The sequence below is a fragment of the Oncorhynchus kisutch genome, linkage group LG18 (genome assembly GCF_002021735.2).
Source record: "Oncorhynchus kisutch isolate 150728-3 linkage group LG18, Okis_V2, whole genome shotgun sequence".
NCBI lineage: Eukaryota > Metazoa > Chordata > Actinopteri > Salmoniformes > Salmonidae > Oncorhynchus > Oncorhynchus kisutch.
Genome location: NC_034191.2, coordinates 7857015 through 7996745, shown reverse-complemented (window position 1 = coordinate 7996745; position 139731 = coordinate 7857015). Strand labels below are relative to the sequence as shown.

General features: G+C 47.5%; 2 protein-coding genes across 2 annotated transcripts; one reads left to right on the top strand and one right to left on the bottom strand.

Annotated features, from left to right (window-relative positions):
- Window positions 1-30413: 30413 nt before the first annotated feature.
- On the bottom strand, window positions 30414-121291 carry LOC109884672 (rho guanine nucleotide exchange factor 26). The gene is made up of 15 exons (XM_031795479.1): window positions 121015-121291; window positions 111372-112726; window positions 110587-110638; window positions 109585-109724; window positions 101188-101238; window positions 99659-99819; window positions 87720-87872; window positions 87501-87630; window positions 84910-84984; window positions 84655-84744; window positions 72040-72194; window positions 60229-60438; window positions 44114-44184; window positions 41773-41877; window positions 30414-37253 (listed from the first exon to the last, which is right to left on the bottom strand). Exons 2-15 carry the CDS (start codon window positions 112614-112616, stop codon window positions 37111-37113), a joined length of 2781 nt encoding a protein of 926 aa, XP_031651339.1. The 5' UTR covers window positions 112617-112726; window positions 121015-121291; the 3' UTR covers window positions 30414-37110.
- A 2793-nt stretch (window positions 121292-124084) lies between these two features.
- On the top strand, window positions 124085-130821 carry LOC116354786 (DNA-directed RNA polymerase II subunit 1-like). The gene is made up of 2 exons (XM_031796315.1): window positions 124085-124088; window positions 129293-130821. The coding sequence occupies exons 1-2, from the start codon at window positions 124085-124087 to the stop codon at window positions 130819-130821; spliced, it is 1533 nt and encodes a 510-aa protein (XP_031652175.1).
- The last annotated feature ends 8910 nt before the right edge of the window (window positions 130822-139731 follow it).

Here is a 139731-nt window from a genome sequence, read left to right as displayed (position 1 = left end):
AGAGTCACAAAAGCAGAATTAGAGATAAAATGAATCACTAACCTTTGATAATCTTCATCAGATGACACTCATATGACATCATGTTACACAATACATTTATGTTTTGTTCGATAATATGCATATTTATATCCACAAATCTCGGTTTACATTGATGCCATGTTCAGAAATGCCTCCAAAATATCTGGAGGAATTATAGAAAGCTACGCCAGATAACAGAAATACTCATCATAAACTTTGACGAAAGATACATGTTCTACATATAATTAAAGATACACTGGTTCTTAATGCAACCACTGTGTCAGATTTTTTTTAAACGTTAGGAAAAAAGCCTACCATGCAATAATCTGAGACGGCGCTCAGACGTAAATATATTTCTCCGCCATGTTGGAGTCAACAGAAATTCGAAATTACATCATAAATATTCCCTTAACTTTGATGATCTATCATCAGAATGCAGTGCAAGGAATCCTAGTTCCGCAATAAATCATTGTTTTGTTCCATAATGTCCAATACTAGTGTCCAATTAGCTGCATTTGCTAGCACTTTCAGCTCACGTGCCCAAAAGCTGGCGCTGGTCCAGGAGAACTCGGATGAAAACTTCAAAAAGATATATTCTAGAGAATCAATCTTCATGATGTTATTTTCATATATATCCAATAACGTTCCAACCCGAGCATATGTTTTCATCTGCAGCCAAATGGAACGATGGTGATATCAACAGACAAATGCGCAACAGGGAAATTGCATTCTGCCAGGACAGTGACTCATTCCCCTCCCATTCGGTCAAAGTTCACACCAGATTTGTACCCTTCCCCAGATCTCGACACAATCCTGTCTCGGAGCTCTATTCCTTCAACCACATGGCTTGTTTTTTGCTCTGAGATGCATTGTCAACTGTGGGACCTTATATAGACAGTTATGTGCCTTTCCAAATCATGTCCAATCAATTGAATTTACCACAGGTGGACTCCAATCAAGTTGTAGAAACATCTCAAGGATGATCAATGGAAACAGGATGCACCTGAGATCAATTTTGAGTTTTTATTTATTTTTATTTATTTTTATTTATTTGTGTGGTGGAGGTTTAGGATTAATTAGCGTTAATCAGAGAGCTCTGGGAACAACGGCCCCTGAAGCTGCTCCATCACAACACTGTCTCCATTCAGTCAGCTCAGGTAATGAACCCTGAAGCTGCTCCATCACATAACTGTCTCCATTCAGTCAGCTCAGGTGATGAACCCTGAAGCTGCTCCATCACAACACTGTCTCCATTCAGTCAGCTCAGATAATGAACCCTGAAGCTGCTCCATCACAACACTGTCTCCATTCAGTCAGCTCAGATAATGAACCCTGAAGCTGCTCCATCACAACACTGTCTCCATTCAGTCAGCTCAGATAATGAACCCTGAAGCTGCTCCATCACATAACTGTCTCCATTCAGTCAGCTCAGGTGATGGACCCTGAAGCTGCTCCATCACATAACTGTCTCCATTCAGTCAGCTCAGGTAATGAACCCTGAAGCTGCTCCATCACAACACTGTCTCCATTCAGTCATCTCAGATAATGAACCCTGAAGCTGCTCCATCACAACACTGTCTCCATTCAGTCAGCTCAGATAATGAACCCTGAAGCTGCTCCATCACATAACTGTCTCCATTCAGTCAGCTCAGGTGATGAACCCTGAAGCTGCTCCATCACAACACTGTCTCCATTCAGTCAGCTCAGGTAATGAACCCTGAAGCTGCTCCATCACAACACTGTCTCCATTCAGTCATCTCAGATAATGAACCCTGAAGCTTCTCCATCACAACACTGTCTCCATTCAGTCAGCTCAGATAATGAACCCTGAAGCTACTCCATCACAACACTGTCTCCATTCAGTCAGCTCAGATAATGAACCCTGAAGCTACTCCATCACAACACTGTCTCCATTCAGTCAGCTCAGATAATGAACCCTGAAGCTACTCCATCACACCATTGTCTCCATTCAGTCAGCTCAGGTAATGAACCCTGAAGCTGCTCCATCACAACACTGTCTCCATTCAGTCAGCTCAGATAATGAACCCTGAAGCTACTCCATCACAACATTGTCTCCATTCAGTCAGCTCAGGTGATGAACCCTGATGCTGCTCCATCACAACACTGTCTCCAATCAGTCAGCTCAGGTAATGAACCCTGATGCTGCTCCATCACATAACTGTCTCCATTCAGTCAGCTCAGGTAATGAACCCTGAAGCTGCTCCATCACATAACTGTCTCCATTCAGTCAGCTCAGATAATGAACCCTGAAGCTACTCCATCACAACACTGTCTCCATTCAGTCAGCTCAGATAATGAACCCTGAAGCTGCTCCATCACAACACTGTCTCCATTCAGTCAGCTCAGATAATGAACCCTGAAGCTGCTCCATCACATAACTGTCTCCATTCAGTCAGCTCAGGTGATGAACCCTGAAGCTGCTCCATCACAACACTGTCTCCATTCAGTCAGCTCAGATAATGAACCCTGAAGCTGCTCCATCACAACACTGTCTCCATTCAGTCAGCTCAGATAATGAACCCTGAAGCTGCTCCATCACAACACTGTCTCCATTCAGTCAGCTCAGATAATGAACCCTGAAGCTGCTCCATCACATAACTGTCTCCATTCAGTCAGCTCAGGTGATGGACCCTGAAGCTGCTCCATCACAACACTGTCTCCATTCAGTCAGCTCAGGTAATGAACCCTGAAGCTGCTCCATCACAACACTGTCTCCATTCAGTCATCTCAGATAATGAACCCTGAAGCTGCTCCATCACAACACTGTCTCCATTCAGTCAGCTCAGATAATGAACCCTGAAGCTGCTCCATCACATAACTGTCTCCATTCAGTCAGCTCAGGTGATGAACCCTGAAGCTGCTCCATCACAACACTGTCTCCATTCAGTCAGCTCAGGTAATGAACCCTGAAGCTGCTCCATCACAACACTGTCTCCATTCAGTCATCTCAGATAATGAACCCTGAAGCTTCTCCATCACAACACTGTCTCCATTCAGTCAGCTCAGATAATGAACCCTGAAGCTACTCCATCACAACACTGTCTCCATTCAGTCAGCTCAGATAATGAACCCTGAAGCTACTCCATCACAACACTGTCTCCATTCAGTCAGCTCAGATAATGAACCCTGAAGCTACTCCATCACACCATTGTCTCCATTCAGTCAGCTCAGGTAATGAACCCTGAAGCTGCTCCATCACAACACTGTCTCCATTCAGTCAGCTCAGATAATGAACCCTGAAGCTACTCCATCACAACATTGTCTCCATTCAGTCAGCTCAGGTGATGAACCCTGATGCTGCTCCATCACAACACTGTCTCCAATCAGTCAGCTCAGGTAATGAACCCTGATGCTGCTCCATCACATAACTGTCTCCATTCAGTCAGCTCAGGTAATGAACCCTGAAGCTGCTCCATCACATAACTGTCTCCATTCAGTCAGCTCAGGTGATGAACCCTGAAGCTACTCCATCACAACACTGTCTCCATTCAGTCAGCTCAGGTAATGAACCCTGAAGCTGCTCCATCACAACACTGTCTCCATTCAGTCAGCTCAGATAATGAACCCTGAAGCTGCTCCATCACAACACTGTCTCCATTCAGTCAGCTCAGATAATGAACCCTGAAGCTGCTCCATCACAACATCGTCTCCATTCAGTCAGCTCAGGTGATGAACCCTGATGCTGCTCCATCACAACACTGTCTCCAATCAGTCAGCTCAGGTAATGAACCCTGATGCTGCTCCATCACATAACTGTCTCCATTCAGTCAGCTCAGGTAATGAACCCTGAAGCTGCTCCATCACATAACTGTCTCCATTCAGTCAGCTCAGGTAATGAACCCTGATGCTGCTCCATCACAACACTGTCTCCATTCAGTCAGCTCAGGTAATGAACCCTGAAGCTACTCCATCACAACACTGTCTCCAATCAGTCAGCTCAGGTAATGAACGCGGTCTACCAGAAGATTTCAACACCCACCATTGGATTATTCTGATATCGTTTCTGTTGTTACAAACAGATAAGATTAGCATTTCCTGAAACGATACTTTGTTTAAATATAATTTGATCTCTGAGGAATTAAGCTAATTGATTGTACCCAAATTGGCCATTTTAATTTATAGAATTCATATAATATTCAGTAAATATAGTACCTAACATCTGAGCTGCTGCTTGGAGTATATCTTCTTCGTCCTATGAAATGTATTCCTTGTGAATCCAGTGGTGTTTTTCCCCGTTCAGAGAAGTTAGCCATTGAAGTCATTTGCATTATTTATCATAAATAAGTGTGAAAGTACCCAGTTTTGCCCACTAGATGCCACTGTTCCTGCTACTGGTGTCTTGTGTTAATTAAATTAATCACAACATTTTATTTGCAAATTTTGCCTATTGGTTAGAGCGTTGGGGCAGTACCTGAGAAGTTGAAAGATTGAATTCCTGAGCTGACAAGGTAAAACTGTCATTCTGCCCCTGAACAAGGCAGTTAACCCACTGTTCCTAGGCTGTCATTGTAAATAATACTTTGTTTCTTAACTGACTTGCCTCGTTAAATAAAAAGGTAAAAAAAAAAAAATTAGGCCCGTCCTCCATTATTTCACTCAAACATAGAGAAATTATACTGTATATTGGTGATTGGGGGGGATTGGTGTGGGGGGGGTCCGTGGGTGGATTTTGGGCATTTTATTGTATTCCTCATGTCTTACTCGTTGTTAAAAATAATTACAGTCCAAATCAGATGCTAGGTACTATATTTATTTGAAGATTATATGAATCCAATACATAAAAAATGGGCAATTACATTTCTCAGAGATCAAATTATATTTCAACAAAATAATGTTTTTAGGAATGCTAATCTGTTTCTAACTACAGAAGAAGAAAAAAATCTGATCCATCTTGAGATGGTGGGTAACATCTCTTGTCGAAATGATCTGGAATGATCTCTGACTGTCTCCGCTCAGCTTTGGTAACAGATTCTCTTCATAAGTCATAATAACGGACTATTGTTCATGAGTTCAACAGGACTATACTGACATCACCCCAAAACCCTGACGCTAACACGACTTACCCAAGACACACGCCAACTAAGCTAACTACCGAAGTACTGTAATCTTGTATGCGGCATTTAGACAGGCAGCTCAATTCTGATCTTTGGCCCAATTATTGACAAAAGAGCTGATCTGATTTGTGAAAAAAGGCAACCCAATCAGAATTGGGTTGCTTGTGTAAACGCAGCCTAATTCCACCATTGAATCTGAAGCCAAACGAATGGTAACACAGCCACTATTTCTCCTCTGAACCCCATTAACCAGTTTAGTGTGGTTTGTGGTGGATTTAACTCGGCTTTGTCTCTGTGTGGCTCTGTGTCTTGTAGGCGACTCATTACCTTATTTGTTGTCTTCAGAGCAAAATGAGGCTTCAAAACCCCACAACAGAGGCGCTTCTTCTGTGTATTTGTCTCATTTGACTGTGTAGACATTGTGCAGCAGGATTCGTGTGGTTATGGTATGTATGGTTACTCAGAGCTTGGCTGAGATGACAGAAAGTGGGAATGTTCATGAAAATGGTCAAATGCAGGTCCTGTTGGTTTTATTAAAGGACCTGTTTGTTAGTATCTGACACTGCAATGGAAAAGCTTCGATGTGTGTGTGTGTTCCCTGAGCGTGGGTTGAAACAACCTCCTCATGGCCCAACAGATGTTCAAAACACACACACACACACACACACACACACCATGTCTGAATGTTGTCTGCCCTTGTGTTTCAGATGGGTTGGCGATCATTCCTCTGCACTCCCTATTGCCTATTGTCCCCCAGACCTCGGCGAGCATGGTCTCAGAAACACTCCTTTCACCCACAACACAACATGAATAACTCAGGGAGTTATGTCACTGAGACCAGGTGTGTATGTACCAATAACACTGACCAGGTGTGTATGTACCAATAACACAGACCAGGTGTGGATGTACCAATAACACTGAGACCAGGTGTGGATGTACCAATAACACGGAGACCAGGTGTGTATGTACCAATAACACAGACCAGGTGTATATGTACCAATAACACAGACCAGGTGTGTATGTACCAATAACACTGAGACCGGGTGTGTATGTACCAATAACATGGAGACCAGGTGTGTATGTACCAATAACACGGAGACCGGGTGTGTATGTACCAATAACACTGAAACCAGGTGTGTATGTACCGATGTCACTGAGACCAGGTGTGTATGTACCGATGTCACGGAGGCCAGGTGTGTATGTACCAATAACACTGAGCCCAGGTGTGTATGTACCGATGTCACTGAGACCAGGTGTGTATGTGCCAATAACACTGAGAGCAGGTGTGTATGTACCAATAACACTGAAACCAGGTGTGTATGTACCAATAACCCTGAGACCAGGTGTGTATGTACCGATAACACTGAGACCAGGTGTGTATGTACCAATAACACGGAGACCAGGTGTGTATGTACCGATAACACTGAGACCGGGTGTGTATGTACCAATAACACTGAGAGCAGGTGTGTATGTACCAATAACGCTGAGACCAGGTGTGTATGTACCCATAACACTGAGACCAGGTGTGTATGTGCCGATAACACTGAGACCAGGTGTGTATGTACCAATAACACTGAGACCAGGTGTGTATGTACCGATAACACTGAGACCAGGTGTGTATGTACCAATAACACTGAGACCAGGTATGTATGTACCCTTTTGTTTGTGTATCAGCCTTGTCCCTCCCCTTTCCACTCTATTAGGGTGTGTGTGTGTGTGTGTGTATGCTATAACCTCTCCTAAAGATTGACTGGCTCCACACTGTACCTTTTAGATTGATAGAGTAAACAGTATATGGGGCAATTTAGCAATTATGATTTGTTATGTGTAACGGTGATGATAGATTAGGCATTGTTGCGCGCTGTTGACAACTTGGTATATACTGTAGATACATGCATATTCAAAAATATTTATTTCCAGTGCAGGCCTTGTGTTCAAAAAAACAATTATATATATATATATATATATATATTATATACACTGTATATTGTTTCATTCGAATACTCAAACTGTCCAAGCATTTTGAAATGCACATCCCTAACCACGGAGACAGGCTGCTAATCATAAAGGCAAACAGAGATAACTTCACTGACCTCACTACGGCTCTCTCTCCAACCAGCTGGATACGTTTACGACACCAAACTTTTCAAAGTGCCATATTTATTTCTACCTTTGTTTCACAGAGTTATCTGCTGGTCTCTCTGTCAACATCTGTTGGTCCCTCTGTCAACACACACACTGTCAACATCTGTTGGTCTCTCTGTCAAAACACACTCACTGTCAATATGTTGGTCTCTCTGTCAACACACTCATTGTCAATATGTTGGTCTCTCTGTCAAAAGACACTCACTGTCAATATGTTGGTCTCTCTGTCAAAACACACTCACTGTCAATATGTTGGTCTCTCTGTCAAAAGACACTCACTGTCAATATGTTGGTCTCTCTGTCAAAACACACTCACTGTCAATATGTTGGTCTCTCTGTCAAAACACACTCACTGTCAATATGTTGGTCTCTCTGTCAAAACACACTCACTGTCAATATGTTGGTCTCTCTGTCAAAACACACTCACTGTCAATATGTTGGTCTCTCTGTCAAAAGACACTCACTGTCAATATGTTGGTCTCTCTGTCAAAACACACTCACTGTCAATATGTTGGTCTCTCTGTCAACACACTCATTGTCAATATGTTGGTCTCTCTGTCAAAACACACTCACTGTCAATATGTTGGTCTCTCTGTCAAAAGACACTCACTGTCAATATGTTGGTCTCTCTGTCAAAAGACACTCACTGTCAATATGTTGGTCTCTCTGTCAAAAGACACTCACTGTCAATATGTTGGTCTCTCTGTCAAAACACACTCACTGTCAATATGTTGGTCTCTCTGTCAAAACACACTCACTGTCAATATGTTGGTGTCTCTGTCAAAACACACTCACTGTCAATATGTTGGTCTCTCTGTCAAAAGACACTCACTGTCAATATGTTGTTCTCTCTGTCAAAACACACTCACTTTTAATATGTTGGTCTCTCTGTCAAAAGACACTCACTGTCAATATGTTGGTCTCTCTGTCAAAAGACACTCACTGTCAATATGTTGGTCTCTCTGTCAAAACACACTCACTGTCAATATGTTGGTCTCTCTGTCAAAACACACTCACTGTCAATATGTTGGTCTCTCTGTCAAAACACACTAACTATCAATATATTGGTATTTCTGTCAAAACACACTGTCAACATCTGCTGGTACCTCTGTCAACACACCCCTCTCACTTCCACCCATTCCATCCTGGGGTTAGAGACCATAAAGACAGTGTTGTAATGGCTGGTCTCCCATTCCATCCTGGGGTTAGAGACCATAAAGACAGTGTTGTAATGGCTGGTCTCCCATTCCATCCTGGGGTTAGAGACCATAAAGACAGTGTTGTAATGGCTGGTCTCCCATTCCATCCTGGGGTTAGAGACCATAAAGACAGTGTTGTAATGGCTGGTCTCCCATTCCATCCTGGGGTTAGAGAACATAAAGACAGTGTTGTAATGGCTGGTCTCCCATTCCATCCTGGAGTTAGAGACCATAAAGACAGTGTTGTAATGGCTGGTCTCCCATTCCATCCTGGGATTAGAGAACATAAAGACAGTGTTGTAATGGCTGGTCTCCCATTCCATCCTGGGGTTAGAGAACATAAAGACAGTGTTGTAATGGCTGGTCTCCCATTCCATCCTGGGGTTAGAGAACATAAAGACAGTGTTGTAATGGCTGGTCTCCCATTCCATCCTGGGGTTAGAGAACATAAAGACAGTGTTGTAATGGCTGGTCTCCCATTCCATCCTGGGGTTAGAGAACATAAAGACAGTGTTGTACACCTGCATTGCTTGCTGTTTGGGGTTTTAGGCTGGGTTTCTGTACAGCACTTTGAGATATCAGCTGATGTACGAAGGGCTATATAAATACATTTGATTTGATTTGATTTGTTGTAATGGCTGGTCTCCCATTCCATCCTGGGGTTAGAGGACGTAATGGCTGGTCTCCCATTCCATCCTGGGGTTAGAGAACATAAAGACAGTGTTGTAATGGCTGGTCTCCCATTCCCCTAATGGGATAATGTGTGTTAATCAGTGTGTTGGCAGCTGAGAGGTGTCTCATACAACAATCACACCTATTAGAGGGAGAATGGCTGTCAACAAGCTGACCTCAGCAGACACACACTAGAGCAGACACACACTAGAGCAGACAAAAACTAGAGCGGACAACACACTAGAGCGGACACACACTAGAGCGGACACACACTAGAGCGGACACACACTAGAGCGGACACACACTAGAGCGGACACACACTCAATATGTTGGTCTCTCTGTCAAAAGACACTCACTGTCAATATGTTGGTCTCTCTGTCAAAACACACTCACTGTCAATATGTTGGTCTCTCTGTCAAAACACACTCACTGTCAATATGTTGGTCTCTCTGTCAAAACACACTCACTGTCAATATGTTGGTCTCTCTGTCAAAAGACACTCACTGTCAATATGTTGGTCTCTCTGTCAAAACACACTCACTGTCAATATGTTGGTCTCTCTGTCAACACACTCATTGTCAATATGTTGGTCTCTCTGTCAAAACACACTCACTGTCAATATGTTGGTCTCTCTGTCAAAAGACACTCACTGTCAATATGTTGGTCTCTCTGTCAAAACACACTCACTGTCAATATGTTGGTCTCTCTGTCAAAACACACTCACTGTCAATATGTTGGTGTCTCTGTCAAAACACACTCACTGTCAATATGTTGGTCTCTCTGTCAAAAGACACTCACTGTCAATATGTTGTTCTCTCTGTCAAAACACACTCACTTTTAATATGTTGGTCTCTCTGTCAAAAGACACTCACTGTCAATATGTTGGTCTCTCTGTCAAAAGACACTCACTGTCAATATGTTGGTCTCTCTGTCAAAACACACTCACTGTCAATATGTTGGTCTCTCTGTCAAAACACACTCACTGTCAATATGTTGGTCTCTCTGTCAAAACACACTCACTGTCAATATGTTGTTCTCTCTGTCAAAACACACTCACTTTTAATATGTTGGTCTCTCTGTCAAAACACACTCACTGTCAATATGTTGATCTCTCTGTCAAAAGACACTCACTGTCAATATGTTGGTCTCTCTGTCAAAACACACTCACTGTCAATATGTTGGTCTCTCTGTCAAAACACACTCACTGTCAATATGTTGGTCTCTCTGTCAAAACACACTCACTGTCAATATGTTGGTCTCTCTGTCAAAACACACTCACTGTCAATATGTTGGTCTCTCTGTCAAAACACACTCACTGTCAATATGTTGGTCTCTCTGTCAAAACACACTAACTATCAATATATTGGTATTTCTGTCAAAACACACTGTCAACATCTGCTGGTACCTCTGTCAACACACCCCTCTCACTTCCACCCATTCCATCCTGGGGTTAGAGAACATAAAGACAGTGTTGTAATGGCTGGTCTCCCATTCCATCCTGGGGTTAGAGACCATAAAGACAGTGTTGTAATGGCTGGTCTCCCATTCCATCCTGGGGTTAGAGACCATAAAGACAGTGTTGTAATGGCTGGTCTCCCATTCCATCCTGGGGTTAGAGACCATAAAGACAGTGTTGTAATGGCTGGTCTCCCATTCCATCCTGGGGTTAGAGAACATAAAGACAATGTTGTAATGGCTGGTCTCCCATTCCATCCTGGGGTTAGAGAACATAAAGACAGTGTTGTACACCTGCATTGCTTGCTGTTTGGGGTTTTAGGCTGGGTTTCTGTACAGCACTTTGAGATATCAGCTGATGTACGAAGGGCTATATAAATACATTTGATTTGATTTGATTTGTTGTAATGGCTGGTCTCCCATTCCATCCTGGGGTTAGAGGACGTAATGGCTGGTCTCCCATTCCATCCTGGGGTTAGAGAACATAAAGACAGTGTTGTAATGGCTGGTCTCCCATTCCCCTAATGGGATAATGTGTGTTAATCAGTGTGTTGGCAGCTGAGAGGTGTCTCATACAACAATCACACCTATTAGAGGGAGAATGGCTGTCAACAAGCTGACCTCAGCAGACACACACTAGAGCAGACACACACTAGAGCAGACAAACACTAGAGCGGACACACACTAGAGCGGACACACACTAGAGCGGACACACACTAGAGCGGACACACACTAGAGCGGACACACACTAGAGCGGACACACACTAGAGCGGACACACACTAGAGCAGACACACACTAGAGCAGACACACACTAGAGCAGACACACACTAGAGCAGACACACACTAGAGCAGACACACACTAGAGCAGACACACACTAGAGCAGACACACACTAGAGCAGACACACACTATAGCAGACACACACTAGAGCTGACACACACTAGAGCAGACACACACTAGAGCAGACAAACACTAGAGCAGACACACACTAGAGCAGACACACACTAGAGCAGACACACACTAGAGCTGGGATGATAAACTTACATTTTCGACAACGACCGATCCCATTATCTTAGCCTTTTTCTGATATCTTTCATTAGGATAAGTAGCCTATTACTAGAGAAATTAGTTTGAAATGAAATATGTTTGCTAATCTGGGTGATTGCTAATGGGACAACCATCAAACTGGTAGTAGTTTTTATTTTATTTCACCTTTATTTAACCAGGTAGGCAAGTTGAGAACACCTTTATTTAACCAGGTAGGCAAGTTGAGAACACCTTTATTTAACCAGGTAGGCAAGTTGAGAACAAGTTCTCATTTACAACTGAGACCTGGCCAACAGAAAGCAAAAGCAGTTCGACACAAAACAACAAGTCAAGCTGTTGACTTTTCCCTGTTGTTTTTAATGTTTTTTTTATGTCTAATTCTCTCTCTCCTCACTCCTTCTAGATCGTCAAGCTGGGTCCAATAGCAGAGTTCCTGAGGAAAGCTCTGGACCTTCCCACAGAGGAGGCTGTCACTGACTGACCTCTTCTTCATACCAATGGTTAGGTAGGAAGGAAGGAGGTAAGGTGTCTGTCTGTCTGTCTGTCTGTAGGGACCTCTACAGGTGTTGGGGTTGAGGAGGATGGTTAGGAAGGAAGGAAGGAAGGAGGTAAGGTAAGGTAAGGTAAGGTAAGGTAAGGTAAGGTAAGGTAAGGTAAGGTCTGTCTGTCTGTCTGTCTGTCTGTCTGTCTGTCTGTCTGTCTGTAGAATATGGCAGACTTGAGGAGGAGAAGTCTGTCCAGAGGCTCAAAGAGTAACCACCTCACCATCATCTAGCCTTCACAGCCAGATCCCCTTTTCCCTCCTACATCATTAGAGGTCTCTCTCTCTCATCTCTCCTCAATGGAATATCAATGGTTCATTCTGTTTAAAGGGTTGCTAAATTGACTGTGTGTTAATTCATCAAGGCTGGGAGGAAGCTAAGCGACGTGGCTACAAGTTAGAACAAGAGTTTTGATGGGACGATAAACTCCAGGGTGAGTTTCACTGTCCACCAATCAGATATCACGCTCAAACCACCATTGGGATGCGGTCTTGGCTTCATATTGAGAAGTGTCCATCTAACCTATGACCTGTCAGTCTTTCTTTGTATCCGCCTGTAGATACTGCACAACATGAAGGGTCAGTTTGTTGAGCACCTGCTGGGGGCTGCCTTCATCAGGGATGCTGGCCCATGTTGACTCTACAAGGTGTCTAAAGCGTTCCACAGGGATGCTGGCCCATGTTGACTCTACAAGGTGTCTAAAGCGTTCCACAGGGATGCTGGCCCATGTTGACTCTACAAGGTGTCGAAAGCGTTCCACAGGGATGCTGGCCCATGTTGACTCTACAAGGTGTCTAAAGCGTTCCACAGGGATGCTGGTCCATGTTGACTCTACAAGGTGTCTAAAGCGTTCCACAGGGATGCTGGTCCATGTTGACTCTACAAGGTGTCGAAAGCGTTCCACAGGGATGCTGGCCCATGTTGACTCTACAAGGTGTCTAAAGCGTTCCACAGGGATGCTGGCCCATGTTGACTCTACAAGGTGTTGAAAGCGTTCCACAGGGATGCTGGCCCATGGTGACTCTACAAGGTGTCTAAAGCGTTCCACAGGGATGCTGGCCCATGTTGACTCTACAAGGTGTCTAAAGCGTTCCACAGGGATGCTGGCCCATGTTGACTCTACAAGGTGTCTAAAGCGTTCCACAGGGATGCTGGTCCATGTTGACTCTACAAGGTGTTGAAAGCGTTCCACAGGGATGCTGGTCCATGTTGACTCTACAAGGTGTTGAAAGCGTTCCACAGGGATGCTGGTCCATGTTGACTCTACAAGGTGTCTAACTTCAACTCAGGTGAACTGATTTATGTATTTTTCTACAATTTGCTAGTCTCTCTCTCTCGCTCCTCTCTCTTCCTCTGTCTTTTGCACACAATGTATATAGACTCTTTTTTTCCCCCTACTGTGTTATTGACTTGTTAATTGTTTATTCCATGTGTAACTCTGTGTTGTTGTCTGTTCACACTGCTATGCTTTATCTTGGCCAGGTTGTAGTTGTAAATGAGAACTTGTTCTCAACTAGCCTACCTGGTTAAATAAAGGTGAAATATATATATATATATATATATATATTTTAAGTCTGTTTCTCTCTCTTCCTGTGTCTTACGCTCTCTGTCTCTTTTCCTGTGTCTGTCTCTATGTCTCCATGTGTCGGTCTCTCTTCCTGTGTTTTACTCCCTCTCTCAGAGAAGGAGAAACTGATCAAGGCAGTGATAGTGGCAACAGGTCACTACCTCAAAGTGGCCATGAACAAACCCAGCGACAGCAAAAAGAGACCTTGAGTCAAACCTACAGTAGCACTCCTTATACAGTAGCACTCCTTATATAGTAGCACTCCTTATATAGTAGCACTCCTTATATAGTAGCACTCCTTATATAGTAGCACTCCTTATATAGTAGCACTCCTTATATAGTAGCACTCCTTATACAGTAGCACTCCTTATACAGTAGCACTCCTTATATAGTAGCACTCCTTATATAGTAGCACTCCTTATATAGTAGCACTCCTTATATAGAAGCACTCCTTATATAGTAGCACTTTTTATTCAGTAGCACTCCTTATATAGTAGCACTCCTTATATAGTAGCACTCCTTATATAGTAGCACTCCTTATATAGTAGCACTCCTTATATAGTAGCACTCCTTATATAGTAGCACTCTTTATATAGCCCTCACAGGGACAGTAGACAGACACTGGCATTGACAAAAGGACACAGTTTCTGCAGAGGAAGTGAAATTCACTCAGACCTGAAAATGTACTCTTTGTCAACTTCCTATTGATTCATACCTGAGAAGCTCCCCAGCCCACAATAGATGACATACCATATGTCCTAAACTCAGCCAGCCAGACAGATGCATCAATAACTCATCGTAACACTTAGCAGACGGCAGCAAAATAGACCTAGGATCAAGACTCGATGGCGGTGCACTCTAGGCTACCCTGGGGTGGCAGGGTAGCCTAGTGGTTAGAGTGTAGAGGAGGCAGGTAGCCTAGTGGTTAGAATGTAGAGGAGGCAGGGTAGCCTAGTGGTTAGAGTGTAGAGGAGGCAGGGTAGCCTAGTGGTTAGAGAGTAGAGGCGGCAGGGTAGCCTAGTGGTTAGAGTGTAGAGGAGGCAGGTAGCCTAGTGGTTAGAGTGTGGAGGTGGCAGGTAGCCTAGACTTCACACACACTGAGTGGACAAAACATTAGGAATACCTTCATTTTGGCCCATGTTGACTCTGCAAGGTGTCTAAAGTGTTCCACAGGGATGCTGGCCCATGTTGACTCTGCAAGGTGTCTAAAGTGTTCCACAGGGATGCTGGCCCATGTTGACTCTGCAAGGTGTCTAAAGCGTTCCACAGGGATGCTGGCCCATGTTGACTCTACAAGATGTCTAAAGCGTTCCACAGGGATGCTGGCCCATGTTGACTCTACAAGGTGTCTAAATTGTTCCACAGGGATGCTGGCCCATGTTGACTCTACAAGGTGTCTAAAGTGTTCCACAGGGATGCTGGCCCATGTTGACTCTGCAAGGTGTCTAAAGTGTTCCACAGGGATGCTGGCCCATGTTGACTCTGCAAGGTGTCTAAAGTGTTCCACAGGGATGCTGGCCCATGTTGACTCTGCAAGGTGTCTAAAGCGTTCCACAGGGATGCTGGCCCATGTTGACTCTACAAGATGTCTAAAGCGTTCCACAGGGATGCTGGTCCATGTTGACTCTGCAAGGTGTCTAAAGCGTTCCACAGGGATGCTGGTCCATGTTGACTCTACTAGGTGTCTAAAGCGTTCCACAGGGATGCTGGTCCATGTTGACTCTGCTGTTTCCCACAGTTGTGTCCAGTTGGCTGGATGTCCTTTGGGTGGTGGACCATTCTTGAAACTGTTGAGCGTGATAAACCCAGCAGCGTTGCAGTTCTTTACACACTCAAACCGGTGCGACTGGCACCTACTACCATACCCTGTTGTTTTGTCTTGCCTATTCACCCTCAGAATGGCACACAATCCATGTCTCAAGGCTTTAAAAAATTCTCCTTTAAACTGTCTCCTCAATAAGGGGATCATAGACTGACCAGGTGAAAGCTATGTCATGGAAAGAACTGTTCCTAATGTTTTGTACACTGTGTACACACCCCTGTCTCCAATACAAACCCCTTTCAGATTGCCCTGTACAGCACACACACACACACACACTAATACACACCCTTGTCTCCAATACAAACCCCCTTTTTGCCCTGTACAGAACACACACACACACACACTAATACACACCCCTGTCTCCAATACAAACCACTTTCAGATTGCCCTGTACAGAACACACACGCACACACACACACTAATACACACCCCTGTCTTCAATACAAACAACTTTCAGATTGCCCTGTACAGAACACACACGCACACACACACACACACTAATACACACCCCTCTCTCACCTTTCCAGGGTGATGGTTTATACTAACAATGATGGGAAGGTGTGGATCCACTCCGAGACAGTGAATGATGAGGAGAACCAGTTTAAACCCACAGGGCGGAGCACAATTGGCCCAACGTCGGCCAGGGGTAGGCCGTCATTGTAAATAAGAATTTTGTTCTTAACGGACTTGCCTGGTTAAATAAAGGTTCGATTTAAAAATGTTTTTAAAAAGTTGGCTCATCTATGACCTCAGTGTGAGTAGACATTACAGCATACACACAGCACTGCTACATCAACTCCATCAACCAATAAGAAGACGGGGTTAAAGGTTAACTCTGGTGCTATTTGTAGACACGATGAATATTTGATTAAACCCAGTGGCTTTCAACTCCCTCTCAAAGCCCCGGGCAGATCAAAGCTCCCAGACACAGTTACCAGGAAAGAGGAACAGTCAGTTCCAGCCTTCCTGTCGCTGTCCTCCTCTACCCTGCTGCCCTGACTGTTATCAGCTTGAGCAGAGGTGGGCAACTGGACCCATCAGCTAGAGCAGAGATGGGCAACTGGACCCATCAGCTAGAGCAGAGGTGGGCAACTGGACCCATCAGCTAGAGCAGAGATGGGCAACTGGACCCATCAGCTAGAGCAGAGATGGGCAACTGGACCCATCAGCTAGAGTAGAGATGGGCAACTGGACCCATCAGCTAGAGTAGAGATGGGCAACTGGACCCATCAGCTAGAGTAGAGATGGGCAACTGGACCCATCAGCTAGAGCAGAGATGGGCAAACTGGACCCATCAGCTAGAGCAGAGATGGGCAACTGGACCCATCAGCTAGAGTAGAGATGGGCAACTGGACCCATCAGCTAGAGTAGAGATGGGCAACTGGACCCATCAGCTAGAGCAGAGATGGGCAACTGGACCCATCAGCTAGAGCAGAGATGGGCAACTGGACCCATCAGCTAGAGCAGAGATGGGCAACTGGACCCATCAGCTAGAGCAGAGATGGGCAACTGGACCCATCAGCTAGAGTAGAGATGGGCAACTGGACCCATCAGCTAGAGTAGAGATGGGCAACTGGACCCATCAGCTAGAGCAGAGATGGGCAACTGGCAGCTGACCCCTCCACCAGGGGAGGAGACATGGGGGGGGGGGTCAGTTACAGGTGGCCAGAGGAGACCTGGACTCTACAGAGAGGAGACATGGGGGGGGGGGGGGGGGGTCAGTTACAGGTGGCCAGAGGAGACCTGGACCCTACAGAGAGGAGACATGGGGGGGGGGGGTCAGTTACAGGTGGCCAGAGGAGACCTGGACCCTACAGAGAGGAGACATGGGGGGGGGGGGGGGGGGGGTCAGTTACAGGTGGCCAGAGGAGACCTGGACCCTACAGAGAGGAGACATGGGGGGGGGGGGGGGGGGGGGGGGTCAGTTACAGCCTAGCAGTTAAGAGCATTGGGCCAGTAACTGAAAGATTCCTGGTACGAATCCCTGAGCCGACGAGTCAAAGAATCTGACGATGTGCCCTTGAGCAAAGTACTTCCTCTGGATGAGAGCGCCTGATAAATGACTAGAACGGTAGAATACACCAGGCGCCATTTTGACATGCGGCTGTGCATCAACAGTTCTTCTGGTCACTGACAGTCACTCAATTAGTCCATGTCAGATGAAAGTTAGTCTAGTGGCCAGCTATCTAAACGTGTAGTAATCACTGTTGAATTACCAACAGTGGGGGGGGGGGGGCATTCATTTTTGTTAGTCACTCTCACTCCAATATCATATAATATATAATATAACATATGATATATTATAATCAATAATATCTCTACGGCACAATGTGTAGAATTGCAGGAAATTAATTAAATTAATTAATTTCTCTTCTCCGCTGTCAAGAGTGGGGCCGCTATGTTTCGCTTAGCGTCTCCAATGGGCTAGGGCCGGCTCTGACAGCGAGTGTGTGGGTATGGAGCCACTGTGCCTCCCCCCCCCCCATCCCCATCCAAGTTGCCAATCCCTGCCTCTCCTATTTCTCTCCAGTCCTTGTCTCACACTCTATTTCTGCATAGTTATGAGTCACAAAAATACCCTTTCTGGAGTTTTATTGGTTATAATGTATAGTGTGTGTGTGTGTGTGTGTGTGTGTGTGTGTGTGTGTGTGTGTGTGTGTGCTTGCACACACACACACACAGGCTTCTACACCTGCATTGCTTGCTGTTTGGGGTTTTAGGCTGGGTTTCTGTACAGCACTTTGAGATATCAGGAGAAAGAGAGAGGGGGGGGGGTGAAAACAGGAGAGAGAGAGAGAGGGGGGGTGAAAACAGGAGAAAGAGAGAGGGGGTGAAAACAGGAGAAAGAGAGAGAGGGGGGGTGAAAACAGGAGAGAGAGAGAGAGGGGGGGTGAAAACAGGAGAGAGAGAGAGAGAGGGGGAGAGAGAGGGGGGGTGAAAACAGGAGAAAGAGAGAGGGGGGTGAAAACAGGAGAAAGAGAGAGGGGGGGGGTGAAAACAGGAGAGAGAGAGAGAGGGGGGGTGAAAACAGGAGAAAGAGAGAGAGGGGGGGGTGAAAACAGGAGAAAGAGAGAGAGGGGGGGTGAAAACAGGAGAGAGAGAGAGAGGGGGGGGTTGAAAACAGGAGAGAGAGAGAGGGGGTGAAAACAGGAGAGAGAGAGAGAGGGGGGGGGGGGGTGAAAACAGGAGAAAGAGAGAGAGAGGGGGGGTGAAAACAGGAGAAAGAGAGAGAGGGGGGGTGAAAACAGGAGAGAGAGAGAGAGGGGGGGTTGAAAACAGGAGAGAGAGAGAGGGGGGGGGTGAAAACAGGAGAAAAAGAGAGAGGGGGGGGGTGAAAACAGGAGAAAAAGAGAGGGGGGGTGAAAACAGGAGAGAGAGAGAGAGAGGGGGGGGGTGAAAACAGGAGAGAGAGAGAGGGGGTGAAAACAGGAGAGAGAGAGAGAGGGGGGGGTTGAAAACAGGAGAGAGAGAGAGGGGGTGAAAACAGGAGAGAGAGAGAGAGGGGGGGGGGGGGGTGAAAACAGGAGAAAGAGAGAGAGGGGGGTGAAAACAGGAGAAAGAGAGAGAGGGGGGGTGAAAACAGGAGAGAGAGAGAGAGGGGGGTTGAAAACAGGAGAGAGAGAGAGGGGGGGGGGGTGAAAACAGGAGAGAGAGAGGGGGTGAAAACAGGAGAGAGAGAGAGAGGGGGGGGGGGTGAAAACAGGAGAAAGAGAGAGAGAGGGGGGGTGAAAACAGGAGAAAGAGAGAGAGGGGGGGTGAAAACAGGAGAGAGAGAGAGAGGGGGGGTTGAAAACAGGAGAGAGAGAGAGGGGGGGGGGGGTGAAAACAGGAGAAAAAGAGAGAGGGGGGGGGTGAAAACAGGAGAAAAAGAGAGGGGGGTGAAAACAGGAGAGAGAGAGAGAGGGGGGGGGTGAAAACAGGAGAGAGAGAGAGGGGGTGAAAACAGGAGAGAGAGAGAGAGGGGGGGGGTGAAAACAGGAGAGAGAGAGAGGGGGGGGGTGAAAACAGGAGAAAGAGAGAGAGGGGGGGGTGAAAACAGGAGAAAGAGAGAGAGGGGGGGGGTTGAAAACAGGAGAGAGAGAGAGGGGGGGGTTGAAAACAGGAGAGAGAGAGAGGGGGGGGTGAAAACAGGAGAAAAAGAGAGGGGGGGGTGAAAACAGGAGAGAGAGAGAGAGAGGGGGGGGTGAAAACAGGAGAGAGAGAGAGGGGGTGAAAACAGGAGAGAGAGAGAGAGGGGGGGGTGAAAACAGGAGAGAGAGAGAGAGGGGGGGGTGAAAACAGGAGAGAGAGAGAGAGGGGGGGGGTGAAAACAGGAGAGAGAGAGAGAGAGGGGGAGGGTGAAAAACAGGAGAGAGAGAGGGGGGGTGAAAACAGGAGAGAGAGAGAGAGAGGGGGGGTGAAAACAGGAGAGAGAGAGAGGGGGGGGGGGGTGAAAACAGGAGAGAGAAAGAGAGAGAGGGGGGTGAAAACAGGAGAGAGAGAGAGAGAGAGGGGGGGTGAAAACAGGAGAGAGAGAGAGAGGGGGGGGTGAAAACAGGAGAGAGAGAGAGAGAGGGGGGTGAAAACAGGAGAGAGAGAGAGAGAGTGGGGGTGAAAACAGGAGAAAGAGAGAGGGGGGTGAAAACAGGAGAAAGAGAGAGAGGGGGAGTGAAAACAGGAGAGAGAGAGAGGGGGAGTGAAAACAGGAGAGAGAGAGAGAGAGAGAGGGGGGGGGGGGGGTGAAAACAGGGAGAGAGAGGGGGGGGGGTGAAAACAGGAGAAAGAGAGAGAGGGGGGTGAAAACAGGAGAGAGAGAGAGGGGGGGGGGTGAAAACAGGAGAGAGAGAGAGAGGGGGGTGAAAACAGGAGAGAGAGAGGGGGAGGGTGAAAACAGGAGAGAGAGAGGGGGGAGGGTGAAAACAGGAGAGAGAGAGGGGGGGGGTGAAAACAGGAGAGAGAGGGGGGGGTGAAAACAGGAGAAAGAGAGAGAGGGGGGGGTGAAAACAGGAGAGAGAGAGGGGGGTGAAAACAGGAGAGAGAGAGGGGGGGGTGAAAACAGGAGAAAGAGAGAGGGGGAGTGAAAACAGGAGAGAGAGAGGGGGGGGGTGAAAACAGGAGAGAGAGAGGGGGGGGTGAAAACAGGAGAGAGAGAGAGAGGGGGATGAAACAGGAGAGAGAGAGAGAGGGGGGAGGGTGAAAACAGGAGAGAGAGAGAGAGAGGGGGGGGGTGAAAACAGGAGAAAGAGAGAGAGAGAGGGGGGGGTGAAAACAGGAGAAAGGGAGAGAGAGAGAGAGAGGGGGGGGGTGAAAACAGGAGAGAGAGAGAGAGAGAGAGAGAGGGGGGGGGGGGTGAAAACAGGAGAGAGAGAGAGAGAGGGGGAGTGAAAACAGGAGAAAGAGAGAGGGGGGGTGAAAACAGGAGAGAGAGAGAGGGGGGTGAAAACAGGAGAAAGAGAGAGAGAGGGGGGGGGGTGAAAACAGGAGAGAGAGAGAGAGAGGGGGAGTGAAAACAGGAGAAAGAGAGAGGGGGAGTGAAAACAGGAGAGAGAGAGAGAGATAAAGCCCTTGAATTGAATTGAATTGAGAGAGGGGGGGTGAAAACAGGAGAGAGAGAGGGGGGGGTGAAAACAGGAGAGAGAGAGAGAGAGAGAGAGAGAGAGAGGGGGGGGGTGAAAACAGGAGAAAGAGAGAGAGGGGGGTGAAAACAGGAGAAAGAGAGAGAGGGGGGGGGGGGTGAAAACAGGAGAGAGAGAGAGGGGGGGGGTGAAAACAGGAGAAAGATGGCAAGCATGCAGCTGGATCCTGTCTCTTCTCCGATGCACTTGTCTTCTGGTCCTCCACATGACACATTCTAGAACTGATCCCTCCTTCTCTCTAGTACGCTCCGCCTCCCTCCGCCTCTCCGTCGCCCTCCGCCTCCCTCTGCCCCTCTAGCGCCCCCTGCCCCTCTAGCGCCCCCTGCCCCTCTAGCTCCCCCTGTCCCTCTAGTGCCCTCTGTCCCTCTAGCGCCCCCTGTCCCTCTAGCGCCCTGTCCCTCTAGCGCCCCCTGTCCCTCTAGCGCCCTGTCCCTCTAGCTCCCCCTGTCCCTCTAGCTCCCCCTGTCCCTCTAGCGCCCCCTGTCCCTCTAGCGCCCCCTGTCCCTCTAGCGCCCTCCGTCCCTCTAGCGCCCTCCGTCCCTCTAGCGCCCTCTGTCCCTCTAGCGCCCTCTGTCCCTCAGGAAGTGGGGCATCTGAGGTTTGTAGTTTTTCAAAGATTGGCCTACCGAATACACATTGAGAGGGGGGGTGAAAACAGGAGAGAGAGAGAGAGAGAAAGAATACACATTATATGTCATTAGAAACTTGAATGAGGATTCTACTATAAAGGAGGGGCTCATGAGACCTCTTTGAGTCAGTGGTCTGGCAGAGAGCCTTGGTCTCATGACGCGTGCTCCCGACAGAGTTACCTTGCGTTCCAGTGCTTTTCTGAAGACAAAGGAATTATCCGGTTGGAAAATTACTTATTTTTTATGTTAAAAACATCCTAAAGATTGATTCCATAAATCGTTTGACATTTTTCTAAAGGACTGTAACGGAAATTTTTGAGTTTTTGTCTGGATGAAGTGCCTGTGCCTCATGAAGATCGATTACTGGGCTGAACACGCTAACAACAAGTGGCTATTTCGACATAAATGATGGAACAAACCAGTCATTTATGGTCGACCTGTGATTCCTGTGAGTGCCTTCTGATGAAAATCATCAAAGGTAAATGAATATTTATGGTGTTGTTTCTAACTTTGTTGACTCCAAAATGGCGGATATTCCTCTGGCTGTTCTCCGTTCTCAGATTATGCTTTTTCCGTAAAGTTTGACACAGTGGTTGCATTAAAGAGAAGTTTATCTTTAATTCTGTCAATAACTGTCACTTGTATCTTTTATCAATGTTTATGAATGAGTATTTCTGCAAAACCACCGGATGTTTTGGAATCAAAACATTACTGCACTTAAGGCGCCAATGTAAACTGAAATTTTTGGATATACAGTGAGGAGAACAAGTATTTGATACACTGCCGATTTTCCTACTTAACAAAGCATGTAGAGGTCTGTAATGCAAATTAATTACTTTAAAAAAATCATACAATGTGATTTTCTGGATTTTTGTTTTAGATTCCGTCTCTCACAGTTGAAGTGTACCTATGATAAAAAATTATAGACCTCTACATGCTTTGAAAGTAGGAAAACCTGCAAAATCGGCAGTGTATCAAATATTTGTTCTCCCCATTGTAAATATGCACATTATCGAACAAAACATACATGTATTGTGTAACATGATGTCCTATGAGTGTCATCTGATGAAGATCATCAAAGGTTAGTGTTTAATTTTATCTATAGTTCTGCTTTTTGTGACTCCTGTCTTTGGCTGGAAAAATGGCTGTGTGTTTTTTTCGACTTGGCTATGACCTAACATAATCATGTGGTGCTTTCGCTGTAAAGCATTTTTTAAATTGGACACGATGGGTAGATTAACAAGAAGTTTATCTTTCATTTGCTGTATTGGACTTGTTAATGTGTGTTACATCGAGCACTGCCTTTTCAGCGGAATGTTGTCGAGGGGTTCCTGCGCTAGAAAGGTTAATACTGTCCCTGTCTGTCCCCAGATATGACTGTACGGAGGTGTCTCCGTTCTCCGGGTTGTTTTTTTGGAGGTGACATCACCCTCCACATGGATCAGGACCAAGAGATTCTCCGGTTCAGATATGTGCACCACATCATTGTGTACTACATCACATATGTTCAGATATGTGCACCACATCAGTGTACCACATCACATATGTTCAGATATGTGCACCACATCATTGTGTACTACATCACATATGTTCAGATATGTGCACCACATCATTGTGTACTACATCACATATGTTCAGATATGTGCACCACATCATTGTGTACTACATCACATATGTTCAGATATGTGCACCACATCATTGTGTACTACATCACATATGTTCAGATATGTGCACCACATCATTGTGTACTACATCACATATGTTCAGATATGTGCACCACATCATTGTGTACTACATCACATATGTTCAGATATGTGCACCACATCATTGTGTACTACATCACATATGTTCAGATATGTGCACCACATCATTGTGTACTACATCACATATGTTCAGATATGTGCACCACATCATTGTGTACTACATCACATATGTTCAGATATGTGCACCACATCATTGTGTACTACATCACATATGTTCAGATATGTGCACCACATCATTGTGTACTACATCACATTGGTTCAGATATGTGCACCACATCATTGTGTACTACATCACATATGTTCAGAAATGTGCACCACATCATTGTGTACTACATCACATATGTTCAGATATGTGCACCACATCATTGTGTACCACATCACATATGTTCAGATATGTGCACCACATCACATATGTTCAGAAATGTGCACCACATCATTGTGTACCACATCACATATGTTCAGATATGTGCACCACATCACATATGTTCAGATATGTGCACCACATCATTGTGTACTACATCACATATGTTCAGATATGTGCACCACATCATTGTGTACTACATCACATATGTTCAGATATGTGCACCACATCATTGTGTACTACATCACATATGTTCAGATATGTGCACCACATCATAGTGTACCACATCACATATGTTCAGATATGTGCACCACATCATTGTGTACTACATCACATATGTTCAGATATGTGCACCACATCATTGCGTCCTCGCTCGGTGGGCGATTCATGCTAGCTGTCACTCAAATGGCCAGAGGCTAAATGTCATTGTCTGGAAATCAAATTTCTAGGGGGGCTAGTCCACGTGGGGGGAAAATGGCACATCTTCCAGAAATATCGCTTTCAAATGATGGATTTCGTGGCTAATCGAGGTAGAACAGTATTTCTGTTCAGATGTATGAACGTATGAACTACAGATTGACTCATCCAGCCCAAAGAGGTTTAAACAACATTTACTAAGTAGCAGAGCCTGTCTTTAATACAATCCAGTTGTACTGTTAGATCTGGAGCATTGTGAGAATTATGCATCCACCTTCAAAAACAGCTTCGCTTAAATTAAAACCTATACATTCTCTCTTCTGACTGTTCCCTGGTCCCCAGCCATAACAGATGTCTGTTCCCTGGTCCCCAGCCATAACAGATGTCTGGTCCCCAGCCATAACAGATGTCTGGTCCCCAGCCATAACAGAGGTCTGGACCCCAGCCATAACAGAGGTCTGGTCCCCAGCCATAACAGAGGTCTGGTCCCCAGCCATAACAGAGGTCTGTTCCCTGGTCCCCAGCCATAACAGAGGTCTGTTCCCTGGTCCCCAGCCATAACAGAGGTCTGTTCCCTGGTCCCCAGCCATAACAGAGGTCTGTTCCCTGGTCCCCAGCCATAACAGAGGTCTGTCTGGTCCCTGGTCCCCAGTCATAACAGAGGTCTGTCTGGTCCCTGGTCCCCAGTCATAACAGAGGTCTGTTCCCCAGCCATAACAGAGGTCTGTTCCCCAGTCCCAAGTCATAACAGAGGTCTGTTCCCTGGTCCCCAGCCATAACAGAGTCCTGTTCCCTGGTCCCCAGCCATAACAGAGGTCTGTTCCCTGGTCCCCAGCCATAACAGAGGTCTGTTCTCTGGTCCCCAGCCATAACAGAGGTCTGGTCCCCAGTCATAACAGAGGTCTGTTCCCTGGTCTCCAGTCATAACAGAGGTCTGTTCCCCAGTCCCCAGCCATAACAGAGGTCTGTTCCCCAGTCCCCAGCCATAACAGAGGTCTGTTCCCTGGTCCCCAGCCATAACAGAGGTCTGTTCCCTGGTCTCCAGCCATAACAGAGGTCTGTTCCCTGGTCCCCAGTCATAACAGATGTCTGGTCCCTGGTCCCCAGCCATAACAGATGTCTGGTCCCTGGTCCCCAGCCATAACAGATGTCTGGTCCCTGGTCTCCAGCCATAACAGATGTCTGGTCCCCAGTCATAACAGAGGTCTGTTCCCTGGTCTCCAGTCATAACAGATGTCTGGTCCCTGGTCCCCAGCCATAACAGATGTCTGGTCCCCAGCCATAACAGATGTCTGGTCCCCAGCCATAACAGATGTCTGGTCTCCAGCCATAACAGATGTCTGGTCTCCAGCCAAAACAGAGGTCTGTTCCCTGGTCTCCAGCCATAACAGATGTCTGGTCTCCAGCCATAACAGATGTCTGGTCTCCAGCCATAACAGAGGTCTGGTCCCTGGTCTCCAGCCATAACAGATGTCTGGTCTCCAGCCATAACAGAGGTCTGTTCCCTGGTCCCCAGTCATAACAGATGTCTGGTCTCCAGCCATAACAGATGTCTGGTCCCTGGTCTCCAGTCATAACAGATGTCTGGTCCCTGGTCTCCAGTCATAACAGATGTCTGGTCCCTGGTCTCCAGTCATAACAGATGTCTGGTCCCTGGTCTCCAGCCATAACAGAGGTCTGTTCCCTGGTCTCCAGTCATAACAGATGTCTGGTCTCCAGTCATAACAGATGTCTGGTCCCTGGTCTCCAGTCATAACAGATGTCTGGTCCCCAGCCATAACAGATGTCTGGTCCCCAGCCATAACAGATGTCTGGTCCCCAGTCATAACAGATGTCTGGTCCCCAGTCATAACAGATGTCTGGTCCCCAGTCATAACAGATGTCTGGTCCCCAGCCATAACAGATGTCTGGTCCCCAGTCATAACAGATGTCTGGTCCCCAGTCATAACAGATGTCTGGTCCCCAGTCATAACAGAGGTCTGGTCCCCAGCCATAACAGATGTCTGGTCCCTGGTCTCCAGTCATTACAGATGTCTGGTCCCCAGTCATAACAGATGTCTGGTCCCCAGTCATAACAGAGGTCTGGTCCCCAGCCATAACAGAGGTCTGGTCCCCAGCCATAACAGATGTCTGTTCCCTGGTCTCCAGTCATAACAGATGTCTGGTCCCTGGTCCCCAGCCATAACAGATGTCTGGTCCCCAGCCATAACAGATGTCTGGTCCCCAGCCATAACAGATGTCTGGTCTCCAGCCAAAACAGAGGTCTGTTCCCTGGTCTCCAGCCATAACAGATGTCTGGTCTCCAGCCATAACAGATGTCTGGTCTCCAGCCATAACAGAGGTCTGGTCTCCAGCCATAACAGAGGTCTGGTCCCTGGTCTCCAGCCATAACAGATGTCTGGTCTCCAGCCATAACAGAGGTCTGTTCCCTGGTCCCCAGTCATAACAGATGTCTGGTCCCCAGCCATAACACCCTGGACCCAAACTGTTACAGACCTATATCCATCCTGCCCTGCCTATCTAAGGTCTTCGAAAGCCAAGTCAACAAACAGGTCACTGACCATCTCGAATCCCACCGTACCTTCTCCGCTGTGCAATCTGGTTTCCGAGCCGGTCATGGGTGCACCTCAGCCACACTCAAGGTACTAAACGACATCATAACCGCCATCGATAAAAGACAGTACTGTGCAGCCGTCTTCATCGACCTTGCCAAGGCTTTCGACTCTGTCAATCACCATATTCTTATCGGCAGACTCAGTAGCCTCGGTTTTTCGGATGACTGCCTTGCCTGGTTCACCAATTACTTTGCAGACAGAGTTCAGTGTGTCAAATCGGAGGGCATGCTGTCCGGTCCTCTGGCAGTCTCTATGGGGGTGCCACAGGGTTCAATTCTCGGGCCGACTCTTTTCTCTGTGTATATCAATGATGTTGCTCTTGCTGCGGGCGATTCCCTGATCCACCTCTACGCAGACGACACCATTCTATATACTTTCGGCCCGTCTTTGGACACTGTGCTATCTAACCTCCAAACAAGCTTCAATGCCATACAACACTCCTTCCGTGGCCTCCAACTGCTCTTAAACGCTAGTAAAACCAAATGCATGCTTTTCAACCGGTCGCTGCCTGCACCTGCATGCCCGACTAGCATCACCACCCTGGATGGTTCCGACCTAGAATATGTGGACGTCTATAAGTACCTAGGTGTCTGGCTAGACTGCAAACTCTCCTTCCAGACTCATATCAAACATCTCCAATCGAAAATCAAATCAAGAGTCGGCTTTCTATTCCGCAACAAAGCCTCCTTCACTCAAGCCGCCAAGCTTACCCTAGTAAAACTGACTATCCTACCGATCCTCGACTTCGGCGATGTCATCTACAAAATGGCTTCCAACACTCTACTCAGCAAACTGGATGCAGTCTATCACAGTGCCATCCGTTTTGTCACTAAAGCACCTTATACTACCCACCACTGCGACTTGTATGCTCTAGTCGGCTGGCCCTCGCTACATATTCGTCGCCAGACCCACTGGCTCCAGGTCATCTACAAGTCCATGCTAGGTAAAGCTCCGCCTTATCTCAGCTCACTGGTCACGATGGCAACACCCATCCGTAGCACGCGCTCCAGCAGGTGTATCTCACTGATCATCCCTAAAGCCAACACCTCATTTGGCCGCCTTTCGTTCCAGTACTCTGCTGCCTGTGACTGGAACGAATTGCAAAAATCGCTGAAGTTGGAGACTTTTATCTCCCTCACCAACTTCAAACATCAGCTATCTGAGCAGCTAACCGATCGCTGCAGCTGTACATAGTCTATTGGTAAATAGCCCACCCTTTTCACCTACCTCATCCCCGTACTGTTTCTATTTATTTACTTTTCTGCTCTTCTGCACACCAATATCTCTACCTGTACATGACCATCTGATCTTTTATCACTCCAGTGTTAATCTGCAAAATTGTAATTATTTGCCTACCTCCTCATGCCTTTTGCACACATTGTATATAGACCCCCCCTTCGTTTTCTACTGTGTTATTGACTTGTTAATTGTTTACTCCATGTGTAACTCTTTGTTGTATGCTCACACTGCTATGCTTTATCTTGGCCAGGTCGCAGTTGCAAATGAGAACTTGTTCTCAACTAGCCTACCTGGTTAAATAAAGGTGTTCTCAACTAGCCTACCTGGTTAAATAAAGGTGTTCTCAACTAGCCTACCTGGTTAAATAAAGGTGTTCTCAACTAGCCTACCTGGTTAAATAAAGGTGAAATAAATAAAAAAAAAAAAAAAAAAATAACAGATGTCTGGTCCCTGGTCTCCAGTCATAACAGATGTCTGGTCCCTGGTCTCCAGTCATAACAGATGTCTGGTCCCTGGTCTCCAGTCATAACAGATGTCTGGTCCCTGGTCTCCAGTCATAACAGATGTCTGGTCCCTGGTCTCCAGTCATAACAGATGTCTGGTCCCTGGTCTCCAGTCATAACAGATGTCTGGTCCCTGGTCTCCAGTCATAACAGATGTCTGGTCCCTGGTCTCCAGTCATAACAGATGTCTGGTCCCTGGTCTCCAGCCATAACAGAGGTCTGTTCCCTGGTCTCCAGTCATAACAGATGTCTGGTCTCCAGTCATAACAGATGTCTGGTCCCTGGTCTCCAGTCATAACAGATGTCTGGTCCCCAGCCATAACAGATGTCTGGTCCCCAGCCATAACAGATGTCTGGTCCCCAGTCATAACAGATGTCTGGTCCCCAGTCATAACAGATGTCTGGTCCCCAGTCATAACAGATGTCTGGTCCCCAGTCATAACAGATGTCTGGTCCCCAGCCATAACAGATGTCTGGTCCCCAGTCATAACAGATGTCTGGTCCCCAGTCATTACAGATGTCTGGTCCCCAGTCATAACAGATGTCTGGTCCCCAGTCATAACAGAGGTCTGGTCCCCAGCCATAACAGATGTCTGGTCCCTGGTCTCCAGCCATAACAGAGGTCTGGTCCCCAGCCATAACAGATGTCTGGTCTCCAGCCATAACAGAGGTCTGGTCCCCAGTCATAACAGATGTCTGGTCTCCAGCCATAACAGAGGTCTGGTCCCCAGTCATAACAGATGTCTGGTCTCCAGCCATAACAGAGGTCTGGCCCCCAGTCATAACAGATGTCTGGTCCCTGGTCTCCAGCCATAACAGATGTCTGGTCCCTGGTCCCCAGCCATAACAGATGTCTGGTCCCTGGTCTCCAGCCATAACAGAGGTCTGGTCTCCAGTCATAACAGAGGTCTGTTCCCTGGTCTCCAGTCATAACAGATGTCTGGTCCCTGGTCTCCAGCCATAACAGATGTCTGGTCCCTGGTCCCCAGCCATAACAGATGTCTGGTCCCCAGCCATAACAGATGTCTGGTCCCTGGTCTCCAGCCATAACAGAGGTCTAGTCCCCAGCCATAACAGATGTCTGGTCCCTGGTCTCCAGCCATAACAGAGGTCTAGTCCCCAGCCATAACAGATGTCTGGTCCCCAGCCATAACAGAGGTCTAGTCCCCAGCCATAACAGATGTCTGGTCCCTGGTCCCCAGCCATAACAGATGTCTGGTCCCCAGCCATAACAGAGGTCTAGTCCCCAGCCATAACAGATGTCTGGTCCCTGGTCTCCAGCCATAACAGAGGTCTAGTCCCCAGCCATAACAGATGTCTGGTCCCTGGTCTCCAGCCATAACAGATGTCTGGTCCCTGGTCTCCAGCCATAACAGAGGTCTAGTCCCCAGCCATAACAGATGTCTGGTCCCTGGTCTCCAGCCATAACAGATGTCTGGTCCCTGGTCTCCAGCCATAACAGAGGTCTAGTCCCCAGCCATAACAGATGTCTGGTCCCTGGTCTCCAGCCATAACAGAGGTCTAGTCCCTGGTCTCCAGCCATAACAGAGGTCTAGTCCCCAGCCATAACAGAGGTCTGGTCCCTGGTCTCCAGCCATAACAGAGGTCTAGTCCCTGGTCTCCAGCCATAACAGATGTCTGGTCCCCAGCCATAACAGATGTCTGGTCCCTAAATTCACAGAGCAATTCTTCAAAGATACATCAGCATTCTGAAAGAAAACAACAGATCGCAAATATGCCAAGGTACTTTTATTAACAAGAAATATATACTGAACAAGAGTAAATGCAACAATTAACAATTTGACGTAGCTACAGTTCATATCAGGAAATCAGTCAACTGAAATAAAGTCATTAGGCCCTTATCTATGGATTTCACGGGGAGCCGGGCTCAGCCAATCAGGATGAGTTTTATTAGGGGCTTTATTACAGACAGAAATACTCCTCAGATTCATCAACTGTCCGGGTGGCTGCTCTCAGAAGATCCCGCAGGTGAAGAAGCCGGGTGTGGCGGTCGTGGGTAGGCGTGGTTACACGTGGTCTGCTGTTGTGAAGCCGGATGTGGCGGCCGTGGGTAGGCGTGGTTACACGTGGTCTGCTGTTGTGAAGCCGGATGTGGCGGCCGTGGGTAGGCATGGTTACACGTGGTCTGCTGTTGTGAGACCAGTTGGACATACTGCCAAATTCTCTAAAACGATGTTGGAAACGGTAGAGAAACTAACATTACATTCTCTGGCAACAGCTCTGGTGGAGATTCCTGCAGTCAGCATGTCAACTACACGCTTCCTCAAAACTTGAGACATCTGTGGCATTGTGTTGTGTGACAAAACTGCACATTTTAGAGAGGCCTTTTATTGTCCCCAGCACAAGGTGCACCTGTGTAATGATCATGCTGTTTAATCAGCTCCTTGATATGCCACACCTGTCAGGTGGATGGATTATCTTGACCAATGAGAAATGCTGACTAACAGCGATGTAAACAAATTTGAGCAAAATAAACTTTTTGTGCAAATGGAAAATTTCTAGGATATTTTGTTTCAGCCCATGAAACATAGGACCAACACTTTACGTTAGGTATAGATTAAAAGGGCCTCTCTAGTGGCACTGTGGTCTAAAGCACTGCATTGTAGTGTTAGCTGTGCCACTAGAGATTCTGGGTTCGTGTCCAGGATCTGTTGCAGCCGGCCGCGACAGGGAGACCCATGGGACGGTGCACAATTGGCCCAGCGTCGTCCGGGTTAAGGGAGGGTTTGTCCCAGCGTCGTCCTGGTTAAGGGAGGGAGTTTGTCCCAGCGTCGTCCGGGTTAGGGGAGGGTTTGGCCCAGCGTCGTCCGGGTTAGGGGAGGGTTTGGCCCAGCGTCGTCCGGGTTAGGGGAGGGTTTGGCCCAGCGTCGTCCGGGTTAGGGGAGGGTTTGGCCCAGCTTCGTCCGGGTTAGGGGAGGGTTTGGCCCAGCGTCGTCCGGGTTAGGGGAGGGTTTGGCCCAGCTTCGTCCGGGTTAGGGGAGGGTTCGGCCCAGCGTCGTCCGGGTTAGGGGAGGGTTCGGCCCAGCGTCGTCCGGGTTAGGAGAGGGTTCGGCCCAGCGTCGCCCGGGTTAGGGGAGGGTTCGGCCCAGCGTCGTCCGGGTTAGGGGAGGGTTTGGCAGGCAGGGATGTCCTTCAACCATCGTGCACTAGCGACTCCTGTGGCTTGCCAGATGCTGACACGTTCACCAGGTGTATGGTGTTTCCTTTGACACATTGGTGCTGCTGGCTTAAGTGGGCATTGTGTCAAGGAGCAGTGCGCCCTGGTTGGGTTTCGGAGGACGCACGGCTCTCGACCGTTGCCTTTCCTGAATCCGTACGGAAATTGCAGCAATAAGACAATTGGATACCACGAAATTGGGGAGGAAACGGGGTATAAAAACACATTTTTTTTTTTTTAAGTTGATTAAATATCTGAAGGCTTCATCATCTACAATATAAATCTATAGCCGTGGATTACATGAATGGTTAAACAGAGGTTGATATTAGTTACATATTTACATGAATGGTTAAATGCATGTCGCATCAGTTTTCCCTGAGAGCAAAGCTTTTTGTCTGGGTCAGACCACATGATAGGTAGTGGTCTGGGTCAGACCACATGATAGGTAGTGGTCTGGGTCAGACCAGATGTAGAGTAGTGGTCTGGGTCAGACCAGATGTAGAGTAGTGGTCTGGGTCAGACCAGATGTAGAGTAGTGGTCTGGGTCAGACCAGATGTAGAGTAGTGGTCTGGGTCAGACCAGATGTAGAGTAGTGGTCTGGGTCAGACCAGATGTAGAGTAGTGGTCTGGGTCAGACCAGATGTAGAGTAGTGGTCTGGGTCAGACCAGATGTAGAGTAGTGGTCTGGGTCAGACCAGATGTAGAGTAGTGGTCTGGGTCAGACCAGATGTAGAGTAGTGGTCTGGGTCAGACCAGATGTAGAGTAGTGGTCTGGGTCAGACCAGATGAAGAGTAGTGGTCTGGGTCAGACCAGATGATAGGTAGTGGTCTGGTCTGATGAACGGTGTTACAACAGGAAGCTGATCTGATTACTTGTTTCCTTCAGCGACGTGAGACAACGTTACACACAACATTACACACTTAAAAGAGATGAATCATGCTGGACAATCAAGTTACAACCACAGCTCTGTTTTTTTTCCAGTTTCAGAACCGATACCCGTCACACCATTTCATTTCATTTTCTCTCCTGCCGCACGTCACCGAAATCACAAGGAGAGTATTTTTAAAAAGGTCCATCTCTGACATCACTGGGCATAATCACACCGAGTGGCAGACCGACGGAGCTCTGTGGGGACGGAAATGGTTCTATTCATGTAAAGTGACATTAAGCTAGAGGCAAAGTGCCCAATTACAGATCCCCTTCCAGCCCATATGCATTGTGTACCTCTGAAAGCGTAGGACTATATGGGTCAGTTGCGAAGGACTATATGGGTCAGTTGCGTAGGACTACATGGGTCAGTTGCGTAGGACTATATGGGTCAGTTGCGTAGGACTATATGGGTCAGTTGAACAAAGCTTTGCCAGAGACCAAGGTGGAGATACACCCATATTGCTAATACTGGTCTAATAGTTTTAGGCATCTAAAATAGTTACAGGTCGGGAGTAGGGTTTGGGAATCGGGAGCGGGTTTTGGGAATCGGGAGCGGGGTTTGGTAATCGGGAGCGGGATTTGGTAATCGGGAGCGGGGTTTGGTAATCGGGAGTAGGCATGATGGTGGGATTTCTTTTTGCCTTTGTAGGCCTTCATAACATACAGCCTCACTATACTGTCACCTTCTAACCAGAGGGAAGTGTGGAAACTGGACCCTTCAGTCCACCATTTTGGCTCCTTACTGTACATTCAGCCTCTTCAGCAGTCACACAGGGACATGTTATGGCCATTTTGGAACATTTGTCACATTCAGTTACATTACAAATGGCCTCCCAGTTGCACACACACAGATAAGTTGGAAGTACAGAGCCATTTGTGTATCTTTACAATGAGCCTCTTCCCCATCAGTCTCATCAAACACTATAGCCTGACCACAGAGTAGAGGTGAAACTGAACTGGACGGTGAGCCATGTTGGCTCTATTCACTCAGCCAATTCATCAGTCTCATCACACACTATACCCTGACCACAGAGTAGAGGTGAAACTGAACTGGACGGTGAGCCATGTTGGCTCTATTCACTCAGCCAATTCATCAGTCTCATCACACACTATAGCCTGACCACAGAGTAGAGGTGAAACTGAACTGGACGGTGAGCCATGTTGGCTCTATTCACTCAGCCAATTCATCAGTCTCATCACACACTATAGCCTGACCACAGAGCAGAGGTGAAACTGAACTGGACAGTGAGCCATGTTGGCTCTATTCACTCAGCCAATTCATCAGTCTCATCACACACTGTAGCCTGACCACAGAGTAGAGGTGAAACTGAACTGGACGGTGAGCCATGTTGGCTCTATTCACTCAGCCAATTCATCAGTCTCATCACACACTATAGCCTGACCACAGAGTAGAGGTGAAACTGAACTGGACGGTGAGCCATGTTGGCTCTATTCACTCAGCCAATTCATCAGTCTCATCACACACTATAGCCTGACCACAGAGTAGAGGTGAAACTGAACTGGACGGTGAGCCATGTTGGCTCTATTCACTCAGCCAATTCATCAGTCTCATCACACACTATAGCCTGACCACAGAGTAGAGGTGAAACTGAACTGGACGGTGAGCCATGTTGGCTCTATTCACTCAGCCAATTCATCAGTCTCATCACACACTATAGCCTGACCACAGAGTAGAGGTGAAACTGAACTGGACGGTGAGCCATGTTGGCTCTATTCACTCAGCCAATTCATCAGTCTCATCACACACTATAGCCTGACCACAGAGTAGAGGTGAAACTGAACTGGACAGTGAGCCATGTTGGCTCTATTCACTCAGCCAATTCATCAGTCTCATCACACACTATAGCCTGACCACAGAGTAGAGGTGAAACTGAACTGGACAGTGAGCCATGTTGGCTCCATTCACTCAGCCAATTCATCAGTCTCATCACACACTATAGCCTGACCACAGAGTAGAGGTGAAACTGAACTGGACGGTGAGCCATGTTGGCTCTATTCACTCAGCCAATTCATCAGTCTCATCACACACTATAGCCTGACCACAGAGTAGAGGTGAAACTGAACTGGACGGTGAGCCATGTTGGCTCTATTCACTCAGCCAATTCATCAGTCTCATCACACACTATAGCCTGACCACAGAGTAGAGGTGAAACTGAACTGGACGGTGAGCCATGTTGGCTCTATTCACTCAGCCAATTCATCAGTCTCATCACACACTATAGCCTGACCACAGAGTAGAGGTGAAACTGAACTGGACGGTGAGCCATGTTGGCTCTATTCACTCAGCCAATTCATCAGTCTCATCACACACTATAGCCTGACCACAGAGTAGAGGTGAAACTGAACTGGACGGTGAGCCATGTTGGCTCTATTCACTCAGCCAATTCATCAGTCTCATCACACACTATAGCCTGACCACAGAGTAGAGGTGAAACTGAACTGGACGGTGAGCCATGTTGGCTCCATTCACTCAGCCAATTCATCAGTCTCATCACACACTATAGCCTGACCACAGAGTAGAGGTGAAACTGAACTGGACGGTGAGCCATGTTGGCTCTATTCACTCAGCCAATTCATCAGTCTCATCACACACTATAGCCTGACCACAGAGTAGAGGTGAAACTGAACTGGACGGTGAGCCATGTTGGCTCTATTCACTCAGCCAATTCATCAGTCTCATCACACACTATAGCCTGACCACAGAGTAGAGGTGAAACTGAACTGGACGGTGAGCCATGTTGGCTCCATTCACTCAGCCAATTCATCAGTCTCATCACACACTATAGCCTGACCACAGAGTAGAGGTGAAACTGAACTGGACGGTGAGCCATGTTGGCTCTATTCACTCAGCCAATTCATCAGTCTCATCACACACTATAGCCTGACCACAGAGTAGAGGTGAAACTGAACTGGACGGTGAGCCATGTTGGCTCTATTCACTCAGCCAATTCATCAGTCTCATCACACACTATAGCCTGACCACAGAGCAGAGGTGAAACTGAACTGGACGGTGAGCCATGTTGGCTCCATTCACTCAGCCAATTCATCAGTCTCATCACACACTATAGCCTGACCACAGAGTAGAGGTGAAACTGAACTGGACGGTGAGCCATGTTGGCTCTATTCACTCAGCCAATTCATCAGTCTCATCAAACACTATAGCCTGACCACAGAGTAGAGGTGAAACTGAACTGGACGGTGAGCCATGTTGGCTCTATTCACTCAGCCAATTCATCAGTCTCATCACACACTATAGCCTGACCACAGAGTAGAGGTGAAACTGAACTGGACGGTGAGCCATGTTGGCTCTATTCACTCAGCCAATTCATCAGTCTCATCAAACACTATAGCCTGACCACAGAGTAGAGGTGAAACTGAACTGGACGGTGAGCCATGTTGGCTCTATTCACTCAGCCAATTCATCAGTCTCATCACACACTATAGCCTGACCACAGAGTAGAGGTGAAACTGAACTGGACGGTGAGCCATGTTGGCTCTATTCACTCAGCCAATTCATCAGTCTCATCACACCAGGACAACCAGGAATTTAAAAAAGAAAAATAATGACAATTAAAACAAATATATACACAGATCATCAACATAGTTGTTTGGCTCATATAAATTGTTAGTTACTATGTAGTAGAGAGGGTAAGTTTCATTCATGGAAACTCCTGGGGAGTCTTTCAGAAGGAAACAGTTGATCAAATGAATCTGTGTCCAGATCAGTTTGAATGCGCCGTCCTACATTAGGTGTCCACTCTGTACGTGGCAGTTTTGAACTTTGACCCCAGCACGTCCTCCGTGTGTCCCCATCGGGGCAACAAAAACAAAACAACAGTTACACAGACAGTGGTTGGCCAATCTCCCATCAGGGGGAGGAATCAGAGTGTTGTTGACAGGTCATAGGGTCAAATTTCCTTACGGTATAGACCGGTAGAAGGAGGAGAACGTTACACTGCATGGGTAACAATCAAAAACCACATTCTAACAGATACACGCAGCAGGCAAGGCGCACACATACATTTGTCTGTTGACCCACGGAGAGATTATATTGGTGCATTTATTGTCAGTCAGCTCTCTCATTGGTTGACAGTGCTTGAAGGCAGCTCATTGGTGTATTCAGTGATGGTCCGCTCAACATTGGTCAAAGGCCGTCGTTGGCATACGGTTCACTCATTGGTCTGTCTGAGAAGAGGCTTGTGTAATTAGTGGGTGGAGCCTGCAGTTCCAGATCACTCATTGGTCTGTCTGAGAACAGGCTTGTGTAATTAGTGGGTGGAGCCTGCAGTTCCGGATCACACATTGGTTTCCAGCCCCTGGAGGCGGTCCATCCTCTGCACGTTGCGCTCAATAGTGGCCTGGCACGTGATTGGTTCAGCACATTCTGACAGGAACCAACCCCTCTCGCCATCACGGAGTCGCTCGCCCTCATACCAGCCTGAAAGAGAGACACACACCACTCTATATTCCTTTATTTACCCTTCAGAAAACCACTTCACAGGCCTGCAGGAAATAGTTTCCTGTTCAAAGCAGGAAGTGAGCACTAAGCTAGCTCTTGAACTCTTAAATGGCGTCCGTTTGATGCACTATTCTGTCTGTTCTACAAAGCCCTTTTACATGAAAGAGATGGTTGCCATGGAGACACAAAGGTGAATTACCTTTAACCTTGAGTGTGTGACTGTGTGTGCGCATCAACACTACACAGATACATCTCTTTCAATGATTTTCCAGGGAGAACAGAAACAAGGAGAAAAAACAAGTGAGAGACCAATAAGAGGAGGTGGAAAGAGGGACGACAGAGAGAGAGAGAGAGAGAGGCAGGCAGAGAGAGAGAGAGAGAGAGAGGCAGGCAGAGAGAGAGGAGAGAGGCAGGCAGAGAGAGAGAGAGAGAGAGGCAGGCAGAGAGAGAGAGAGAGAGGCAGGCAGAGAGAGAGAGAGAGAGAGAGGCAGGCAGAGAGAGAGAGAGAGAGAGGCAGGGCAGAGAGAGAGGCAGGCAGAGAGAGAGAGCGAGGCAGGCAGAGAGAGAGAGAGAGAGAGGCAGGCAGAGAGAGAGAGCGAGGCAGGCAGAGAGAGAGAGCGAGACAGGCAGAGAGAGAGAGCGAGGCAGGCAGAGAGAGAGAGAGAGAGGCAGGCAGAGAGAGAGAGAGCGAGGCAGGCAGAGAGAGAGAGAGCGAGGCAGGCAGAGAGAAAGAGAGCGAGGCAGGCAGAGAGAAAGAGAGCGAGGCAGGCAGAGAGAGAGAGAGAGAGGCAGGCAGAGAGAGAGAGCGAGGCAGGCAGAGAGAGAGAGCGAGGCAGGCAGAGAGAGAGAGAGAGCGAGGCAGGCAGAGAGAAAGAGAGCGAGGCAGGCAGAGAGAGAGAGCGAGGCAGGCAGAGAGAGAGAGCGAGGCAGGCAGAGAGAAAGAGCGAGGCAGGCAGAGAGAAAGAGAGAGAGGCAGGCAGAGAGAGAGAGAGGAGAGAGAGAGAGAGAGAGAGAGAGAGAGAGAGAGAGGGCAGGCAAGGCGAGAGAGAGAGAGAGAGAGAGAGAGAGAGAGAGGCAAGGCAGGCAGAGAGAGAGAGAGAGAGAGATAGAGAGAGGCAGGCAGAGAGAGAGAGAGAGAGAGAGAGAGAGAGAGAGAGAGAGAGAGAGAGAGAGAGAGAAGAGAGAGAGGCAAGGCAGGCAGAGAGAGAGAGGAGAGAGAGAGAGAGGCAGGCAGAGAGAGAGAGAGGCAGGCAGAGAGAGAGAGTGAGGCAGGCAGAGAGAGAGAGCGAGGCAGGCAGAGAGAGAGAGAGCGAGGCAGGCAGAGAGAGAGAGGCGAGGCAGGCAGAGAGAGAGAGAGCGAGGCAGGCAGAGAGAGAGAGCGAGGCAGGCAGAGAGAGAGCGAGGCAGGCAGAGAGAGAGCGAGGCAGGCAGAGAGAAAGAGAGCGAGGCAGGCAGAGAGAGAGAGAGAGCGAGGCAGGCAGAGAGAGAGAGAGAGGCAGGCAGAGAGAGAGAGGAGAGAGAGGAGGCAGGCAGAGAGAGAGAGAGCGAGACAGTGCAGAGAGAAAGAGAGCGAGGCAGGCAGAGAGAGAAGCGAGGCAGGCAAGAGAGAGAGAGAGAGAGAGGCAGGCAGAGAGAGAGAGCGAGGCAGGCAGAGAGAGAGCGAGGCAGGCAGAGAGAGAGAGAGAGAGAGAGAGAGAGAGGCAGGGCAGAGAGAGAGAGAGCGAACGGCATAGAGAAAGAGAGCGAGGCAGGCAGAGAGAGAGAGCGAGGCAGGCAGAGAGAGAGAGCGAGGCAGGCAGAGAGAGAGAGCGAGGGCAGGCAGAGAGAGAGAGAGAGAGCGAGGCAGGCAGAGAGAAAGAGCGAGGCAGGCAGAAGAGAGAGAGAGAGGCAGGCAGAGAGAGAGAGAGGCAGCAGAGAAGAGAGAGAGGGCAGGCAAGAGAGAGAGAGAGAGAGCAGGCAGAGATGAGAGAGAGCAGAGAGCAGAGAGAGAGAGATAGAGCGAGGCAGGCAGAGAGAGAAGAGCGAGCAGGCAGAGAGAGAGAGCGAGGGCAGGCAGAAGAGAGAGAGAGAAGAGAGGCAGGCAGAGAGAGAGTGAGGCAGGCAGAGAGAGAGCGAGGCAGGCAGAGAGAGAGAGCGAGGCAGGCAGAGAGAGAGAGCGAGGCAGACAGAGAGAGAGAGAGCGAGGCAGGCAGAGAGAGAGAGAGCGAGGCAGGCAGAGAGAAAGAGAGCGAGGCAGGCAGAGAGAGAGAGCGAGGCAGGCAGAGAGAGAGCGAGGCAGGCAGAGAGAGAGCGAGGCAGGCAGAGAGAGAGAGTGAGGCAGGCAGAGAGAGAGAGTGAGGCAGGCAGAGAGTGAGAGAGAGGCAGGCAGAGAGAGAGAGCGAGGCAGGCAGAGAGAGAGAGAGAGCGAGGCAGACAGAGAGAAAGAGAGCGAGGCAGGCAGAGAAAGAGAGCGAGGCAGGCAGAGAGAAAGAGCGAGGCAGGCAGAGAGAGAGAGAGAGGCAGGCAGAGAGAGAGAGAGGCAGGCAGAGAGAGAGAGCGAGGCAGGCAGAGAGAGAGAGAGAGAGAGAGAGAGAGAGAAGAGAGGCAGGCAGAGAGAGAGAGAGCGAGGCAGGCAGAGAGAGAGAGAGCGAGGCAGGCAGAGAGAGAGAGCGAGGCAGGCAGAGAGAGAGAGAGAGAGAGAGGCAGGCAGAGAGAGAGAGAGAGAGGCAGGCAGAGAGAGAGAGCGAGGCAGGCAGAGAGAGAGAGAGAGGCAGGCAGAGAGAGAGAGAGCGAGGCAAGCAGAGAGAGAGAGAGCGAGGCAGGCAGAGAGAGAGAGCGAGGCAGGCAGAGAGAGAGCGAGGCAGGCAGAGAGAGAGAGAGAGAGAGGCAGGCAGAGAGAGAGAGAGAGAGCAGGCAGAGAGAGAGAGAGAGAGAGAGAGAGAGAGAGGCAGGCAGGCAGAGAGAGAGAGAGCGAAGCAGGCAGAGAGAAAGAGAGCGAGGCAGGCAGAGAGAGAGAGCGAGGCAGGCAGAGAGAGAGAGAGCGAGGCAGGCAGAGAGAGAGAGAGCGAGGCAGGCAGAGAGAGAGAGAGCGAGGCAGGCAGAGAGAGAGAGAGCGAGGCAGGCAGAGAGAGAGAGAGCGAGGCAGGCAGAGAGAGAGAGAGCGAGGCAGGCAGAGAGAGAGAGAGCGAGGCAGGCAGAGAGAGAGAGCGAGGCAGGCAGAGAGAGAGAGCGAGGCAGGCAGAGAGAGAGAGCGAGGCAGGCAGAGAGAGAGAGAGCGAGGCAGGCAGAGAGAGAGAGAGCGAGGCAGGCAGAGAGAGAGAGAGCGAGGCAGGCAGAGAGAGAGAGAGCGAGGCAGGCAGAGAGAGAGAGAGAGAGGCAGGCAGGCAGAGAGAGAGAGAGAGAGAGAGAGAGAGAGAGAGAGAGAGAGAGAGAGAGAGAGAGAGAGAGAGAGAGAGAGAGAGAGAGAGAGAGAGAGAGAGAGAGGCAGGCAGAGAGAGAGAGAGGCAGGCAGAGAGAGAGAGGCAGGCAGAGAGAGAGAGTGATAGGCAGGCAGAGAGAGAGGAGTGAGAGCAGGCACGAGAGAGAGAGAAGAGGCAGGCAGAGAAGAGAGAGAGGCAGCAAGAGGAGAAGAGGGAAAGAGCAGCCAGATTGGAGAGGCAGGGCAGAGAGAGAGAGAGAGAGAGGCAGGCAAAAGAGAGAGAGAAGCAGGCAGAGAGAGCAGAGAGAGGCAGGCAGAGAGAGAGAGAGAGAGAGAGGCAGGAACAGAAGAGGGCAGGCAGAGAGAGAGAGAGAGAAGAGACGGCAGCAGAGAGAGAGAGAGAGGCAAGGCAGAGAGAGAGAGAGAGAGAGGCGAGAGAGGAGGCAGGCAGGCAGAGAGAGAGACGCAGACAGAGAGGCAGAGAGAGACGCAGACAGAGGAGGCAGAGAGAGACGCAGACAGAGAGACAGGCAGAGAGACGCAGACAGAGACAGACAGAGAGAGACATAGACAGAGAGAGACAGGCAGAGAGAGACACAGACAGAGAGAGGGAGGCAGAGAGAGACACAGACAGAGAGAGGGAGGCAGAGAGAGACACAGACAGAGAGAGGCAGAGAGAGACGCAGACATAGAGAAGCAGAGAGACAGGCAGAGAGGCAGAGAGACGCAGACAGAGAGAGACGCAGACAGAGACAGAGAGAGACGCAGACAGAGACAGACAGACAGAGAGAGACGCAGACAGAGAGTCACAGACAGAGAGAGACAGGCAGAGAGAGACAGGCAGAGAGAGACAGGCAGAGAGAGAGAGGGAGGCAGAGAGAGATGCAGACAGAGAGAGGCAGACAGAGAGAGGCAGACAGAGAGAGGCAGACAGAGAGAGAGATGAGAGTAACAGTCATCAAATAAAATCTATTCATAAAGCCCTTCGTACATCAGCTGATATCACAAAGTGCTGTACAGAAACCCAGCCTAAAACCCCAAACAGCAAGCAATGCAGGTGTAGAAGCACGGTGGCTAGGAAAAACTCCCAGTGTAACGTACCATCCTCCACAGTCTGTGACACCAGGACCACGTCAGCCACCTGCAGTGACAGCTCATCAGGCTGCTTGGCTGTGTACGTCCTCGTCACCACCACCTGCATGGCATCTGGGACAACACAAACACAACACAGAGTTAAACTCTGGGACAACACCAACACAACACAGAGTTAAACTCTGGGACAACACAAACACAACACAGAGTTAAACTCTGGGACAACACCAACACAACACAGAGTTAAACTCTGGGACAACACAAACACAACACAAGAGTTAAACTCTGGGACAACACCAACACAACACAGAGTTAAACTCTGGGACAACACAAACACAACACAAGAGTTAAACACTGGGACAACACCAACACAACACAGAGTTAAACTCTGGGACAACACAAACACAACACAAGAGTTAAACTCTGGGACAACACCAACACAACACAGAGTTAAACTCTGGGACAACACAAACACAACACAGAGTTAAACTCTGGGACAACACAGTTTACCCTTCAGTCCTGGCTTTTTATTAAGTAACAAACAAGTTGTAGAATAATAATACTTGTATTTGATCCGTAGCAGTGATTTTTGTTCTGTTTATTAAGTTCAACAGAAAAGACCTGAAAATGACTCATGTGTTTACTACCAAATGCACAAGAACTGATGAACCATTCAAGCAGTTAAACAGGTTATACCTCCTAATGCTTACTGCAGGCAAATTACAATCCGGACCCGAAAACCAGTTCACACTGCTAAGTTTCAGTCTTCCTCACTAATTAAAGGGGTAGTTCCGGATTTTGGGCAATTGCTAACTAGCGTTAGCAAAATGACTTGAAGTCTATGGGAACAGCTAGCATGCACTTGTTCCTGTAGACTTCCAGTCATTATGCTAACGGTGGTTAGCATTGACTTGCAAAACTACCTAGAACTTCCTTCATACTGGACGCAGAGACATACAAAAAAAACTCCCACAGTATCCCTTTAAGGACTGATTTAGACAGACAGGGAGACAGTTCTACTGCTTCACCACTAGGTGGTGGTGTGGGACTACATTGGGAGTTCCACTGGCCAGTCAAGTTTGAGTTTTTATTTTACCTTTATTTAAACTAGGCAAGTAAGCTAAGAACACATTCTTATTTTCAGTGACAGCCTACTGGGGAACAGTGGGTTAAACTGCCTTGTTCAGGGGAACAGTGGGTTAAAACTGCCTTGTTCAGGGGAACAGTGGGTTAAACTGCCTTGTTCAGGGGAACAGTGGTTTAAACTGCCTTGTTCAGGGGAACAGTGGGTTAAACTGCCTTGTTCAGGGGAACAGTGGGTTAAACCGCCTTGTTCAGGGGAACAGTGGGTTAAACCGCCTTGTTCAGGGGAACAGTGGGTTAAACCGCCTTGTTCAGGGGAACAGTGGGTTAAACCGCCTTGTTCAGGGGAACAGTGGGTTAACTGCCTTGTTCAGGGGAACAGTGGGTTAAACTGCCGTGTTCAGGGGAACAGTGGGTTAAAACTGCCTTGTTCAGGGGAACAGTGGGTTAAACTGCCTTGTTCAGGGGAACAGTGGGTTAAACTGCCTTGTTCAGGGGAACAGTGGGTTAACTGCCTTGTTCAGGGGAACAGTGGGTTAACTGCCTTGTTCAGGGGAACAGTGGGTTAACTGCCTTGTTCAGGGGAACAGTGGGTTAACTGCCTTATTCAGGGGAACAGTGGGTTAACTGCCTTGTTCAGGGGAACAGTGGGTTAAACTGCCTTGTTCAGGGGAACAGTGGGTTAACTGCCTTGTTCAGGGGAACAGTGGGTTAACTGCCTTGTTCAGGGGAACAGTGGGTTAACTGCCTTGTTCAGGGGAACAGTGGGTTAACTGCCTTGTTCAGGGGAACAGTGGGTTAACTGCCTTGTTCAGGGGAACAGTGGGTTAACTGGCTTGTTCAGGGGAACAGTGGGTTAACCGGCTTGTTCAGGGGAACAGTGGGTTAACCACCTTGTTCAGGGGAACAGTGGGTTAACCGGCTTGTTCAGGGGAACAGTGGGTTAACCACCTTGTTCAGGGGAACAGTGGGTTAACTGCCTTGTTCAGGGGAACAGTGGGTTAACTGGCTTGTTCAGGGGAACAGTGGGTTAACTGGCTTGTTCAGGGGAACAGTGGGTTAAACTGCCTTGTTCAGGGGAACAGTGGGTTAACCACCTTGTTCAGGGGGCAGGACGACGTATTTGTACCTTGTCAGCTCAGGGATTCGATCTACCAACCTTTTGGTTACTGGTCCAACGCTCTAACCACTAGGCTACGCTGCCGCCCCAAGTTCGATAGTACTGTCTGAATGTAGGTAGGTGTGTGTGTGTGTGTGTTGAACTCACTGGTCCGGTCTTGGTTCTTCTCGTCGTTGCTGCTCTGGCCCAGAGCAGTGATCCAGCGAGCTCGCTCATTCCTGTTGAACAGACACACATCATTTTCAATACTTTCTGTCTTACGTATTAGTGAGTCATTTGTCATGTTCCGTGTGGCCAGAAAAAAAAAAACACAATTTAATTTCAGTTTTACTTTCCTTTTTTCACCACAGCTGATATTGTCAACCCAGGGGCCTGTTTCAACTCACAACAACCTCACAGTATCACACACAACAACAACCCAGGGGCCTGTTTCAACTCACAACAACCTCACAGTATCACACACAACAACAACCCAGGGGCCTGTTTCAACTCACAACAACCTCACAGTATCACACACAACAACAACCCAGGGGCCTGTTTCAACTCACAACAACCTCACAGTATCACACACAACAACAACCCAGGGGCCTGTTTCAACTCACAACAACCTCACAGTATCACACACAACAACAACCCAGGGGCCTGTTTCAACTCACAACAACCTCACAGTATCACACACAACAACAACCCAGGGGCCTGTTTCAACTCACAACAACCTCACAGTATCACACACAACAACAACCCAGGGGCCTGTTTCAACTCACAGCAACCTCACAGTATCACACACAACAACAACCCAGGGGCCTGTTTCAACTCACAACAACCTCACAGTATCACACACAACAACAACCTCACAGCATCACACACAACAACAACCTCACAGCATCACACACAACAACAACCTCACAGCATCACAGACAACAACAACCTCACAGCATCACAGACAACAACAACCTCACAGCATCACAGACAACAACCTCACAGCATCACACACAACAACAACCTCACAGCATCACAGACAACAACCTCACAGCATCACACACAACAACAACCTCACAGCATCACAAACAACAACAACCTCACAGTATCACACACAACAACAACCTCACAGTATCACACACAACAACAACCTCACAGCATCACAAAAGCACATTACAACAGAGTAATACACTGATTAAGGAGCTGACCTTTTCTCCCTCCTCTCCTATCCCCTCCCCCCCACCCGTCTCCTCCTCTCCTATCACCTCCCTCCCACCCGTCTCCTCCTCTCCCCCCTCCTCCTCTCCCGTCTCCTCCTCCTCCTCTCCCGTCTCCTCCTCTCCCGTCTCCTCTCCCCTCTCCCATCTCCTCCTCTCCCGTCTCCTCCTCCTCTCCCGTCTCCTCCTCCTCTCCCCTCTCCTCCTCCTCTCCCCTCTCCTCCTCCTCTCCCCTCTCCCCCTCCTCTCCCGTCTCCTCCTCCTCTCCTCTCCCGTCTCCCCCTCCTCCTCTCCCCTCTCCAGTCTCCTCCTCCTCCTCTCCCCTCTCCTCCTCTCCCCTTCCTCCTCTCCCTCTCCCGTCTCCTCCTCCTCCTCTCCCCTCTCCCCTCTCCCGTCTCCTCCTCTCCCGTCTCCTCCTTTCCCCTCTCCCGTCTCCTCCTCTCCCCTCTCCCGTCTCCTCCTCCTCTCCCGTCTCCTCCTCTCCCCTCTCCCGTCTCCTCCTCCTCTCCCGTCTCCTCCTCCTCTCCCCTCTCCCGTCTCCTCCTCCTCCCCCCTCTCCCGTCTCCTCCTCCTCCTCTCCCGTCTCCTCCTCTCCCCTCTCCCGTCTCCTCCTCTCCCCTCTCCCGTCTCCTCCTCTCCCCTCTCCTCCTCCTCTCCCGTCTCCTCCTCCTCCTCTCCCCTCTCCCGTCTCCTCCTCCTCCTCTCCCGTCTCCTCCTCCTCCTCTCCCGTCTCCTCCTCCTCCTCTCCCGTCTCCTCCTCCTCTCCCGTCTCATCCTCCTCTCCCCTCTCCCGTCTCCTCCTCCTCTCCCCCTCCCCTCCCGTCTCCTCCTCCTCTCCCCCTCCCCTCCCGTCTACTCCTCTCCCCATCTCCCCCCGCTTAGGTCTTTTGTTTCTGATTCAATCGACTTAAAATAAGAGGCACGACCAACAGTCAGTCAGAACACAACACACACTAGACTACAGCTGTATAAGTCCATACAGGGAGAAATGTGCATGTTCTGTCATCCTGTGAGCTCTCATCCCCCCCCCCAGTGCTCATCCCTGAGAGGGAGAACATAGGTGTTTTGATTCAGTTGAACAGGGACAGAGGGAAAGGAACAGAGCAGTCTCTGGTGAATGGAAGGAGGGGCACAGGTCAGGTTTCACCGGGTAACTCTACCTGCCACCTCGCCTGCCCACACCAAAGGAGAGAGGAAGAGAAAGAGAAAGAGAGAGGGGGTGGTCAGAGAAAAGGAGAGAGGAAGATTTAGAGAAAGAGAGAGGAAGATTTCGAGAAAGAGAGGGGGGGTGGTCAGAGAAAAGGAGAGAAGAAGATTTCGAGAAAGAGAGAGGAAGATTTAGAGAAAGAGAGAGGGGGTGGTCAGAGAAAAGGAGAGAAGAAGATTTAGAGAACGAGAGAGGAAGATTTAGAGAACGAGAGAGGAAGATTTAGAGAAAGAGAGAGGAAGATTTAGAGAACGAGAGAGGGAGATTTAGAGAACGAGAGAGGGAGATTTAGAGAACGAGAGAGGGAGATTTAGAGAACGAGAGAGGGAGATTTAGAGAAAGAGGAAGATTTAGAGAACGAGAGATGGGGGTGGTCAGAGAAAACAGGTAGTGATTTCTAGAGGACTGAACTAGATTGACGGACAGAGAGAGAAAAAGAAAACCTGGGTGGAAAGAGAATGAAAACATAGCGAGAGGGAGAGGGGATAGAGGGGGTGGCAGTCTGTCTCACCCCCACCGTGGACAGCCAGCCAGGACCAGTCTCACCCCCCACCGTGGACAGCCAGCCAGGACCTGTCTCACCCCCCACCGTGGACAGCCAGCCAGGACCTGTCTCACCCCCACCGTGGACAGCCAGCCAGGACCAGTCTCACCCCCCACCGTGGACAGCCAGCCAGGACCTGTCTCATCCCCACCGTGGCCAGCCAGGACCTGTCTCATCCCCACCGTGGCCAGCCAGGACCCGTCTCATCCCCACCGTGGACAGCCAGCCAGGACCCGTCTCACCCCCCACCGTGGACAGCCAGCCAGGACCTGTCTCACCCCCCACCGTGGACAGCCAGGACCTGTCTCACCCCCCACCGTGGACAGCCAGCCAGGACCTGTCTCACCCCCCACCGTGGACAGCCAGCCAGGACCCGTCTCACCCCCCACCGTGGACAGCCAGCCAGGACCCGTCTCACCCCCCACCGTGGACAGCCAGCCAGGACCCGTCTCACCCCCCACCGTGGACAGCCAGCCAGGACCCGTCTCACCCCCCACCGTGGACAGCCAGCCAGAACCTGTCTCACCCCCCTCAGGTAAACCTGTACTGAGTAACACAGGTCATATATCACACTGCTGGGGGAAAATACACACGTTTCTCAGCGTGACTGAATGTTTGTGCGGCTGTCTGAGTCTAACGTAGATGTGGGAATGACATCTGTTCATTGCTGGCCTTGGCAGTTGGACACACACACACACACACACACACACACACACACACACACACACAGGGTTCCCAAGATAAAACATGCCAGCTGAGGTATCAGGACTATCAAAATACACACCCTCAATTCATATATTAGTAAAGGAGCCAATACACACACACAATACACACACAATACACACACATTACACACACAATACACACACAATACACACCCTCATTCATAAAGGAGCCAATACACACACATTACACACACATTACACACACATTACACACACAATACACACCCTCATTCATAAAGGAGCCAATACACACACATTACACACACAATACACACACATTACACACACAATACACACACATTACACACACAATACACACACATTACACACACAATACACACCCTCATTCATAAAGGAGCCAATACACACACATTACACACACAATACACACACATTACACACACAATACACACACATTACACACACATTACACACACATTACACACACAATACACACCCTCATTCATAAAGGAGCCAATACACACACATTCTTGTTGGAACACACAGCCGCGAACAGGCATCATGTGTGCAGCGCGATTTAATGGTTATGTGTGGAATGGAAGGCGCATACCGACAGGTCTCTGGTTGAAACAACCATAAAGCTCTCTCTGTCTGTCTGTCTGTGTGTGTCTGTGTGTGTGTCTGTGTGTATGTGTGTGTGTCTGTGTGTGTGTGTCTGTGTGTGTGTGTGTGTGTCTGTGTGTGTCTGTCTGTGTGTGTAGGTGTGTCTGTGTGTGTGTGTCTGTGTGTGTGTGTCTGTCTGTCTGTCTGTGTGTGTGTGTCTGTGTGTCTGTGTGTGTGTGCCTGTGTCTGTGTGTCTGTCTGTGTCTGTGTCTGTGTGTGTGTGTCTGTGTCTGTGTCTGTGTGTGTCTGTGTGTGTGTGTGTGTCTGTGTGTGTGTGTGTCTGTGTCTGTGTGTGTGTGTCTGTGTGTGTGTCTGTCTGTGTGTGTGTCTGTCTGTGTGTGTGTCTGTGTGTGTGTGTGTGTCTGTGTGTGTCTGTGTGTGTCTGTGTGTGTCTGTGTGTCTGTGTGTGTGTGTCTGTGTGTGTGTGTCTGTGTGTGTGTGTGTGTCTGTCTGTGTGTCTGTGTGTGTGTCTGTGTGTGTGTCTGTGTGTCTGTGTGTGTCTGTGTGTGTCTGTGTGTGTCTGTCTGTGTGTGTGTGTGTCTGTGTGTCTGTCTGTCTGTGTGTGTCTGTCTGTGTGTGTGTGTGTCTGTGTGTCTGTCTGTCTGTGTGTGTCTGTGTGTGTGTCTGTGTGTGTCTGTGTGTGTGTCTGTGTGTGTCTGTGTGTGTCTGTGTGTGTCTGTGTGTGTGTGTCTGTGTGTGTGTGTCTGTGTGTGTCTGTGTGTGTGTGTCTGTGTGTGTCTGTGTGTGTCTGTGTGTGTCTGTGTGTGTCTGTGTGTAGCAGGAGATTCCTTACTTCTTTCAAACCTCTTCACCTCTCATTCACCCTAGGAATTAATACAATATAAGATTGTTCCAGGCAATAGGCTACATGTCTAAACGTGTCATCACTATATGAAAACACCATGAGATGAGAATTACAACTATTGTGAGATGTTTCACATTGAGACAGAATTACAACTATTGTGAGATGTTTCACATTGAGACAGAATTACAACTATTGTGAGATGTTTCACATTGAAACAGAAACTAAATGGAGAAAAGGTTCAGTAGAGAGACTGGAGAGGACTGACCTCGGTTCAGTAGAGAGACTGACCTGAGTTCAATAGAGAGACTGGTGAGGACTGACCTGAGTTCAGTAGAGAGACCGACCTGCGTTTAGTAGAGAGACTGGTTAGGACTGACCTGAGTTCAGTAGAGAGACTGACCTGAGTTCAGTAGAGAGACTGGAGAGGACTGACCTGAGTTCAGTAGAGAGACTGGAGAGGACTGACCTGAGTTCAGTAGAGAGACTGGAGAGGACTGACCTGAGTTCAGTAGAGAGACTGACCTGAGTTTAGTAGAGAGACTGACCTGAGTTTAGTAGAGAGACTGGAGAGGACTGACCTGAGTTCAGTAGAGAGACTAGAGAGGACTGACCTGAGTTCAGTAGAGAGACTGGAGAGGACTGACCTGAGTTCAGTAGAGAGACTGGTGAGGACTGACCTGAGTTCAGTAGAGAGACTAGAGAGGACTGACCTGAGTTCAGTAGAGAGACTGACCTGAGTTTAGTAGAGAGACTGACCTGAGTTCAGTAGAGAGACTGGAGAGGACTGACCTGAGTTCAGTAGAGAGACTAAAGAGGACTGACCTGAGTTTAGTAGAGAGACTAGGGAGAGGACTGACCTGAGTTCAATAGAGAGACTGGTGAGGACTGACCTGAGTTCAGTAGAGAGACTGACCTGAGTTTAGTAGAGAGACTGACCTGAGTTCAGTAGAAAGACTGGAGAGGACTGACCTGAGTTTAGTAGAGAGACTGGAGAGGACTGACCTGAGTTTAGTAGAGAGACCGACCTGAGTTCAGTAGAGAGACTGGAAAGGACTGACCTGACAATTCAAAACTTCTAACATTCAGACAACACACTGCTCTACTCTAGTCTGGCCAGGGAACTGCCTCTAGCCCAGACCAGGGAACTGCCTCTAGCCCAGACCAGGGAACTGCCTCTAGCACAGACCAGGGAACTGCCTCTAGCCCAGACCAGGGAACTGCCTCTAGCCCAGACCAGGGAACTGCCTCTAGCCCAGACCAGGGAACTGCCTCTAGCCCAGACCAGGGAACTGCCTCTAGCCCAGACCAGGGAATTGCCTCTAGCCCAGACCAGGGAACTGCCTCTAGCCCAGACCAGGGAACTACCTCTAGCCCAGACCAGGGCTGGCCAGGGAACTACCTCTAGCCCAGACCAGGGCTGGCCAGGGAACTACCTCTAGCCCAGACCAGGGCTGGCCAGGGAACTACATCTAGCCCAGACCAGGGCTGGCCAGGGAACTACCTCTAGCCCAGACCAGGGCTGGCCAGGGAACTACCTCTAGCCCAGACCAGGGCTGGCCAGGGAACTACCTCTAGCCCAGACCAGGGCTGGCCAGGGAAGTAGAGGAGACAGAGACAGACCTGCAGTGAAAAGCATATAACAAACAATGCCAGAGTGAGAGAGAAACAGCTGTGTGCCAGTCTCATAGTGCAGACACAGACTCAACACAGAGTCAGTCTGCACACAACAGTCTTATTTCCTCTCATATGATGTCACTGTGATAGCCAACCTTGCTGACTGACCACCCCAACAGACACTGGTAGAGAGACAAGCATTGAGCTGTCTCGCTCGCTCTCGCTCTCTCTCTCTCTCTCTCTCAAAGTGCCTGTTTTCAGCCTCTGTTCTGTCCTACAGTAACACACAGTGAAAGACGAGATACAGGCCTCGCTAAAACGTGGAGAGGGGGTGAAGAGAGAGGGATGAAGGGGGGTGCGCGGTAGGACGAGGGAGGGGGGTCACTGTGAATCGTGGGAACATGTCAATTCAACAATGGGTTACTCTGCTAGGCAACCAGTCTCACAACGTGTAGCAACCAGGGTCACAATGGGCTGGTCGCCGAGGGGGGATCTCTAACCCAGATCATACACTAGGCTACTACAGGGAGTGGTAAACGGCTCACACACACACACACACACACACACAATTAATAGTACTTGTAAGCCAAGAAGAAAAAATAAATGACAATGATATATTTGACTTTGTACGGACTGAATGCTAAGTTAAGGACAGAACAGGTCAGACTGCAACTTCAATTAGCTCGGAGGTGTGAAGTGAGAGGTGCCAAAGCCCTTGAGCCCAACAACGGCAGGAGAGTTTCACAGCCTCCCCCCCCCCCCCCACCCAAATGCACAGGCCTTTGAAGGCCTCCTCGTAATCTCCCAAATACAACAGCCACAGGACCACTTTGTTAGGACGTTGTAAAGGACCATTCCCGGAAACTGAAGTGATATATCTAGCTAACCTCCTTTTGCACATGAGGGGGAGAAAAACAGGGGACAGAGACTGGTTAGCTAGGTGGGATTTTCTACAAGGAATCTGCCTCCCCAAAAAAGCTTCTCCCAAGCAGATACTGCACTGTTCACCGTCTGCCCTGGTCTGTCTGGTGCAGGTACCTCCAGCACACTCACCCCTCTCTCCCTGTTCTGTCTCCTCTGTCTGGTACTGTTACCCCCCAGCACACTCACCCCTCTCTTCCTGGTCTGTCTCCTCTGTCTGGTACTGTTACCCCCCAGCACACTCACCCCTCTCTTCCTGGTCTGTCTCCTCTGTCTGGTACAGGTACCCCCAGCACACTCACCCCGCTCTCCCTGTTCTGTCTCCTCTGTCTGGTACTGTTACCCCCCAGCACACTCACCCCTCTCTTCCTGGTCTGTCTCCTCTGTCTGGTACTGTTACCCCCCCAGCACACTCACCCCTCTCTTCCTGGTCTGTCTCCTCTGTCTGGTACAGGTACCCCCAGCACACTCACCCCTCTCTCCCTGGCCTAGTGGTTAGAGTGTTGGGCCAGTAACCAGCAGGTAACCTAGTGGTTAGAGCATTGGACTAGTAACCAGCAGGTAGCCTAGTGGTTAGAGCGTTGGGCCAGTAACCAGCAGGTAACCTAGTGGTTAGAGCATTGGACTAGTAACCAGCAGGTAGCCTAGTGGTTAGAGCGTTGGGCCAGTAACCAGCAGGTAACCTAGTGGTTAGAGCGTTGGACTAGTAACCAGCAGGTAGCCTAGTGGTTAGAGAGTTGGACTAGTAACCAGCAGGTAACCTAGTGGTTAGAGCGTTGGACTAGTAACCAGCAGGTAGCCTAGTGGTTAGAGAGTTGGACTAGTAACCAGCAGGTAGCCTAGTGGTTAGAGCGTTGGGCCAGTAACCAGCAGGTAGCCTAGTGGTTAGAGAGTTGGACTAGTAACCAGCAGGGAGCCTAGTGGTTAGAGCGTTGGACTAGTAACCAGCAGGTAGCCTAGTGGTCAGAGTGTTGGGCCAGTAACCAGCAGGTAGCCTAGTGGTTAGAGAGTTGGACTAGTAACCAGCAGGTAGCCTAGTGGTTAGAGCGTTGGGCCAGTAACCAGCAGGTAACCTAGTGGTTAGAGCGTTGGACTAGTAACCAGCAGGTAGCCTAGTGGTTAGAGAGTTGGACTAGTAACCAGCAGGTAGCCTAGTGGTTAGAGCGTTGGGCCAGTAACCAGCAGGTAGCCTAGTGGTTAGAGAGTTGGACTAGTAACCAGCAGGTAGCCTAGTGGTTAGAGCGTTGGGCCAGTAACCAGCAGGTAGCCTAGTGGTTAGAGAGTTGGACTAGTAACCAGCAGGGAGCCTAGTGGTTAGAGCGTTGGGACTAGTAACCGTAAAGGTTGCTGGATCAAATCCCCGAGCTGACAAGGTACAAATCTGGAGTTTTGCCCCTGAACAAGGCAGTTAACCCACTGTTCCTTGGTAGGCCGTCATTGAAAATAAGAATTTGTTCTTAATTGACTTGCCTAGTTAAATATAGGTATAGTATAGGCCAACTATCAATTTATATTTATTTAAGACTTTTATAGCCTACTGGACTCATAGAAATGTGCTAGATAGACATGTACTTTCTGAAGTTATCTTGTTGGGGCGAGTGACTCCTTCAAGCCCCAAGCCTTTCATATTTTTATTTTCATTTTTTTGTTGTTGAATTTTACCCCCTTTATCTCCCCAATTACGTGGTATCCAATTATTAGTAGTTACTATCTTGTCTTATCGCTACAACTCCCTACGGGCTCGGGAGAGACGAAGGTTGAAAGTCATGCGTCCTCTGATACACAACCCAACCAAGCCGCACTGCTTCTTAATACAGCGCGCATCCAGCCCGGAAGCCAGCCGCACCAATGTGTCGGAGGTAACACCGTGCACCTGGCGACCTTGGTTAGCGTGCACTGCGCCCGGCCCGCCACAGGAGTCGCTAGTGCGCGATGAGACAAGGATATCCCTACCGGCCAAGCCCTCCCTAACCCGGACGACGCTAGGCCAATTGTGCGTCGCCCCATGGACCAAATACTTTTGGTTATGTAGTGTATATTTGTAGTGTATATTTGTAGTGTATATTTGTAATGTATATCTGTGGTGTATATTTGCTACTGCTCAACAACAATAAAAACTCAGGCGACCAACAGCCTATCGACCAAACAATCGACCAGTCTAATAATTGGATACAGATTCGTTTAGCTAAGAGGCCTTTGACTAGTAGTTGAAGTTAATGTTATGTTTATACTAGGTGTCTACAGAGGTAAGAGCTGTAGAGAATGTGATTCAAAAGGGAGGTTTACCTAAACAGATGGAGGAATGAGGGAGATCTGGCCTTGTAGTGTGTGTGTGTGTGTGTGTGTGTGTGTGTGTGTGTCGGCAAACGCGTGCTGACAAAGGAAGTAAACTGAACACGCCCTTTAAATAAAGACCAGTAATTGGCAGGCGTCTGTGTGTGAGTGAGACACGACTATAGGTCTGCAGCCAGGACAAGAACCAGAGACAGAGGGGGGGGGGGGGGGGGGGGGGGGGGGGGGGGAAGAGAGAGAGAGGGGGGGGGGGAAGAGAGAGAGAGAATTGAGTTGAGAGAGAGACGGTAGGCTTCAAGGGGACTCCTACAGCACGTACACCTATAGCTCATTTCTTGGCAGTAGTACTGTAGATTACTTTATCACTGACCTCAACCCAGAGTCTCTCAGAGTGTTCACAGTCAACCCACTGACACCCATATCAGACCACAGCAAAATCCTAGACAACTTCCTGGACAAAATGTTTCCCTGCAATAGTGAAGGTGTAAACTTAGCAGTAGAAAATTAACAGCAATTAGAAACGATGAAGAGCCCAAAAACCTAAAGAAAGAAATTGAGAAAACTATCCAACCAAAAACAAACAACCAGAACTAACCCAAATGAGAGAATGGTTGTGGGTGATGTAAAACTACTGCCCAAAATAATCAAGATAGACTGCTGTGACATTGCAAAGTAATTTGAGCGTTGGGCCTGTAACCGAAAGGTTGCTGGATCGAATCCCCGAGCTGACAAGGTCAAATCTGTCATTCTGCCCCTGAGCAGTGAACACACTGGTCCCCTGGTGCCAAAAACGTGGATGTTGATGAAGGCAGCCCCCCCCACACACCTCTCTGATTCAGAGGGATTGCGCTAAATGCGTAAGACGCATTTCAGTTGTACAACTGACTAGGTATCCCCCTTGTCCCTGTCCCTCCCCCTTGTCCCTGTCCCTCCCCCTTGTCCCTCTCCCTGTTCCTGTCCCTCTCCTTGTTCCTGTCCCTCTCCCTCCCCCTTGTCCCTGTCCCTCTCTCCCTGTCCCTCTCCTTTGTCTCTCTCCCTGTCCCTCTCCTTGTCTCTCTCCCTGTCCCTCTCCTTGTCTCTCTCCCTGTCCCTCTCCTTTGTCTCTCTCCCTGTCCCTCTCCTTTGTCTCTCTCCCTGTCCCTCTCCTTTGTCTCTCTCCCTGTCCCTCTCCCTGTCCCTCTCCCTGTCCCTCTCCTTTGTCTCTCTCCCTGTCTCTCTCCCTGTCCCTCTCCTTTGTCTCTCTCCTTGTCTCTCTCCCTGTCCCTCTCCTTGTCCCTCTCCTTTGTCTCTCTCCCTGTCTCTCTCCCTGTCCCTCTCCTTTGTCTCTCTCCTGTCTCTCTCCCTGTCCCTCTCCTTGTTCCTGTCCCTCTCCCTGTTCCTGTCCCTCTCCTTGTTCCTGTCCCTCTCCTTGTTCCTGTCCCTCTCCTTGTTCCTGTCCCTCTCCTTGTTCCTGTCCCTCTCCCTGTCCCTGTTCCTGTCCCTCTCCCTGTTCCTGTCCCTCTCCTTGTTCCTGTCCCTCTCCTTGTTCCTGTCCCTCTCCTTGTTCCTGTCCCTCTCCTTGTTCCTGTCCCTCTCCCTCTCCCTGTTCCTGTCCCTCTCCCTGTTCCTGTCCCTCTCCCTCTCCCTGTTCCTGTCCTTCTCCCTGTTCCTGTCCCTATCCTTGTTCCTGTCCCTCTCCCTGTTCCTGTCCCTCTCCCTGTTCCTGTCCCTCTCCTTGTTCCTGTCCCTCTCCCTGTTCCTGTCCCTCTCCTTGTTCCTGTCCCTCTCCCTGTTCCTGTCCCTGTCCCTCTCCCTCTCCCTGTCCCTCTCCCTGTTCCTGTCCCTATCCTTGTTCCTGTCCCTCTCCCTATCCTTGTTCCTGTCCCTCTCCCTGTCCCTCTCCCTGTCCCTCTCCCTGTTCCTGTCCCTCTCCTTGTTCCTGTCCCTCTCCCTGTTCCTGTCCCTCTCCCTGTTCCTCTCCCTGTTCCTGTCCCTCTCCCTGTTCCTGTCCCTCTCCTTGTTCCTGTCCCTCTCCTTGTTCCTGTCCCTCTCCTTGTTCCTGTCCCTCTCCTTGTTCCTGTCCCTCTCCTTGTTCCTGTCCCTCTCCCTGTTCCTGTCCCTCTCCCTGTTCCTGTCCCTATCCTTGTTCCTGTCCCTCTCCCTGTTCCTGTCCCTATCCTTGTTCCTGTCCCTCTCCCTGTTCCTGTCCCTCTCCCTGTTCCTGTCCCTCTCCCTGTTCCTGTCCCTCTCCTTGTTCCTGTCCCTCTCCCTGTTCCTGTCCCTCTCCCTGTTCCTGTCCCTCTCCCTGTTCCTGTCCCTCTCCCTGTTCCTGTCCCTCTCCTTGTTCCTGTCCCTCTCCTTTGTTCCTGTCCCTCTCCTTGTTCCTGTCCCTCTCCCTGTTCCTGTCCCTATCCTTGTTCCTGTCCCTCTCCCTGTTCCTGTCCCTCTCCCTGTTCCTGTCCCTCTCCCTGTTCCTGTCCCTCTCCCTGTTCCTGTCCCTCTCCCTGTTCCTGTCCCTCTCCCTGTCCCTCTCCCTGTTCCTATCCCTATCCTTGTTCCTGTCCCTATCCTTGTTCCTGTCCCTCTCCTTGTTCCTGTCCCTCTCCTTGTTCCTGTCCCTCTCCTTGTTCCTGTCCCTCTCCCTGTTCCTCTCCCTGTCCCTCTCCCTGTGCCTCTCCCTGTTCCTGTTCCTGTCCCTCTCCCTGTTCCTGTCCCTATCCTTGTTCCTGTCCCTCTCCCTGTTCCTGTCCCTATCCTTGTTCCTGTCCCTCTCCCTGTTCCTGTCCCTCTCCCTGTTCCTGTCCCTCTCCTTGTTCCTGTCCCTCTCCCTGTTCCTGTCCCTCTCCCTGTCCCTCTCCCTGTCCCTATCCTTGTTCCTGTCCCTCTCCCTGTTCCTGTTCCTGTCCCTATCCTTGTTCCTGTCCCTCTCCCTGTCCCTCTCCCTGTTCCTGTCCCTCTCCCTGTTCCTGTCCCTCTCCTTGTTCCTGTCCCTCTCCCTGTTCCTGTCCCTCTCCCTGTTCCTGTCCCTCTCCCTGTTCCTGTCCCTCTCCCTGTTCCTGTCCCTGTTCCTGTCCTTCTCCCTGTTCCTGTCCCTCTCCTTGTTCCTGTCCCTCTCCTTGTTCCTGTCCCTCTCCTTGTTCCTGTCCCTCTCCTTGTTCCTGTCCCTCTCCTTGTTCCTGTCCCTCTCCTTGTTCCTGTCCCTCTCCCTGTTCCTGTCCCTCTCCCTGTTCCTGTCCCTCTCCCTGTTCCTGTCCCTATCCTTGTTCCTGTCCCTCTCCCTGTTCCTGTCCCTATCCTTGTTCCTGTCCCTCTCCCTGTTCCTGTCCCTGTTCCTGTTCCTGTCCCTCTACCTCCCTCTCCCTGTTCCTGTCCCTCTCCCTGTTCCTGTCCCTCTCCCTGTTCCTGTTCCTGTCCCTCTCCCTGTTCCTATCCTTGTTCCTGTCCCTCTCCTTGTTCCTGTCCCTCTCCTTGTTCCTGTCCCTCTCCTTGTTCCTGTCCCTCTCCTTGTTCCTGTCCCTCTCCCTGTTCCTCTCCCTGTGCCTCTCCCTGTTCCTGTTCCTGACCCTCTCCCTGTTCCTGTCCCTATCCTTGTTCCTGTCCCTCTCCCTGTTCCTGTCCCTCTCCCTGTTCCTGTCCCTCTCCCTGTTCCTGTCCCTCTCCTTGTTCCTGTCCCTCTCCCTGTTCCTGTCCCTCTCCCTGTTCCTGTCCCTCTCCCTGTTCCTGTCCCTGTTCCTGTCCCTCTCCCTGTTCCTGTCCCTCTCCCTGTTCCTGTCCCTGTCCCTCTCCCTGTTCCTGTTCCTGTTCCTGTCCCTATCCTTGTTCCTGTCCCTCACCTTGTTCCTGTCCCTCACCTTGTTCCTGTCCCTCTCCTTGTTCCTGTCAGTGTTTGCGGGCGAAACATTATTCCATTACAGACAGGAATGTAGAAGGCTCAGCTGTTTTCTACTGTGGGTCATTACCCTGAGAGTCTTAATGAGGTGAGGAGGGAAGGCTAATCACTCTGATACCAGGGGACTTTGATCAGTGTGTGTGAGTGAGAGCTGGTCCTGGGGCTCTGTTCACAAACAGACCCCACAGAGCCCCAGGACAGCAGCACAATTAGACCCAACCAAGTCAGGAGAAAACAAAAGATAATTACTTGACACATTAGAAAGAATTTTGGCCCTAAACAGAGAGTACACAGTGGCAGAATACCTGACCACTGTGACTGACCCAAAACAGAGAGTACACAGTAGCAGAATACCTGACCACTGTGACTGACCCAAAATTAAGGAAAGCTTTGATTATGTACAGACTCAGTGAGCATAGCCTTGCTATTGAGAAAGGCCGCCGTAGGCAGACATGGCTCTCAAGAGAAGACAGGCTATGTGCTCACTGCCCACAAAATGAGGTGGAAACTGAGCTGCACTTCCTAACCTCCTGCCAAATGACCGTATTAGAGAGACATATTTCCCTCAGATTACACAGACCCACAAAGAATTAGAAAACAAACCCAATTTTGATAAACTCCCATATCTACTGGGTGAAATTCCACAGTGTGCCATCACAGCAGCAAGATTTGTGACCTGTTGCAACGAGAAAAGGGCAACCAGTGAAGAACAAACACCATTGTAAATACAACCCATATTTATGCTTATTTATTTTCCCTTTTGTACTTTAACTATTTGTACATCATTACAACACTGTATATAGACATAATATGACATTTGTAATGTCTCTATTCTATTTAACTGTTGTGAGTGTAATGTTTACTGTACATGTTTATATTGTTGATTTCACTTTTGTTTATTATCTACTTCACTTGCTTTGGCGATGTTAACATGTGTTTCCCATGTCAATAAAGCCCCTTGAATTGAATTGAGAGAAAGAAAATGGGTCTCTATAGAGTGAGAGCAGACTTTGATCTGAGTGAGGCCTGCCTCTGACGTCCATCCCATCAGATGTACTGAGAGACATAAACAAACATGTACCTAATGGAACACACACACACACATGCCCACACACTCCCAGGGGACATCAGAGTTGACCCAACTGACAGAAGGATGAAGTGATAACAGGAACATATGTAAAAAAGAAAGACAGGAGACAGACAGCAGGAGAGACAGACAGGAGGAGAGAGACAGACAGCAGGAGAGAGACAGACAGCAGGAGAGAATGACAGGAGAGACAGACAGGAGAGACAGACAGCAGGAGAGACAGACAGGAGGAGAGAGACAGACAGCAGGAGAGAGACAGACAGCAGGAGAGACAGACAGGAGGAGAGAGACAGACAGCAGGAGAGAGACAGACAGCAGGAGAGACAGACAGCAGGAGAGAATGACAGGAGAGACAGACAGGAGAGACAGACAGCAGGATAGAAAGACAGGAGAGACAGACAGCAGGAGAGACAGACAGGAGAGACAGACAGCAGGAGAGAAAGACAGGGGAGACAGACAGCAGGAGAGACAGACAGCAGGATAGAAAGACAGGAGAGACAGACAGCAGGATAGAAAGACAGGAGAGACAGACAGCAGGAGAGAAAGACAGGGGAGACAGACAGCAGGAGAGACAGACAGCAGGAGAGACAGACAGCAGGAGAGACAGACAGCAGGAGAGAAAGACAGGGGAGACAGACAGCAGGAGAGACAGACAGGGGAGACAGACAGCAGGAGAGACAGACAGCAGGAGAGACAGACAGCAGGAGAGACAGACAGCAGGAGAGAAAGACAGGGGAGACAGACAGCAGGAGAGACAGACAGCAGGATAGAAAGACAGGAGAGACAGACAGACAGCAGGATAGAAAGACAGGAGAGACAGACAGCAGGATAGAAAGACAGGAGAGACAGACAGCAGGATAGAAAGACAGGAGAGACAGACAGCAGGATAGAAAGACAGGAGAGACAGACAGCAGGATAGAAAGACAGGAGAGACAGACAGCAGGAGAGAAAGACAGGAGAGACAGACAGCAGAAGAGAAAGACAGGAGAGACAGACAGCAGAAGAGAAAGACAGGAGAGACAGACAGCAGAAGAGAAAGACAGGAGACAGACAGCAGGAGAGAAAGACAGGAGAAACAGACAGCAGGATAGAAAGACAGGAGAGAGACAGACAGCAGGATAGAAAGACAGGAGAGAGAGACAGCAGGAGAGAAAGACAGGAGAGACAGACAGCAGGATAGAAAGACAGGACAGAGACAGACAGCAGGAGAGAAAGACAGGAGAGAGAAATAGAGAAAAAGAGACCCATATAAAACCAGCTCAGAGAGAAGGACCCATATAGAACCCAGCTCAGAGACAAGGACCCAGATCGGAGAAATAGAGAGGAAAACAAACAGGTACACAAAGGTCAAGGGTCGCACACTAGAAGGTGACACTTACATTAGCTCCACCCCCAGGACCATGGGCACCTTGTCTCCGGAATGGTTGCTACGGAAACGCAGGCGGAAGAGGTGGCTGGCCCCGGGATGCCGTGATGTCAGCATTCCAGCGGTGGTTCTGATGGGTGATAGGTTGATATCCTGAGCCTGGCAGGGTCCCACCCAGATATGGTCCCTCAGAGCATAGTCTATCACTGCATAGCTGTCTTCACTGAGGGAGGGGGAGAGAGGAGAGGAGGGAGAGAGGGAGGGGGGAGAGAGGAGAGGAGGGAGAGAGGGAGGGGAGGGTGAGAAGGAGAGAGAGGGGAGGGTGAGAAGGAGAGAGAGGGAAGAAGAGGGAGAGAGGGAGAGAGGGAGAGAGAGGGAAGAAGAGGGAGAGAGGGAGAGAGGGAGAGAGAGAGAGAGAGAGAGAGAGAGAGAGAGAGAGAGAGAGAGAGAGAGAGAGGGAGGGAGGGAAGGAAGGAAGGAGAGGGAGAGAGAGAGAGCAGAGGGAGAGAGGAGAGAGGGAGGGGGAGAGAGGAGAGGAGGAGAGAGGGGAGGATGAGAAGGAGAGAGAGGGAAGAAGAAGGAGAGAGAGGGAAGAAGAGGGAGAGAGAGGGAGGGAGATCAGAGGGAGAGAAGGAGAGGGAAGAAGAGGGAGGGAAGAGGAGAGAAGGAGAGGGAAGAAGAGGGAGAGAGGGAGAGAACAGGGATTGGGGGGGGAGAGAGGGGAAAGGGAGAGAGAGAGCAGAGAGAGAGAAGAAGAGACATCAATTAGCCCCACAACTGAAACACCACAATTCAGTCCCTGCTTTACTTCCTGGTAGTAATTAGGTAGTGTTTGCTGTAGGGCTGGGAATTGCCAGGGACCCAATGATACGATATTATCATGACACTTGTCATGTGCTGATGTGCTGATGTGCTGATACAATATGTATTGTGGTTCTGATGATTCTATATGTATTGTGGTTCTGATGGTTCTATATGTATTGTGGTTCTATATGTATTGTGGTTCTGATGGTTCTATATGTATTGTGGTTCTGATGGTTCTATATGTATTGTGGTTCTGATGATTCTATATGTATTGTGGTTCTGATGATTCTATATGTATTGTGGTTCTGATGATTCTATATGTATTGTGGTTCTGATGGTTCTATATGTATTGTGGTTCTATATGTATTGTGGTTCTGATGATTCTATATGTATTGTGGTTCTATATGTATTGTGGTTCTGATGATTCTATATGTATTGTGGTTCTGATGGTTCTATATGTATTGTGGTTCTATATGTATTGTGGTTCTGATGGTTCTATATGTATTGTGGTTCTGATGATTCTATATGTATTGTGGTTTCTATATGTATTGTGGTTCTGATGGTTCTATATGTATTGTGATTCTATATGTATTGTGGTTCTATATGTATTGTGGTTCTATATGTATTGTGATTCTATATGTATTGTGATTCTATATGTATTGTGGTTCTGATGATTCTATATGTATTGTGGTTCTGATGGTTCTATATGTATTGTGGTTCTGATGGTTCTATATGTATTGTGGTTCTGATGATTCTATATGTATTGTGATTCTATATGTATTGTGGTTCTGATGGTTCTATATGTATTGTGGTTCTGATGGTTCTATATGTATTGTGGTTCTGATGGTTCTATATGTATTGTGGTTCTGATGATTCTATATGTATTGTGATTCTATATGTATTGTGGTTCTGATGGTTCTATATGTATTGTGGTTCTGATGGTTCTATATGTATTGTGGTTCTGATGGTTCTATATGTATTGTGGTTCTGATGATTCTATATGTATTGTGGTTCTGATGATTCTATATGTATTGTGGTTCTGATGATTCTATATGTATTGTGGTTCTATATGTATTGTGGTTCTGATGATTCTATATGTATTGTGGTTCTATATGTATTGTGGTTCTGATGATTCTATATGTATTGTGGTTCTGATGATTCTATATGTATTGTGGTTCTGATGGTTCTATATGTATTGTGGTTCTATATGTATTGTGGTTCTGATGGTTCTATATGTATTGTGGTTCTGATGATTCTATATGTATTGTGGTTCTATATGTATTGTGGTTCTATATGTATTGTGGTTCTATATGTATTGTGGTTCTGATGGTTCTATATGTATTGTGGTTCTATATGTATTGTGGTTCTATATGTATTGTGGTTCTGATGGTTCTATATGTATTGTGGTTCTGATGGTTCTATATGTATTGTGGTTCTGATGGTTCTATATGTATTGTGGTTCTATATGTATTGTGATTCTATATGTATTGTGATTCTATATGTATTGTGGTTCTATATGTATTGTGGTTCTATATGTATTGTGGTTCTATATGTATTGTGGTTCTATATGTATTGTGGTTCTGATGATTCTATATGTATTGTGGTTCTATATGTATTGTGGTTCTGATGATTCTATATGTATTGTGGTTCTGATGATTCTATATGTATTGTGGTTCTGATGGTTCTATATGTATTGTGGTTCTGATGGTTCTATATGTATTGTGGTTCTGATGATTCTATATGTATTGTGGTTCTGATGGTTCTATATGTATTGTGGTTCTGATGATTCTATATGTATTGTGATTCTATATGTATTGTGGTTCTGATGGTTCTATATGTATTGTGGTTCTGATGGTTCTATATGTATTGTGGTTCTGATGGTTCTATATGTATTGTGGTTCTGATGATTCTATATGTATTGTGGTTCTGATGATTCTATATGTATTGTGGTTCTGATGATTCTATATGTATTGTGGTTCTGATGGTTCTATATGTATTGTGGTTCTGATGATTCTATATGTATTGTGGTTCTATATGTATTGTGGTTCTATACAGTGCCTTGCGAAAGTATTCGGCCCCCTTGAACTTTGCGACCTTTTGCCACATTTCAGGCTTCAAACAAAGATATAAAACTGTATTTTTTTGTGAAGAATCAACAACAAGTGGGACACAATCATGAAGTGCAACGACATTTATTGGATATGTCTGGCTTTCATGGAAGAGTGGCAAGAAGAAAGCCATTTCTTAAAGATATCCATAAAAAGTGTTGTTTAAAGTTTGCCACAAGCCACCTGGGAGACACACCAAACATGTGGAAGAAGGTGCTCTGGTCAGATGAAACCAAAATGGAACTTTTGGCAACAATGCAAAACGTTATGTTTGGCGTAAAAGCAACACAGCTCATCACCCTGAACACTTCATCCCCACTGTCAAACATGGTGGTGGCAGCATCATGGTTTGGGGCCTGCTTTTCTTCAGCAGGGACAGGGAAGATGGCTAAAATTGATGGGAAGATGGATGGAGCCAAATACAGGACCATTCTGGAAGAAAACCTGATGGAGTCTGCAAAAGACCTGAGACTGGGATGGAGATTTGTCTTCCAACAAGACAATGATCCAAAACATAAAGCAAAATCTACAATGGAATGGTTAAAAAATAAACATATCCAGGTGTTAGAATGGCCAAGTCAAAGTCCAGACCTGAATCCAATCGAGAATCTGTGGAAAGAACTGAAAACTGCTGTTCACAAATGCTCTCCATCCAACCTCACTGAGCTCGAGCTGTTTTGCAAGGAGGAATGGGAAAAAATTTCAGTCTCTCGATGTGCAAAACTGATAGAGACATACCCCAAGCGACTTACAGCTGTAATCGCAGCAAAAGGTGGCGCTACAAAGTATTAACTTAAGGGGGCTGAATAATTTTGCACGCCCAATTTTTCAGTTTTTGATTTGTTAAAAAAGTTTGAAATATCCAATAAATGTCGTTCCACTTCATGATTGTGTCCCACTTGTTGTTGATTCTTCACAAAAAAATACAGTTTTATATCTTTATGTTTGAAGCCTGAAATGTGGCAAAAGGTCGCAAAGTTCAAGGGGGCCGAATACTTTCGCAAGGCACTGTATGTATTGTGATTCTATATGTATTGTGGTTCTGATGATTCTATATGTATTGTGGTTCTGATGGTTCTATATGTATTGTGGTTCTGATGATTCTATATGTATTGTGGTTCTGATGATTCTATATGTATTGTGGTTCTGATGGTTCTATATGTATTGTGGTTCTGATGATTCTATATGTATTGTGGTTCTGATGATTCTATGTGTATTGTGGTTCTATATGTATTGTGGTTCTGATGATTCTATATGTATTGTGGTTCTGATGGTTCTACATGTATTGTGGTTCTGATGATTCTATATGTATTGTGGTTCTATATGTATTGTGGTTCTGATGATTCTATATGTATTGTGGTTCTGATGGTTCTATATGTATTGTGGTTCTGATGATTCTATATGTATTGTGGTTCTGATGGTTCTATATGTATTGTGGTTCTGATGATTCTATATGTATTGTGGTTCTATATGTATTGTGGTTCTGATGATTCTATATGTATTGTGGTTCTATATGTATTGTGGTTCTGATGGTTCTATATGTATTGTGGTTCTGATGATTCTATATGGATTGTGGTTCTATATGTATTGTGGTTCAATATGTATTGTGATTCTATATGTATTGTGGTTCTGATGATTCTATATGTATTGTGGTTCTATATGTATTGTGATTCTATATGTATTGTGGTTCTGATGATTCTATATGTATTGTGGTTCTGATGGTTCTATATGTATTGTGGTTCTATATGTATTGTGATTCTATATGTATTGTGGTTCTGATGATTCTATATGTATTGTGGTTCTATATGTATTGTGGTTCTATATGTATTGTGATTCTATATGTATTGTGGTTCTGATGATTCTATATGTATTGTGGTTCTATATGTATTGTGGTTCTATATGTATTGTGGTTCTGATGGTTCTATATGTATTGTGGTTCTGATGGTTCTATATGTATTGTGATTCTATATGTATTGTGGTTCTATATGTATTGTGGTTCTATATGTATTGTGGTTCTATATGTATTGTGGTTCTATATGTATTGTGATTCTATATGTATTGTGATTCTATATGTATTGTGGTTCTATATGTAATGTATTGTGGTTCTATATGTATTGTGGTTCTATATGTATTGTGATTCTATATGTATTGTGGTTCTATATGTATTGTGGTTCTATATGTATTGTGGTTCTATATGTATTGTGGTTCTATATGTATTGTGGTTCTATATGTATTGTGGTTCTATATGTATTGTGGTTCTATATGTATTGTGGTTCTATATGTATTGTGGTTCTATATGTATTGTGGTTCTATATGTATGTGGTTCTATATGTATTGTGGTTCTATATGTATTGTGATTCTATATGTATTGTGGTTCTATATGTATTGTGGTTCTATATGTATTGTGGTTCTATATGTATTGTGGTTCTATATGTATTGTGGTTCTGATGGTTCTATATGTATTGTGGTTCTATATGTATTGTGGTTCTATATGTATAGCGATTCGATACTGCGATTTGATGTTCCAAACGTATTGCTCACCATATGTCTGCTGTAGAGAGACGAGAGAGAGTCAATAGAGAGTCGAGAGAGAGTCGAGAGAGAGTCGAGAGAGAGTCAATAGAGAGTCGAGAGAGAGTCAATAGAGAGTCGAGAGAGAGTCAATAGAGAGTCGAGAGAGAGTCAATAGAGAGTCGAGAGAGAGTCAATAGAGAGTCGAGAGAGAGTCAATAGAGAGTCGAGAGAGAGTCAATAGAGAGTCGAGAGAGAGTCAATAGAGAGTCGAGAGAGAGTCGAGAGAGAGTCAATAGAGAGTCGAGAGAGAGTCGAGAGAGAGTCGAGAGAGAGTCGAGAGAGAGTCGAGAGAGAGTCGAGAGAGAGTCGAGAGAGAGTCGAGAGAGAGTCGAGAGAGAAACGAGAGAGAGACCAGAGAGAGTCGAGAGAGAGACGAGAGAGAGCCATGAGAAAATGAGTTTTGATCAGTAAAAATAAAGGGAACACTAAAATAACACATCCTAGATCTGAATGAATGAAATATTCTTATTAAATACTTTTTTCTTTACATAGTTGAATGTGCTGACAACAAAACCACACAAAAATTATCAATGGAAATCAAATTTATCAACCCATGGAGGTCTGGATTTGGAGTCCCACTCAAAATTAAAGTGGAAAAACCACACTACAGGCTGATCCAACTTTGATGTAATGTCCTTAAAACAAGTCAAAATGAGGCTCAGTAGTGTATGTGGCCTCCACGTGCCAGTATGACCTCCCTACAACGCCTGGGCATGCTCCTGATGAGGTGGCGGATGGTCTCCTGAGGGATCTCCTCCCAGACCTGGACTAAAGCATCAGCCAACTCCTGGACAGTCTGTGGTGCAACGTTGGTTGATGGAGCGAGACATGATGTCCCAGATGTGCTCAATTGGATTCAGGTCTGGGGAACGGGCGGGCCAGTCCATAGCATCAATGCCTTCCTCTTGCAGGAACTGCTGACACACTCCAGCCACATGAGGTCTAGCATTGTCTTGCATTAGGAGGAACCCAGGGCCAACCGCACCAGCATATGGTCTCACAAGGGGTCTGAGGATCTCATCTCGGTACCTAATGGCAGTCAGGCTACCTCTGGCGAGCACATGGAGGGCTGTGCGGCCCCCCAAAGAAATGCCACCCCACACCATGACTGACCCACCGCCAAACCGGTCATGCTGGAGGATGTTGCAGGCAGCAGAACGTTCTCCACGGCGTCTCCAGACTCTGTCACGTCTGTCACATGTGCTCAGTGTGAACCTGCTTTCATCTGTGAAGAGCACAGGGCGCCAGTGGCGAATTTGCCAATCTTGGTGTTCTCTGGCAAATGCCAAATGTCCTGCACGGTGTTGGGCTGTAAGCACAACCCCCACCTGTGGATGTCGGGCCCTCATACCACCCTCATGGAGTCTGTTTCTGACCGTTTGAGCAGACACATACACATTTGTGGCCTGCTGGAGGTCATTTTGCAGGGCTCTGGCAGTGCTCCTCCTTGCACAAAGGCGGAGGTAGTGGTCCTGCTGCTGGGTTGTTACCCTCCTACGGCCTCCTCCACGTCTCCTGATGTACTGGCCTATCTCCTGGTAGCGCCTCCATGCTCTGGACACTACGCTGACAGACACAGCAAAACCTTCTTGCCACAGCTCGCATTGATGTACCATCCTGGATGAGCTGCACTACCTGAGCCACTTGTGTGGGTTGTAGACTCCGTCTCATGCTACCACTAGAGTGGTTGTAGACTCCGTCTCATGCTACCACTAGAGTGGTTGTAGACTCCGTCTCATGCTACCACTAGAGTGGTTGTAGACTCCGTCTCATGCTACCACTAGAGTGGTTGTAGACTCCGTCTCATGCTACCACTAGAGTGGTTGTAGACTCCGTCTCATGCTACCACTAGAGTGGTTGTAGACTCCGTCTCATGCTACCACTAGAGTGGTTGTAGACTCCGTCTCATGCTACCACTAGAGTGGTTGTAGACTCCGTCTCATGCTACCACTAGAGTGGTTGTAGACTCCGTCTCATGCTACCACTAGAGTGGTTGTAGACTCCGTCTCATGCTACCACTAGAGTGGTTGTAGACTCCGTCTCATGCTACCACTAGAGTGGTTGTAGACTCCGTCTCATGCTACCACTAGAGTGGTTGTAGACTCCGTCTCATGCTACCACTAGAGTGGTTGTAGACTCCGTCTCATGCTACCACTAGAGTGGTTGTAGACTCCGTCTCATGCTACCACTAGAGTGGTTGTAGACCTCCGTCTCATGCTACCACTAGAGTGGTTGTAGACTCCGTCTCATGCTACCACTAGAGTGGTTGTAGACTCCGTCTCATGCTACCACTAGAGTGGTTGTAGACTCCGTCTCATGCTACCACTAGAGTGGTTGTAGACTCCGTCTCATGCTACCACTAGAGTGGTTGTAGACTCCGTCTCATGCTACCACTAGAGTGGTTGTAGACTCCGTCTCATGCTACCACTAGAGTGGTTGTAGACTCCGTCTCATGCTACCACTAGAGTGGTTGTAGACTCCGTCTCATGCTACCACTAGAGTGAAAGCACCACCAGCTCTGGCGGTCCCAATTGGGATTTGAAATGACAGACAAAGGAATACTGTCCAGGGATCAACTTCCCTGTGACACACGCCCCAATTCAGGACCTTTCCTACGGCTGGTTGAGAGGTTGGAGGCAGGGACTTCTGGTACCCATCACACCCTACACTCAATTACTGATTCCCCACGGCAACCAAGGACAACCAATCTGACGGCTCGGAGGAGAAGGGGAGGTGGAGAGGTTAAAATGGGGGGGGGGGGGGTCAGAAAGAGGGCGAAGTGTCTGGTGTGTAAAGTGTCAGTAAAGAATCCTAACCTTTCCCAGAATCCCCTCCTGATACAATGTATGGAATCCCATTTACATTCCTCTGTGGAATGGGGGGTGGGGGGTAGAATGCAGAAGTACTGAATGAGAACAGTAAAGAGGAGGACTTAGCAGTCTTAGAAAAGAGTTGAGAGCTGCAATATGTACGTCCACACACACACACACACACAGAAGGAGAAACATGTCCTTTGATATCGGAGGTTTGTGATAAAGGCTTCTCCTCTTCCGTGACTGAACGGACATCATCAGAACATTATCAGTACGACCAGTTACCCATCTCTGATGGAGGTAGAGAACGAGAGATAGAGAAGGAGGGGAGGAGAGAGGATGTTTACAGACAGAGAGAGGAGCAGAATGTTCTGGTGCTAAGTGGGAGTGTTGAGACGCTTGCTTAGTCACACACAGAGACAGATTGATAGAGAGAGACAGACAGAGAGACACCGACCAATAGTCAGACAGACAGACAGACATAGAGAAACAGGGACAGACAGACAGACAGACAGACAGACAGACAGACAGACAGACAGACGTAGTAGCGTGCCACAGCAGGGTTCCCGTGCCTCAACAGAACAAACCCAAACACTCCCAGCCCTGAACACACGCCAGCATAGTGCTGGGATCTGCTGCATTGGATCAAATTCCCAGAAAGAAGGAAAAGATTTGAGGTATTTTGAGAGAGAGAGCGGCATGGCGATCCGTCTCAGACACAGCTGGAGATTCAGGAAATGAGAAGCACACACACACACACACACACACACCATATGGTTTCCAGGAAGACAAACTGTATTCATGGCGTGCAGAATGTTCCTGAATTTGTTTTTGAGGGAAAAACAAGCTTCCATTCTGATCCCGCTGACAATGTGCAGCGCCATGGGATAAGTTCAATACACACACACACATGTACCGACACACACACATGTACAGACACACACACACATGTACAGACACATGTACAGACACACACACATGTACCGACACACACACATGTACCGACACACACACATGTAGACACACACACATGTACCGACACACACACCACACACACATGTACCGACACACACACACATGTACCGACACACACACACATGTACCAACACACACACACACATGTACGACACACACACATGTACCGACACACACACACATGTACCGACACACACACACATGTACCGACACACACACACATGTACCGACACACACACACACACATGTACCGACACACACACACACACATGTACCGACACACACACACACACATGTACCGACACACACACACACACATGTACCGACACACACACACACATGTACCGACACACACACACACATGTACCGACACACACACACACATGTACCGACACACACACATGTACCGACACACACACATGTACCGACACACACACATGTACCGACACACACACATGTACCGACACACACACATGTACCAGACACACACACACTGTACCGACAACACACACATGTAACCAACACACACACACACACATGTACCGACACACACACATGTACCGACACACACACACACACATGTACCGACACACACACACACACACACATGTGCCGACACACACACACACATGTACCGGCACACACACACACACATGTACCGACACACACACATGTACCGACACACACACACATGTACCGACACACACACACACATGTACCGACACACACACATGTACCGACACACACACACATGTACCGACACAACACACATGTACCGACACACACACACATGTACCGACACACACACACATGTACCGACACACACACACATGTACCGACACACACACACATGTACCGACACACACACATGTACCGACACACACACATGTACCGACACACACACATGTACCGACACACACACATGTACCGACACACACACATGTACCGACACACACACATGTACCGACACACACACATGTACAGACACACACACATGTACAGACACACACACACATGTACAGACACACATACATGTACAGACACACCCTGATTTTGAGGACACCCATAGAGACAGATTGATAGAGAGAGACAGAGAGACACACACATGTACAGACACACACATGTACAGACACACACATGTACAGACACACCCTGATCCTGAGGACACCCATAGAGACAGATTGATAGAGAGAGACAGAGAGACACACACATGTACAGACACACCCTGATCCTGAGGACACCCATAGAGACAGGTTGATAGAGACAGACAGAGACACACACATGTATAGACACACCCTGATCCTGAGGAATGGGAGAACCAGCCTTTAGATGCTGTCTCAGCCCCTCATCACACCAGCCTTTAGATGCTGTCTCACCCCCTCATCACACCAGCCTTTAGATGCTGTCTCACCCCCTCATCACACCAGCCTTTAGATGCTGTCTCAGCCCCTCATCACAGCAGCCTTTAGATGCTGTCTCACCCCCTCATCACAGCAGCCTTTAGATGCTGTCTCACCCCCTCATCACACCAGCCTTTAGATGCTGTCTCACCCCCTCATCACACCAGCCTTTAGATGCTGTCTTATTTACATCGGCCTCACTTCCTCATCACACCAGCCTTTAGATGTTGTCTCACCCCCTCATCACACCAGCCTTTAGATGCTGTCTCACCCCCTCATCACACCAGCCTTTAGATGCTGTGACACCCTGTGGAGATTGTTGGGCCTGGGGGTGTTTAGGTTACTGTAAACTTGGTATTGTTTGATTGGTCAATGGTGGTTGGTTTTGGGTTGAGAAGGTTCCACCTTCAGATGTTCTACAGGTAATGAAATGCATTGGTTCTCTCTCTTATCCTGTATCCAGTCCATGGAGGAAGGTTGTATGATCAATTCTCATTTCCTAGAATTCTAGGCCTCCGGCCTAGTGAGTGTCTCGTTGTTCATGCTTTGTCCTATAAGTTAACTTTAGGATCTATGTGGTTGGAATAATGCCTTTGTAATGCTTGTTAATGTTTGTAACTTAAGCTTCATGCCTGGAATGTTAATCCATTCATTGTTCAATGTTAATTAACCATCTGCCTTTGATATAGACAATTCTCAGATCCATTCATTGTTCAATGTTAATTAACCATCTGCCTTTGATATAGACAATTCTCAGACCCATTCTTGTTAGTCAACGTCAACTCATTGTCTAATGCTTGTATATTTGAATTATCTTTATAGAGTCATATAAACATTTAAATAGGCTAATTGCTTAGTCTTCATTACGAGTGTTATGGGAGGTGTATATACACATATTACTGCCCAATGCAAGGTCACACTTGACTCATCCCAGAGACAAATCACTCACACAAAGACACAAGGATGAACACGTGGAGTTTCCCTGCACATAACTCTGTCGCAATGACAGCCCACAATCTTTACATCTAGCATACTTAAAGATTTTATCACCACCACCCTCCCCATCTGTGCGATTGGCTAGTGAGACTGTGGAGTTGACTGGGAATGCTTGGTTAGACTGTGGGATTGGCTAGTGAGACTGTGGACCCACCTCTTCTTCCTGGTGAGGATGAGGACGTCATTGAAGAGGAAGAAGTAGACCTGATGACGTGACGTCCTCTTGGAGAAGATGCCGTTCTCCTCCACGAAGGCTGTGAGCTCCCCTCTCTTCACCATCCACCTAGACGACGACACCAATGGGAAGGGCTGGGGGGGGGAGAGAGAGAAAGAGAGAGAGAAGAGACAGGGGGGAGAGAGGACAGAGGGGGAGATGAGAGAGGGGAGGGAGGAGAGAGGACAGAGGGGAGATGAGAGAGGGGAGAGAGGACAAAGGAGAGAGGAGGGAGAGAGGAGAGACAGGGGGGGAGAGAGGACAGAGGGGAGATGAGAGAGAAAGAGGAGGGAGGAGAGAGGACAAAGGAGATAAAGAGGGGAGAGAGAGAGAGGAGGGGGGAGAGGGGAGAGAGAGAGAGGAGGGGGGAGAGAGGACAGGAGAGAGAGAGGGGGGAGAGAGGACAGGAGAGAGAGAGGGGGGAGAGAGAGGACAGAGGAGCGAGAGAGGACAGAGGAGAGAGAGAGGGGGGAGAGAGAGGACAGAGGAGAGAGAGGACAGAGGAGAGAGAGGGGGGAGAGAGAGGACCGAGGGGAGAGAGGGGTGAGGAAATAGAGAGAGAGGAGCGAGAGAGAAGAGAGAGAGAGAAGGGAGAGAGAGAGAGAGAAGGGAGAGAGAGAGAGAGAGAAGGGAGAGAGACAATCAATATCAAGGTTTACAAATGTAATGTACTCCAGACATTCCTGTGTAGTGTGTGTGAACAGCTGGCTAGGAGGGCAGAATGTATGTTCACAGCCCTGCAGACAACTGTTAGGACCACATGTACCAACAGCACTTTCCCACACTGCTACCACACCTGTGCCTGCCGGAGCGTGTGTGTATGTGTGCATTTATGTACATCTGCTTGAATATATACAGTTGAAGTCGGAAGTTTACATACAATTAGGTTGGAGTCATTAAAACTCGTTTTTCAACCACTCCACACATTTCTTGTTAACAAACTATAGTTTTGGCAAGTCGGTTAGGACATGTACTTTGTGCATGACACAAGTCATTCTTCCAACAATTGTTTACAGACAGATTATTTCACTCATTCACTGTATCACACCTCCAGTGGGTCAGAGGTTTACATACACTAAGTTGACTGTGCCTTTAAACAGCTTGGAAAATTCCAAAGAATGATGTCATGGCTTTAGAAGCTTCTGATAGGCTAATTGACATCCTTTGAGTCAATTGGAGGTGTACCTGTGGATGTATTTCAAGGTCTACCTTCAAACTCAGTGCCTCTTTGCTTGACATCATGGGAAAATCAAAAGAACTCAGCAAAGACCTCCACAAGTCTGGTTCATCCTTGGGAGCAATTTCTAAATGCCTGAAGGTACCACTTTCATCTGTACAAACAATAGTACACAAGTATAAACACCATGGAACCAGGCGTCGTACTGCTCAGGAAGGAGACGAGTTCTCCTTGTGGACCTTGTGAAGATGCTGGAGGAAACAGGTACAAAAGTATCTATATCCACAGTAAAACGAGTCTTATATCGACATAACCTAAAAGGCCGCTCAGCAAGGAAGAAGCCACTGTTCCAAAACTGCCATAAGAAAGCCAGACTACGGTTTGCAACTGCACATGGAGACAAAGATTGTACTTTTTGGAGAAATGTCCTCTGGTCTGATGAAACAAAAATAGAACTGTTTGGCCATAATGACCATCGTTATGTTTGGAGGAAAAAGGGGAAGGCTTGCAAGCCGAAGAACACCATCCCAACCGTGAAGCACGGGGGTGGCAGCGTTATGTTGTGGGGGTGCTTTGCTGCAGGAGGGACACGGTGCACTTCACAAAATAGATGGCATCATGAGGGAGGAAAATTATGTGGACATATTGAAGCAACATCTCAAGATCAGTAGGGAAGTTAAAGCTTGGTCGCAAATGGGTCTTCCAAATGGACAATGACCCCAAGCATACTTCTAAAGTTGTGGCAAAATGGCTTAAGGACAACAAAGTCAAGATATTGGAGAGGCAATCACAAAGCCCTGACCTCAATCCTATAGAACATTTGTGGGCAGAACTGAAAAAGTGTGTGTGAGCAAGGAGGCCTTCAAACCTGACTCAGTTACACCAGCTCTGTCAGGAGGAATGGGCCAAAATTCACCCAACTTATTGTGGGAAGCTTGTGGAAGGCTACCAGAAATGTTTGACCCAAGTTAAACAATTTAAAGGCAATGCTACCAAATACTGATTGACCCACTGGGAATGTGATGAAAGAAATAAAAGCTGAAATAAATAATTCTCTGCTATTATTCTGACATTTCACATTCTTAAAATAAAGTTGTGATACTAACTGCTGTAAAATAGGGAATTTTTACTAAGATTAAATGTCAGGAATTGTGAAAAACTGAGTTTAAATATATTTGGATAAGGTGTATGTAAACTTCTGACTTCAACTGTATCTGTTCGTGTGTGTGTGTCTATGTGAGAGAGAAATATGTCATCCTTTCTAGCACACTGCTGGAAACACACTTGTCCATATCGACACATGAAGAAATGAAGTATGATTCAAAGAGGATTCTGGGAAAAGACCTTGTGAACGTACAGTTTGTACAGAACATAACACCATGCGTGAGTTTATGAGAGAGTGTGTGTGTGTGTGTTTTCCTCGGTAATGCAGCAGCAACAGTTATATAGGACCCTTATTCCTCTTGATTTCACACCAGTAGAGAAACAACATGTTCCCTCCCTGTGTCCCCTAGGAGACGGCTGGGGAAATGTCATGTATGACCAGGAATCGAACGTTCCTCCAAACCAGACAGACAGCTAAAGGTAATGTCTTCACTATACCTCATGGAACGGGCTTTTAAAAGCTACAATCCTTAGTTGCTACGTTTATAAAAAATAAAAAACGTATAAATCAATGATATATTCCCATTGGTTCTTACAGAATAACGTCTCATGGAGTTCAGTTTGACTGTCGTACCCCCATCAGTGTAGCCTAGTGGTTAGAGCATTGGACTACTAACCGAAAGGTTGCAAGTTCAAATCCCCGAGCTGACAAGGTACAAAATCTGTCGTTCTGCCCTTGAACAAGGCAGTTAACCCACTGTTCCACTGGCCGTCATTGAAAATAAGAATGTGTTCTTAACTGACTTGCCTGGTTAAATAAAGGTTAAATAAAGGTTAAATAAAGGTTAAATAAAGGTTAAAAACAAAACAAAAAAAAGAACACAAAACATCAACTTGTTTTACTCTGTAAACAACCTACATGTAAACAAACACTGTATAGACTCATAACATGGTTAAAACTAGCATTTTGATATCGTGGATGGTTAGTCCTTGCATCCATAGCTCAGTCTATGAATTTGAAAGATGTTTCTCCAGGCCCTTCCCTCAGCTTTTTAACCCAAGACACAGGCAGAGGGACGCTTTTGTTATTGTTTCTATTTAAGATGGAAATCACATGAGGGGAAGCGGCGCCACGGTTTGTTTTTGTTGACTAACGGAGGACGGGAGCGTTTGGTAAACACATCTGCGGTACATAACCTGCTGTTCTATCACGCCTGCAGTGATGTCAGAGGGGAGAGAGAGTAGCTTCTTTGTTGTTGTAATATCCTAAACGTACCCGGTAGTTTCACCATTAAGGATTCTACCTTTAAAAACAAACCCTTCTGCATGTCAATGCTACTCTCTGGCATGGATTCTTAAGTGTCCATAGTATCTCATAGGAACTTAACAGTTCTTTAGGGTTTACAGTAGTTTAACAGCTATAGACCCACTGGGTGACTAGAGACAGTCATAAAACCCAGCTATAGACCCACTGGGTGACTAGAGACAGTCATAAAACCCAGCTATAGAGACAGCCATAAAACCCAGCTATAGAGACAGTCATAAAACCCAGCTATAGAGACAGTCATAAAACCCAGCTATAGAGACAGCCATAAAACCCAGCTATAGAGACAGTCATAAAACCCAGCTATAGAGACAGTCATAAAACCCAGCTATAGAGACAGCCATAAAACCCAGCTATAGAGACAGCCATAAAACCCAGCTATAGAGACAGTCATAAAACCCAGCCATAAAACCCAGCTATAGAGACAGTCATAAAACCCAGCCATAGAGACAGCCATAAAACCCAGCTATAGAGACAGCCATAAAACCCAGCTATAGAGACAGCCATAAAACCCAGCTATAGAGACAGCCATAAAACCCAGCTATAGAGACAGCCATAAAACCCAGCTATAGAGACAGTCATAAAACCCAGCTATAGAGACAGCCATAAAACCCAGCTATAGACCCACTGGGTGACTAGAGACAGTCATAAAACCCAGCTATAGACCCACTGGGTGACTAGAGACAGCCATAAAACCCAGCTATAGAGACAGCCATAAAACCCAGCAATAGAGACAGCCATAAAACCCAGCTATAGACCCACTGGGTGACTAGAGACAGCCATAAAACCCAGCTATAGAGACAGCCATAAAACCCAGCTATAGAGACAGCCATAAAACCCAGCTATAGAGACAGCCATAAAACCCAGCAATAGAGACAGCCATAAAACCCAGCTATAGAGACAGCCATAAAACCCAGCTATAGAGACAGCCATAAAACCCAGCCATAGAGACAGCCATAAAACCCAGCCATAGAGACAGCCATAAAACCCAGCTATAGAGACAGCCATAAAACCCAGCTATAGAGACAGCCATAAAACCCAGCTATAGAGACAGCCATAAAACCCAGCTATAGAGACAGCCATAAAACCCAGCTATAGAGACAGCCATAAAACCCAGCTATAGAGACAGTCATAAAACCCAGCTATAGACCCACTGGGTGACTAGAGACAGTCATAAAACCCAGCCATAAACCCAGCTATAGAGACAGTCATAAACCCAGTTATAGAGACAGTCATAAAACCGAGCTATAGAGACAGTCATAAAACCCAGCCATAAAACCCAGCTATAGAGACAGTCATAAAACCCAGCTATAGAGACAGTCATAAAACCGAGCTATAGAGACAGTCATAAAACCCAGCTATAGAGACAGCCATAAAACCCAGCTATAGAGACAGTCATAAAACCCAGCCATAAAACCCAGCTATAGAGACAGTCATAAAACCCAGCCATAGAGACAGCCATAAAACCCAGCTATAGAGACAGCCATAAAACCCAGCTATAGAGACAGCCATAAAACCCAGCTATAGAGACAGCCATAAAACCCAGCTATAGAGACAGTCATAAAACCCAGCTATAGAGACAGTCATAAAACCCAGCTATAGAGACAGCCATAAAACCCAGCTATAGAGACAGTCATAAAACCCAGCCATAAAACCCAGCTATAGAGACAGTCATAAAACCCAGCCATAGAGACAGTCATAAAACCCAGTCATAAAACCCAGCTATAGAGACAGCCATAAAACCCAGCTATAGAGACAGTCATAAAACCCAGCTATAGAGACAGTCATAAAACCCAGCTATAGAGACAGTCATAAAACCCAGCTATAGAGACAGTCATAAAACCCAGCTATAGAGACAGTCATAAAACCCAGCTATAGAGACAGCCATAAAACCCAGCTATAGAGACAGTCATAAAACCCAGCCATAAAACCCAGCTATAGAGACAGTCATAAAACCCAGCCATAGAGACAGCCATAAAACCCAGCCATAGAGACAGCCATAAAACCCAGCCATAGAGACAGCCATAAAACCCAGCCATAGAGACAGTCATAAAACCCAGCTATAGAGACAGTCATAAAACCCAGCTATAGAGACAGCCATAAAACCCAGCTATAGAGACAGCCATAAAACCCAGCTATAGAGACAGTCATAAAACCCAGCTATAGACCCACTGGGTGACTAGAGACAGTCATAAAACCCAGCCATAAAACCCAGCTATAGAGACAGTCATAAAACCCAGCTATAGAGACAGTCATAAAACCCAGCTATAGAGACAGTCATAAAACCCAGCTATAGAGACAGTCATAAAACCCAGCCATAAAACCCAGCTATAGAGACAGTCATAAAACCCAGCTATAGAGACAGTCATAAAACCCAGCTATAGAGACAGTCATAAAACCCAGCTATAGAGACAGTCATAAAACCCCAGCTATAGAGACAGTCATAAAACCCAGCCATAGAGACAGTCATAAAACCCAGCTATAGACCCACTGGGTGACTAGAGACAGTCATAAAACCCAGCCATAAAACCCAGCTATAGAGACAGTCATAAAACCCAGCTATAGAGACAGTCATAAAACCCAGCTATAGAGACAGTCATAAAACCCAGCCATAAAACCCAGCCATAGAGACAGTCATAAAACCCAGCTATAGAGACAGTCATAAAACCCAGCTATAGAGACAGCCATAAAACCCAGCCATAGAGACAGTCATAAAACCCAGCCATAAAACCCAGCCATAGAGACAGTCATAAAACCCAGCAATAGAGACAGCCATAAAACCCAGCCATAGAGACAGTCATAAACCCAGCCATAGAGACAGCCATAAAACCCAGCCATAGAGACAGCCATAAAACCCAGCTATATAGACAGCCATAAAACCCAGCTATATAGACAGCCATAAAACCCAGCTATAGAGACAGTCATAAAACCCAGCTATAGAGACAGCCATAAAACCCAGCCATAGAGACAGTCATAAAACCCAGCTATAGAGACAGTCATAAAACCCAGCTATAGAGACAGTCATAAAACCCAGCCATAGAGACAGTCATAAAACCCAGCCATAAAACCCAGCCATAGAGACAGTCATAAAACCCAGCTATAGAGACAGCCATAAAACCCAGCTATATAGACAGCCATAAAACCCAGCTATAGAGACAGCCATAAAACCCAGCTATAGAGACAGCCATAAAACCCAGCTATAGAGACAGCCATAAAACCCAGCTATAGAGACAGTCATAAAACCCAGCTATAGAGACAGTCATAAAACCCAGCTATAGAGACAGCCATGAAACCCAGCTATAGAGACAGTCATAAAACCCAGCTATAGAGACAGTCATAAAACCCAGCTATAGAGACAGTCATAAAACCCAGCCATAAAACCCAGCTATAGAGACAGTCATAAAACCCAGCCATAGAGACAGCCATAAAACCCAGCTATAGAGACAGCCATAAAACCCAGCTATAGAGACAGCCATAAAACCCAGCTATAGAGACAGCCATAAAACCCAGCTATAGAGACAGTCATAAAACCCAGCTATAGAGACAGTCATAAAACCCAGCTATAGAGACAGCCATAAAACCCAGCTATAGAGACAGTCATAAAACCCAGCCATAAAACCCAGCTATAGAGACAGTCATAAAACCCAGCCATAGAGACAGTCATAAAACCCAGTCATAAAACCCAGCTATAGAGACAGCCATAAAACCCAGCTATAGAGACAGTCATAAAACCCAGCTATAGAGACAGTCATAAAACCCAGCTATAGAGACAGTCATAAAACCCAGCTATAGAGACAGTCATAAAACCCAGCTATAGAGACAGCCATAAAACCCAGCTATAGAGACAGTCATAAAACCCAGCCATAAAACCCAGCTATAGAGACAGTCATAAAACCCAGCCATAGAGACAGCCATAAAACCCAGCTATAGAGACAGCCATAAAACCCAGCTATAGAGACAGCCATAAAACCCAGCTATAGAGACAGCCATAAAACCCAGCCATAGAGACAGCCATAAAACCCAGCCATAGAGACAGTCATAAAACCCAGCTATAGAGACAGTCATAAAACCCAGCTATAGAGACAGCCATAAAACCCAGCTATAGAGACAGCCATAAAACCCAGCTATAGAGACAGTCATAAAACCCAGCTATAGACCCACTGGGTGACTAGAGACAGTCATAAAACCCAGCCATAAAACCCAGCTATAGAGACAGTCATAAAACCCAGCTATAGAGACAGTCATAAAACCCAGCTATAGAGACAGTCATAAAACCCAGCTATAGAGACAGTCATAAAACCCAGCCATAAAACCCAGCTATAGAGACAGTCATAAAACCCAGCTATAGAGACAGTCATAAAACCCAGCTATAGAGACAGTCATAAAACCCAGCTATAGAGACAGTCATAAAACCCAGCTATAGAGACAGTCATAAAACCCAGCCATAGAGACAGTCATAAAACCCAGCTATAGACCCACTGGGTGACTAGAGACAGTCATAAAACCCAGCCATAAAACCCAGCTATAGAGACAGTCATAAAACCCAGCTATAGAGACAGTCATAAAACCCAGCTATAGAGACAGTCATAAACCCAGCCATAAAACCCAGCCAGAGACAGTCATAAAACCCAGCTATAGAGACAGTCATAAAACCCAGCTATAGAGACAGCCATAAAACCCAGCCATAGAGACAGTCATAAAACCCAGCCATAAAACCCAGCCATAGAGACAGTCATAAAACCCAGCAATAGAGACAGCCATAAAACCCAGCCATAGAGACAGTCATAAAACCCAGCCATAGAGACAGCCATAAAACCCAGCCATAGAGACAGCCATAAAACCCAGCTATATAGACAGCCATAAAACCCAGCTATATAGACAGCCATAAAACCCAGCTATAGAGACAGTCATAAAACCCAGCTATAGAGACAGCCATAAAACCCAGCCATAGAGACAGTCATAAAACCCAGCTATAGAGACAGTCATAAAACCCAGCTATAGAGACAGTCATAAAACCCAGCCATAGAGACAGTCATAAAACCCAGCCATAAAACCCAGCCATAGAGACAGCCATGAAACCCAGCTATAGAGACAGTCATAAAACCCAGCTATAGAGACAGCCATGAAACCCAGCTATAGAGACAGTCATAAAACCCAGCTATAGAGACAGCCATGAAACCCAGCTATAGAGACAGCCATGAAACCCAGCTATAGAGACAGTCATAAAACCCAGCAATAGAGACAGTCATAAAACCCAGCTATAGAGACAGCCATGAAACCCAGCTATAGAGACAGTCATAAAACCCAGCTATAGAGACAGCCATGAAACCCAGCTATAGAGACAGCCATGAAACCCAGCTATAGAGACAGTCATAAAACCCAGCTATAGAGACAGCCATGAAACCCAGCTATAGAGACAGCCATGAAACCCAGCTATAGAGACAGCCATGAAACCCAGCTATAGAGACAGCCATGAAACCCAGCTATAGAGACAGCCATGAAACCCAGCTATAGAGACAGCCATGAAACCCAGCTATAGAGACAGCCATAAAACCCAGCTATAGAGACAGCCATAAAACCCAGCCATAGAGACAGCCATAAAACCCAGCCATAGAGACAGTCATAAAACCCAGCTATAGAGACAGCCATGAAACCCAGCTATAGAGACAGCCATGAAACCCAGCTATAGAGACAGCCATGAAACCCAGCCATAGAGACAGTCATAAAACCCAGCTATAGAGACAGCCATGAAACCCAGCTATAGAGACAGCCATGAAACCCAGCTATAGAGACAGCCATGAAACCCAGCTATAGAGACAGTCATAAAACCCAGCTATAGAGACAGCCATGAAACCCAGCTATAGAGACAGCCATGAAACCCAGCTATAGAGACAGCCATAAAACCCAGCTATAGAGACAGCCATGAAACCCAGCTATAGAGACAGCCATGAAACCCAGCTATAGACCCACTGGGTGACTAGAGACAGTCATAAAACCCAGCTATAGAGACAGCCATGAAACCCAGCTATAGACCCACTGGGTGACTAGAGACAGTCATAAAACCCAGCTATAGAGACAGCCATGAAACCCAGCTATAGAGACAGTCATAAAACCCAGCTATAGAGACAGTCATAAAACCCAGCAATAGAGACAGTCATAAAACCCAGCTATAGAGACAGCCATGAAACCCAGCTATAGAGACAGCCATGAAACCCAGCTATAGAGACAGTCATAAAACCCAGCAATAGAGACAGCCATGAAACCCAGCTATAGAGACAGCCATAAAACCCAGCTATAGAGACAGTCATAAAACCCAGCAATAGAGACAGCCATGAAACCCAGCTATAGAGACAGCCATGAAACCCAGCTATAGAGACAGCCATGAAACCCAGCCATAGAGACAGCCATGAAACCCAGCTATAGAGACAGCCATGAAACCCAGCCATAGAGACAGCCATGAAACCCAGCTATAGAGACAGCCATAAAACCCAGCAATAGAGACAGTCATAAAACCCAGCTATAGAGACAGCCATGAAACCCAGCCATAGAGACAGTCATAAAACCCAGCTATAGAGACAGCCATGAAACCCAGCTATAGAGACAGCCATGAAACCCAGCTATAGAGACAGCCATGAAACCCAGCTATAGAGACAGCCATGAAACCCAGCTATAGAGACAGCCATGAAACCCAGCTATAGAGACAGTCATGAAACCCAGCTATAGAGACAGCCATGAAACCCAGCTATAGAGACAGTCATGAAACCCAGCTATAGAGACAGTCATGAAACCCAGCTATAGAGACAGCCATAAAACCCAGCTATAGAGACAGTCATGAAACCCAGCTATAGAGACAGCCATGAAACCCAGCTATAGACCCACTGGGTGACTAGAGACAGTCATAAAACCCAGCTATAGAGACAGTCATGAAACCCAGCTATAGAGACAGCCATAAAACCCAGCTATAGAGACAGTCATGAAACCCAGCTATAGAGACAGCCATAAAACCCAGCTATAGAGACAGTCATGAAACCCAGCTATAGAGACAGCCATGAAACCCAGCTATAGAGACAGTCATAAAACCCAGCTATAGAGACAGTCATAAAACCCAGCTATAGAGACAGCCATGAAACCCAGCTATAGAGACAGCCATGAAACCCAGCTATAGAGACAGCCATGAAACCCAGCTATAGAGACAGTCATAAAACCCAGCTATAGAGACAGCCATGAAACCCAGCTATAGAGACAGCCATGAAACCCAGCTATAGAGACAGCCATGAAACCCAGCTATAGAGACAGTCATAAAACCCAGCTATAGAGACAGCCATGAAACCCAGCTATAGAGACAGTCATAAAACCCAGCTATAGAGACAGTCATAAAACCCAGCTATAGAGACAGCCATAAAACCCAGCTATAGAGACAGTCATAAAACCCAGCTATAGAGACAGCCATGAAACCCAGCTATAGAGACAGCCATGAAACCCAGCTATAGAGACAGCCATGAAACCCAGCTATAGAGACAGTCATGAAACCCAGCTATAGAGACAGTCATAAAACCCAGCTATAGAGACAGTCATAAAACCCAGCAATAGAGACAGCCATAAAACCCAGCTATAGAGACAGTCATGAAACCCAGCTATAGAGACAGTCATAAAACCCAGCAATAGAGACAGCCATAAAACCCAGCTATAGAGACAGCCATGAAACCCAGCTATAGAGACAGCCATGAAACCCAGCTATAGAGACAGTCATAAAACCCAGCAATAGAGACAGCCATAAAACCCAGCTATAGAGACAGCCATGAAACCCAGCTATAGAGACAGCCATGAAACCCAGCTATAGAGACAGTCATAAAACCCAGCAATAGAGACAGCCATAAAACCCAGCTATAGAGACAGTCATGAAACCCAGCTATAGAGACAGTCATGAAACCCAGCAATAGAGACAGCCATGAAACCCAGCTATAGAGACAGCCATGAAACCCAGCCATAGAGACAGCCATGAAACCCAGCTATAGAGACAGTCATGAAACCCAGCTATAGAGACAGCCATGAAACCCAGCTATAGAGACAGTCATAAAACCCAGCTATAGAGACAGTCATGAAACCCAGCTATAGAGACAGCCATGAAACCCAGCTATAGAGACAGTCATAAAACCCAGCTATAGAGACAGTCATAAAACCCAGCTATAGAGACAGCCATAAAACCCAGCTATAGAGACAGTCATAAAACCCAGCTATAGAGACAGCCATGAAACCCAGCTATAGAGACAGCCATGAAACCCAGCTATAGAGACAGCCATGAAACCCAGCTATAGAGACAGTCATGAAACCCAGCTATAGAGACAGTCATAAAACCCAGCTATAGAGACAGTCATAAAACCCAGCAATAGAGACAGCCATAAAACCCAGCTATAGAGACAGTCATGAAACCCAGCTATAGAGACAGTCATAAAACCCAGCAATAGAGACAGCCATAAAACCCAGCTATAGAGACAGCCATGAAACCCAGCTATAGAGACAGCCATGAAACCCAGCTATAGAGACAGTCATAAAACCCAGCAATAGAGACAGCCATAAAACCCAGCTATAGAGACAGCCATGAAACCCAGCTATAGAGACAGCCATGAAACCCAGCTATAGAGACAGTCATAAAACCCAGCAATAGAGACAGCCATAAAACCCAGCTATAGAGACAGTCATGAAACCCAGCTATAGAGACAGTCATGAAACCCAGCAATAGAGACAGCCATGAAACCCAGCTATAGAGACAGCCATGAAACCCAGCCATAGAGACAGCCATGAAACCCAGCTATAGAGACAGTCATGAAACCCAGCTATAGAGACAGCCATGAAACCCAGCTATAGAGACAGTCATAAAACCCAGCTATAGAGACAGTCATGAAACCCAGCTATAGACCCACTGGTGAGACTTCCAAGCCCATCTCCATACCTTGATCTTAAAGTCCAGTTGAGAGTTGATGGTGTACATCATCTCTGTTCTCTCCATGGTACGGGCCCCTTCGTTACACTGACGTACCACCTAAAACACACAGGTATTAGCACTCACAGACACGTGCAGATACACGCAGGCTCACATACAAAGACCATGGGGGAAACACAGGCTCCTTCCTTGATCTCATGTTGAGATGGGCCTTTGACCTTTGACTTGGCATCAATTTGGGTTTGACACCAGTTGACCTCTCACCTTGCTGACTGATTGAAGGGCTTTCTTACAGGCCTCATACTGAGATGAGCCTTTAGAAGCCTTCTGACAAATGACCTGAAAAACAGAGAGAGAGGTCAGGGGTCAGAGCAGATCACACACTGCACACAGTGGCTGTGTACACAGTAGAGTATGATGTCATAAAGGCTGTGTATGCAGTAGAGTATGATGTCATAAAGGCTGTGTACACAGTAGAGTATGATGTCATAAAGGCTGTGTACACAGTAGAGTATGATGTCATAAAGGCTGTGTACACAGTAGAGTATGATGTCATAAAGGCCGTGTACACAGTAGAGTATGATGTCATAAAGGCCGTGTACACAGAAGAGTATGAAGTCATAAAGTAGAGTGTGTGTGAGATCAGCTAGTCAACCACTTATTCCTGGGAGAGGCTTCCAGAACACATCTCTCACTAACACTGCTTTCATGAACACACACACACGCACACACACACACACAAACGCGCGCACAGCGGTTGGAATCATTAAGTGTTACCAAAACTTTCCCAGGGCTCAAAAGCCTCCTACTTCATGGCCTATAGTCCTGCCTGAAACCTCAAGGGAACAACTACAACAGGGAAGGAGAGAGAAGGAGAGAGATAGAACAGTAAGTGAAAACATTAGTAAAATAATTGGTAAAAATGAGGGACCAATGAATGACAGAATGAACAAGCATTTCTAGGTCAATGGAGTTAGGAGCTGAGCTCTTTGAGCCAGTTAAGATGAAGGCTACAACAGACAAAGGCTACATAAGACTAAGGCTACGGTAGGTGAAGGCTACATTAGACTAAGGCTACATTAGACTAAGGCTACATTAGACTAAGGCTACATTAGACAAAGGCTACATTAGACAAAGGCTACATTAGACAAAGGCTACATTAGACAAAGGCTACATTAGACAAAGGCTACATTAGACAAAGGCTACATAAGACTAAGGCTACGGTAGGTGAAGGCTACATTAGACTAAGGCTACATTAGACTAAGGCTACATTAGACTAAGGCTACATTAGACTAAGGCTACATTAGACTAAGGCTACATTAGACTAAGGCTACATTAGACTAAGGCTACGGTAGGTGAAGGCTACATTAGACTAAGGCTACATTAGACTAAGGCTACATTAGACTAAGGCTACATTAGACTAAGGCTACATTAGACTAAGGCTACATTAGACTAAGGCTACATTAGACTAAGGCTACGGTAGGTGAAGGCTACATTAGACTAAGACTACATTAGACTAAGGCTAATGAATCCCAGGAACCGGGATTCGTCGAACCAGGTGATGTTGATCCACTCCTCATGTCCAGTGTTTGTGATAATGCCGTTGCTGCAGATTGTAAGGTGGTTCATTCAAGCTGCCAACAGCTCATCCTAAACAGCCCTTTACTAGGTTAGGACAACAACAATGTTCAGATACAATGTGTCGTTCAAGCGTTGACCAATTGGCATCAAGGTACCTACAGTAACGTGAGCCAGGAAAACATTCCCCACACCAGTACACCACCAGCCTTGTACCGTTGACACCAGGCAGGACCGGTCCATGGAATCATGCCGCTTACACCAAATCCTGACTCGGGATTCGTCAGACCAGACAATGTTTTACCACTCCTCAACTGTCCAGTGATGGTGATGGTGATGGCCACTGGAGCCTCTTCTTGTTTTTATCTGATAGGAACACAGTGATGGTGATGGTGATGGCCACTGGAGCCTCTTCTTCTTGTTTTTATCTGATAGGAACACAGTGATGGTGATGGTGATGGCCACTGGAGCCTCTTCTTCTTGTTTTTATCTGATAGGAACACAGTGTTGGTGATGGTGATGGCCACTGGAGCCTCTTCTTCTTGTTTTTATCTGATAGGAACACAGTGATGGTGATGGTGATGGCCACTGGAGCCTCTTCTTGTTTTTATCTGATAGGAACACAGTGATGGTGATGGTGATGGCCACTGGAGCCTCTTCTTCTTGTTTTTATCTGATAGGAACACAGTGATGGTGATGGTGATGGCCACTGGAGCCTCTTCTTCTTGTTTTTATCTGATAGGAGCCCGGTGTGGTCGTCTGCTGCAATAGCCCATCCGTGACCAGGACCGGCGAGTTGTGTGTTCTGAGATGCTGTTCTGCACACCACTGTTGTACTGTGTCGGTATTTGTGGCCCACCAGTTATCACGGTTCTTTCCATTCTCCTTCGACCGTTCATCAACGAGTTGTTTTCTACCCACAGGACTGCCGCTGACTGGATGTTTGTTTGTTTGTCCCACCGTTCTCTGTAAACTGAGACACTGTCGTGTGTGACAAGCCGAGGAGGCCGTTTCTGAGATACTGGATCTGACGACGATACCACGCTCAAAGTCGCTAAAGTCACTTGTTTGGTCCATTCTAACGTACAATCAAACAGTAACTGAATGTCTTGATGCCTGTCTGCCTGCTTTATATAGCAAGCCACGACCACGTGACTCACTGTCTGTAGGAGCGAACCATTTTGGTGACAGGGTGGTGTACCTAATATACTGGCCGGGGAGAGTATATGAGAGTGTTAGACGTGTGTCCAGTATGTGAGTGTTGTGTGTTGGCTCACATCCATCAGCAGAGGCAGGCGGGTGACTCTCTGCATTGGCAGGATTAGGAAGGAGATCATTGGGAGGTTCCTGCAATCTGGGTGGCCCTCAATACGTGTCAACACCTCCTTAAACACTGGACTCTTACTACTGCTGGGACAGAGAGACAGAGAGAGGGAGGGCAGTCATCAGTCACAGTTCAAAGTGTGTGTGTGTGTGTGTGTGTGTGTTGTACTCACACTAGCCTCTGTAGGGTCCTCTGCTGGTAAACCTCATTGGAGCAGTAGGTGATGTAGGGGTCAAAGTTGGACTGGGCGTGTCTGAACACGATGTCACTGATGTCATCTATAACAACGTTCTGCTGGTGCAGGTCCTCTAGCTCTTTAAAGAACCTAACGAGAGACGGAGACAGAGATACAGAGAGACAGAGACACAGAGAGACAGACAGAGAGAGACAGAGACACAGAGAGACAGAGAGAGACAGAGACACAGAGAGACAGAGACACAGAGAGACAGAGAGAGACAGAGAGAGACAGAGACACAGAGACACAGAGAGACAGAGAGAGAGAGACAGAGAGACAGAGACGGAGAGACAGAGACACAGAGACGGAGAGACAGAGACACAGAGAGACAGAGACGGAGAGACAGAGACACAGAGAGACAGAGACACAGAGACACAGAGAGACAGAGACACAGAGAGACAGACAGAGAGACAGAGAGACAGAGACACAGAGAGACAGAGACACAGAGAGACAGACAGAGAGACAGAGAGAGACAGAGACAGAGACACAGAGAGACAGAGACACAGACAGAGAGAGACAGAGAGAGAGACAGAGAGAGACAGAGAGAGACAGAGAGAGAGACACCGAGAGACAGAGAGAGACAGAGAGAGAGACAGAGAGAAAAAGTGATGGATAAGTAAGTTTTGCTAATCGGAGGTCTGCATGTACACATGATTTAGAACTCAGTGGGAAAACAACAAACACAGAGCATTTAACATCCGATCAGTTCTCCTTCCACACGTCTCAGGAAGGACTAGCATGTCAGAGATGCCATAACAATGGACTGAATCAGCATGATCTGCCTATTTAAGTCATCCACACGCGCACAAACACACGCGCACACACACAAACACAGGAAGTGCATCTGACACCTCTGTCCCGGCTTCGCCATGACATCACAGGAGAGAACCCTCCTGGACCCCCTAAAATAGCCTGGGGGAACCATCAGCAGGTAACACACAGGGCTTCCTCTTCCTGTCGGCATAGGGCAGATGGCCCGCTTTAACGACAAAATCTGGTCCCCACCGTGACATACAGGAAACTGTCACACAACCACAGGAAGTTGACCTTAATCAGTTGGGGCTTGTTTCAACTCATCTGCAGAGCCACCTCATAGTGACCTTCCCCATTTCACAAGAGATGGGCATTTATTATGCCAAGGCAGCAGCTACGCTTCCCGGGGTCCAGCCAAATTAAGGCAGTTTATACCAACAAAAAAAACATGACAAAACATTCACAACACACGGTGTGTCCTCAGGCCCCTTACTCCACTACCACATATCTACAGTACAAAATCCATGTGTACATGTGTGTATAGTGTGTATGTTATCGTGTGTGTGTGTTTGCGTATGTATGTGTGTCTCTTCACAGTCCCTGCTGTTCCATAAGGTGCATATTTATATGTTTTAAAATCTGATTCCACTGCTTGCATCAGTTACTTGATGTGGAATAGAGTTCCATGTAGTCATGGCTCTATGTTGTACTGTGCACCTCCCATAGTCTGTTCTGGACTTGGGGACTGTGAAGAGATGTCTTGTGGGATATGCATGGATGTCCGAGCTGTGTGCCAGTAGTTTAGACAGACGGTCCATTCTACATGTCAATATAAAGAAAAGTAGTGATGAAGTCAATTCCTCCTCCACTTGGGGAGATAGACGTGCATATTATTAATGTTAGCTCTCTGTGTACATCCAAGGGCCAGCCGTGCTGTCCTCTTTTAAGCCGTGCTGTCCTCTTTTAAGCCGTGCTGTCCTCTTTTAAGCCGTGCTGTCCTCTTTTAAGCCGTGCTGTCCTCTTTTAAGCCGTGCTGTCCTCTTTTAAGCCGTGCTGTCCTCTTTTAAGCCGTGCTGTCCTCTTTTAAGCCGTGCTGTCCTCTTTTAAGCCGTGCTGTCCTCTTTTAAGCCGTGCTGTCCTCTTTTAAGCCGTGCTGTCCTCTTTTAAGCCGTGCTGTCCTCTTTTAAGCCGTGCTGTCCTCTTTTAAGCCGTGCTGTCCTCTTTTAAGCCAAGTCCCTTTTTGTGACACCTGACCACACGACTGAACGGTTGTCCAAACTAGGGCCTGTAGGACCTGCCTTGTTGATAGTGCTGGTACTATCAACATCCTTCTCCCCATCTTAGCTACTATGGTATCAATGTTTTGACCATGACAGTTTACAATCCAGGGTAACTCCAAGCAGTTTAGTCTCCTCAACTAGCTCAATTTCCACATTGTTTATTACAATATTTAGTTGAGGTTTAGGGTTTAGTGAATGATTTGTTCCAAATACAATTCTTTTAGTTTTTGAAATATTTAAGAACTAATATTCCTTTCCACCCACTCTGAAACTAACTCATTTCAGTCGTTGTAGTAGCTGACATGTATAGTGTTGAGTCATCCGCATACATAGACACACTGGCCTTATATAATTAGTAAAGATTGAAAAATGTAAGGGGCCTAAACAGCTGCCCTGGGGAATTCCTGATTCTACCTGGATTATGTTGGAGAGGCTTCCATTAAAGAACCCCCTCAGTGTTCTGTTAGACAGGTAACTCTTTATCCACAATATAGCAGGGGGTGTAAAGCCATAGCACATATGTTTCTCTAGAATCAGACTATGATCTCTCAGCCAATCATCAGTCCTTTGTAAAAGTGCTGTGCTTGTTTAATGTCCTTCTCTAAAAGTACGCTGAAAGTTTGTTGTCAATTTGTTTACTGTAAAATAGCATTGTATCTGTATCTGGTTTCCAAAAGTTTGCTAAGGGTTGGTAAGAGGCTGATTGGTCAACTATTTGAGCCAGTTAAGGGGGCTTTACTATTCTTGGGTTGCGGAATGACTTAAGCTTCCCTCCAGGCCTGAGGACACACACTTTCTAGTAGGCTTAAATTTAAAATATGGCAAACAGGAGTGGCAATATCGTCCACTATTATCCTCAGTCATTTTCCATCCAAGTTGTCAGACCACGGTGGCTTGTCATTGTTGATAGACATCAATACGTGTGTTCACCTCTTCCACACTCAATTAAAACAATTCTAAATTACAATGCTTGTCTCTTTCATCATTTGGTCAGATTGGATGTCAGCGTTTGTTGCTGGCATGTCATAGTGAAAATATACCTCTCTGTTGATATCACATACATTATCAAGCATTTCACACATATTATCTAGATACTGACTGTTAGCACTTGGTGCTCTATAGCAGCTTCCCACCAGAATGGGCTTTAGGTGAGGCAGATGAACCTGTAGCCATATTATTTCAACAGTATTTAACATGAGATCATCTCTAATCTTTACAGGAATGTGGTTCTGAATATAAACAGCAACACCTCCACCACTGGCAGTTCTGTATTTTCTGTAGATGTTATAACCATGTATTGCTACCACTGTATCGTCAAATATATTATCTAAGTGAGTTTCAGAAACGGTCAGAATATGAATGTCATCTTTTACTAGCAAGTTATTGACTTCATGAACCTTGTTTCTTAAACTACATATGTTAAAGTAGGCTATTTTGAGTACTTTTCTTCTGGGATGCTTACTTCGTTTTATTGCTTTACTGGGAAGCTTAGGAGAAGTATATATTCTCATGTTATTTATGTTAGTGCAGGGTGAGCTGCTCACAGTGGACTCCCTACTAGGGCACACCGCCTCAGTGCTAAAAGTATAACTCTGGTTCATAGACACATGATTACTGCATACAATATCTGTAGGATCAACAGAGGCATTCAGGGCAGTAAGAGGGACAGAAACTAGATTACTTACATTGTGTCCACCAACAACCCTGGTGTAATGTACATTTGCTGAAGCATTGTGAATACTCAGTGACAGAATGGTAGGGATTAACTGAGCTGGACTTGGGTCATTGATAAGTCATTGTCTCAACGCAGCCTTATAATGCTGTGAAAGGATCCAGGAACCCACATTTTTGGGTGGATCCCATCCTCCTTATTAAAACGTGTTTTGTTTCCAAAAGGGTATTGAAATTGTCAACAGAAGTTACACCCATTGAGCTGCAATAATCACATTGCCAATTGTGAAGAGAAAGAATCCTGCTAAAGTGTTCAATGTAGTGATTCAGAGAAGGGCACAGGGCCAGATATGATGGGTATTTTACTAGTGTCTAGCAGAGAGTCAATCAGCTCTTTAAAATCCAGTTTCACCTGTTCATAGCTGCCCTTCTTCATGTCATTAAAACCACATGGATTATGATAGAATTGATTTCCATGTCCTGACGTAGTACATTTCAGAGCAGCATACTCATGTCATTTACTCCAGCTCCGGGATAAGACATTGTTTTTGTACCAGGAACGGTCACATTTCTTACCATGGAGCTGCCCAAAAATCACAGCTGACGACAAGGATGACGTAATCCACCCACTAACACGCTTCACAGGATTCGGAGAAGCCTTTATGGACAGGCGAGAGGCAGGATAACTTGTGCTCGTGGCTTCCGGTGCCTGGGGCAGGCCTCTAACAGATGGAGAAGCCTTTATGGACAGGCGAGAGGCAGGATGACTTGTGCACGTGGCTCCCGGTGCAGGCCTCTAACAGATGGAGAAGCCCCGCTCGATCCAGAACAGAAGGTTGCCCACGTCGACTTTGAAATCGTAGTAGAAGGCACTGCGGCCACAGACACAGGCATCCCCAGAGACGAAGCTGCAGGAAGATCAGGCTCCAGGACGCCAACCTATTTCTTGTAGACTGCTTTGCTGGAGGCCTCTGTCTTCAGCTTCCACAACTCGTGACATGCCACCATCGTTGATTGCCTTGCTCCTCTTGCTGTGCTCCTTCGACTCTGCTATCACATGGGTGAGCTCCGGGCAACACCGGCCAGTCGGATAACGACAAACAACAAGGCGGAGATGCATCCAACAAGCGTGAACGCCGTCCAGCCACCGGTGTAGAAAAGGTAAACATGCCACTGAGTTTTCCCCAGTTTCTTACGTAAGCTGGCGACCTGCGTGATCAAGGCAGCCCACTCTCTCTTTGGGCCTTTGGGTTACCAGGTGCTGGCGACCTGCGTGATCAAGGTTGCCCACTCTCTCTTTGGGCCTTTGGGTTACCAGGTGATGGCGACCTGTGTGATCAAGGAAGCCACTTCAAGCCACTATAATCCTCAGCAAGTAAACAACCGCCGCATGGGAACTCTGAGTCGTCCGGTTTGTCCAGAAACAAAGTGTAGTAGATACAGCTCCTACAGCCATGGGACCGGGTAGGAGATAGAGCCCCTACAGCCATGGGACCGGGTAGGAGAGCAGCCCCTACAGCCATGGGACCGGGTAGGAGATGCAGCCCCTACAGCCATGGGACCGGGTAGGAGATACAGCCCCTACAGCCATGGGACCGGGTAGGAGATACAGCCCCTACAGCCATGGGACCGGGTAGGAGATGCAGCCCCTACAGCCATGGGACCGGGTAGGAGATACAGCCCCTACAGCCATGGGACCGGGTAGGAGATACAGCCCCTACAGCCATGGGACCGGGTAGGAGATACAGCCCCTACAGCCATGGGACCGGGTAGGAGATACAGCCCCTACAGCCATGGGACCGGGTAGGAGATAGAGCCCCTACAGCCATGGGACCGGGTAGGAGATACAGCCCCTACAGCCATGGGACCGGGTAGGAGATAGAGCCCCTACAGCCATGGGACCAGTAATGTACTTCTCCAGACAGAGAGGGCTCCATTACAAAAGTCATCTGGTAAAAACTTTGTTAGTTTGATGGCTAGCAGCTTCGTGACACGTGTCTGAGGGGTGAGGATAGACGTGTCTGTGGGGTGAGGATAGACGTGTCTGTGGGGTGAAGATTGACGTGTCTGTGGGGTGAAGATTGACGTGTCTGTGGGGTGAAGATTGACGTGTCTGTGGGGTGAAGATTGACGTGTCTGTGGGGTGAAGATTGACGTGTCTGTGGGGTGAAGATTGACGTGTCTGTGGGGTGAAGATTGACGTGTCTGTGGGGTGAAGATTGACGTGTCTGTGGGGTGAAAATTGACGTGTCTGTGGGGTGAAGATTGACGTGTCTGTGGGGTGAAGATTGACGTGTCTGTGGGGTGAAGATTGACGTGTCTGTGGGGTGAAGATTGACGTGTCTGTGGGGTGAAGATTGACGTGTCTGTGGGGTGAAGATTGACGTGTCTGTGGGGTGAAGATTGACGTGTCTGTGGGGTGAAGATTGACGTGTCTGTGGGGTAAAGATTGACGTGTCTGTGGGGTAAAGATTGACGTGTCTGTGGGGTAAAGATTGACGTGGCTGTGGGGTGAAGTTGCACGTGGCTGTGGGGTGAAGTTGCACGTGGCTGTGGGGTGAAGTTGCACGTGGCTGTGGGGTGAAGTTGCACGTGGCTGTGGGGTGAAGTTGCACGTGGCTGTGGGGTGAAGTTGCACGTGGCTGTGGGGTGAAGTTGCACGTGGCTGTGGGGTGAAGTTGCACGTGGCTGTGGGGTGAAGTTACACGTGTCTGTGGGGTGACGTTACATGTGGCTGTGGGGTGAAGTTGCACGTGGCTGTGGGGTGAAGTTGCACGTGGCTGTGGGGTGAAGTTGCACGTGGCTGTGGGGTGAAGTTGCACGTGGCTGTGGGGTGAAGTTGCACGTGGCTGTGGGGTGAAGTTGCACGTGGCTGTGGGGTGAAGTTGCATGTGGCTGTGGGGTGAAGTTACACGTGGCTGTGGGGTGAAGTTACACGTGGCTGTGGGGTGAAGTTACACGTGGCTAAGGTTTCCATAGGAATGAGGTGGGGAGGACTATGAAGCAGTACAGGCCTGAACAGAGAGAGGTTAGCATGAATAACAGACTGACACACAGCTGCCAGTATGAGCTAACCCAGGGGACCATGAACACACTGTTACAGAGGAACAGAGGGCTGTGTGTGTTTACGGGAGAGAGGAGGGAGTCATGTAGAGACAGAAGGGGGGAGAGTCATGTAGAGAGAGAGTGGGGGGAGAGTCATGTAGAGAGAGAGTGGGGGGAGAGTCATGTAGAGAAAGAGTGGGGGAGAGTCATGTAGAGAAAGAGTGGGGGGAGAGTCATGTAGAGAGAGAGGGGGGGGGGTCACGTAGAGAGCATTGGGAGTCATGTAGAGAGAGAGGGGGGGGTCATGTAGAGAAAGAGTGGGGAGTCATGCAGAGAGAGAGGGGGAGAGTCATGTAGAGACAGAGCGGGGGGAGAGTCATGTAGAGACAGAGCGGGGGGAGAGTCATGTAGAGAGAGAGCGGGGGGAGAGTCATGTAGAGAGAGAGCGGGGGGAGAGTCATGTAGAGAGAGAGCGGGGGGAGAGTCATGTAGAGAGAGAGCGGGGGGAGAGTCATGTAGAGAGAGAGCGGGGGGAGAGTCATGTAGAGAGAGAGTGGGGGAGAGTCATGTAGAGAGAGAGCGGGGGAGTCATGCAGAGAGCGGGAGGAGCCATGCAGAGAGCGGAAGGGGTCATGTAGAGAGAGGAAGGAGTCATGTAGAGAGAGGAAGGAGTCATGTAGAGAGAGAGCGGGGGATTCATGTAGAGAGAGAGCGGGGGGAGCCATGTAGAGAGAGCGGGGGGATTCATGTAGAGAGAGAGCGGGGTGATTAATGTAGAGAGAGAGCGGGGGGATTAATGTAGAGAGAGAGCGGGGGGATTAATGTAGAGAGAGAGCGGGGGGAGCCATGTAGAGAGAGAGCGGGGGGAGTCATGTAGAGAGAGAGCGGGGGGATTCATGTAGAGAGAGAGCGGGGGGATTCATGTAGAGAGAGAGCGGGGGGAGCCATGTAGAGAGAGAGCGGGGGGAGTCATGTAGAGAGAGCGCGGGGGGATTAATGTAGAGAGAGAGCGGGGGGATTCATGTAGAGAGAGAGCGGGGGGAGCCATGTAGAGAGAGAGCGGGGGGAGCCATGTAGAGAGAGAGCGGGGGGAGCCATGTAGAGAGAGAGCGGGGGGATTCATGTAGAGAGAGAGCGGGGGGAGCCATGTAGAGAGAGAGCGGGGGGAGTCATGTAGAGAGAGAGCGGGAGGAGCCATGCAGAGAGCGGGAGGAGCCATGCAGAGAGCGGGAGGAGCCATGCAGAGAGCGGGAGGAGCCATGCAAAAGAGAGGAAGGGGTCATGCAGAGAGCGGGAGGAGCCATGCAGAGAGCGGGAGGAGTCATGTAGAGAGCGGGAGGAGCCATGCAGAGAGCGGGAGGAGCCATGTAGAGAGCGTCCACTGGGAGGTAGGTGGGGGCGGTACATCTTGTAGAAAACACAAACTCACCTCTTTTACAAGAGCACTGCTCTGTGAAGTGCAACAAGTATGAATGAACGGACTCCTGTAGAGGGGTCCTGTATCACTGTAAATACTGCACGGCCAATGCAGATGTCAGATTGACCAGGTGGCCCAGATCCACAATGCACTTCTCCCCACAGAGCTCTTTCTCCTGACAATATGTGCACGTTCACTGTTTCATCACTTCATTGTGTTTGATTGTTACAGTGTCTATCAATTCCCCATTACACACGTCACCAGTAGTACATTTACCAATTCATTCCTATCATTTCTAATCTACAATGTTTGTTACTTTGGTTACGATCATTTCTCTTAATGCTTTTCATATTAGTATTCCAGTATTTAGTCTTCATTTTCAGAATGGACATGTTATTTAGAATGGACATGTTATTTAGAATGGACATGTTATTTAGAATGGGCATGTTATTTTGAATGGACATGTTATTTAGAATGGGCATGTTATTTGGAATGGACATGTTATTTTGAATGGACATGTTATTTAGAATGGACATGTTATTTAGAATGGACATGTTATTTAGAATGGACATGTTATTTTGAATGGACATGTTATTTAGAATGGACATGTTATTTGGAATGGGCATGTTATTTAGAATGGACATGTTATTTAGAATGGACATGTTATTTAGAATGGACATGTTATTTGGAATGGGCATGTTATTTGGAATGGACATGTTATTTAGAATGGGCATGTTATTTGGAATGGACATGTTATTTGGAATGGACATGTTATTTGGAATGGACATGTTATTTGCAAAGCACACAACTAGTTTTGGTTTAATTCATTTCCATTTTACGAGTTTTGTCAATTTAGTCATTGTCTTTTGTTTTGAGCAATCCTGTCAATGTTGAGTAAGGACGTGCATGTATATAAGTAGCCCTATTGGCTACCTGGCCTGATTTACACAGAAGTAGTCCTATTGTCTACCTGGCCTGATTTACACATAGAAGTAGCCCTATTGGCTACCTGGCCTGATTTACACATAGAAGTAGTCCTGTTGACGACCTGGCCTGATTTACACATAGAAGTAGTCCTATTGTCTACCTGGCCTGATTTACACATAGAAGTAGTCCTATTGTCTACCTGGCCTGATTTACGCATAGAAGTAGCCCTCTATTGGCTACCTGGCCTGATTTACACATAGAAGTAGTCCTGTTGACGACCTGGCCTGATTTACACATAGAAGTAGTCCTATTGTCTACCTGGCCTGATTTACACATAGAAGTAGTCCTATTTGGGTACCTGGCCTGATTTACACATAGAAGTAGTCCTATTGTCTACCTGGCCTTATTTACGCATAGAAGTAGTCCTATTGACTACCTGTCCTGATTTACACATAGAAGTAGTCCTATTGACTACCTGGCCTGATTTACACATAGAAGTAGTCCTATTGACTACCTGGCCTGATTTACACATAGAAGTAGTCCTATTGACTACCAGGCCTGATTTACACATAGAAGTAGTCCTATTGACTACCTGGCCTGATTTACACATAGAAGTAGTCCTATTGACTACCTGGCCTGATTTACACATAGAAGTAGTCCTATTGTCTACCTGGCCTGATTTACGCATAGAAGTAGCCCTATTGGCTACCTGGCCTGATTTACACATAGAAGTAGTCCTGTTGACGACCTGGCCTGATTTACACATAGAAGTAGTCCTATTGACTACCTGGCCTGATTTACGCATAGAAGTAGTCCTATTGTCTACCTGGCCTGATTTACACATAGAAGTAGTCCTATTGTCTACCTGGCCTGATTTACACATAGAAGTAGTCCTATTTGGGTACCTGGCCTGATTTACACATAGAAGTAGTCCTATTGTCTACCTGGCCTTATTTACGCATAGAAGTAGTCCTATTGACTACCTGTCCTGATTTACACATAGAAGTAGTCCTATTGACTACCTGGCCTGATTTACACATAGAAGTAGTCCTATTGACTACCTGGCCTGATTTACACATAGAAGTAGTCCTATTGACTACCTGGCCTGATTTACACATAGAAGTGGTCCTATTGACTACCTGGCCTGATTTACACATAGAAGTAGTCCTATTGGCTACCTGGCCTGATTTACACATAGAAGTAGTCCTATTGTCTACCTGGCCTGATTTACACATAGAAGTGGTCCTATTGGCTACCTGGCTTGTGCACAAATGTAGACACATAAAATGTGGCCATTTGTGGATCTGATAGTATTTCTGATTGGCTTAACTTACCACCAATAATAACCTGTGGAGCTTCTCAAAGTCATATTTTCTTCACCTCAAACAGCGAGCAAACAACGTCTGTTTCTACATCCATTGAGAATTACTATAGTTGCTCAAAATCTTTCCAGCTCTCTACCTTTTGATAACCACTCAGCGTGAAATGGAAAAATGTCATGCTCTGATCCAGTGGAAATGTCATAAAATAGGCCTACCTGATTACCTCTTATCAGTGCTCGACTTGGACTGAAATAGGTTCTGGTACTCATTTTGGATGCTGGTACTGTTTATATTTAGGTGCAGGAGCTACACAATACTTTAGAGAGAATTATCTAGAAGAGGAAAGGGAGCTCAAGCAGTAGAACGCGTGAGGTGTCAGTACTCAGCTCCGGTGAGCTCCTGCCCAAGTCCAGCACTGCTTCTTATCCCTTGTGCAAATAGCCTACAGCTGTGTCTGTCCCAAGCTAACTGGGGAGGGAAACTGAGGGCCCAGAATATTTTATACAATGTTGCAAGTTCGCTAATGCAAGCTTCAGGCCTGACCCAAGTTAATAGTGGATACAATGTTTCAAGGTGCTTCAGGCCTGACACAAGTTAATAGTTGCTACAATGTTTCAAGGTGCTTCAGGCCTGACCCAAGTTAATAGTGGATACAATGTTTCAAGGTGCTTCAGGCCTGACACAAGTTAATAGTGGATACAATGTTTCAAGGTGCTTCAGGCCTGACCCAAGTTAATAGTGACAGGCCATGTGTAGCCAATGTGATTTATAGGATATTTATTTTTAAATCAGGATATTTTCTACCTGCAATGTTTTTATTTGTTGGCTTTATGTAGGCTATTTTTACATAGTTGCCAACGGCAACAGAAGTGACTTTAAAGTTCTTTTTTATTGAGATTTGGATAGAATTCTGATTAACCACATGACAATGACGTTATAATAAATTACATTAAACTGTTTCACAAATATTTGCATATGAAAACCATAACTGCCAAGTAGATCGGTAGAAATTGTGAAATAAATTGACATGCCACATGAGGAAGTTTGACGAATCATCACGTAGCTTATTACCGGCAACTTCAGGAGAGTAACGGCAGAATCTGTGAAAGCCAGCAAGAGAGGGAAGAGGATGGTCCGGACAGGTTAAGGTTTTTTTCTTCTGGTTATCTTGATCTCTGGCTCCCTCTTGAGTCATTTGTCTTATTATATTAAACCGTAAGCTTAAAGCATCAGACAAGCTAAATACATATATAGTTGATTTGATTAATACACATAGTGTGTGTCTACATATGGAAAAATACATGTTTAAGAACAAACGACTTTCGGTTGACCAAGATGTTTTTTGTCGGGTACAGCCCTAGTTCTCACACTGACCTCACACACCACAAGAGCATCAACTACAATACCCACAATTCACCTTCCTCTAGCTAAGGCAAGCACACACACACACACAGGACCTACTTCTTGCTGGCCTCACACACGTCTGTGATGTTGGAGAAGAGGTGGTGGTGCTCGGTCTTGGTCATGGTGTCACTGAGCTCTGCTGAGTTCTGAAACATCCGGATCAGAACCTCCAGACTGTGGAGGTAGGAGTGTTCTGACGATATCAACTCAAATATGGCCTGATAGAGAGAATGAGAGAGAGAGACAGAGAGAGAGAGACAGAGAGACAGAAAGACAGACAGAGAGACAGACAGAGAGAGAGACAGAGAGAGAGAGGCAGAGAGAGAGAGGCAGAGAGAGAGAGGCAGAGAGAGAGAGGCAGAGAGAGAGACAGAGAGAGAGAGAGGCAGAGAGAGAGGCAGAGAGAGAGAGAGGCAGAGAGAGAGAGAGGCAGAGAGAGAGAGAGAGAGAGACAGAGAGAGACAGAGAGACACAGAGAGAGAGGCAGAGAGAGACAGAGACAGAGAGACACAGAGACAGAGAGAGAGGCAGAGAGAGACAGAGAGACAGAGACAGAGACAGAGAGAGAGGCAGAGAGAGACAGAGAGAGAGGCAGAGAGACACAGAGAGAGAGGCAGAGAGAGACAGAGAGACAGAGACAGAGAGAGAGACAGAGAGAGAGAGAGAGAGAGAGACAGAGAGACACAGAGAGAGAGGCAGAGAGAGACAGAGACAGAGAGAGAGACAGAGAGACACAGAGAGAGAGGCAGAGAGAGACAGAGAGACAGAGAGAGACAGAGACAGAGAGAGAGGCAGAGAGAGACAGAGAGAGACAGAGACAGAGAGAGAGAGACAGAGAGACAGAGAGACAGAGACAGAGACAGAGAGACAGAGACAGAGAGACAGAGACAGAGAGACAGAGAGAGACAGAGACAGAGACAGAGAGAGAGAGAGAGAGAGAGACAGAGACAGAGACAGAGAGGGTGTAAATGAAATGCATGAATGTATCTAACATCTGTGAGCTGTACTAATATCTCTGGCATGTCATTGGTCAATAACGTGTGTGCGAGGTGCAGGCTAGAGAGATGTCAGAGCAGGGCTGAAAGGCCATTGGGCAACATTCAAGACAGAACTCAAATAAAACTTCCAATGGCAAGAGAAACACTGGTATGTTATACCTCTGATTTGGCTACGGTCCATATGTTCTAGCCCTCCCCTTTAAGAAGCGTTTATTACTGCTACAGAGAGGTTACAGGACGGGGAGGTCAGGCACCGTATATTACATTTCCCAGGGTGCTACAGGAAGTGACTTTTCTGTGTGTACAGATTTCTAACTCTCTGGAGGCAGTCGGCTTTATCCTTCGTAGGAGGAACTGTCCATGTTGGAAGGGAAAGGGTCACACACACACACACACACACACTAACTGTACCCCCGTCTCCTGCCTGGTCACACACACACACTGAATAAGGCTGTTACACACACACACACACACACACACGCACACACACTGAATAAGGCTGTTACACACACACACACTGAATAAGGCTGTTACACACACACACACACTGAATAAGGCTGTTACACACACACACACTAAGGCTGTTACCTCTTGTCTTTTCCGCTCCTCCTGGCTGAGCTTAACGCCGCTCTTCTTCACCTGCAGGAACAACAGTGTTTAGAACATCAGGTTCAGTAACAACACAACATCTCTAACAACACAACATCTCTAACAACACAACATCTCTAACAACACAACATCTCTAACAACACAACATCTCTAACAACACAACATCTCTAACAACACAACATCTCTAACAACACAACATCTCTAACAACACAACATCTTTAACAACACAACATCTCTAACAACACAACATCTCTAACAACACAACATCTTTAACAACACAACATCTTTAACAACACAACATCTCTAACAACACAACATCTCTAACAACACAACATCTCTAACAACACAACATCTTTAACAACACAACATCTTTAACAACACAACATCTCTAACAACACAACATCTCTAACAAGTCTAATGGCTACATGCCACCACTTACACACAACCAGGTACATGCTGTACCTTAAGGAATGAGAGGAATTGTTTAGAGGTGAGGCAGACCTCTGTGTCCGTCAAGGTTGTCTCTATCGGTATCCATCACAGGTAGTCCTGTTTAGTCTCAGACCTAGGGGTCCGCTTTTAGAGAAATGAAAGCTACTGTGTGTTCAGCCCAACTCTCAGACCTAGGGGTCCGCTTTTAGAGAAATGAAGGCTACTGTGTGTTCAGCCCAACTCTCAGACCTAGGGGTCTTTCTCTGAGAAAGGTGGCCCTAGCAACGATTCAACATCTGCTTGCCAATGTGCCTCTCCCAGAGAAGGTTCTGAGGGAAATGAATAACAGAACTGGTGAGAAAGTGGTTTGTTTCAACACACCACACGTGGTCTTCCTGAGCCAAAGAGAGGGGGGTTTAGGTGTCTATGCCTCAACACACCACACGTGATGTCTTCCTGAGCCAAAGAGAGGGGGGTTTAGGTGTCTATGCCTCAACCCCCCCCAACGTGATGTCTTCCTGAGCCAAAGAGAGGGGGGTTTAGGTGTCTATGCCTCAACACACGTGATGTCTTCCTGAGCCAAAGAGATGGGGGTTTAGCTGTCCGAATGTTGAGTGGATTTACACTGAACATGCTCAACAGTGACGATGTGACAGTCAGGGAGTTAGCCAGAGCCTCCCTTCTTCTGGACCAACTTCCTGGGCTTCAGGAGGAAGGTTCCACTGGTCAGGGACACCGAGGACAACTTCCTGGGCTTCAGGAGGAAGGTTCCACTGGCCAGGGACACCGAGGACAACTTCCTGGGCTTCAGGAGGAAGGTTCCACTGGCCAGGGACACCGAGGACAACTTCCTGGGCTTCAGGAGGAAGGCCAATAGAAAATTAGAGACACACTCGTGCTACGGGCTTTGGAGTCTGGTCAGATTGGCCGGACCTCAACAACCTGGAGTAGAGCTCAGGTGGACACGGACTGACAGGTAAACTGAGCCAGTGACGGCCTCTGATGTAGTTGTGTTCAGATCTCAGTGTTGTTGTGGAGGATTCTGTCACCATGAACATCTCATCCTAAATCCAGGACTCCTTGGTATCAGACGGACGTGTAGGAGTATGCATGGTTGTGGGTGTGTGTGAATATGCATGGTTGTGTGTGTGTATGTGTGTTTGAATTAAACAGTGTGTCCCTAAGGTTTAACCCACTGTAAAACAGGAGCTACCTGGAGCTACCCCCCCCCCCCTACCCACACACACACACACACCCCTCAGCCCACTGAGGTTAACTCCCACAGTGTCAAAATATCTACACCCCTCAGCCGGCTGAGGGTAACTCCCACAGTGTCAAAATATCTACAATATATCTACAATATCTACACCCCTCAGCCCACTGAGGTTAACTCCCAGTGTCATAATATCTACACCCCTCAGCCGGCTGAGGGTAACTCCCACAGTGTCAAAATATTTACAATATATCTACAATATCTACACCCCTCAGCCGGCTGAGGTTAACTCCCACAGTGTCATAGTATCTAATATTATCCACACTAGTGTTTTTCCCGGGTCACAGGCCCGAGCCACACCAGCGTTCTGAACAGCAGAATGTATCTCAATAACACCAAAGAGATTCAAAATGTCTGCTTTGGTTAGGGATTTAAGGTTAGGGTTAAGGTCAGGCATCAACTCTGAATGGTTAAGGTTCTAACTCTGAATGGTTAAGGTTCTAACTCTGAATGGTTAAGGTCAGGCATTAACTCTGAATGGTTAAGGTCAGGCATTAACTCTGAATGGTTAAGGTCAGGCATTAACTCTGAATGGTTAAGGTCAGGCATTAACCCTGAATGGTTAAGGTCAGGCATTAACTCTGAATGGTTAAGGTCAGGCATTAACTCTGAATGGTTAAGGTCAGGCATTAACTCTGAATGGTTAAGGTCAGGCATTAACTCTGAATGGTTAAGGTCAGGCATTAACTCTGAATGGTTAAGGTCAGGCATTAACTCTGAATGGTTAAGGTCAGGCATTAACTCTGAATGGTTAAGGTCAGGCATTAACTCTGAATAGTTAAGGTCAGGCATTAACTCTGAATGGTTAAGGTCAGGCATTAACTCTGAATGGTTAAGACACCTTTGCCACCAGACAGAAATACAAAGCTGGTCTAAACCTTTGGTTGTTTAAAACCTACTGTATGTAACAGTGTGGTTTAGTTTAGGAAAATACACATGTTTCTGGGTGACAACAGGCTGTTTGTTTGTAACATCAGGACTGTTTGTTTGTAACATCAGGACTGTTTGTTTGTAGCATCAGGTTGTTTGTTTGTAACATCAGGACTATTTTCCTCAGGAAATGTAGTCTGCTTCATGTTCTGTCCTTGCCAAGATAACTCTGAGTATCATGATACTGCTGTTGTAACAACCCTAATGGAGACCTTTGCAAACACATCCAGACTAGGGACACACACACAAAGGAGCCATCTTTGTGTTCCTGACAGGTTGGGACAATATCAGTGGCCTAAACAACCTCCTCATGGCCCAGCAGATGTTACACACACACACACACACACACACACACACACACACACACACACACACACACACACACACACACACACACACACACACACACACACACACACACACACACACACACACACACACACACACACACACACACACACACACACACACACACACACACACCCAAAAGCTTGCCAAGCTTGTTTTAATTTGCAAGACAAATTCCCTTTAAGGGCAATCAACTGCTATGTATCTACTGTCTCGCACGTCTTTACTGTCCTAGTAAACACCTTCCTGCCACGACAACTGAACTTCGCCCTGCTTTTGGACTTTCCCTGAGAACACAGAGAGACAGGTGTAAGTGTGACAACCCGAAACTCGGTTTTCAGTCAACAGGGAGTGCTTGGGGTAAGAGGTTGGCTGTAGGCATCATCTTACCCTCCCCTGTCCTATCCTTAACCTGGGGGGGGGGTTAAACCTCTCATCCAAGAGTATGGTGTCAACACTCTTCGATATATACCACTTCCTCCTGTCCCTACTGTTACTGGAAACGTCTAGGAAACAGAGAACAGTCCTACCCTACAGATGTTACTGGAAACTAGAAACTTCTAGGAAACAGAGAACAGTCCTACCCTACAGATGTTACTGGAAACTAGAAACCTCTAGGAAACAGAATAGTCCTACCCTACAGATGTTACTGGAAACTAGAAACCTCTAGGAAACAGAATAGTCCTACCCTACAGATGTTACTGGAAACTAGAAACCTCTAGGAAACAGAATAGTCCTACCCTACAGATGTTACTGGAAACTAGAAACCTCTAGGAAACAGAATAGTCCTACCCTACAGATGTTACTGGAAACTTCTAGGAAACAGAATAGTCCTACCCTACAGATGTTACTGGAAACTAGAAACTTCTAGGAAACAGAGAACAGTCCTACCCTACAGATGTTACTGGAAACTAGAAACTTCTAGGAAACAGAATAGTCCTACCCTACAGATGTTACTGGAAACTAGAAACTTCTAGGAAACAGAATAGTCCTACCCTACAGATGTTACTGGAAACTAGAAACTTCTAGGAAACAGAATAGTCCTACCCTACAGATGTTACTGGAAACTAGAAACTTATAGGAAACAGAGAACAGTCCTACCCTACAGATGTTACTGGAAACTAGAAACTTCTAGGAAACAGAATAGTCCTACCCTACAGATGTTACTGGAAACTAGAAACTTCTAGGAAACAGAATAGTCCTACCCTACAGATGTTACTGGAAACTAGAAACTTCTAGGAAACAGAATAGTCCTACCCTACAGATGTTACTGGAAACTAGAAACTTATAGGAAACAGAGAACAGTCCTACCCTACAGATGTTACTGGAAACTAGAAACTTCTAGGAAACAGAGAATAGTCCTACCCTACAGATGTTACTGGAAACTAGAAACTTCTAGGAAACAGAATAGTCCTACCCTACAGATGTTACTGGAAATTAGAAACTTCTCGGAAACAGAGAACAGTCCTACCCTACAGATGTCACAATTACTGGAAACTAGAAACTTCTAGGAAACAGAGAACAGTCCTACCCTACAGATGTCACAATTACTGGAAACTTATAGGAAACAGAGAACAGTCCTACCCTACAGATGTTACTGGAAACTAGAAACTTCTAGGAAACAGAATAGTCCTACCCTACAGATGTTACTGGAAACTAGAAACTTCTAGGAAACAGAATAGTCCTACCCTACAGATGTTACTGGAAACTAGAAACTTCTAGGAAACAGAATAGTCCTACCCTACAGATGTTACTGGAAACTAGAAACTTCTAGGAAACAGAGAACAGTCCTACCCTACAGATGTTACTGGAAACTAGAAACTTCTAGGAAACAGAGAATAGTCCTACCCTACAGATGTTACTGGAAACTAGAAACTTCTAGGAAACAGAATAGTCCTACCCTACAGATGTTACTGGAAATTAGAAACTTCTCGGAAACAGAGAACAGTCCTACCCTACAGATGTCACAATTACTGGAAACTTCTAGGAAACAGAGAACAGTTCTACCCTACAGATGTTACTGGAAACTAGAAACTTATAGGAAACAGAGAACAGTCCTACCCTACAGATGTTACTGGAAACTTTATTTTGCAGAGGCTCTTATCCAGAGAGACTTACTGTAGTAATCACATACATTTTCATATAAGTTCGTACTGGTCCCCTACGGGAATCGAACCCACAAACCTGGTGTTGATATCTTGTAACCATTAAGTTAACTTTCTAAAATGTTCAAAATGCTCTGCTGTTCTGCATTTGGTTTGTTAATTTAGTATCTAGTTAGTTATCTAGTACTATAAACCACTACAGCCTGCCCTGTTCACAGTGTAAACAGCTGACCATCTAACTACTGTAAACCACTACAGCCTGCCCTGTTCACAGTGTAAACAGCTGACCATCTAACTAGTATAAACCACTACAGCCTGCCCTGTTCACAGTGTAAACAGCTGAACATCTAACTAGTATAAACCACTACAGCCTGCCCTGTTCACAGTGTAAACAGCTGACCATCTAACTACTATAAACCACTACAGCCTGCCCTGATCACAGTGTAAACAGCTGACCATCTAACTAGTATAAACCACTACAGCCTGCCCTGTTCACAGTGTAAACAGCTGAACATCTAACTACTATAAACCACTACAGCCTGCCCTGTTCACAGTGTAAACAGCTGACCATCTAACTACTATAAACCACTACAGCCTGCCCTGTTCACAGTGTAAACAGCTGACCATCTAACTACTATAAACCACTACAGCCTGCCCTGTTCACAGTGTAAACAGCTGACCATCTAACTACTATAAACCACTACAGCCTGCCCTGTTCACAGTGTAAACAGCTGAACATCTAACTACTATAAACCACTACAGCCTGCCCTGATCACAGTGTAAACAGCTGACCATCTAACTACTATAAACCACTACAGCCTGCCCTGTTCACAGTGTAAACAGCTGACCATCTAACTACTATAAACCACTACAGCCTGCCCTGTTCACAGTGTAAACAGCTGAACATCTAACTACTATAAACCACTACAGTCTCCCTGTTCACAGGACAGGGCCGGACAGGACAGGGGCAGGACAGGGACAGGGAAATGGACAGGGACAGGGTAAGACAGGGAAAGGGACAGGATAGGGACAGGACAGGGACAGGACAGGGACAGGACAGGGAAAGGGACAGGGACAGGATAGGGACAGGACAGGGACAGGACAGGGACAGGGAAATGGACAGGGTAAGACAGGGAAAGGGACAGGGAAAGGGACAGGATAGGGACAGGACAGGGACAGGGAAATGGACAGGGACAGGGTAAGACAGGGAAAGGGACAGGGAAAGGGACAGGATAGGGACAGGACAGGGACAGGACAGGGACAGATTAGTGGTATTGTCTACCTCTTTATCCTCCTTTACTTCCCCTCCTCTCTTTACTACACTGGGAACAACTGGATCAGTGTGAATATCGCTATCAGAACTACGTGTCCTCTACCGTCTACAGAGCAACATCAGAAACAATGTCTCCATGTCTATCTGTGCATCTCTCTCTCCCCCTCTCCCCCCTCCCCCCTCTCTCCCTCTCCTCCCTCTCTCTCTCCCCCTCCCTCTCTCCCTATCCCCCTCCCTCTCCCCCATCCCCCTCCCCATCCCTCTCTCTCCCTCTCCCTCTCTCTCCCCATCCCCCTCCCTCTCTCCCCATCCCCCTCCCTCTCTCCCCCATCCCCTCCCCATCCCTCTCTCTCCCTCTCCCCATCCCTCTCCCTCTCTCCCCATCCCTCTCCCTCTCTCTCCCCATCCCTCTCCCTCCCCATCCCTCTCCCTCTCCCCCCCATCCCTCTCCCTCTCTCCCCCCATCCCTCTCCCTCTCTCCCCCCATCCCCCTCCCCATCCCTCTCTCTCCCTCTCTCTCCCCCTCCCCATCCCTCTCTCTCCCTCTCTCTCCCCCTCTCCCTCTCTCTCCCCCTCTCCCTCTCCATCCCTCTCCCTATCCCTCTCCCTCCCCATCCCTCTCCCTCTCCCCATCCCTCTCCCGCCCTCTCTCTCTCTGACATACCATCTTAATTAAGCTGCTCCAGATAAGAGTAAACATCAACAAGGAGAACAGAACACCTAAGTGGAAAACAGCACTGGTCCCCCCCTTTCTCTCCCTCCCTCCCTCCCTCCCTCCCTCCCTCCCTCCCTCTCCCCCTCCCTCCCTCCCTCCCTCTCTCTCCCCCTCCCTCCCTCTCCCTCTCTCCCCCTCTCTCTCTCCCTCCCTCTCTCTCCCTCTCTCTCCCTCCCTCTCTCTCCCTCTCTCTCCCTCCCTCTCTCTCCCTCTCTCCCTCCTTTCTCTCCCTCCCTCTCTCTCCCTCTCCCCATCCTTTCTCCCCCTCCCCCTCCTTCTCTCCCTCCTTTCTCTCCCTCCCTCTCTCTCCCTCCCCCTCCTTCTCTCCCTCCTTTCTCTCCCTCCCTCTCTCTCCCTCCCCCTCCTTTCTCTCCCTCCTTTCTCTCCCTCCCTCTCTCTCCCTCCCCCTCCTTTCTCTCCCTCTCCCCCTCCCTCTCCCCCTCCCTCTCCCCCTCCTTTCTCTCCCTCCCTCTATCCTGCCATCCTGGGCCCACACTGCATTACATGATGTCATAATCAGAGTCGCCACGCTGCTCTCTAGGGGAAACATATTTCACATTTTTCCATTGAGAAGACTCCCTGGTGATTACCAGCAGGCTGGCGCCGTGCCGGGTGGTGCTCCTAGTCTGCTGGCCCAGATCTTTCTCCCTGCTCTCTCCCCCTCCTCTCTTCCCCTCCCCCTTCCCTGCTCTCCCCCCCTTCCCCTTCCCTGCTCTCTCCCTCTCCCACTTCCCCTCCCCACATTTTCCTTCTTTCTCTTCCCATCTTTGTACTTTTTTCTCTCTCTCTCTCCCTCTCTCCCTCTCCTCCCCCCCCCCCCCCAGAAACAGACAGACACACAGACAGACATACAGAAACAGACATAGACAGACACACAGACAGAGACACAGAGACAGACAGAAACAGACAGAGACAGACAGAGACAAAGAGACACAGAGACAGACAGACAGACAGAGACAAAGAGACAGACAGAGACACAGAGACAGACAGAAACAGACAGAGACAGACAGAGACAAAGAGACACAGAGACAGACAGAAACAGACAGAGACAAAGAGACACAGAGACAGACAGACAGAAACAGACAGAGACAAAGAGACAGAGACAAAGAGACACAGAGACAGACAGACAGAGACAGACAGACACAGTGTAGAGGATGGGTCAGGACTGAAGCCAGATCAGATGGGCCAACATCCTGGCCAGCGCTGGCATTCCATCTCCCAACCAGACACTGTGTGTCTGTACTGTATGTGCAGACAGGCACAGCACCACTGTGTCTGTGTGTGTGAATGTGCGTCTCACCACACTGAGTTGGCTCCACGAGGTGCGTATGGGTCTGTACTGCACCACGATGCCCTCGTCAGGTTTGGGCTCTCTGGACTGGTCCTCATCAGAGTCATTGTGAAGAGCTTTCTCCTGGTAGTTCTGATACAGTTCCTCCTCTGGGGCACACCACAGACAGACAGGTTGGGTCACACCACAGACAGACAGGTTGGGTCACACCACAGACAGACAGGTTGAGGGTGGATCACACCACAGACAGACAGGTTGAGGGTGGATCCCACCACAGACAGACAGGTTGGATCACACCACAGACAGACAGGTTGAGGGTGGATCACACCACAGACAGACAGGTTGGATCCCACCACAGACAGACAGGTTGGGTCACACCACAGACAGACAGGTTGGGTCACACCACAGACAGACAGGTTGAGGGTGGATCACACCACAGACAGACAGGTTGGATCCCACCACAGACAGACAGGTTGAGGGTGGATCCCACCACAGACAGACAGGTTGGATCCCACCACAGACAGACAGGTTGAGGGTGGATCCCACCACAGACAGACAGGTTGAGGGTGGATCCCACCACAGACAGACAGGTTGGATCACACCACAGACAGACAGGTTGAGGGTGGATCCCACCACAGACAAACAGGTTGGATCCCACCACAGACAGACAGGTTGAGGGTGGATCCCACCACAGACAGACAGGTTGAGGGTGGATCCCACCACAGACAGACAGGTTGAGGGTGGATCACAGTACAGACAGACAGGTTGAGTCACACCACAGACAGACAGGTTGAGGGCGCATCACAGTACAGACAGACAGGTTGGGTCACACCACAGACAGACAGGTTGGGTCACACCACAGACAGACAGGTTGGATCCCACCACAGACAGACAGGTTGAGGGTACATCACAGTACAGTCCCCATTGAGAGCAAGACCTCAAAGATGTGGACAGAAAATGACAGTCATAAGGAGTTGATAAACACGACTAAGACAGAGATGTGACACTCACCTTCCCTGTCAAAAGTCCTCTGTGTGATCAGTCCTGGCTTCTTATCCGGCCTCTGAGAGACAAGAAGACATTTCAACTATTAACAACAGGCCTAGGATCAGCTCTCCCTGAGCCAGACTTATATTCCCATTATGAACTGAGAAATAAGACTGGTCACTAGGTCAGTTACCGTGAGCAGAGTCATCACAATATCCTAAATGATGCTTTAATAGCCAAATCTGGTTATGAATGACATTATTGTACCAAGTTGGTTACCTTAACAACGCCTTGGAATTAACCTACGTCTCCACCCACACCTGTCACCTGCGCTCGACCCCTGACCTCTGCACTGACCTGTCAACCTGACCCCGCCTAATTAAAGAGCGGTGGAATGGAGAGAGAGAGAGAGTGTGTGTGTGTGTGTGTGTGTGTGTGTGTGAAGTGAGTGAGTGAGTGAGTGAGTGAGTGAGTGAGTGAGTGAGTGAGTGAGTGAGTGAGTGAGTGAGTGAGTGTGAGTGAGTGAGTGAGTGAAGTGAGTGAGTGTGTATTGCAATCATTAGCCTGACTTCAACACAAGCGTCTCCTGACAATGTTCCAACTTCAAGCTGGCTGTGGACTTGGGTCCCTGACGTGAACTTCAGGAGAACAGTAAATCAAACATGAATCCATCAGGCAGATGAGTGGTAGTAAACTGTGTGACTGTAAGGTAAGAGACAGTAATATCCAGGCACAACGGGCAAAGCAAGGAGACAACGGTATTATGACAATTTCCTGGAAAAGAATGAAACAAATACAACTGTTCCTACCTTGTTCTTCTTCCCAGGGCTGGTCGGTGTCTCCTTGACCTCCTGTAGTCCTCGGAGTACAGACTGGGACAGGAGATGGGTCTTTGGGTCTACAGACTGGGACAGGAGATGGGTCTTTGGGTCTACAGACTGGGACAGGAGATGGGTCTTTGGGTCTACAGATGGTATTTCCATTTCCACTCCACTCACCACTGCTCTCCTGTACGAGGTAGACCTCAACCCCCTTTTCAGACTCCCAGGGCTCTCATCCTGGTCTGTCCCCTCTCCCCCTCCGTCCGTAGAGAAGAAGGATCCAGTCTCCACCATGCTGACAGCTCGTAGGGCCCGCTTGGTAGGATCCAGGCCCAGCAGACCCCCCAGGGCCTGGCTCTGTACCCCAGCAGGAGAGGCCTTGCTCAGGGACGCCAGCCCTTTGGGGATCAGCTGCTGTGTGCCCATCTTCAGGGCAGCTGCACTGTGGGTGCTGAGGACAATTGAGGGAGGAGGAGAGAGGGAGGGGGCAGACATGTCAGCAGGGGAGGGGCTGCGGGGTGTGGGGGGGTCAGAAGGGGTGGAGGTGAGGGAGGAGATACTGCAGGTGGAGCTGTGAGATGGGGTAGGGGTGTGGAGACTAGGGGGAGAAGGGTGAGGGGTTAAGGGGTGATAAGAAGAAGAGGAGGTCAGGTTATGGTGGTGGTTGTTATTATTGGGGGTGGCAGGGGGAGAGGGGTGACTGGAGGTGGCAGGGTCCGGCAGTGAGGAACTTGTTCCAAACACTATCTGGTCTCTGTGAGAGGTGAGGGTGAACGGGCTGGAGAGTCGCTTCAGGGCATCGCGTGGCCGCTTGTCTGACCACACCTTCTCCTTGTTACCGATTTGACCAACACTTCCACCATGGTACGCCTTATTGTCCAATGACGAAAACTTATCCTCCGACTTGAACTTGGACAAAGAGAAACGTCCTTTGGCCAAATGTCCAATGCTGATACTCCTGACAACCCGTGTTCTCCTGGTGGGTTGGTTGAGAACGTGCTTCAGAATGACCGTCCCTCCTCCCGGCGTGGCCACCAGTCGCTCTGCAGGCTGGCTCAGGGTAAAGCTGCCCTTGTTGTCCTCTACGGGGAAGTCAGTCATGTGGAGTCTGTCTATCTGGTAGCTGAGGGGCCGGGCCTTTAGCTTGCTGGGACCAGTGTGATTGGCTGATTGCCGCTTCCACAGCGGACTGATGTTATTGTTGGACAGATCCACTTCGTTCCCGCCCTCCATGGCGCATCAATCACGATTGTCTTTTGTTTCTCACTGTGGAGCTGGAGTCTCGTCCGACACGACTGGTCACTGTGTAAACATCCCGACCCCACAGAGAACTGCAATAATGCCTGGTTGTAAACACAAAGAGAGAGGTCAAAAACCAAGCGGGAGGGGGAGCAGAGTAAGTCCTTACTTTTCATTGGATAGGGCTGTCTGTGAGGTCACGAGTTGGGCCATTCTGCCTTCTCCCTACAGTTCTGTCATTCTGCCTTCTCTCTACAGTTGTCAGTCATTCTGCCTTCTCTCTACAGTTGTCAGTCATTCTGCCTTCTCTCTACAGTTGTCAGTCATTCTGCCTTCTCCCTACAGTTGTCAGTCATTCTGCCTTCTCCCTACAGTTGTCAGTCATTCTGCCTTCTCCAGACAGTTTTCAGTCATTCTGCCTTCTCCCTACAGTTGTCAGTCATTCTGCCTTCTCCCTACAGTTGTCAGTCATTCTGCCTTCTCCCTACAGTTGTCAGTCATTCTGCCTTCTCCCTACAGTTGTCAGTCATTCTGCCTTCTCTCTACAGTTCTGTCATTCTGCCTTCTCTCTACAGTTGGCAGTCATTCTGCCTTCTCTCTACAGTTGTCAGTCATTCTGCCTTCTCTCTACAGTTGTCAGTCATTCTGCCTTCTCCAGACAGTTGTCAGTCATTCTGCCTTCTCCAGACAGTTGTCAGTCATTCTGCCTTCTCTCTACAGTTGTCAGTCATTCTGCCTTCTCTCTACAGTTGTCAGTCATTCTGCCTTCTCTCTACAGTTGTCAGTCATTCTGCCTTCTCCCTACAGTTCTGTCATTCTGTCTTCTCTCTACAGTTGTCAGTCATTCTGCCTTCTCTCTACAGTTGTCAGGCATTCTGCCTTCTCCCTACAGTTGTCAGTCATTCTGCCTTCTCTCTACAGTTGTCAGTCATTCTGCCTTCTCTCTACAGTTGTCAGTCATTCTGCCTTCTCTCTACAGTTGTCAGTCATTCTGCCTTCTCTCTACAGTTGTCAGTCATTCTGCCTTCTCCCTACAGGTGTCAGTCATTCTGCCTTCTCCCTACAGTTGTCAGTCATTCTGCCTTCTCCAGACAGTTGTCAGTCATTCTGCCTTCTCTCTACAGTTGTCAGTCATTCTGCCTTCTCTCTACAGTTGTCAGTCATTCTGCCTTATCTCTACAGTTGTCAGTCATTCTGCCTTCTCTCTACAGTTGTCAGTCATTCTGCCTTCTCTCTACAGTTGTCAGTCATTCTGCCTTCTCCCTACAGTTGTCAGTCATTCTGCCTTCTCTCTACAGTTGTCAGTCATTCTGCCTTCTCTCTACAGTTGTCAGTCATTCTGCCTTCTCCCTACAGGTGTCAGTCATTCTGCCTTCTCCCTACAGTTGTCAGTCATTCTGCCTTCTCCAGACAGTTGTCAGTCATTCTGCCTTCTCTCTACAGTTGTCAGTCATTCTGCCTTCTCTCTACAGTTGTCAGTCATTCTGCCTTCTCTCTACAGTTGTCAGTCATTCTGCCTTCTCTCTACAGTTGTCAGTCATTCTGCATTCTCTCTACAGTTGTCAGTCATTCTGCCTTCTCCCTACAGTTGTCAGTCATTCTGCCTTCTCCCTACAGTTGTCAGTCATTCTGCCTTCTCCCTACAGTTGTCAGGCATTCTGCCTTCTCTCTACAGTTGTCAGTCATTCTGCCTTCTCTCTACAGTTGTCAGTCATTCTGCCTTCTCTCTACAGTTGTCAGTCATTCTGCCTTCTCCCTACAGTTGTCAGTCATTCTGCCTTCTCTCTACAGTTGTCAGTCATTCTGCCTTCGCTCTACAGTTGTCAGTCATTCTGCCTTCTCCAGACAGTTGTCAGTCATTCTGCCTTCTCTCTACAGTTGTCAGTCATTCTGCCTTCTCTCTACAGTTGTCAGTCATTCTGCCTTCTCTCTACAGTTGTCAGTCATTCTGCCTTCTCTCTACAGTTGTCAGTCATTCTGCATTCTCTCTACAGTTGTCAGTCATTCTGCCTTCTCCCTACAGTTGTCAGTCATTCTGCATTCTCCCTACAGTGGTCAGGCATTCTGCCTTCTCTCTACAGTTGTCAGTCATTCTGCCTTCTCCCTACAGTTGTCAGTCATTCTGCTTCTCTCCACAGTTGTCAGTCATTCTGCCTTCTCTCCACAGTTGTCAGTCATTCTGCCTTCTCTCCACAGTTGTCAGTCATTCTGCCTTCTCTCTACAGTTGTCAGTCATTCTGCATTCTCTCTACTGTTGTCAGTCATTCTGCCTTCTCCCTACAGTTGTCAGTCATTCTGCCTTCTCCCTACAGTTGTCAGTCATTCTGCCTTCTCCCTACAGTTGTCAGGCATTCTGCATTCTCTCTACAGTTGTCAGTCATTCTGCCTTCTCCCTACAGTTGTCAGTCATTCTGCCTTCTCCCTACAGTTGTCAGTCATTCTGCCTTCTCCCTACAGTTGTCAGGCATTCTGCCTTCTCTCTATAGTTGTCAGTCATTCTGCCTTCTCTCTACAGTTGTCAGTCATTCTGCCTTCTCCCTACAGTTGTCAGTCATTCTGCCTTCTCCCTACAGTTGTCAGGCATTCTGCCTTCTCCCTACAGTTGTCAGTCATTCTGCCTTCTCTCTACAGTTCTGTCATTCTGCCTTCTCTCTACAGTTGTCAGTCATTCTGCCTCCTCTCTACAGTTGTCAGACATTCTGCCTTCTCTCTACAGTTGTCAGTCATTCTGCCTTCTCTCTACAGTTGTCAGTCATTCTGCCTTCTCTCTACAGTTGTCAGTCATTCTGCCTTCTCCCTACAGTTGTCAGTCATTCTGCCTTCTCTCTACAGTTGTCAGTCATTCTGCCTTCGCTCTACAGTTGTCAGTCATTCTGCCTTCTCCAGACAGTTGTCAGTCATTCTGCCTTCTCTCTACAGTTGTCAGTCATTCTGCCTTCTCTCTACAGTTGTCAGTCATTCTGCCTTCTCTCTACAGTTGTCAGTCATTCTGCCTTCTCTCTACAGTTGTCAGTCATTCTGCATTCTCTCTACAGTTGTCAGTCATTCTGCCTTCTCCCTACAGTTGTCAGTCATTCTGCATTCTCCCTACAGTGGTCAGGCATTCTGCCTTCTCTCTACAGTTGTCAGTCATTCTGCCTTCTCCCTACAGTTGTCAGTCATTCTGCCTTCTCTCCACAGTTGTCAGTCATTCTGCCTTCTCTCCACAGTTGTCAGTCATTCTGCCTTCTCTCCACAGTTGTCAGTCATTCTGCCTTCTCTCTACAGTTGTCAGTCATTCTGCATTCTCTCTACTGTTGTCAGTCATTCTGCCTTCTCCCTACAGTTGTCAGTCATTCTGCCTTCTCCCTACAGTTGTCAGTCATTCTGCCTTCTCCCTACAGTTGTCAGTCATTCTGCCGTCTCTCTACAGTTCTGTCATTCTGCCTTCTCTCTACAGTTGGCAGTCATTCTGCCTTCTCTCTACAGTTGTCAGTCATTCTGCCTTCTCTCTACAGTTGTCAGTCATTCTGCCTTCTCTCTACAGTTGTCAGTCATTCTGCCTTCTCTCTACAGTTGTCAGTCATTCTGCCTTCTCCCTACAGTTCTGTCATTCTGTCTTCTCTCTACAGTTGTCAGTCATTCTGCCTTCTCTCTACAGTTGGCAGTCATTCTGCCTTCTCTCTACAGTTGTCAGTCATTCTGCCTTCTCTCTACAGTTGTCAGTCATTCTGCCTTCTCTCTACAGTTGTCAGTCATTCTGCCTTCTCCCTACAGTTGTCAGTCATTCTGCCTTCTCCAGACAGTTGTCAGTCATTCTGCCTTCTCTCTACAGTTGTCAGTCATTCTGCCTTCTCTCTACAGTTGTCAGTCATTCTGCCTTCTCTCTACAGTTGTCAGTCATTCTGCCTTCTCTCTACAGTTGTCAGTCATTCTGCCTTCTCCCTACAGGTGTCAGTCATTCTGCCTTCTCCCTACAGTTGTCAGTCATTCTGCCTTCTCCAGACAGTTGTCAGTCATTCTGCCTTCTCTCTACAGTTGTCAGTCATTCTGCCTCCTCTCTACAGTTGTCAGTCATTCTGCCTTCTCCAGACAGTTGTCATTCTGCCTTCTCCAGACAGTTGTCAGTCATTCTGCATCCTCTCTACAGTTGTCAGTCATTCTGCCTTCTCTCTACAGTTGTCAGTCATTCTGCCTTCTCTCTACAGTTGTCAGTCATTCTGCCTTCTCCAGACAGTTGTCAGTCATTCTGCCTTCTCTCTACAGTTGTCAGTCATTCTGCCTTCTCTCTACAGTTGTCAGTCATTCTGCCTTCTCTCTACAGTTGTCAGTCATTCTGCATTCTCTCTACAGTTGTCAGTCATTCTGCCTTCTCCCTACAGTTGTCAGTCATTCTGCCTCCTCTCTACAGTTGTCAGTCATTCTGCCTTCTCCAGACAGTTGTCATTCTGCCTTCTCCAGACAGTTGTCAGTCATTCTGCATCCTCTCTACAGTTGTCAGTCATTCTGCCTTCTCTCTACAGTTGTCAGTCATTCTGCCTTCTCTCTACAGTTGTCAGTCATTCTGCCTTCTCCAGACAGTTGTCAGTCATTCTGCCTTCTCTCTACAGTTGTCAGTCATTCTGCCTTCTCTCTACAGTTGTCAGTCATTCTGCCTTCTCTCTACAGTTGTCAGTCATTCTGCATTCTCTCTACAGTTGTCAGTCATTCTGCCTTCTCCCTACAGTTGTCAGTCATTCTGCCTTCTCCCTACAGTTGTCAGTCATTCTGCCTTCTCCCTACAGTTGTCAGGCATTCTGCCTTCTCTCTACAGTTGTCAGTCATTCTGCCTTCTCTCTACAGTTGTCAGTCATTCTGCCTTCTCCCTACAGTTGTCAGTCATTCTGCCTTCTCTCTACAGTTGTCAGTCATTCTGCCTTCTCTCTACAGTTGTCAGTCATTCTGCCTTCTCTCTACAGTTGTCAGTCATTCTGCCTTCTCTCTACAGTTGTCAGTCATTCTGCCTTCTCTCTACAGTTGTCAGTCATTCTGCCTTCTCCCTACAGTTGTCAGTCATTCTGCCTTCTCTCTACAGTTGTCAGTCATTCTGCCTTCGCTCTACAGTTGTCAGTCATTCTGCCTTCTCCAGACAGTTGTCAGTCATTCTGCCTTCTCTCTACAGTTGTCAGTCATTCTGCCTTCTCTCTACAGTTGTCAGTCATTCTGCCTTCTCTCTACAGTTGTCAGTCATTCTGCATTCTCTCTACAGTTGTCAGTCATTCTGCCTTCTCCCTACAGTTGTCAGTCATTCTGCAGTCTCCCTACAGTTGTCAGGCATTCTGCCTTCTCTCTACAGTTGTCAGTCATTCTGCCTTCTCTCTACAGTTGTCAGTCATGTTGCCTCCTCTCTACAGTTGCCAGTCATTCTGCCTTCTCTCTACAGTTGTCAGTCATTCTGCCTTCTCTCTACAGTTGTCAGTCATTCTGCCTCCTCTCTACAGTTGTCAGTCATTCTGCCTCCTCTCTACAGTTGTCAGTCATTCTGCCTCCTCTCTACAGTTGTCAGTCATTCTGCCTCCTCTCTACAGTTGTCAGTCATTCTGCCTCCTCTCTACAGTTGTCAGTCATTCTGCCTCCTCTCTACAGTTGTCAGTCATTCTGCCTTCTCCCTACAGTTGTCAGTCATTCTGCCTTCTCCCTACAGTTGTCAGTCATTCTTGCCTTCTCCCTACAGTTGTCAGTCATTCTGCCCTTCTCCCCTACAGTTGTCAGTCATTCTGCCTTCTCCCTACAGTGTCAGTCATTCTGCCTTCTCCCTACAGTTGTCAGTCATTCTTGCCTCGCGTCGCCCCCTACAGTGTCAGTCATTCTGCCTTCTCCCTACAGTTGTCAGTCATTCTGCCTTCTCCCTACAGTTGTCAGTCATTCTGCCTTCTCCCTACAGTTGTCAGTCATTCTGCCTTCTCCCTACAGTGTCAGTCATTCTGCCTTCTCCCTACAGTTGTCAGTCATTCTGCCTTTCTCCTACGTGTCAGTCATTCTGCCTTCTCCCTACAGTTGTCAGTCATTCTGCCTTCTCCCTACAGTTCGTCAGTTCATGTCATTCTGCCTTCTCCCTACAGTTGTCAGTCATTCTGCCTTCTCCCTACAGTTGTCAGTCATTCTGCCTTCTCCCTACAGTTGTCAGTCATTCTGCCTTCTCCTACAGTTGTCAGTCATTCTGCCTTCTCCCTACAGTTGTCAGTCATTCTGCCTTCTCCCTACAGTTGTCAGTCATTCTGCCTTCTCCCTACAGTGTCAGTCCTTCTGCCTTCTCCCTTACAGGGTTTTGGGCCTCTCCCTACAGTTGTCAGTCATTCTGCCTTCTCCCTACAGTTGTCAGTCATTCTGCCTTCTCCCTACAGTTGTCAGTCATTCTGCCTTCTCCCTACAGTTGTCAGTCATTCTGCCTTCTCCCTACAGTTGTCAGTCATTCTGCCTTCTCCCTACAGTTGTTCAGTCATTCTGCCTTCTCCCTACAGTTGTCAGTCATTCTGCCTTCTCCCTACAGTTGTCAGTCATTCTGCCTTCTCCCTACAGTTGTCAGTCATTCTGCCTTCTCCCTACAGTTGTCAGTCATTCTGCCTTCTCCCTACAGTTGTCAGTCATTCTGCCTCCTCTCTACAGTTGTCAGTCATTCTGCCTCCTCTCTACAGTTGTCAGTCATTCTGCCTTCTCCCTACAGTTGTCAGTCATTCTGCCTTCTCCAGACAGTTGTCAGTCATTCTGCCTTCTCTCTACAGTTGTCAGTCATTCTGCCTTCTCCCTACAGTTGTCAGTCATTCTGCCTTCTCCCTACAGTTGTCAGTCATTTAGCTATGCCCACGACTGCCTCATGTAAACTACAATCCCAACACTGTTTAAACATTTACAAACGTCGTTAATCATCGCTTCGAATATGGTTTTCAAAACATATGGCCCTAATCTTTCATCCTACTAAACTACACTGTAGTAGTTACAGACCCATACAGCCTCCATCCTACTAAACTACACTGTAGTAGTTACAGACCCATACAGCCTCCATCCTACTAAACTACACTGTATCAGTTACAGACCCATACAGCCTCCATCCTACTAAACTACACTGTATCAGTTACAGACCCATACAGCCTCCATCCTACTAAACTACACTGTAGTAGTTACAGACCCATACAGCCTCCATCCTACTAAACTACACTGTAGTAGTTACAGACCCATACAGCCTCCATCCTACTAAACTACACTGTATCAGTTACAGACCCATACAGCTATGGAGCCTCCATCCTACTAAACTACACTGTAGTAGTTACAGACCCATACAGCCTCCATCCTACTAAACTACACTGTAGTAGTTACAGACCCATACAGCCTCCATCCTACTAAACTACACTGTAGTAGTTACAGACCCATACAGCCTCCATCCTACTAAACTACACTGTAGTAGTTACAGACCCATACAGCCTCCATCCTACTAAACTACACTGTATCAGTTACAGACCCATACAGCTATGGAGCCTCCATCCTACTAAACTACACTGTAGTAGTTACAGACCCATACAGCCTCCATCCTACTAAACTACACTGTATCAGTTACAGACCCATACAGCCTCCATCCTACTAAACTACACTGTATCAGTTACAGACCCATACAGCTATGGAGCCTTCATCCTTTGAAACTACACTTCCACTACATTCCTGAGTTACACAGTTACGATTACACACACAGATGTTTGGTGCATGCTAGATAGCTAATTAACACAGGTGATCGATCGCCATCTGTTTTCCATAAACAAGCGCTGTAACATGGATATATGGCCGTGTGGAAACACTAACCCTAAACGTATCAATGTGTGTATCAATTTAATACCCCTTTGTTAAATAGATATGTTTTGTTTTGTTAATGTAAATGATTTTTCGCTGATATGCTTCCAAAACAGTACCGCAAGACATACATGTTAATATTCAGACCGAGCGGTGGGAGATATGGACAAAACTTCCCCTTGAAGAAGACGCATTCGTCTAATGATTCTTAGTGTAATGGACCTTTATAAGTCATGATCAGGGCTTAGGTCGTTCCTTTACCACTGCACCAATAGCCTAATATCCATGAATAGTACCGGACCACAACAGATCCCTGATACAGCAGAGGACTGACTGACTGACTGACAGACAGGCATGCAGACAGCGGAGGAACGTGTACTCTGAATTATAACGCTCTGGAGGAGTTACGGTTAAAAGCTATGCAGCAGAACATGTTCAGACAACACACGTTGTCTTTGCAGAGAAGTAGGCTGGCTCGTGTAACCAAGTAGCCACAGAAAGAGAGAGAAACAGTTTCCACATTTGACCTATAAAAGAGCGGTTCCCACGGTGAGCGTGTCTTCTAGTAGCCCCGTGAGGGACAAGACAGACGTACCTTTCTACTGACTGGTCATGGTGCCTGTGTCCTGGACTTCTCAATGGACTAGAAAACGTTTTCTTGTTGTTCGACAGATTATTTATGCTTGAGGTAAACTATTCCTTTGTGCAAAAAAAAAAAAAAAAAGAGTTGTCTTATCAGTAATCCGGGGACCGTCGGCTGTTTTCAGAGTATCTCAAAGTCCTGTGTTTTGTTGGGTAGTACCCGAATGACCCGGGTTGTGTGTTCAGGAGGAGAGGACTGGGACAGAGAGGAGGAGGGGGGAGTGCCGAACAGCACAGAAGCCATCCCAAGTTCACCTGACGTCACGTGTACTACAACTCGACCGACTTGGACTTGTAAACTAAAGATAAGGGAAGCTATAAACATTCCAAGGGAAAAGAAAACGTCCTAAATAATGTAGGAATATAGTCAACAAAATCACAGCGTCCATACGGGCAAAAAATGATTTACATTTGGGACAAGTTTTGTAAAGTGAAGTGTGGGACTTAGTTCAAAATGTAGAAATATTCAGTGATTTAGCGCCACCCTGTGGTTCTATAGAGTACAGCCACATTAGACGACAAGAAGTCGAGAGTAAAACACTTGTTTCCATGTGTTTCTACATACGTGCACAACTTTGCCTACACAGATTCCAATGACAGTGGTAACTCAAGACTTCTGAGTGATACATTTTAGAAAATCTTATCCAATATGTTTTTTTTTAATACAGTAGGCTAGACCTACATTAGCTCTGGAGAGCCCAAGGTGGCTCACAGCCTGTCTCTGACTTGGGTTCTCAGCTGATGGTATGCAACGACAGCTGGCTCCGTGTGAACTACAATCCCGACGCTCTGTTATAACGTTTAAAATGTTATTGATCATCGCTAACGATACTGATTTGTAAACCTTTGAAACGAGAAAATAATCTTTCAAATATGAAAGATACTTACTGTGCTCAGTTTTGCAAAGGTGCCTCTCATTTCCATTGACAATTCCTTTCCACGTTTTCCGTCTGGATCGCATGTGTTTCTCAAACTACAGCCAATGTGCAACTTTCCTAAACTGCATACAAGTAAGTGTTTTATTTTACCTTTATTTAACGGTTAAGAACAGATAAGTTAAGAACAAATTCTTATTTTCAATGACGGCCTGGGAACAGTGGGTTAACTGCCTGTTCAGGGGCAGAACGACAGATTTGTACCTTGTCAGCTCGGGGGTTTGAACTTGCAACCTGTCCGGTTACTAGTCCAACGCTCTAACCACTAGGCTACCTTCCGGTTACTTGTCCAACGCTCTAACCACTAGGCTACCTTCCGGTTACTAGTCCAACGCTCTAACCACTAGGCTACCTTCCGGTTACTAGTCCAACGCTCTAACCACTAGGCTACCTTCCGGTTACTAGTCCAACGCTCTAACCACTAGGCTACCTTCCGGTTACTAGTCCAATGCTCTAACCACTAGGCTACCTTCCGGTTACTAGTCCAACGCTCTAACCACTAGGCTACCTTCCGGTTACTAGTCCAACGCTCTAACCAATAGGCTACCTTCCGGTTACTAGTCCAACGCTCTAACCACTAGGCTACCTTCCGGTTACTAGTCCAATGCTCTAACCACTAGGCTACCTTCCGGTTACTAGTCCAACGCTCTAACCACTAGGCTACCTTCCGGTTACTAGTCCAACGCTCTAACCACTAGGCTACCTTCCGGTTACTAGTCCAACGCTCTAACCAATAGGCTACCTTCCGGTTACTAGTCCAACGCTCTAACCACTAGGCTACCTTCCGGTTACTAGTCCAATGCTCTAACCACTAGGCTACCTTCCGGTTACTAGTCCAACGCTCTAACCAATAGGCTACCTTCCGGTTACTAGTCCAACGCTCTAACCACTAGGCTACCTTCCGGTTACTAGTCCAACGCTCTAACCACTAGGCTACCTTCCGGTTACTAGTCCAACGCTCTAACCAATAGGCTACCTTCCGGTTACTAGTCCAACGCTCTAACCACTAGGCTACCTTCCGGTTACTAGTCCAACGCTCTAACCACTAGGCTACCTTCCGGTTACTAGTCCAACGCTCTAACCAATAGGCTACCTTCCGGTTACTAGTCCAACACTCTAACCACGAGGCTACCTTACAGTTACTAGTCCAACGCTCTAACCAATAGGCTACCTTCCGGTTACTAGTCCAACGCTCTAACCACGAGGCTACCTTCCGGTTACTAGTCCAACGCTCTAACCACGAGGCTACCTTCCGGTTACTAGTCCAACGCTCTAACCACGAGGCTACCTTCCGGTTACTAGTCCAACGCTCTAACCACGAGGCTACCTTCCGGTTACTAGTCCAACGCTCTAACCACGAGGCTACCTTCCGGTTACTAGTCCAACGCTCTAACCAATAGGCTACCTTCCGGTTACTAGTCCAACGCTCTAACCACGAGGCTACCTTCCGGTTACTAGTCCAACGCTCTAACCACTAGGCTACCTTCCGGTTACTAGTCCAACGCTCTAACCACTAGGCTACCTTCCGGTTACTAGTCCAATGCTCTAACCACTAGGCTACCTTACAGTTACTAGTCCAACGCTCTAACCACGAGGCTACCTTCCGGTTACTAGTCCAACGCTCTAACCACGAGGCTACCTTCCGGTTACTAGTCCAACGCTCTAACCACGAGGCTACCCTGCCGCCTCAAGTGTGTCTTTTATATTAGAAAAAATATGTATTGTTTTTATTAAAGTTAAGTTTGAAATATTTCCAAAACTGTATCATGTGCGAGCCTTATTGTGTTTAGAAAAAGCATTTGGCCAGCATTGGGCCATTTCTATTACAAGGCTCGGGGAATAAGAGTTATACCTACAGTGGATGACAATCTGCCCACAAAAGCAGCCTAAAAAACACTATTTTTTTTGTAGACTAAGCTAGGCTAGCCCTAAGCTAGGCTCGCCCTAAGCTAGGCTAGCCCTAAACTAGGCTCGCCCTAAGCTAGGCTAGCCCTAAACTAGGCTAGCCCTAAGCTAGGCTAGCCCTAAGCTAGGCTCGCCCTAAGCTAGGCTAGCCCTAAGCTAGGCTAGCCCTAAGCTAGGCTCGACATGGGTGGGCCTGGGAAGGCATATCTGAAATCAACATTTACTGTTTTAATGAATTGAATATTTGTCCATGACATAACCAGGAAGTGTGTGGAAAACAAAACATTCCTCACATAGTCCAACTCTAATGATTTACAGCCGCCCTACAGGCAGTGGCCCATCGCACGCCAGCTCTCTCCAGCTTCCCAGTTCTGTGCGGTTGGGGTCTAAATTCACGGAACGCCTTGTCAGGGAGATTGTGCAATGTGCTTTACCAGTGACTTCCAAAACAGACTCAAAACAAATAAATTCTCACGGGCAATTTTATGGTTTTTTATAATAAACTGACAGCAGGAATCTCCACCAGAGCTGTTGCCAGAGAATGTTATGTTAGTTTCTCTACCGTTTCCAACATCGTTTTAGATAATTTGGCAGTACGTCCAACTGGTCTCACAACAGCAGACCACGTGTAACCACGCCTACCCACGACCGCCACATCCGGCTTCACAACAGCAGACCACGTGTAACCACGCCAGCCCAGGACCGCCACATCCGGCTTCTTCACCTGCGGGATCTTCTGAGAGCAGCCACCCGGACAGTTGATGAATCTGAGGAGTATTTCTGTCTGTAATAAAGCCCTTTTGTGTGAAAAAAAAAAAAGATGTATTATTGGCTCCCAAGTGGGTGGGCCTATGCCCTCCCAGGCCCACCCATGTCTACGCCCCTGTCCAGTCATGTAAAATCCATAGATTAGGGTCTAATGCATTTATTTAAATTGGACTGTAACTCGTTGAAATTGTTGCATGTTGCGTTTATATTTTTGTCCAGTGAATAAATGCCGTGCAGAGACCAGATGTGGTCCATTATTCTACACGTCAGAAAGGCATACTCTACACACCGTGTTCTATCTGAACGTTCCAAAACGTTGCGTCCTACTGAACGCATCCCCCAGTTGAATTATCTTTGACCCGACATGCCAGACTTTTCTTCTTTTTTTTTTTGCTGTAGCCTTTCATGTTTCCACTAGGTGGCGCCATTTGTCTTGTTGTCTATTGTTAAACATCACCTCGACCTCTCCATTGAGTGATAGGTGGAGGACCCACAGGAGCATTTTGAAAAACAAACATATAAAAAATAAAAATAAATACATTACCAGCCAAAATAATTGACATAATTTATATCAAATCAAATGTATTTATAAAGCCCTTCTTACATCAGCTGATATCTCAAAGTGCTGTACAGAAACCCAGCCTACAACCCCAAACAGCAAGCAATGCAGGTGTAGAAGCACGGTGGCCAAGGAAAAAAACTCCTTAGAAAGGCCAGAACCTAGGAAGAAACCTAGAGAGGAACCAGGCTGTGGGGGAGTGGCCAGTCCTCTTCTGGCTGTGTCAGGTAGAGAGGAACCAGGCTGTGGGGGAGTGGCCAGTCCTCTTCTGGCTGTGTCAGGTAGAGAGGAACCAGACTCTGAGGGGTGGCCAGTCCTCTTCTGGCTGTGTCAGGTAGAGATGAACCAGACTCTGAGGGGTGGCCAGTCCTCTTTTGGCTGTGTCAGGTAGAGAGGAACCAGACTCTGAGGGGTGGCCAGTCCTCTTCTGGCTGTGTCAGGTAGAGAGGAACCAGACTCTGAGGGGTGGCCAGTCCTCTTCTGGCTGTGTCAGGTAGAGAGGAACCAGACTCTGAGGGGTGGCCAGTCCTCTTTTGGCTGTGTCAGGTAGAGAGGAACCAGACTCTGAGGGGTGGCCAGTCCTCTTCTGGCTGTGTCAGGTAGAGAGGAACCAGACTCTGAGGGGTGGCCAGTCCTCTTCTGGCTGTGTCAGGTAGAGAGGAACCAGACTCTGAGGGGTGGCCAGTCCTCTTCTGGCTGTGTCAGGTAGAGAGGAACCAGACTCTGAGGGGTGGCCAGTCCTCTTCTGGCTGTGTCAGGTAGAGAGGAACCAGACTCTGAGGGGTGGCCAGTCCTCTTCTGGCTGTGTCAGGTAGAGAGGAACCAGACTCTGAGGGGTGGCCAGTCCTCTTCTGGCTGTGTCAGGTAGAGAGGAACCAGACTCTGAGGGGTGGCCAGTCCTCTTCTGGCTGTGTCAGGTAGAGAGGAACCAGACGCTGTGGGGGGGTGGCCAGTCCTCTTCTGGCTGTGTCAGGTAGAGAGGAACCAGACGCTGTGGGGGGGTGGCCAGTCCTCTTCTGGCTGTACCACAACAGCTGTGCCACAAAACAAACTAGTTTCCATGTATTGTGATAAGCACCTGTCCCTCCTCACCAAGCTACTCGACAACCATCCCCAGGGCCAGTCCACCTGAGAGGGGACAGAAGGGACAGAGGGAGTGTCATTAAGAGTAATGTTAGGAAGAGACTAGGATTAAATGACTAGGATTAAATGTCAGGAATTGTGAAGAACTGAGTTTAAATGTATTTGGCTAAGGTATATGTAGGGAGGGGTAATAGAGACAGATGATCCCTCTCTCTCTCTTCAGAGAGAGACGGAGAGACAGAGAGAGAAAGAGACATAGAGAGAGGTAGAGGTAGGACAGAGACAGAGACAGAGACTCTCTCTCTCTCTCTCTCTCTCTCTCTCTCTCTCTCTCTCTCTCTCTCTCTCTGATGTCGAGCACTAACACATCATAAACCCTGGTAGTGTTGTAGAAATGTCTCCTGAAACAGCTGGAGTGGGCTCTAAAGAGTGCCATATTTATATTTAGGTTGTAGTCCCACACTGTTATGTGTATGTAGGTGTGTGTAAGAGGAAAAGGGTCAGTGCATGAATGTACGTATGTGTGGGAGGTGTCGAGGGAGACACACACACACTAAAGGGAGCTGTGTAACAGCTCTGATCGTTAAACAATGTCAAGGTTTCTGTATCTGAGGAACCAGATACAGACTGAGACAGGAGAGGAGACAGATACAGACGGAGACAGGAGAGGAGACAGATACAGACTGAGACAGGAGAGGAACCAGATACAGACTGAGACAGGAGAGGAGACAGATACAGACTGAGACAGGAGAGGAGACAGATACAGACTGAGACAGGAGTGGAGACAGATACAGACTGAGACAGGAGAGGAGACAGATACAGACTGAGACAGGAGAGGAACCAGATACAGACTGAGACAGGAGAGGAACCAGAATCGGACTGAGACAGGAGAGGAGACAGATACAGACTGAGACAGGAGAGGAACCAGATACAGACTGAGACTGTAGAGGAACCAGAATCAGACTGAGACAGGAGAGGAGACAGATACAGACTGAGACAGGAGAGGAACCAGATACAGACTGAGACAGGAGAGGAACCAGATACAGACTGAGACAGGAGAGGAACCAGATACAGACTGAGACAGGAGAGGAGACAGATACAGACTGAGACAGGAGAGGAGACAGATACAGACTGAGACAGGAGAGGAGACAGATACAGACTGAGACAGGAGAGGAGACAGACTGAGACAGGAGAGGAGACAGATACAGACTGAGACAGGAGAGGAACCAGATACAGACTGAGACAGGAGAGGAACCAGAATCAGACTGAGACAGGAGAGGAACCAGAATCAGACTGAGACAGGAGAGGAACCAGATACAGACTCAGACAGGAGAGGAACCAGATACAGACTGAGACAGGAGAGGAGACGGATACAGACTGAGACAGGAGAGGAACCAGATACAGACTGAGACAGGAGAGGAACCAGATACAGACTGAGACAGGAGAGGAACCAGATATAGACTGAGACAGGAGAGGAGACAGATACAGACTGAGACAGGAGAGGAGACAGATACAGACTGAGACAGGAGAGGAGACAGATACAGACTGAGACAGGAGAGGAGACAGATACAGACTGAGACAGGAGAGGAGACAGATACAGACTGAGACAGGAGAGGAACCAGAATCAGACTGAGACAGGAGAGGAGACAGATACAGACTGAGACAGGAGAGGAGACAGATACAGACTGAGACAGGAGAGGAGACAGATACAGACTGAGACAGGAGAGGAGAGGAGACAGATACAGACTGAGACAGGAGAGGAGACAGATACAGACTGAGACAGGAGAGGAACCAGATACAGACTGAGACAGGAGAGGAACCAGATACAGACTGAGACAGGAGAGGAACCAGATACAGACTGAGACAGGAGAGGAGACAGATACAGACTGAGACAGGAGAGGAGACAGATACAGACTGAGACAGGAGAGGAACCAGAATCAGACTGAGACAGGAGAGGAGACAGATACAGACTGAGACAGGAGAGGAGACAGATACAGACTGAGACAGGAGAGGAACCAGAATCAGACTGAGACAGGAGAGGAACCAGAATCAGACTGAGACAGGAGAGGAGACAGATACAGACTGAGACAGGAGAGGAACCAGATACAGACTGAGACAGGAGAGGAGACAGATACAGACTGAGACAGGAGAGGAGAGGAGACAGATACAGACTGAGACAGGAGAGGAACCAGATATAGACTGAGACAGGAGAGGCACGAGATACAGACTGAGACAGGAGAGGAGTTAGATACAGACTGAGACAGGAGAGGAGTCAGATACAGACTGAGACAGGAGAGGAACCAGATACATACTGAGACAGGAGAGGAACCAGATACAGACTGAGACAGGAGAGGAGACAGATACAGACTGAGACAGGAGGTAGAGAGGGAAAGGAAACCCTGTGTAGTGAGACAGGAGAGGAACCAGATACAGACTGAGACAGGAGAGGAGACAGATACAGACTGAGACAGGAGAGGGGACAGATACAGACTGAGACAGGAGAGGAGTCAGATACAGACTGAGACAGGAGAGGAACCAGATACAGACTGAGACAGGAGAGGAGACAGATACAGACTGAGACAGGAGAGGAACCAGATACAGACTGAGACAGGAGGTAGAGAGGGAAAGGAAACCCTGTGTAGTGAGACAGGGGAGGAACCAGATACAGACTGAGACAGGAGAGGAGACAGATACAGACTGACAGGAGAGGAACCAGATACAGACTGAGACAGGAGAGGAGACAGATACAAACTGAGACAGGAGAGGAGACAGATACAGACTGAGACAGGAGATTAGACAGATACAGACTGAGACAGGAGAGGAGACAGATACAGACTGAGACAGTCTCATTTTGTCTGTCACAGTTGAAGTGTACCTACGATGAAAATTACAGGCCTCTCTCATCTTTTTAAGAGGGAGAACTTGCACAATTGGTGGCTGACTAAATACTTTTTTGCCCCACTGTACCCCTATCCAACCAGGAGACTGCCCCACTGTACCCCTATCCAACCAGGAGACTGCCCCACTGTACCCCTATCCAAGCAGGAGACTGCCCCACTGTACCCCTATCCAACCAGGAGACTGCCCCACTGTACCCCTACGCAAACAGGAGACTGCCCCACTGTACCCCTATCCAACCAGGAGACTGCCCCACTGTACCCCTATCCAACCAGGAGACTGCCCCACTGTACCCCTATCCAACCAGGAGACTGCCCCACTGTACCCCTATCCAACCAGGAGACTGCCCCACTGTATCCCTACCCAACCAGGAGACTGCCCCACTGTACCCCTATCCAACCAGGAGACTGCCCCACTGTACCCCTATCCAACCAGGAGACTGCCCCACTGTACACCTATCCAAACAGGAGACTGCCCCACTGTACCCCTATCCAACCAGGAGACTGCCCCACTGTACCCCTACCCAACCAGGAGACTGCCCCACTATACCCCTATCCAACCAGGAGACTGCCCCACTGTACCCCTATCCAACCAGGAGACTTCCCCACTGTACCCCTATCCAACCAGGAGACTGTCCCACTGTACCCCTATCCAACCAGGAGACTGCCCCACTGTACCCCTATCCAACCAGGAGACTGCCACACTGTACCCCTATCCAACCAGGAGACTGCCCCACTGTACCCCTATCCAACCAGGAGACTGCCCCACTGTACCCCTACCCAACCAGGAGACTGCCCCACTGTACCCCTATCCAACCAGGAGACTGCCCCACTGTACCCCTATCCAACCAGGAGACTGCCCCACTGTACCCCTACCCAACCAGGAGACTGCCCCACTGTACCCCTATCCAACCAGGAGACTGCCCCACTGTACCCCTATCCAACCAGGAGACTGCCCCACTGTACCCCTATCCAACCAGGAGACTGCCCCACTGTACCCCTATCCAACCAGGAGACTGCCCCACTGTACCCCTATCCAACCAGGAGACTGCCCCACTGTACCCCTACCCAACCAGGAGACTGCCCCACTGTACCCCTATCCAACCAGGAGACTGCCCCACTGTACCCCTATCCAACCAGGAGACTGCCCCACTGTACCCCTATCCAACCAGGAGACTGCCCCACTGTACCCCTACCCAACCAGGAGACTGCCCCACTGTACCCCTATCCAACCAGGAGACTGCCCCACTGTACCCCTATCCAACCAGGAGACTGCCCCACTGTACCCCTATCCAACCAGGAGACTGCCCCACTGTACCCCTATCCAACCAGGAGACTGCCCCACTGTGCACCTATCCAAACAGGAGACTGCCCCACTGTACCCCTATCCAACCAGGAGACTGCCCCACTGTACCCCTATCCAACCAGGAGACTGCCCCACTGTACCCCTATCCAACCAGGAGACTGCCCCACTGTACCCCTATCCAACCAGGAGACTGCCCCACTGTATCCCTACCCAACCAGGAGACTGCCCCACTGTACCCCTACCCAACCAGGAGACTGCCCCACTGTACCCCTATCCAACCAAAAACATAGAGACCCAGAAACCCTGAGCCTTACGCTTTTACTTTGGCTAATCACTAAAACAACACAGAAATACCCTACGGATGAAGAAGGAACAGCACGTCAGAAATCAGTCCATCGACTCTTGGAAAACTCTAAAGAAACAGCAACACTGTCACATTCTGACCTTAGTTCCTTTGTTTAGTGTGATCAGGCTGTGAGTTGGTTGGGTTGTCTATGTTTTAGTGTGATCAGGGTGTGAGTTGGTTGGGTTGTCTATGTTTTAGTGTGATCAGGTTGTGAGTTGGTTGGGTTGTCTATGTTTTAGTGTGATCAGGGTGTGAGTTGGTTGGGTTGTCTATGTTTTAGTGTGATCAGGGTGTGAGTTGGTTGGGTTGTCTATGTTTTAGTGTGATCAGGTTGTGAGTTGGTTGGGTTGTCTATGTTTTAGTGTGATCAGGTTGTGAGTTGGTTGGGTTGTCTATGTTTTAGTGTGATCAGGGTGTGAGTTGGTTGGGTTGTCTATGTTTTAGTGTGATCAGGTTGTGAGTTGGTTGGGTTGTCTATGTTTTAGTGTGATCAGGTTGTGAGTTGGTTGGGTTGTCTATGTTTTAGTGTGATCAGGGTGTGAGTTGGTTGGGTTGTCTATGTTTTAGTATGATCAGGGTGTGAGTTGGTTGGGTTGTCTTTGTTTTTTTTTCAATGATTTGGGATTTCTGTGTTTGGCCAGGTATGGTTCTCAATCAGAGGTAGCTGTCAATCGTTGTCCCTGATTGAGAACCATACTTAGGCAGCCTGGTTGTCCCTGATTGAGAACCATACTTAGGCAGCCTGGTTGTCCCTGATTGAGAACCATACTTAGGCAGCCTGGTTGTCCCTGATTGAGAACCATACTTAGGCAGCCTGGTTGTCCCTGATTGAGAACCATACCCTTGAGTTGTGGGTGCTTATTTCCTGTTGAGTGTTTGTATTCTGCACCAGACAGAACTGTTTCGGTTTCGTTCGTTTTGTTCAGTGTTCAATTTCTTTATTAAAAATATGGACACTTACCACGCTGCGCGTTGGTCCTCACCTTCTTCCACCTACAACGGCCGTTACAAACACAAGGAGTCATCTATCTAAAATGGAGATGTCTGGATAAACCACTTCTCCAATCTTTTTGGCTCTATAACAAAGAACAAACAGCAAAAACATATACATGACCTGTCTGAAGAGCAGTGTCCTGTCTGAAGAGCAGTGTTCTGTCTGAAGAGCAGTGTCCTGTCTGAAGAGCAGTGTCCTGTCTGAAGAGTAGTGTCCTGTCTGAAGAGCAGTGTCCCGTCTGAAGAGCAGTGTCCTGTCTGAAGAGTAGTGTCCTGTCTGAAGAGCAGTGTCCTGTCTGAAGAGCAGTGTCCTGTCTGAAGAGCAGTGTCCTGTCTGAAGAGCAGTGTCCTGTCTGAAGAGCAGTGTCCCGTCTGAAGAGCAGTGTCCTGTCTGAAGAGTAGTGTCCTGTCTGAAGAGCAGTGTCCTGTCTGAAGAGCAGTGTCCTGTCTGAAGAGCAGTGTCCTGTCTGAAGAGCAGTGTCCCGTCTGAAGAGTAGTGTCCTGTCTGAAGAGCAGTGTCCTGTCTGAAGAGCAGTGTCCTGTCTGAAGAGCAGTGTCCCGTCTGAAGAGCAGTGTCCTGTCTGAAGAGCAGTGTCCCGTCTGAAGAGCAGTGTCCCGTCTGAAGAGCAGTGTCCCGTCTGAAGAGCAGTGTCCTGTCTGAAGAGCAGTGTCCTGTCTGAAGAGCAGTGTCCCGTCTGAAGAGCAGTGTCCCGTCTGAAGAGCAGTGTCCCGTCTGAAGAGCAGTGTCCTGTCTGAAGAGCAGTGTCCTGTCTGAAGAGCAGTGTCCTGTCTGAAGAGCAGTGTCCCGTCTGAAGAGCAGTGTCCCGTCTGAAGAGCAGTGTCCTGTCTGAAGAGCAGTGTCCTGTCTGAAGCGCAGTCTTCTGTCTGAAGAGCAGTGTCCTGTCTGAAGAGCAGTGTCCTGTCTGAAGAGCAGTGTCCTGTCTGAAGAGCAGTGTCCTGTCTGAAGAGCAGTCTTCTGTCTGAAGAGTAGTGTCCTGTCTGAAGAGCAGTGTCCCGTCTGAAGAGCAGTGTCCTGTCTGAAGAGCAGTGTCCTGTCTGAAGAGCAGTGTCCTGTCTGAAGAGCAGTCTTCTGTCTGAAGAGCAGTCTTCTGTCTGAAGAGTAGTGTCCTGTCTCTAGAGCAGTGTCCTGTCTGAAGAGCAGTGTCCTGTCTGAAGAGCAGTGTCCTGTCTGAAGAGCAGTCTTCTGTCTGAAGAGTAGTGTCCTGTCTGAAGAGCAGTGTCCTGTCTGAAGAGCAGTGTCCCGTCTGAAGAGCAGTGTCCTGTCTGAAGAGCAGTGTCCTGTCTGAAGAGCAGTCTTCTGTCTGAAGAGTAGTGTCCTGTCTGAAGAGCAGTGTCCTGTCTGAAGAGCAGTGTCCCGTCTGAAGAGCAGTGTCCTGTCTGAAGAGCAGTGTCCTGTCTGAAGAGCAGTGTCCTGTCTGAAGAGCAGTGTCCTGTCTGAAGAGCAGTGTCCTGTCTGAAGCGTAGTGTCCTGTCTGAAGAGCAGTGTCCTGTCTGAAGAGCAGTGTCCCGTCTGAAGAGCAGTGTCCCGTCTGAAGAGCAGTGTCCTGTCTGAAGAGCAGTGTCCTGTCTGAAGAGCAGTGTCCTGTCTGAAGAGCAGTGTTCTGTCTGAAGAGCAGTGTTCTGTCTGAAGAGCAGTGTCCTGTCTGAAGAGCAGTTCTAGTGCTCTTTCTGTCTGTTCACTGTCTCAGTATCCATTCCATGTGGGAAAGTACGCTGTGACGTCTGCACTGGGAAGATGCTCATGGACCTGTAGTCCTGTCTGGTGTGTCTGCTGTGTCTGGCGTGTCACCTGGAGCCTCGTCAGATGGTGGCTTCTATCAAGAAACACAAGCTGATGGACCCTGTGTGGAACCTGGAAGACTGGCTTTGTAAGAAGCGACACCCCTTGAGCTATTCTGTAGGCGTGAGCAGACGGCTGTGTGTCCGATCTGCACTGAGACAAACCACAATACTCTCTCCATAGAGGAAGAAGTAAGTTCAACCGGGGAAGACTAAGGGTAAAGCACAGCAGATGATCCAGGAGAGACAACAGAAGGTTAAGGAGATCAGTAGAGCTCATCGAGAGAGAACAGATCAGTAGAGCTCATCGAGAGAGAACAGATCAGTAGAGCTCATCGAGAGAGAACAGATCAGTAGAGCTCATCGAGAGAGAACAGATCAGTAGAGCTCATCAAGAGAGAACAGATCAGTAGAGCTCATCAAGAGAGAACAGATCAGTAGAGCTCATCGAGAGAGAGAACAGATCAGTAGAGCTCATCGAGAGAGAACAGATCAGTAGAGCTCATCGAGAGAGAACAGATCAGTAGAGCTCATCGAGAGAAACAGATCAGTAGAGCTCATCAAGAGAGAACAGATCAGTAGAGCTCATCAAGAGAGAACAGATCAGTAGAGTTCATCAAGAGAGAACAGATCAGTAGAGCTCATCAGGAGAGAACAGATCAGTAGAGTTCATCAAGAGAGAGGCAGAAAAGGAGATAGCAGACAGTGTGGCTCCTTGTGTGCTCCATGCAGACAAGCCAGGCTGAGCTTATTGAGGAGGTTGAAGAGAAACAGAACAAAGTAGAGTGGCAGGCTGGATGGCTGATAGGAGAGCTGGAACAGAAAAGGACTGAGCTACAGAGGAGAAGCACTGAGCTGGAGCAGCTCTCTCTCACCAATGACCACCTTCACCTCTTCCACAGCTCCCAATCCCTCTGCACACTTAAAAACATCAATGGCTGGTCTGAGATCAGTGATCTAGAGTTCCAGTACAACGTGTGGACACACCTACTCATTAAAGGGTTTTTCTTAATTTTTTTACTATTTTCTACATCATAGAATAATAGTGAAAACATCAAAACTATTAAATAACACATGCAATCATGTAGTAACCAAAAAAGTGTTTAACAAATCAAAATATATTTCATATTTGAGATTCTTCAAAGTAGCCACCCTTTGCCTTGAAGACAGCTTTGCGTTTGAGCCAATCAGTTGTGTTGTGACAAGGTAGGGGTGGTATACAGAAGATAGCCCTATTTGCTAAAAGACCAAGTCCATATTATGGCAAGAACAGCTCAAATAAGCAAAGAGAAACAACAGTCCATCATTACTTTAAGACATGAAGGTCAGTCAATCCGAACAATTTCAAGAACTTTGAAAGTTTATTCAACTGCAGTTGCAAAAACCATCATGTGCTGTGATGAAACTGTCTCTCATGAGGACCGCTACAGGACAGGAAGACCCAGAGTTACCTCTGCTGCAGAGGATACGTTCATTAGAGTTAACTGGCTCTCATGAGGACCACTACAGGAATGGAAGACCCAGAGTTACCTCTGCTGCAGAGGATACGTTCATTAGAGTTAACTGGCTCTCATGAGGACCGCTACAAATCAAATCAAATCAAATCAAATTTATTTATATAGCCCTTCGTACATCAGCTGATATCTCAAAGTGCTGTACAGAAACCCAGCCTAAAACCCCAAACAGCAAGCAATGCAGGTGTAGAAGCTACAGGACAGGAAGACCCAGAGTTACCTCTGCTGCAGAGGATACGTTCATTAGAGTTAACTGGCTCTCATGAGGACCGCTACAGGAATGGAAGACCCAGAGTTACCTCTTCTGTGCTGTGATGAAACTGGCTCTCATGAGGACCGCTACAGGAATGGAAGACCCAGAGTTACCTCTTCTGTGCTGTGATGAAACTGGCTCTCATGAGGACCGCTACAGGAATGGAAGACCCAGAGTTACCTCTTCTGTGCTGTGATGAAACTGGCTCTCATGAGGACCGCTACAGGAATGGAAGACCCAGAGTTACCTCTTCTGCAGAGAATACGTTCATTAGAGTTAACTGGCTCTCATGAGGTCCGCCACAGGACAGGAAGACCCAGAGTTACCTCTTCTGCAGAGGATACGTTCATTAGAGTTAACTGGCTCTCATGAGGTCCGCCACAGGAATGGAAGACCCAGAGTTACCTCTTCTGTGCTGTGATGAAACTGGCTCTCATGAGGACCGCTACAGGAATGGAAGACCCAGAGTTACCTCTTCTGTGCTGTGATGAAACTGGCTCTCATGAGGACCGCTACAGGAATGGAAGACCCAGAGTTACCTCTTCTGTGCTGTGATGAAACTGGCTCTCATGAGGACCGCTACAGGACAGGAAGACCCAGAGTTACCTCTGCTGCAGAGGATACGTTCATTAGAGTTAACTGGCTCTCATGAGGACCGCCACAGGAATGGAAGACCCAGAGTTACCTCTTCTGTGCTGTGATGAAACTGGCTCTCATGAGGACCGCTACAGGAATGGAAGACCCAGAGTTACCTCTTCTGTGCTGTGATGAAACTGGCTCTCATGAGGACCGCTACAGGAATGGAAGACCCAGAGTTACCTCTTCTGCAGAGGATACGTTCATTAGAGTTAACTGGCTCTCATGAGGTCCGCCACAGGACAGGAAGACCCAGAGTTACCTCTTCTGCAGAGGATACGTTCATTAGAGTTAACTGGCTCTCATGAGGTCCGCCACAGGAAAGGAAGACCCAGAGTTACCTCTTCTGTGCTGTGATGAAACTGGCTCTCATGAGTACCGCTACAGGAAAGGAAGACCCAGAGTTTCCTCTTCTGTGCTGTGATGAAACTGGCTCTCATGAGGACCGCTACAGGAATGGAAGACCCAGAGTTACCTCTTCTGTGCTGTGATGAAACTGGCTCTCATGGGGACCCCCACAGGAAAGGAAGACCCAGAGTTACCTCTGCTGTAGAGGATAAGTTTATTAGAATTACCAGCCTCAGAATTTGCAGCCCAAATAAATGCTTCACAGAGTTCAAGTAACAGACACATCTCAACATCTACTGTTCAGAGGAGACTGGGGCCTTCTGTGAATCAGGCCTTCATGGTCGAATTGCTGCAAAGAAACCACTACTAAAGGACACCAATAATAAGAAGAGACTTGCTTGGGCCAAGAAACACAAGCAATGGACATTAGACCGGTGGAAATCTTTCCTTTGGTCTGACGAGTCCAACTTTGAGATTTTTGGTTCCAAACTGCTGTGTCTTTGTGAGACTCAGAGTAGGTGAGTGTGTGGTTCCCACCGTGTAGCATGGAGGAGGAGGTGTAATGGTGTGGGGGTGATTTGCTGGTGACACTGTCAGTGATTTGTTTAGATTTCAAGGCACACTTAACCAGCATGGCTACAACAGCATTCTGCAGCGATACGCCAACCCATCTGGTTTGCGCTTACTGGGACTATCATTTGTTTTTCAACAGGACAATGACCCAACACACCTCCAGGATGTGTAAGGGCTATTTGACCAAGAAGGAGAGTGATGGAGTGCTGCATCAGATGACCTGGCCTCCACAATCACCCAACCTCAACCCAATTGTGATGGTTTGGGATGAGTTGGACTGCAGAGTGAAGGAAAAACAGCCAACAAGTGCTCAGCATATGTGGGAACTCCTTCAAGACTGTTGGAAAAGCATTCCAGGTGAAGCTGGTTGAGCAAAGGTTGGCTACTTTGAAGAATATAAATATATTTTGATTTGTTATAACAATTCTTTGGTTACTACATTATTCCATATGTGTTATTTCATAGTGTTGATGTCTTCACTATTATTCTACAATGTACAAAATAGTAAAAATAAAGAAATAAAGAAAAACCCTTAAAATGAGAAGTGTCCAAACATTTTGACAGGTACTGTATGTGTGGGGACTGTGAGGAGAGTTGTGTCTCTGCTGAAGGAGATAACTCATCGGAGAATATGATGAACTTTGGAAGATGCAGTGCAATAGATGTGACTGAAGACAGGAAACATGGTATGAAGATGGAATACAAGACACTCTGGAAAACCCAGAGAGGGTTGATACAGCAACAGGAAAGAAAAGGGTCCTTCTCAGGGAGATTCTACTGGATAGAGAGTCCATCAACAGAAATGTGGTTATAGCACCAAGTCCTGTGATTGGATATTGGATTGTGGGGCTGAAGAATGAGGTTAAATACAAGGCTTTACATGGAACCGCATGTCACCCTCTCCCTGTATAGAATAACTATTTTCAAAGTAATGACTCGGGACGTCGGGTTTGAAATGAAAGCTTGTTTTAGTAATACTACTTGTTCACGTTACATTTAACAACTTTAGAGTCTACAAAACAATAACAGAAAGTTACTACCGAAAGTCAGGATAATCACTTTGAACATAACTGACGCATTCTCGCTCTACTTCCTGTCGCAAGGCATTCTGGAAGCGTAATCCAATACTAACCAATTCAACAAAAATATGTATGTAGTTCTCTCAATCTCCAACACACAAATGAATTTCCTCCTTGTTTAGCATTGGGTGCTGCTGGAAATGGTGGCAAAGAGGTTAGTCTTTTACCCACCAGGAAGTGTGCTGGGGTCAGGGGTTGTGGTTCATCCACTTCATTGTGCACAAAGATCAGAGGCCTAGAATTTAGGATAGCTTCAACCTCTGTCAGGACTGTGCACATCTCTTCAAAGTTGAGTGAAGCTTTCCCAAGAACCTTTCTCAGGCATGTTTTCACTGACCTGACAAGTCTTTTCCAGAATCCGCCCCACTAGGCTGCTCGCTCGGCGATGAACCTCCAGGTGATGCCCCTTTCTGAGAAGAATGCCAAGAGTTGGGGTACTTCCTGGTTGTTCTGTTTCATATTGTTTCAGGTGCTTCCTGATTGTAGCTGCCAACCAGAATGGACTGAATGGAAACTCCTCAGCACACGCAGCTCCTTTTCATTTTAAAGAAAATATTTTAAAATATATATCTTTAGATACAGGTCAATGCATTACCTGTAAACATGAACTTTAACCCATTAAAGTTAAAACACGCTGAGAGAGAAGCCCCAGAAGCTGAGGGTGTTTAAGGGTTATGAAGAGAGGGGAGGTCTCCTTTTACAATACAGGTCCCATGTCTACTCTTTCACTGGTTTCACATTTACTGAGAGACTCTACGCACTCCTCTGTACAGATGGTAAAGCTGATGGAAAAACTCAGCCCCAACGGTCACCTGTCCTATAAATCCCTCAGAATGAGTTTACTCCACTTAGTTTGACACATAATAGAGTTGCACATTTTTTAATTCACTGTATTTTTCATGTATATATATAGTGTGGCAGACCAGGGGGTTTGGTCAAGACGTTTACACAGATCAGACACTGACAGAGAAGGATTAGCTCGGTTTCAAGGGTGTTTATTATAGTGTGGCAGACCAGGGGGTTTGGTCAAGATGTTTACACAGATCAGACACTGACAGAGTAGGATTAGCTCGGTTTCAAGGGTGTTTATTATAGTGTGGCAGACCAGGGGGTTTGGTCAAGACGTTTACACAGATCAGACACTGACAGAGTAGGATTAGCTCGGTTTCAAGGGTGTTTATTATAGTGTGGCAGACCAGGGGGTTTGGTCAAGACGTTTACACAGATCAGACACTGACAGAGAAGGATTAGCTCGGTTTCAAGGGTGTTTATTATAGTGTGGCAGACCAGGGGTTTGGTCAAGACGTTTACACAGATCAGACACTGACAGAGTAGGATTAGCTCGGTTTCAAGGGTGTTTATTATAGTGTGGCAGACCAGGGGGTTTGGTCAAGACGTTTACACAGATCAGACACTGACAGAGAAGGATTAGCTCGGTTTCAAGGGTGTTTATTATAGTGTGGCAGACCAGGGGGTTTGGTCAAGATGTTTACACAGATCAGACACTGACAGAGTAGGATTAGCTCGGTTTCAAGGGTGTTTATTATAGTGTGGCAGACCAGGGGGTTTGGTCAAGACGGTTACACAGATCAGACACTGACAGAGAAGGATTAGCTCGGTTTCAAGGGTGTTTATTATAGTGTGGCAGACCAGGGTGTTTGGTCAAGACGTTTAC

Bases quoted from the DNA above. Each gene is read 5' to 3' on its own strand.
- LOC109884672 (XM_031795479.1), bottom strand. From the start codon at position 112,616: ATGGAGGGCGGGAACGAAGTGGATCTGTCCAACAATAACATCAGTCCG. The intron at 72,195-84,654 runs GTATGGAGATGG...TCCCCCCCCCAG, and splicing joins AACTGGACTTTAAGATCAAG to CCCTTCCCATTGGTGTCGTC. The intron at 60,439-72,039 runs GTGGGTCCACAG...CCCCTCCCTCAG, and splicing joins ATCCTCACCAGGAAGAAGAG to TGAAGACAGCTATGCAGTGA.